The sequence below is a fragment of the Toxorhynchites rutilus genome, chromosome 1, assembly GCF_029784135.1.
Source record: "Toxorhynchites rutilus septentrionalis strain SRP chromosome 1, ASM2978413v1, whole genome shotgun sequence".
In the NCBI taxonomy this organism is placed as follows: domain Eukaryota; kingdom Metazoa; phylum Arthropoda; class Insecta; order Diptera; family Culicidae; genus Toxorhynchites; species Toxorhynchites rutilus.
Window position 1 is genome coordinate 92,532,347 of NC_073744.1, and position 121,896 is coordinate 92,654,242.

General features: G+C 41.0%; 4 protein-coding genes, 1 long non-coding RNA gene and 1 pseudogene across 19 annotated transcripts; 2 read left to right on the plus strand and 4 right to left on the minus strand.

Annotated features, from left to right (window-relative positions):
* Positions 1 to 18,083: 18,083 nt before the first annotated feature.
* Positions 18,084 to 26,039, plus strand: LOC129761185 (uncharacterized; annotated as a pseudogene).
* A 689-nt stretch (positions 26,040 to 26,728) lies between these two features.
* On the minus strand, positions 26,729 to 27,716 carry LOC129762683 (uncharacterized). Its single transcript, XR_008740698.1, has 2 exons — positions 27,574 to 27,716; positions 26,729 to 26,940 (listed from the first exon to the last, which is right to left on the minus strand). It is a non-coding gene; the product is annotated as an uncharacterized LOC129762683 (long non-coding RNA).
* Positions 27,717 to 46,979: 19,263 nt separating this feature from the next.
* Positions 46,980 to 48,753, plus strand: LOC129775779 (ruvB-like helicase 1). Of its 3 annotated transcripts, none has more exons than XM_055780887.1 (3): positions 46,980 to 47,085; positions 47,166 to 47,349; positions 47,409 to 48,753. In XM_055780887.1, the coding sequence occupies exons 2-3, from the start codon at positions 47,209 to 47,211 to the stop codon at positions 48,636 to 48,638; spliced, it is 1,371 nt and encodes a 456-aa protein (XP_055636862.1). In that variant the 5' UTR covers positions 46,980 to 47,085; positions 47,166 to 47,208; the 3' UTR covers positions 48,639 to 48,753. The 3 variants fall into 3 exon arrangements, with proteins under 3 accessions (XP_055636862.1, XP_055636853.1, XP_055636845.1); XM_055780878.1 differs by having other exon boundaries at positions 47,043 to 47,085; positions 47,151 to 47,349; XM_055780870.1 differs by lacking the exon at positions 46,980 to 47,085 and having other exon boundaries at positions 47,092 to 47,349.
* Positions 48,754 to 58,486: 9,733 nt separating this feature from the next.
* On the minus strand, positions 58,487 to 59,344 carry LOC129761186 (uncharacterized). Its single transcript, XM_055758900.1, has one exon. The coding sequence runs from the start codon at positions 59,342 to 59,344 to the stop codon at positions 58,487 to 58,489; it is 858 nt and encodes a 285-aa protein (XP_055614875.1).
* A 1,086-nt stretch (positions 59,345 to 60,430) lies between these two features.
* LOC129763372 (glycine dehydrogenase (decarboxylating), mitochondrial) lies at positions 60,431 to 85,491 on the minus strand. The gene is made up of 5 exons (XM_055762373.1): positions 85,090 to 85,491; positions 84,850 to 84,928; positions 61,216 to 63,341; positions 60,695 to 61,159; positions 60,431 to 60,627 (listed from the first exon to the last, which is right to left on the minus strand). Exons 1-5 carry the CDS (start codon positions 85,318 to 85,320, stop codon positions 60,514 to 60,516), a joined length of 3,015 nt encoding a protein of 1,004 aa, XP_055618348.1. The 5' UTR covers positions 85,321 to 85,491; the 3' UTR covers positions 60,431 to 60,513.
* Positions 85,492 to 85,708: 217 nt separating this feature from the next.
* LOC129763371 (serine-rich adhesin for platelets) lies at positions 85,709 to 116,013 on the minus strand. Of its 13 annotated transcripts, XM_055762362.1 has the most exons (10): positions 115,903 to 115,919; positions 114,899 to 115,358; positions 104,184 to 104,409; positions 104,000 to 104,120; positions 101,301 to 101,491; positions 101,110 to 101,235; positions 100,536 to 101,044; positions 100,276 to 100,476; positions 95,427 to 95,966; positions 85,709 to 95,377 (listed from the first exon to the last, which is right to left on the minus strand). In XM_055762362.1, the coding sequence occupies exons 4-10, from the start codon at positions 104,085 to 104,087 to the stop codon at positions 91,678 to 91,680; spliced, it is 5,355 nt and encodes a 1,784-aa protein (XP_055618337.1). In that variant the 5' UTR covers positions 104,088 to 104,120; positions 104,184 to 104,409; positions 114,899 to 115,358; positions 115,903 to 115,919; the 3' UTR covers positions 85,709 to 91,677. The 13 variants fall into 13 exon arrangements, with proteins under 13 accessions (XP_055618337.1, XP_055618339.1, XP_055618335.1 ...); XM_055762364.1 differs by lacking the exon at positions 114,899 to 115,358 and having other exon boundaries at positions 115,817 to 116,013; XM_055762360.1 differs by lacking the exon at positions 114,899 to 115,358 and having other exon boundaries at positions 115,712 to 116,013.
* Between the last annotated feature and the right edge of the window lie 5,883 nt (positions 116,014 to 121,896).

The following is a 121,896-nucleotide window of genomic DNA, read 5'->3' on the forward strand; positions in this document are numbered from 1 at the left end:
ATTTCGAGTCTTCGAAATGACGGATTGATTACACAATGAGTTTATAATATATCTTCTTGGCTGGTTACTGGTTCTATGGTGGAATTAGGATGATGAACTGATAAAAAGAAGAATTCAGTATGTTTTTGGTTTTCATACAATTTTTATTAACAAGATGTTGAATCCAATGGTGGTTACACATGGAGTGAACGATACGGAATGAAATGGGATGATGTGAAGAATAATGTGTTACATACTCAAACGTTTTTGGAAGGTTTTTCTTCTCTATGCCTTTCCATTTCATCTTACGGTGGTGATGTCGAACGGACGAAAAAAAAAAAAATAAAAAACATTGTTCAAGTTTTGGAAAGCAAAACAGGTTGAGGTGCGAATAACGTGAAGCGATGAACAATTGTGCACTATACATGTAGCTTTATCTTAACGTTTCCAGATGCAATTTGGATTCTGTGATGATGGTATTAGATACAAACTGATTGAAGTGTATTCGTGTTGTTATACCTACTTAAATTAACGCTTATCACCTTTTTGGACCGGTTAGCGTATTTGCGGTTCATCGTTCCCGTTGATTTAATAGTTATGACGTTTTGTCGAACAAAAATGCCTTCATAACCGAAAAAAACCCTTACTAAATAAAACAGTAAACATGTGATCTCGATTGTAATGCTCGGGTAAAAAAAAAAATTAAAAAAATATATATTTGATTGTTGTTCATCACGATTTAATTCGAGATCGGAACAACGGATTTGAACAGTTCTAATCAGGATTGATGCGTCTTGGTCTGCGTCAGGGTTATATGCAAAAAAAAAATCCCTACCATTCCTCCAGTGGAAATTGAAGACGGTTAGATCAGGAATCGAGATCGAATTGTGAAAGGGGAGGGTAGAGCTTGCAGACATCAGAAGACATAGACAATACCAAGTGGAATACAAGTTGGTGTTGAGGTTTTAGTCGAATGAAAAAGAGAAACAAAGTAAGTGCTCATTATTCACACAAATTTGAAGTAAGTCAGATAATCAGAGCAAATGTTACATTGAAATCATTATCTAGCGGAATGCAAATTAGAAGAAATGCATTTAGAAGACATTGTTCCAAGTTACTGTAAATTGGATTTTTTGTCCAGTATCGTCAATAGAAAAAAGACGGGTGGGTAATGTCGGGGACATAACCGGAGTGACGTAGGACTATACAAAGGGAAGGAAGGTATTGTATTATAGAGACTTTAAACTTTTGCAGTTCATTCGTCTCTAGCCTTGAGAAAGGCCCTTTGAAAACTCTACTCTACTTTACTCCAGCGCTACCACCTCCGCCCTCTTGCCTTGAGAAAGGCACTCGATCCCTCGCCGTCCAGCAACGATGTTGTCCAGTCGGTGTCCACACAAAGAATGGCGATACAAAGGGGACAGCTTTTGCTAAATATATATTTAAAATATATTGTTTTATTTCCTTCTCCTACGTGAATACCGATCTATCTACCTGAAAAATGGATTAGTTTACTGTTTACTCTTTATGAACATGTTGGCGGTTCTGAAAAGAACCTTTTGTGTTGTGTTTTTGCTTTTTTTTACCAACTTTCTCAATTTTTTCTCACTATCTCATAGTTGATTCTTGATTTTTTTCTGAAGGCTTTGTACTTATTAAATGTTCAACGCCGGGCTTTTTTTGGCGTATGCACATATCGTACAATCAAAATGATGGCTGTGATAGGGAATGCATAGGTGGTCATCAGCTCATTCACTATCATATATTTCACTATTCAGCACATTACCGTACCTTAAACTGTGGTTTCGTAGACGAATGAATTGTAAGATTTGTATCTCCGCAAACAAAGTAAATACGAGGGTCACTATTTATATTACGGGAATAGGAACAAAAACAAATAGTTAAGCTGCGAATATATTTTTATTGTTTTTCAAAGTACTCTCCACGATGATCGATACACTTTTGCATACGCTTAAACCAATCTTATCTTCTTTGTTTTGACGTAGGACTACGTCTTTCATTTCTATACCGGGGTGTAAAACCAAAGTTTCGAGAACGAAAGCGTTACGCTGGAGACCGAGATTTTGAGCGTTAATAGCTCTTAACCAACTGAACGAAATGGTATGATAAACACTTCATTTGAAAGATAAAATGTCTACGCGTCATATACTTGTTACTTTTTCATCCAAAAACTTGTTTCAATAGTCTTAAAATTGCTTTCAAAACAGGCTATTGAAATCAAAAATCGGTATATAAGCGAGCGCCGCTCGTAAACCCACTCAGTTATGATTGAACAGCGATTGGAGCATGTTGTCGCTGTTGTTGTGAAGCTAATTTCGTTTATCATGAATGCGCTGATGAACGGTGTCACCAAGAGCCTGTTTGTGCACCTAAGGCCAAAAGGAAATCCATCAGGAGGAGAGTGATGCCACGGTTCCGCTTGAAACATCGGAGCAGCCGCCACACACACACACACACATACACGCGCGGAATTCTCGTTGCTATCATCGTTGCTGAAAAATAATCTGCCAGTTCCTCTGGGCATTGAAAAATACATTCATGCGAAATAGTTTATTTTAATGTTTTCTATCCATATAACACTGCAACCAAATACATTTGGTTTTGTTATTTTTCAATCAATCGCAATTAACAGGAAAGCTTCTGAATATTTTTTTCCCCATCAGTGGAAATTTTCGTATCCAATATTGGATGCATAACATGAAAAACGGAAAATGTTTCACATCGCGAAAATCAAGTCATTTTCGAGCGATTATTTGCTTTCTACTCATATAATGCTTCGACCAAATACATTTCGTTTTGGATTTTTTCAACCACGTCTTTCGGCAATTTATTAGAGGTGCAATGAATCTTTAGGAATTCCCGCTCTACGCGCACTGGCAAACAATGTTTACTCAACAATTTCTCAAACTAGAAATGGGTGTTGTGAGAGAGGATTAGCGAACGCGAAAACAACAAACGGGAGAAAGATACGTTTGGAGGTTGAAGGAAATTGGCAGAAAACTTCTTCATTCTATCATTCAAATAATGTGATTCATACCACATTTGTGCTCCCGTGGCCGAGTGGTTAGCGTCAAACCTAACATGCCGGGGGTTCGGGTTCGATTCCCGTTCTGGTCGGGGAAATTTTTCTTCAAAGAAATTTCCTCTGACTTGCACTGTGGTCAGGCGTATTCTAGAGCTTGCCACTCAGAATGCATTCAAGGCGTGTTATTTGGCATAGAAATCTCAACTAAGTACTAATGAAAATGACGCAAGTAATACTACGTTGAGACGGCAGAGTTCCTCTAGGAACGTTAGTGCCATATAAGAAGAAGAAGATTCATACCACATCGTTTTGCCAGAAAGAGATTATTAATGCTCAAAGGAGGAATCGAGTCCTCCGAGGAAATTACCCAGCGCAAATTAGAGTCGACTATCGATTGCGGCATTCGTACACAAATAATTTTATAATGCAGTTTCACCAAAGTGATTTCTTCGGATATATTCACTACATCATGTCATGTATTTCATATTCTTCATAAGGAAATCCATATCCATGGCACCTATCGGTAACGAATTATTATCGAAACCACGATTTTCGCTAAATGCTCCTTTCAGTTCGGCCTGTAAAAAACTTTTCTGTACTCTAATCCATCAAATTTGGAGCCCTGAAAAGGGCCGTTGATTATATGCTAAGCTAATATAGCACGCTCTCCTCGGATACGATGGGCCAGCTGGATGTCCTTGGGCATGATGTGACGCGTTTTGCATGGATAGCACACAAAATGGTATCTTCGAATAAGCCTCCTGCAGCGTCATAACCGCGGAACTTTGGAAGCGCAAGTCGGTTTTGAAGTCCTGAGCAATTCCACGAACCAATAGCTGCAAAGGTAGCTTGCGGATCAGGTCGATATCTGATAGCGACGAATTTCATGCGAAGTTCCCGGTCGATAGCGATGTGGCTTCTCCACCTATCCTGCTACTGGTGCGCTTATCCGAGCTGACTTCGTGTGCCTTACCACCGAATGACTAACGAGCTGTCTGCGAAAGACTTACAGCTCGTTAGTCTTTCGGTGGTAAGGCACCACGAAAGCAGCTCGGATAAGCGCATCAGCCGCAGGAAGCGTGAAGAAGCCACATCGCTATCGACCGGGAACTTCGCATGAAATTCGTCGCTATCAGAAGTCGACCGAATTGCTGATCCGCAAGCTACCTTTGCAGCATTTGGTTCGTGGAATTGCTCAGGACTTCAAAACCGACTTGCGCTTCCAAAGTTCTGCGGTTATGACGCTGCAGGAGGCTTATTAGAAGATACCAATTTGTGTGCTATCCATGCAAAACGCGTCACATCATGCCCAAGGACATCCAGCTGGCCCATCGTATCCGAGGAGAGCGTGCTATATTAGCTTAGCATATAATCAACAGCCCTTTTCAGGGCTCCAAATTTGATGGATTAGAGTTCAGAAAAGTTTTTTACAGGCCGAACTGAAAGGAGCATTTAGCGAAAATCGTGGTGTCGATGATAATTCGATACCGATAGGTGCCATGGATATGGATTTCATAATGAAAAATATGAAATACATGACATGATGTAGTGAATATATCCCCATATCGAAGAAATCACTTTGATGAAACTGTTTACCGTTTGTCGTTTTTAATTGTTGGGAAAGGGCATTATTTCTGCTGACTAAATTCCAAGAAAAAATCCATTCCTTCTTTATGCGTGATTCATTCTGCTTCGGATCAACGGAACAGTATGATATTCATTTCATACAAAAGATAAAATGTCCAAGAGTTATATGATTGCTATTTATTGAGTCGAAAAATAGTTTCAATAGCTTAATGATAGCTTCGGAAACAGGATATTGAAATCATTCGTATCCGTATGTTAGCGCGCCCACTTGGAAACCCATTAATCTTATTGGAATGTGAGATGGGGAAGCTCATACTTACGTCTATGCATTATGCTGTACACTACAGACTTTTTTTTCTCCGTACTGATTAAGAAGCCGACCGAACTATCGGTCGACAAGTCAGTCTGCAGTCGGCGGGGGCTCTTAATTTCGTTTTTGCAGGCCGAACCGAAAAAATTTCAGTCGAGTTAACTCTTTTTTACAGTAATGCTTTTGAATCCGGACACTTTGCATTACATTCAATATCATACCACAGCCATAACATTTTTTTCATGTTGAATTTATGCGATTAATAGTTGCTAATATAGTTACTGATAGTTTCTTGATAGTTACTTATCAATCGCATTAATTCAACATGCAGAAAATGTTGTGGCTGCGGTATGGTATTAAATGTAACGACCGGAGCACCGCTCAGTGTCGCATTGGAGGCGATTTTAACCTGTAATTGAATTTTGAATTTGCGATGACAGTGGTACAGTGTCGACTTTCAATGTGGGGTCATAATTTGGACCCTGCACTCTATGTTTACAAAAATGTCCAACTAAATATGTCGCATTACATGACCGTCCAATTAGCTAAATGTCGAATAAGTTTTCAATCTGGAAACAATTTAAGAATTGGTGAAAATTGAATAATCGGAAAAGTCCCCAACCATCAATAAGCTCAGAACAACTGCCAAATTCTCATACTCATCATATCTTGAAAAACAGGATTATGAAAAAATCAATTTGTGTTTTATTATTATTGTGGATATTGTTTTAGAAAGCATTGAACTGTATTTCGTAAACTCTTTTTTGAAAGGTTTAATGGCCCTGATAAGCGCCGTGTTTTATGGAATGGTTCCAATTTAGAAAACTTAGTACTCGTGGTTTTGAAAAAAAGCCATTTCGAACACCCTCGATGCCGCCTTGTTCTGGATTTGCCACCAAAGCAGTTTGTATAAACAACAAACTTTTTTTCTTCTGCGTCTGCCTGTTGAGGTCTTGATGTCCACCGAACCAAAGCGCGAGCAGTTTTGCCAGCCAACTCGATCACTTCGGCAGCCGAAACTCTATAACGGCTGCTAGGTGGACTGGTGCACTGATACTAACGCGCTCGGCCTAGCTACCCTTGCGGAGCAATTGGCGAATACACCTACGGGAAACTGCAGTCCAACACGGTTCGAGCGGGATTTTGCCTTTCCTTTCACTTTTTCTCCTTTGCCATGTCCAGACATGGCTGCTTGTGTTAGTTTGATGATGTGATGTGATGCGAAACGATGTGGTGTACGGTTTGAATGAGAATTATCGTTACAGAAGGAAGGAAGGAAGGTATTGTATTATAGAGACTTTAAACTTTTGCAGTTCATTCGTCTCTAGCCTTGAGAAAGGCCCTTTGAAAACTCTACTCTACTCTATTACTCTACTCCAGCGCTACCACCTCCGCCCTCTTGCCTTGAGAAAGGCACTCGATCCCTCGCCGTCCAGCTCGTCCAGCAACGATGTTGTCCAGTCGGTGTCCACACAAAGAATGATCGTTACGGCAGCGGAGCGGGGATTTTTAAGCTGACTGGCTGGCTCGAGAATTACGCATGTGTGAGACTGCGACCAATGTTTCGTTCATTTTTTTCTTTTTCCTTTCCAATCGTGCTTCATTGTATTTCGCTGCTGCTGTGGTTGCCCGTTTTGGTCGGTACGATTTGAGGAGCACAAAATGGACCAATCAAAAATGGGCACATAGTGCATTTGGACAATGCTTGATATTTCACAATTATTCAATTATTTATCTCAAGAAAAATGAAATGTTATTCGTTATGATAGATGCGTAGATATATTTCCTATCAATTGATGAAAAAACCTTTGCGGTCTATTGAGAAATGCTCGAGTTATAAGCGTTCCAAATCTTGCATTTTTTCCTACTTGTTCAGTGCCTAGATTTCCATTTCACCCCCTATATCATCCGGTTAGACGTAGTCCTACGTCAAAAGAAGATCATCGTATTAATAATGACATGAACTGTAACGAAAGATCCGTAAGGGATAGAAGTGCTAGATCGAAATTTCACATGTTCCCTATTAAAAAGCGTTCTATTTAATGCTGATGTATTGATTAGTATTCGTGGTCTACTGTTTAAAGAAAGGGTGGGATGTAGGGTTTATTATTATATAAATACTTTTATAGCTACACAATTTCTATCAATCTTAATAGATGCGCATATTCACACCTGCGAGTATTGATCCTTGGTTGCACGGACTGTTGGTGACTTGACAGATGCAGAGGGAGAACGGAATAAACAGAGCAGCTCATTGATGGTGAGAATTGGGAAGTGATTGAGAATTAAGGCTGATTTAGACGATGCCAGTCAGCGCTCTAGTTGAAGTATCCAGTGAACAGAGAACAGACACTCTGTTCAAATTATTTGTACCAGTATCGAACAAGTAATTGGCCTCTAACTGGAACAGAGTGTCTGTTCTCTATTCACTGGATACTTCAACTAGAGCGCTGACTGGCATCGTCTAAATCGGCCTTTAGTGGCGATAAACACTATATATATATATATATATATAATATATATATATATATATATATATATATATATATATATATATATATATATATAGTGTTTATCGCCACTAAAGGCCGATTTAGACGATGCCAGTCAGCGCTCTAGTTGAAGTATCCAGTGAATAGAGAACAGACACTCTGTTCCAGTTAGAGGCCAATTACTTGTTCGATACTGGTACAAATAATTTGAACAGAGTGTCTGTTCTCTGTTCACTGGATACTTCAACTAGAGCGCTGACTGGCATCGTCTAAATCAGCCTTAATTCTCAATCACTTCCCAATTCTCACCATCAATGAGCTGCTCTGTTTATTCCGTTCTCCCTCTGCATCTGTCAAGTCAACAACAGTCCGTGAACCAAGGATCAATACTCGCAGGTGTGAATATGCGCATCTATTAAGATTGATAGAAATTGTGTAGCTATAAAAGTATTTATATAATAATAAACCCTACATCCCACCCTTTCTTTAAACAGTAGACCACGAATACTAATCAATACATCAGCATTAAATAGAACGCTTTTTAATAGGGAACATGTGAAATTTCGATCTAGCACTTCTATCCCTTACGGATCTTTCGTTACAGTTCATGTCATTATTAATACGATGATCTTCTTTTGACGTAGGACTACGTCTAACCGGATGATATAGGGGGTGAAATGGAAATCTAGGCACTGAACAAGTAGGAAAAAATGCAAGATTTGGAACGCTTATAACTCGAGCATTTCTCAATAGACCGCAAAGGTTTTTTCATCAATTGATAGGAAATATATCTACGCATCTATCATAACGAATAACATTTCATTTTTCTTGAGATAAATAATTGAATAATTGTGAAATATCAAGCATTGTCCAAATGCACTATGTGCCCATTTTTGATTGGTCCATTTTGTGCTCCTCAAATCGTACCGACCAAAACGGGCAACCACAGCAGCAGCGAAATACAATGAAGCACGATTGGAAAGGAAAAAGAAAAAAATGAACGAAACATTGGTCGCAGTCTCACACATGCGTAATTCTCGAGCCAGCCAGTCAGCTTAAAAATCCCCGCTCCGCTGCCGTAACGATCATTCTTTGTGTGGACACCGACTGGACAACATCGTTGCTGGACGAGCTGGACGGCGAGGGATCGAGTGCCTTTCTCAAGGCAAGAGGGCGGAGGTGGTAGCGCTGGAGTAGAGTAATAGAGTAGAGTAGAGTTTTCAAAGGGCCTTTCTCAAGGCTAGAGACGAATGAACTGCAAAAGTTTAAAGTCTCTATAATACAATACCTTCCTTCCTTCCTTCTGTAACGATAATTCTCATTCAAACCGTACACCACATCGTTTCGCATCACATCACATCATCAAACTAACACAAGCAGCCATGTCTGGACATGGCAAAGGAGAAAAAGTGAAAGGAAAGGCAAAATCCCGCTCGAACCGTGTTGGACTGCAGTTTCCCGTAGGTGTATTCGCCAATTGCTCCGCAAGGGTAGCTAGGCCGAGCGCGTTAGTATCAGTGCACCAGTCCACCTAGCAGCCGTTATAGAGTTTCGGCTGCCGAAGTGATCGAGTTGGCTGGCAAAACTGCTCGCGCTTTGGTTCGGTGGACATCAAGACCTCAACAGGCAGACGCAGAAGAAAAAAAGTTTGTTGTTTATACAAACTGCTTTGGTGGCAAATCCAGAACAAGGCGGCATCGAGGGTGTTCGAAATGGCTTTTTTTCAAAACCACGAGTACTAAGTTTTCTAAATTGGAACCATTCCATAAAACACGGCGCTTATCAGGGCCATTAAACCTTTCAAAAAAGAGTTTACGAAATACAGTTCAATGCTTTCTAAAACAATATCCACAATAATAATAAAACACAAATTGATTTTTTCATAATCCTGTTTTTCAAGATATGATGAGTATGAGAATTTGGCAGTTGTTCTGAGCTTATTGATGGTTGGGGACTTTTCCGATTATTCAATTTTCACCAATTCTTAAATTGTTTCCAGATTGAAAACTTATTCGACATTTAGCTAATTGGACGGTCATGTAATGCGACATATTTAGTTGGACATTTTTGTAAACATAGAGTGCAGGGTCCAAATTATGACCCCACATTGAAAGTCGACACTGTACCACTGTCATCGCAAATTCAAAATTCAATTACAGGTTAAAATCGCCTCCAATGCGACACTGAGCGGTGCTTCGGTCGTTACATTTAATACCATACCGCAGCCACAACATTTTCTGCATGTTGAATTAATGCGATTGATAAGTAACTATCAAGAAACTATCAGTAACTATATTAGCAACTATTAATCGCATAAATTCAACATGAAAAAAATGTTATGGCTGTGGTATGATATTGAATGTAATGCAAAGTGTCCGGATTCAAAAGCATTACTGTAAAAAAGAGTTAACTCGACTGAAATTTTTTCGGTTCGGCCTGCAAAAACGAAATTAAGAGCCCCCGCCGACTGCAGACTGACTTGTCGACCGATAGTTCGGTCGGCTTCTTAATCAGTACGGAGAAAAAAAGTCTGTAGTGTACAGCATAATGCATAGACGTAAGTATGAGCTTCCCCATCTCACATTCCAATAAGATTAATGGGTTTCCAAGTGGGCGCGCTAACATACGGATACGAATGATTTCAATAACCTGTTTCCGAAGCTATCATTAAGCTATTGAAACTATTTTTCGACTCAATAAATAGCAATCATATAACTCTTGGACATTTTATCTTTTGTATGAAATGAATATCATACTGTTCCGTTGATCCGAAGCAGAATGAATCACGCATAAAGAAGGAATGGATTTTTTCTTGGAATTTAGTCAGCAGAAATAATGCCCTTTCCCAACAATTAAAAACGACAAACGGTAAACAGTTTCATCAAAGTGATTTCTTCGATATGGGGATATATTCACTACATCATGTCATGTATTTCATATTTTTCATTATGAAATCCATATCCATGGCACCTATCGGTATCGAATTATCATCGACACCACGATTTTCGCTAAATGCTCCTTTCAGTTCGGCCTGTAAAAAACTTTTCTGAACTCTAATCCATCAAATTTGGAGCCCTGAAAAGGGCTGTTGATTATATGCTAAGCTAATATAGCACGCTCTCCTCGGATACGATGGGCCAGCTGGATGTCCTTGGGCATGATGTGACGCGTTTTGCATGGATAGCACACAAATTGGTATCTTCTAATAAGCCTCCTGCAGCGTCATAACCGCAGAACTTTGGAAGCGCAAGTCGGTTTTGAAGTCCTGAGCAATTCCACGAACCAAATGCTGCAAAGGTAGCTTGCGGATCAGCAATTCGGTCGACTTCTGATAGCTACACAATTTCTATCAATCTTAATAGATGCGCATATTCACACCTGCGAGTATTGATCCTTGGTTGCACGGACTGTTGGTGACTTGACAGATGCAGAGGGAGAACGGAATAAACAGAGCAGCTCATTGATGGTGAGAATTGGGAAGTGATTGAGAATTAAGGCTGATTTAGACGATGCCAGTCAGCGCTCTAGTTGAAGTATCCAGTGAACAGAGAACAGACACTCTGTTCAAATTATTTGTACCAGTATCGAACAAGTAATTGGCCTCTAACTGGAACAGAGTGTCTGTTCTCTATTCACTGGATACTTCAACTAGAGCGCTGACTGGCATCGTCTAAATCGGCCTTTAGTGGCGATAAACACTATATATATATATATATATATATATATATATATATATATATATATATATATATATATATATATATATATATATATATATATATATATATATATATATATATAAGTTATCACCAGACCCACGAAGCTATGATTCGCTAGCAAATAAACAAAACACCCCCGGCAATCATCACGCGAGCAGCGTGCAGAATCCCAGAGCACATTTTCTGCTGACTCAGATCAGCGCATATATTCTTCGAATCAGAGACGATAGCTTTAAGTATACAAATCAAAAATGTAAACTAAATCGAGAAGAATAAAGATCATTTTTATCGAGAACTCCGAGTAGAGCGGTTGGTTTTTTTAAAAAAGCCGAAATACCGCAAGGAATCATAATTGGCGCCCGAAGTCGGGACCCTTAGCAACTGATAAGTAATTACGAAGACATCTTTAGCTGCCTCCCGCTGGGAGAATTCAACATCCGGACCCAGAGCCATCTTCAATCAAGTTGAGGATTTGCGTTGTTGGAGCGCGACAAGGTGCGCTAAGGAGGAATCCCACAACCCGTAGCAAACAAGGACTATCTGGACCTAGGCGATTGTCCCGCGGCACGAGACGATGTGCATCCAATTAATATTATTGTGAGTATAATATTAACCCCCGAGAAAGAAATTAGTTTTAAGCTAAAATAACAATTTTAAACGCGATCACGCCTACTAACAACACAGTGGTAAGCCCGGACCCACCGTAAGCGAGCCACTAAAATATCACAAAGTGTTTTTTTTTTTTTTAATTCGTTTATTTTTACAGGCTCAGTTACTTAAGTTTAAAGGAGCCGAATTCTTAAATATAATTTTAAAACTATATATATAAACAATTTTCTTACATCTATGGTTAGTAAGGTGGAAAACCGATTACTCGCGGTGTACTCGAGTTTAGGAGGGTGACATATTTTTAGGAGAAGGATGGGATATAAGGAAATTGTAACAATGTTGATGAACACTCAATTTATAAATCTCTTCGTATATCTATAGTGTATTTACATTTCAACTTATTCTACTATTTATAGCAAAGGGACGAATTACCCGCAAAGGAAGGAAAGGAGGGTATAAGGATGTAGGGGCAATCACACACGAAGATCTATAGCTTTAAGGAAAACATATATATGGGACATGTAATCAAGGTCTAACCGAGCCAACACATCTCTCACCGGCACATTGGGCTGTCTTCCTCGGGCCCGAAGGGAGTTCTTTAAATTCGATCTGGCGACCAGATACACCTCGCACGACCAAACAATGTGCTCGATGTCGTGATAACCTTGGCCACAAACGCAGAGATTGCTGCTGGCAAGATTGAAACGGAAGAGTAGTGCATCTAACGAACAGTGATTGGACATGAGTCGGGAGAAGGTGCGAATAAAGTCCCGACTCAAGTCCAGACTTTTGAACCACGGTTTGAGGCTAACCTTAGGGATAATCGAGTGAAACCACCGGCCCAATTCGTCTTCATTCCACTTGCGTTGCCAGTTAGCGATGGTATTTTTGCGGACTAAAGAATAAAATTCATTGAAGGCGATTTGACGCTGATAAATATCTCCTTCAATTGCACCTACCTTTGCTAATGAGTCAGCCCTCTCATTACCCGGAATGGAGCAATGTGAAGGGACCCAGATAAAGGTAATGACATAACAGCGTCTGGATAAAGCACTCAAAATTTCTCGTATTCTCTCAAGGAAGTACGGCGAGTGCTTTTCCGGCCTCACTGAACGGATAGCTTCGACAGAGCTAAGACTATCCGTTACAATGTAATAGTGTTCAACAGGTCGTGAGGCGACGCTGTCCAGCGCCCAATGAATTGCTGCCAATTCAGCAATATACACTGAGCAAGGATTCTGAAGACTGTGTGAGGTGCTAAAAAATTCGTTGAACACTCCAAATCCTGTGGACTCGTTTATAGTGGACCCATCAGTAAAGTACATATTATCACAATTGATACCCCCATACTTTTCATCGAAGATCGTTGGAGCGATCCTCGATCGTTGGTAATCTGAATATCCATGGATATCTTGCTTCATGGACAGATCAAAATGCACAGAGGAATTGATGTAGTCAGGGAAACAAACACGGTTGGGAATATACGAAGAAGGATCAACCTGCATGGAGATGAATTCATGATATGAACTCATGAATCCGGAGTGAAAATTTAGCTCGATCAGCTGCTCAAAATTTCCGATCACCAATGGGTTCATGACCTTACACCGGATGAAGAACCGAAGAGATAATAAATTGAAGCGATCTTTTAGTGGGAGTAGACCTGCCAAAACCTCGAGACTCATGGTATGCGTTGAGGGCATACATCCCAACGCGATACGGAGACAAAGATACTGAATTCGCTCGAGTTTAATGAGGTGTGTTTTGGCAGCTGATTGAAAACAGAAACTGCCATACTCCATCACTGAGAGAATAGTTGTTCGATACAACATTATAAGATCTTCTGGGTGGGCTCCCCACCAGGTGCCGGTAATTGTACGGAGAAAGTTTATTCTTTGTTGGCATTTTTTACTCAGATACCTAATATGGGCCCCCCAAGTACATTTGGAGTCGAACCAGACCCTAAGATACTTGAATGACATAGCATGAGTGATCGGTTTACCCAAAAGTTGAAGCTTTGGTTTTGCTGGTCTATGCTTCCTAGAAAAAACCACCATCTCTGTTTTCTCCGTGGAGAATTCGATCCCTAGCCCAATGGCCCAGGTTGAAAAATTGTTCAAAGTATCTTGTAAGGGTCCTTGCAGGTCGGATTCGTTTGGTCCTACGACAGACACCACTCCATCATCTGCAAGTTGTCTTAGGCTGCAATTTTGTGTAAGGCAATTGTCGATGTCGCTTACATAGAAGTTGTACAAAAGGGGGCTTAAACATGAGCCCTGGGGGAGGCCCATGTAAGAGACCCGACTTACTGCCGAATCTCCGTGAGAAAAGTTCAAATGTTTCTCACAAAGCAAGTTATATAACATATTATTCAATAGAGGCGGCAGACCCCGAGAGTGTAATTTGTCCGACAAAACCTCTATTGAAACAGAATCGAAGGCCCCCTTTATGTCCAAGAATACTGAAGCCATTTGTTTTTTTTCGGCGTAAGCCATTTGAATTTCTGAAGAAAGCAACGCAAGACATTCGTCCCCTTGCCCCTGCGGAACCCATATTGTGTATCTGAGAGTAGGCCATTCGTTTCAACCCATCGATCAAGGCGAAACAAGATCATTTTCTCCAACAATTTCCGTATACAAGACAGCATTGCTATTGGGCGGTACGAATTGAAGTCGGACGCGGGTTTTCCGGGTTTTTGAATAGCTATAACTCGTACTTGTCTCCAATCATCTGGAACAATATTATTCTCCAGAAACCGATTGAATAAATTCAACAAGCGATGTTTCGCCACATCAGGGAGGTTTTTCAGCAAGTTGAACTTAATTCTATCCGATCCCGGAGCAGAATTGTTACATGAGAGCAGAGCAAGAGAGAATTCTACCATCGAAAACTCGGAATCAAGATCGCACCTACCTTGTGGTATATCTCGAACAATTTTTTGCACAGGAGCGGAATCAGGACAAACCTTCCGTGCAAAATTAAAAATCCATCGATGTGAATATTCTTCGCTTTCATTCGTTGAAGAGCGATTTCTCATGTTTCGAGCCACTTTCCATAATTTTTTCATTGACGTTTCTCGTGACAAACCTCCCACGAAATTTCGCCAATAAGCACGTTTTTTCCCTTTGATCAAATTTTTGAACTGATTCTCAAGGGCTAAATACATTTGAAAATTTTCAGGGGTTCCACGTTTCCGAAAAGCTTTAAATGCATTCGATTTTTCTACATAAAGCTTGGAACATTGGCTATCCCACCATAGATTGGGAGGCCTTCGGGAAATGGTGGAACCTGGGATGGGTTTCGTTTGAGCGCGAACCGCGCTGTCATAGATCAAACGAGAAAGGAAGTTATACTCCTCCAATGGAGGTAAACCATCTCTGGAATTGATGGCTAGAGCAATCGCGTCCGCATATTTTTTCCAGTCAATGTGTCTTGTGAGGTCATATGCCATGTTTATAGATTCAGAAGAATTCGACCCAATGGTGATGGAAATTTTGATTGGCAAGTGATCACTACCGTTGGGGTTCTGGATTACATTCCACTTGCAATCTAACGATAGTGAATTCGAGCAAAGCGAGAGGTCAAGAGCACTTGGGTTAGCAGGAGGTTTAGGTACACGTGTTGTTTCCCCAGTGTTCAAAACGGTCATATTGAAGCTGTTACAAAGGTCATATATCAACAATGAACGATTGTCGTCGTACTGTTCCCCCCAGGCAGTTCCGTGAGAGTTGAAGTCTCCCAAGATCAATCGTGGCTCAGGAAGGAGTGAGCACATGTCATCAAGTTGTTTGCGGCTAACCGCAGCTCTCGGAGGCCAATACAAGCTGACAATACAGAGGTCTTTGCCTCTGATGTTTGCATGACAAGCAACAGCTTCGATCCCTCCAATAGGTGGAAGGTCAATTCTAAAAAATGAGTGGCACTTATTGATCCCCAAAAGCACCCCTCCGTATCTATCATCACGGTCCAAGCGTATAATATTAAAATCGTGGAAAGAGATATCATCTCGCGAAGAAAGCCAAGTTTCGGACAGAGCAAAAACATCACAATCGTAGTTATGAATTAAAAATTTGAATGTATCCAATTTAGGGATAAGACTACGACAATTCCACTGTAAAACAGTGATATCTCCGACCTCTCTATTTGAATTAGACATCAAGAGAGATAATCATTGCAAGGAGGGGCCATGTTTGCATCAATTGTTGCAAAATTGTCTTTAATACTGGAAGCATTGAGATGACAAGGGTTCTGATGGAGTCGGAAACATTAAAACACTTGAAGATTTGGTCCAAAAGGTCAGACAACTTTATAAATCCCGATTGGGAAGTTGAACTGGACGGAATAACAGGGACAGTTGGGGTTTTTGATGTCCCCTCGAGTGCTGGGCCATTCGAAGGTGAATTATTCCCACGGAAACCAGGAGGAACCTGATTTTGCTTGTCCGCTGCACTCGATTTTTTAGGCATGCTAACAGGGGGTATCACCGGAGGGGCTTGTCCTTGAACTTTGGGAGTGGTCACATTTTTGCGCCGGGGATTCCCTTGGAAAATGAACGGTGTGCCCCCGTTAGCTGTGTCCGCTTCTATTTCGTCAACGGGCAACGTGGCGAAGACATTTTGTGTGTTGATTGGTTGTTGTTGTTGGGCCAGTGGAGAAGCGCCCTTTAAAATATCCGCAAAAGTGCGTTTCGAGCGTTCCTTCAAAGAGCGCTTCTGTTTCTCCCAGCGACTCTTGTAATTTTCACAAACTGAGAGCTCGTGTGGGGATCCCCCGCAATATGGACATTTATGCTCAGTCGCACTGCAGGATTTCCCCTCATATTGCTCTCCGCAAGTGGCACAGCGCTCCTTGTTGGCACAATAATCCGAAGTGTGACCAACTGACTTGCATTTGTTGCAAGTCATGGGCTTTGGCACGAAGAGTCGCACAGGTAGTCTCAATTTGTCCACCATAACGTAGTCAGGGAGGGCGGCACCAGCAAAGGTGACTCGAAACGAGTCGGACGGCGTAAATTTAGTTTGGTCCCCATCATGGGAAAGTTTCCCGAGTTGGCGACAGTCCAAGATTTTCACTTCCATTGAGGGGAGCTTCTTGAACTTGCCTTTTCCTTCTGCTTTTATTTGTTCGCTCGTCAGACCCGTTTCAGTTATCACCCCCTCAATTTCTACGTTATGGGAGGGTATAAATGTTCGATATTCGAGAGTGAAATGTTGATCAGCAACAATCTCGTTTGCGTGTTTCCGTTCATTCACGACAACTCGCAATTTGTTCGGTCTAACCCTGCGAATTTCAGATACAGAAGTGTATCTGGCCAGATCTTTCATGATCTGAATCACGTTAAGGTTTTTTCCTTTCGGTTTTGGCCGGAGGAAAACAACCCAAGGGCCAGTTCCAGGTGCATCTTCTGGATAAACTCTGACACGTGGAGCGGAGACAACAGAGGGGGAAGACGAGGACGAGGACGAAGACGAGGATGAAGATGAGGACGAGGACGAGGATTGGGTTGGATCGGAAGCATCAGAAGGGGGAAGCGAAATCGATGATGGGAGAGGGGGAGTGGAAGTAACAGTGGGTTGAGAAGGGAGGCTTGCAATTTTCTTAGAGGGGGGCTTGGTAGGATGAGCGGATTTGTCCCCAGAAGAATTATCTTCCTTATGAGGGACTCGTTTATGTTTTTTCCCAGATCTTGTATGAGATTCATTATCGGAGATCTCCATCTCTGGAGATCCTCCACTATTCTCCATTCAAAAAAATGTCTGTCTTATTTCTAAATTATTATAGATTTTAACAATAATCTTTAAAAAAATAGCAACAAAAAAAATTATGATAATAATATCAAACAATGAACAAATGAATTGAATAATAATATTAATAATAAATATGTGTACCTTAATATATAAGTTGTTCCAACAATGCGCTCTACTGCCCTAATCAGGGAGAGACAGAGGCTACGCGCTACGGAGACAACACAATAGCGCAAGAATAGCTTACGCAGCCACGTGATGATGAATCCCGTTTGCGACAGTCACGCGATGGCGATCCCGTTATGCCGAATCAGTTCAACAGCCGCAATCCGGCTCGCAACAAGAGAGCTGCTTCCTTTGTTCCTTCGTTCCACTTCACAAATGGTCAGGTCGAAAGCGGACAGCAATGACCTTCACTCGTACACGGTTCACTCGTACCAATAGCACAATAGCAAAAGTGGCAACGCACAATACCGACACTGAACTTTACTCGTCAAGAGTTGGATAGCGAATGATCACAAAGTGTTGAACTAACCCAAATCGAACCAAACAAAAAAAAACCCCACGCGAGTGCAAGTGCTAGTTTATAAGCTAACAAAAATGGCTGAACCTATTCCAATTATCAGACCAGCGCGTCTGCTCCCACCATCCAATCCTAATCCAAATCCAAATCCAGATCCAATTCCAAATCCTAATCCAATCCAAAATCCACGGTTCGTGATCGACCGAAATATCGGATTCGAGGACCGAGGTAAAATTCCTCAAATAGTGAGAGACCTACCCGAATTCAATGGCAATCCACGAGATTTGAGCCAGTGGATGCTAGACGTAGAAGATGTATTGGAACTTTTTGTGGACCTCAGGGACACATTCCAATATTATCTCCTCATTAAAACAATTAGGAGGGAAATTAAGGGCGAAGCCAACGACGCTCTTATCACCAGTAATACTCCTACCCAATGGGAGAGTATTAAAGAGGTGTTAAAACTCTATTACGCTGATAAAAGGGATCTTATGACCCTTGACAATCAGATGAAATCTTTAATGCGTAATAAATCTGAAAGCCTTGAGAGTTATTACAGCAGAGTAAGAGAGCTTGTGACTCTCATCAGTTCCGCCATTTCAATGGATGATCAATGGCGTGGAAATGAAATTATTCTAATGAGATTATACAACCAAATTGCACTTGATACCTTCATAAGAGGAATCGGAGACCCACTCTCCAGATTTTGCAAAAATTTCAGACCGCAGAGCTTAGCACAAGCTTACAGCTACTGCGTTGACTATTTAAACCTGGATGCGCGCAATGCTCCAGTAAACATGCCTACTTGGCACCCTATTCCAAGTGCAGCTCCTAAACAAACTATTGCATTGCCCGGTTTTGATAGGAGATATTCAGGAAAGCCTCCACTTCCCCCACGTCAAAACACAATTCAAAATACTCCACAGCGCATGCAACCTAATGTATTTGCACCAAACAGAACTTTTGTCCCAGCTCAACCCCGTCCCGAGCCAATGGACACAAGCACCATTCGTACTCAACATGTGAATTATGGCAATCGGCCAGTAGCTCAACGTAGAGGGCCAAGCAATTCCATGAGAGCACACGATCCCCATGCTAAAAGATTAGCACACACATTAGAAGAAAAGTTAGACCCTTCTGAATACGAAAAGTGGTATGATGAGCAAATTCAAACAAACAATGAATTTTTCAACGAAGAAAATTATTCAGAACCATTAGAAAACTTAAATTTAATTGATGATGAAACTTCTGAAGAGCCAATTGAGTCAAAAGAAACTCAAACCAATTTTTTAGAGAACACAGATTGGGTAGCGAAATGGTTCGATTAAAGAACATTTCCCCGCTTCCGTTTATTAAAGTTAACTTCCACTACAAAAGGTTACATGAAACTATTAATCGATTGCGGAGCAAATATAAATATAATTTCGAAAAAATGGGCACTCAATTCTGGCAAGAAAATTTTCAAAATTCCTCAACAACCTGTCAAAGGAGTTACAGGAAAAAATGTTATTTCTGAAGTTACCCATCTTGCAATTTTTTCACCAGTGATCGAAGACACTTACGAATTTTCAATTTTTGACTTCCATACATTTTTTGATGGAATTATAGGTACAGGTATAATCTTCAACAAGCTTTTCAACCTTATCTCAAATCAAGAAATTCTGCAAGTATTCGGTAGAAACCATACATTAAACATTCCTATCCATTTTTATACTCCTACTCCTACACCCAGGAAAATAAACTCCGTAACTGTTACAGAAAAAGTCAGACTCAATCACCTTACTGAACAAGAAACTTCAAAGCTAATACCCATTCTGAAAAAATATAATGAAATTTTCCATAACCCTAAAAGCACCCTTTCATGTGCCACAAATGTGAAATGTGACATTCGCACTACTGACGATTTACCAATTTATCAAAAAACATACCCCTATCCCATGGCCTATAAAGATGAAGTGGACAAGCAAATGAAAAAACTTATCGAATCAGGAATTATAAGACCTTCTATATCACCCTGGAATTCCCCAGTTTGGATCGTTCCTAAAAAAATGAATGCCTCTGGAGAAAAAAAATTTCGACTCGTTATTGATTACAGGAAGCTGAATCAGAAAACGATATCTGACAGGTATCCAATGCCTGAGATTTCAAATATTTTAGACCAACTAGGAGGAAACAAATACTTTTCAACTCTTGATTTGGCATCAGGATTTCATCAAATAAGGATGAATCCTAAAGATGTAGAGAAAACCGCTTTTTCGGTCAATTATGGAAAATACGAGTTCATTCGTATGCCATTTGGCCTCAAAAACGCTCCCGCTATTTTTCAGAGAGCGATGAACGATGTGTTACGTGAGCACATTGGCAAGCGCTGCTACGTTTATATTGATGACGTAGTTGTATTCGGAAAAGATCTCAACGAGCATAATGAAAATTTGAAAATTGTGTTGCAAACTTTGGAAAATGCAAACCTGAAAGTTCAATTAGATAAATCGGAATTTCTCCACACTTCGTTTGAATTTCTAGGGTATATTATTTCAGACAAGGGCATTAAACCCAACGAAAAGAAGATAGAGGTAATCAAAAATTATCCCGAACCGAAAAATTTAAAACAGTTGAGAGGATTTTTAGGTCTTGTTGGGTACTACAGGCGATTCGTTAAAGATTTAGCTAAGATAGCGAAACCACTAACAAATCTTTTGAGAGGGGAGAGAAACCCTGATTCTAAAAAACAAATAAGCCTTAATCAAGATGAAATTAAGTGTTTTGAACAAATGAAAATGATTCTTGCAAGTAATGACGTGCTCATTTATCCTGATTTTACTAAACCATTCCTTATTACAACAGACGCATCAAACTTCGCTGTTGGCGTTGTGTTGAGTCAAGGTGAAATTGGCAAAGATAAGCCAATCCACTTTGCATCCCGAACTTTGAACAAAGCTGAGGAAAATTACTCAGCTACCGAGAAAGAGATGCTAGCCATCTATTGGGCACTTAAAGTTTTCAGAAATTACATTTATGGACAGAAATTTAAAATCGTCACCGACCATCAACCGCTAACGTTTTCTTTGTCTCCACGAAACGTTAATGCAAAATAAAAAAATTGGAAATCTTACCTGGAGGAACACGATTATGAAATCGTGTATAAACCTGGTAGAAGCAACGTTGTTGCGGATGCCTTGAGTCGCATCCAAGTTCATTCGTTATCCCCTACCCAACACTCAGCAGATGACGATGATACAAATTATATTTTATCTACAGAAGCTCCACTTAATGCCTTCCGTAGTCAAGTCATCATTGAAAAAGTTAATAGTCATCCAGACACAATAGTAACACACCCTTTTCCAGGAATACGTCGTACCGTCATAAGAAGAACTAGCCTGACTGACCAAATTTTAGCAACACTACTTAAAGACTTTTTCGATCCAACAAAACTAAACGGTTTATATACCTCCGAAGAGATCTTAGGAAAACTTCAAGAGGTCTACAAACAGTTTTGACGTAGGACTACGTCTTTCATTTCTATACCGGGGTGTAAAATCAAAGTTTCGAAAACGAAAGCGTTACGCCGGAGACCGAGATTTTGAGCGTTAATAGCTCCTAAACAACTGAACGAAATGGTATGATAAACACTTCATTCGAAAGATAAAATGTCTACGCGTTATATACTTGTTACTTTTTGATCCAAAAACTTGTTTCAATAGTCTTAAAATTGCTTTCAAAACAGGCTATTGAAATCACCAATCGGTATATAAGCGAGCGGCGCTCGGGAATCCACTCAGTTCTAATTGAACAGCGATTGGAGCATGTTGTCGCTGTTGCGGTGAAGCTCTTTATTTATCATGAAAGCGCGGATGAACGGTGTCACCAAGAGCCTGTTTGTGCACCCTAGGCCAGAAGGGAATCTATCAGGAGGAGAGTGATGCCACAAACGGTTCCCTGGGAAGACATCGCTACACACACATACACGCGCGGCTATTAACAGGTGGTTATCGAGTTGGCATTAACCACTGGTGGGCTTCCAGTATCGAGGAAAATGTGGAAATATCTAATCGTTACTGAAAATAATCTGCCAGTTCCTCTGGGAATTTTCAAAATATATTCATGTGAAAGAGTTTAATTGAATGTTTTCTATCCATGTTACACTGTGACCAAATATGTTTCAATCAAGTGCTATTAACAGGTGGTTATCGAGTTGGCATTAACCACTGGTGGGCTTCCACTATCGAGGAAAATGTGGAAATATCTAATCGTTACTGAAAATAATCTGCCAGTTCCTTTGGGAATTTTCAAAATATATTCATGTGAAAGAGTTTAATTGAATGTTTTCTATCCATGTTACACTGTGGCCAAATATGTTTCAATCAATTGCTATTAACAGGTGGTTATCGAGTTGGCATTAACCACTGGTGGGCTTCCAGCATCGAGGAAAATGTGGAAATATCTAATCGTTACTGAAAATAATCTGCCAGTTCCTTTGGGAATTTTCAAAATATATTCATGTGAAAGAGTTTAATTGAATGTTTTCTATCCATGTAACACTGTGACCAAATACATTTGGTTTTGTGGTTTTTCAATCAATCGCAATTAACAGGATAGCTTCAGAAGATTATTCTTCCCCATCAGTAGGATATTTCCGTATCCAATATTGTATGCGCCCGCAATCGATTATTGCTCAGTCGCCGACAGTTCCGAGCTCAGAGAGTTTATTCCCCTCTAGTTTGCCTTCCAAATTGCCATCGTAAACCACATCTTCTCTCGATTCAATCACACACAAAAAGCATACTTAAGCGATATTCTGGTGGTGAGACACATTCATTTTTCGTGAGGACATCGACAAGACAACATCGTTGCCTAACGTGCTGGAGGAGGTGGATGGCGAAGGATCGACACATACACGCGCAGAACTCTTTCCGTTAGGATGCCATTCAGCATCGAGAAAGTTCCGGAAAGATCTAATCATTGCTGGAAAATAATCTGCCAGTTCCTTTGGGAATTTTCAAAATATATTCATGTGAAAGAGTTTATTTTAATGTTTTCTATCCATGTAACACTGTGACCAAATACATTAGGTTTTGTGATTTTTCAATCAATCGCAATCAACAGGATAGCTTCTGAAGATTATTCTTCCCCATCAGTAGGATATTTCCGTATCCAATATTGGATGCATAAAACCTTGTGCCTCCAACGTAACGCTCTCGTTTTCGAAGTTCTCCAAATATTCATTCATTCAGAATGAATTCAGATTCAACTTCATACAAATGATCTCTAAATCAACGATAGTCCTACGTCACCCTTGCGGTTATACCATAGATATAACCCACTTCCTGTTTTTCAGTCGAGCAGGTGTCCTAAAAATTCGGTTCACACAGAAAATATTAAAAGACGTTTCAAACCCGGAAGAACAAGAGAAAATCATAAGTGAAACTCATCAAAGAGCTCATCGCGGTATAAATGAAAACAAAGAACAAATTTTGCGAGAGTTTTACTTTCCAAAGCTCACGCAAAATATTCGAAACTTCATTCGAGTTTGTGACGTTTGCATTATATCCAAATACGATCGACATCCACTCGTAATACCGATTCAAGAAACCCCGATTCCAAGATATCCATTTCAAATTGTATACATCGATATTTTCCAAATTCAAGAACAGTATTTTCTTTCAAGCATCGATAAATTCAGTAAATATGGACGCATGGTACCGATACGATCTCGTAACGCGACTCATGTGGAAAAAGGAATGTGGACCACACTCACATCCCATGTAGTTCCGGAGTCAATTGTAGTTGACAACGAAAGAGGTCTTCAATCTCCAAACATTCGTGGTTGGATGGCTGAGTTAAACATTCAGGTATATCGGACACCAATCCACAAGTCAGAAGTCAACGGTGCAGTAGAACGGTTTCATTCTACCGTCATAGAATTGTACCGAATTCAAAAACAACGTTCTCCCGACACAACAGTTAGAAATCTCATTCAAACAGTCATTGAAAAATACAATAACACCATTCACTCCTCTACATCCATGACACCCAAAGAAATTGTATTTGGTAAAACGAGGAACCCAAACCAACAGATCGACCCCGACAAATTAGAAGAAATAAGACAAAAACAATACGACGAAATTTTGGCAAATTTGACAAAAACACAGCAAACGACATTTAACAAAAACAGAATTGAACCACCCGAACTCGAAATAGGTAAAGAGGTGTTCGTGAAGGACAAAATAATAAGAGCTAAGCATAAACCAAAATTTAAAAAACACTATGTTCAACAAAATAAAAATGTTACATTTAGAAACGAACAAAATTCGAAATTACATAAATCTAATGTAAAAAATAATAATATTAACTGATTACAGGTTACCCCTTGTTCTGGGCCAAAACATTGAAATTCACAACATAAACGAAGAACCAGTGGCGATAGTAAAAATAGGAGAAGCAAAAATTATAGAAGGATATCAGAAATATGTTCATGCGATTAACATAACAGCAATAGAATTATCAATATCAAAAATGGAAACGCACCTCTCGACAATTCACATTAGTTATCCCGACTTAAACAGATTATTTGATCAAAAAGTGAACGATCTGAAAGATCGTATCGAACAACTCAAACCAAAGACGAGACAGAGACGATGGGACGCATTGGGACGAGCATGGAAATGGATGTCCGGCTCACCAGACGCTGATGATTTACGATTAATAACTAATGAAATAAATGCAGCTGTAGACAATAGCAACAAACAAATCTTAATAACGATGAGATGTTCGGTAATCTGAATAATTTGACAGAAGCAATAAATGAACTAATTAAGGCAGAATCAAAAAGCTCTACACTAGCAATAGAAAAAGCCCAGATAATAAATCTAATTTTGAGCCTAGACATGTTAAAAGATCAAGTATCAGCAATTCAAGAATCAATAGCATTTGCCAAAGTAGGAATAGTTAATTATAAATTACTATCCACGGATGAAATCAGACAAATAGATGAAACTCTCAGTAAACAAGGCCTACACACAGAACTCCTCGAAGAAGTGCTCAACCTCGCGAAGGTGACCATTGGAACAGACAACGAGATACTGCTTTAAGTAATCAACGTACCTACATTTTACCCACAAAACTATGATGATATTAGAATTGAGGCAATCTTCAAGAAATCAGAATGCATCCAACTAAAGGGAAACTACACCAAAGGATCTACAGAACTTTTACTCCAGAAAAACCCATGTAAACGATTTGGCAATTGGAGCCTTTGTTACAGATCAGACCTAGAAGATGTTTCCGAAGACAGATGCATTTCTAAAATAGTCAAGGGATTAGAAAGCAGATGCACATATGAACACGTTTCTACACATCCACCTACAGTCCAACTGAGCCCGACGACGGTGCTCCTTAACGACATCAATAACACTCTACACATAACCTCGAGCCAACCGCGAGTAATCGGTTACATATTACTAACATAGTTATGAGGCAAACATTGTCGAAATATTGAACTCCCGGCCCCGTCAGGTTGACGCCATATGAGCCTTAATAAAAATATATATTTTGGATAAAAAAAAAAAAACACTCTACATAACACGTGCGGAAATACCGATAGAAACCTGACCGGCTCTTTCATCATCGTATATCGAAACTGTTCAATAACAATTGAAAAGTACAAGTATGCTAACAATATCATCAGAACAATCAATCAACGAATCTTCATCCCATCCACAAGTTTGATAGTGATGCAAGAAAGTGTAGAAAACAAAATTGACGTCCACTCACTTCACCAACGACAACACCAGCATCTTAAATATTTGGAACATCTCAAGTCAGAGACAACCGTGCATAGTTGGTCTCTCATAGGAGGATTTTCATTTTCATTTACGCCCATAATCCTCATCATAATTTTCATTCTGATCAAACTTCGATCCCAAGGCACAGTAGTTCAAATCAACCAAAAGAATGAATCAACGGATCCCATAGAAGCAGTAAACACGCAGTACTATCAACTGGCATCTTCATATTTAGCCAAACCAGCAGTTTAACGTTGACCCAGGAGGTTCAACACTCAAAGGGAGAGCAGTTATCACCAGACCCACGAAGCTATGATTCGCTAGCAAATAAACAAACACCCCCGGCAATCATCACGCGAGCAGCGTGCAGAATCCCAGAGCACATTTTCTGCTGACTCAGATCAGCGCATATGTTCTTCGAATTGGAGACGATAGCTTTAAGTATACAAATATATATATATATATATATATATATATATATATATATATATATATATATATATATATATATATATAATTTTATATATATGTATATATGTACATAGGTGTGCGATAGTTTTTTTTTATAATAATCATTTCGGTATCTTGGGAACAATATGGGACACAGTTGTTCCCGGGATTTTGAAAAGATACTGCCCAGCATACATTAAATCGCATAACAAGCGTATATATTACATCATATGCCCTAAAATTTGGTTGGCATATAATGCGCCTAACTGGCATATGCATGCAAAAGTGGAGGCCGTATACATACATGGCAAATGCTTACCGAATTTGTTTGGATGAATATGCAACTTTGACCGGCTATAATAGCGATTATGTTGGAATTGAATTGCGATCTAATATGAATATATTCATGAATTGTCAAAGCACTAAATACGACTTTTGCCATACTTATATACGATTTATTACAGACATAGAAAAAAACTAATGGCGCAAAATATTTTCGTGAAACGTTTATTACAACCTCACGAATCGCCATTTTTACATATGAGTATTTATGTTCGTAGAAATAATAATTGTTTGATTGACTTGTGTTGGGAGTGGAATATGTTTAAAATGCCACAGAATGATGTTTGGTGAAAACTGCTCCTATGTGGGTTCGAACTCCGGTCGTCTGGATTATCATCCACCAGCTATCTCGCGCGGCTATCTGAAATTTAATTCAACGGTTAAACGGTTAAAACTTTCGAGTGCATCAGCATTTCAATGACATTTCAATATGATGTAATATGTTCTTTATTAGGATTTAATATGATTTACTGTTTCATGATTTTCTTCAGCATGCAACACGATTTACTGCAGTACTGAATCGATTTAAATTATACGCTTATGCGACACACAAACTGCATCAGCGTAATATACGCATATAATGCGGATTAAATATATTTTACGACAATGTACATCATAAATCTGATGTTTGTTATACCGAAATGCGACTTAATTTGATAATGGTATATAAAATCGAGTTTTTGCATTTTATGCGATTTCAAATATACACGACACATACTTTGATTGATATTATATGCGATTATGATTTATTCGGATTTCTTGTAAGACTTGGCACGTGCAAAATTATACGATTTAATGTTTGCTGGGTGTAGCGACGCGAAACCATCTCCAGTTGCCAAAAATATTAATGTCAATGCACATCGCTTTCCATTTGTGTATTCTCATTTTCAATTAACGGTGTAACCAAAGAAGATAATCGAAATCTTAAAACTTCATACGAAAGAAGTTCTTTCATATCTTTGCATACTCGTTTCGTAGATCTCGGGCCACTTACACGTGAATTCGCGTTTCGCGCTTTTTGATCTACTCGTTCATTCACATGCTGCGGTTATGGACTCCTTTTCGTTTTTCTGATCCTCTGCAATTATCCTAATGGGAACCTTACACGATCAAACTGATTGACAATAAGTGTCTTCAATATCGTGACAGCTAGGCTTTCGACATCCGATCTAACCTCAATCAATATTTTGCCACCTTACACGGTCAATATCACCCTCAACCCGAGACAACGAAAATATCCCCGATGGCTAGTGGCGACATTCGAGTTTGGGATCCAAACTATTCTCCATCAAATTAGAAGGCGAAAAGGAAATTTTCAATTGGTAAAATTTGAATGAAAATATCTACTTGGTATTATTTAATTAGTTGAAGCGCGTAGTCCTAACTCTAAGTTTACCTATTTTCTATGAATTTTCAGATATTTCTACTAAAATTTATTATTATTATATAACGTCAGTTTCAGATACAATTTTTGTATGGGATTTTCTCACCACTCGCAGAAAAAAAGTGATTTGCATTCACATAGAATACTAATTTGATTTGGAAAAGTTAATTTTCATTCATAATTTACACTTTAAAACTCGTTTTTCCTTCTCAAAAACACATCATAATACTCGCTTCACAAATACAGACTGATCCTTTCAGTTTCAGGGATGCCAGATTATTTTAGATTGAGAAAATATATGCAAATTATATTATCTGCAAGCAAATGTTTTTATTCGATAAATAAGACTATGACAGTAGAACCCCGTTTATCTGTATCTGTATCTTTACCCCGATTATCTGTATCTGTATCTATTTCTGCATTGATAGAACATAGTTTCTATGTTTAAACATCATCTCGACTATTCGCGGATAATCGGGATTCTACTGTAACTTGAATTAACACGTGATGTTTTTTCACCTGTGATTTTCCCAGATCTTCTCATTCTCCAAATTTTATAGCGGAGTGTGAAGAAACACTCAATTTAGACTAAAGTGGCTGCCCCGCTCGCTAGCGCAAAGAATGACTGAGTTCAATGTTAAAAAACTCCTAAGACGTTGTTAATTTTCATTCACTCTCTCACCATCCCATTGTCAGTTTACTTTGAGGTTTTGATTTGTATCGCGAAAAGTACAGTATTTTGCTATTTTAAGTACAGTAATTTACATTTAATGCGACATTTTTCTAATTGGACAGACCTGTATGCGACACGTTTAGTTAGACATTTTTGTAAACATCGAGTTCGGGCCCAAGCGTCGACGCTGTACCACTCTCATCTTCAATGTCCAATTACAGGTCAAATCGCCTCCAATGCGACACTGAGTGGTTCTCCGGCAAATCGCATTAAATGTAAATTACTGTATCAGTTTTCCAAACCAAAAGCTTTCATTTATGATTCCTACAATTTCAAAAGTTTATAAATTTTAATTGCAATCGCAAAAAAGACTAACAAACATTAAATGTCCGCTTGCAAATCTGGCAACTCAGTCTGGAAGTCCGTGAGGTAAAACGTCATCATGATGCATCCATATGAAATGTCACGATATTGATGCCCGAAAATCAGAAAATCCGGATTTCTGCGTTGTCGGCCATGTTCAGCTGTCATTATGCTGTCAAATGTCATCATATTGTCAATAAATTTGACCGTGTAAGGTCCGCTTTATGCTCTCAAATGTCATCATATTGTCAATAAAGTTGACCGTGTAAGGTCCGCTTAACAGTTTTTTCCAGGTGCATGACACGATTATCGCTATCTCACTCTACCTACCGTCACCGCCTATCACACTATCCCTCTGCTGTAAAAGTTCATCATAGACATCACGATATGTCAGATCAAGGCGTTGTACTATAGGTGGACCGCATTGTCAAAATTGCTGTTCGGCCATTGCTCGTGAAAAAACAAATTTGTTTACAAAACAAATCGTATCTTTTGGCGACAAATGCATTCGTTGGCATAGCTGCTCGCGCTTTATTGTCGAATCATAACAGTACAGAAGGATGTTTTTAGTATATCTTTTTGCCTTTCTTTCCAAGCAAAATGTACTTCTGTTTGGCTCCCATCGGCTTGGAAAAGAGTACTATCAGCCTAGGTAGTGCGGACTGAATCAAAACGGCTGTCAAAAAAGATCCAACGATGAGGAGTGTTATTTTTCTTATGATAATCAACACTATAAAAGAGGTATTGTTGTCAAGGGCAAAAATAAGTAAAATTATAAAATGAACGAACTACATTTTTCCGTCAATTGTTTAATTAACCATTGCATCTATAAAAGACCATCTCAGCCTTTCACTGAGCAACGCATTTTTAATGTCCCCTCTCTTTGTCATAACGTTTTTCCGAACGTAATAAAAACAAACAAAGTCAGAGTCACGTAAATGTTTACTCCTGCGATTTGGAAATATTCGATAAAAAGTGGAAGGAAGAGCTGCCAGATGAATTTTAAAAAAAGTCTGTAAAAACATGTCTGTTAAAAATGTGGAAAAGTCTGTAAAAGTGTGCAGATCTATAGAAATGTCTTTTAACGTTAATTTTCACTTATTCATTAATACTTTGTACATCACGATGCACGTAAGATTGTATTCTGTATATATATATATACAGCCATTCCATGCCAAACTAATATAGTGGTTCTCAGCTCTTCGTCAAAAGTGGTAATTTTGTTCTTTATCGCAAAACATTAAACTCGTATTTTTTAAATTTGTCATTAGGGTGCCCATTTCCATTTTAGGGTGATCCCAAAAATCATTTTTTCCACTTTTTCCCAAAATGACTTTTTTCAAAAATTTATAACTTTCGAACCACTCAACCGATTTAAATGATCGACATATCAAATTTAAGCCAATGAGCTTTAATTGAGAAATATTTAACTTGCATATAAAATGGATCCTATTTTTAATATGGATTGAAAGCTGAGAACTTTTGCATAAAATATCTCGATATCAGAGATGCTATTTTTTTCGTTTTTGAAATATGATTTTGCAAAACTAATCGATGGTTCGAAAAACAATTTTTCCCCATTTTTCCCACTACAAAAAGTCATAACTTTCGAACTATTGGACCGATTCATATCATCGACATATCAAATTGAAGCTTACGAGATATATTTTTTTTTTAAATATTACTTTTGCGAAAAAATTGAATTTTGTTTTTGTAATTATGGATTGAGTTAGTTTTTCATAGTTTTCTCGGTTAAAGATAGGAGCGCTATATTTTTTTATATTTTTTTATGGAAAGCTGAGGAGTATTTACTTAACATATCTCGATATCAGAGATGCTATAATTATTGTTTTTAAGTTAGAATTTTGTAAATTTAACATGTTTTAAGTCTTCGATCAATATTCATATGTGACTAAACTAGACCTCCATTCGCTATCCAACTCTTGACGAGTAAAGTTCAGTGTCGGTATTGTGCGTTGCCACTTTTGCTATTGTGCTATTGGTACGAGTGAATCGTGTACGAGTGAAGGTCATTGCTGTCCGCTTTCGACCTGACCTTTTGTGAAGTGGAACGAAGGAACAAAGGAAGCAGCGCTCTTGCAGCGAGCCGGATTGCGGCTGTTGAACTGATTCGGCATAACGGGATCGCCATCGCGTGACTGTCGCAAACGGGATTCATCATCACGTGGCTGCGTAAGCTATTCTTGCGCTATTGTGTTGTCTCCGTAGCGCGTAGCCTTTGTCTCTCCCTGATTAGGGCAGTAGAGCGCATTATTGGAACAACTTATATATTAAGGTACACATATTTATTATTAATATTATTATTCAATTCATTTGTTCATTGTTTGATATTATTTTTGACAGACTTATCTCACTTCTTAACTAGGTGAACCTAGCCAGAATTTTCACCTGCCCCCGGGCTTCTGAATGCCAAAGGGGGACTAGGCTCTGCGGAATGCACGTATCTGCATGCTCGTGCTGTTTCAGTCCTGACCGAGAAATTGTCGGACAATCGCGCAGGTGCTAAGGATGACCGACTTTTGGATGCCGGCCAATTCCTTCTCCATGTTCAACACCTTTAGCGCTTCCAGAAGTGTCTTCGGGACAATTCCAGTTCCAGAGAGAACGACTGGAACAATTCTTGGGACCTCCCTTAGCCCCCACAGTTCCTTGAGCTCCACGGCCAATGGTCGGTACTTGCAGATTTTGCGACCGTGGGTCTCCTCCAGATTCTGGTTCAGTGGAATAGCGCCATCGATGATTGTTTGATATTATGTAAATACTTTTGATATTTACATATATATGATATATGTTGTTTGATATTATTATCATAATTTTTTTTTTTGCTATTTTTTTTAAGATTATTGTTAAAATCAAAAATAATTTAGAAATAAGACAGAAATTTTTGTAAAATGGAGAATAGTGGAGGATCTCCAGAGATGGAGATCTCCGATAATGAATCTCATACAAGATCTGGGAAAAAACATAAACGAGTCCCTCATAAGGAAGATAATTCTTCTGGGGACGAATCCGCTCATCCTACCAAGCCCCCCTCTAAGAAAATTGCAAGCCTCCCTTCTCAACCCACTGTTACTTCCACTCCCCCTCTCCCATCATCGATTTCGCTTCCCCCTTCTGATGCTTCCGATCCAACCCAATCCTCGTCCTCGTCCTCATCCTCATCCTCGTCCTCGTCCTCGTCCTCGTCTTCCCCCTCTGTTGTCTCCGCTCCACGTGTCAGAGTTTATCCAGAAGATGCACCTGGAACTGGCCCTTGGGTTGTTTTCCTCCGGCCAAAACCGAAAGGAAAAAACCTTAACGTGATTCAGATCATGAAAGATCTGGCCAGATACACTTCTGTATCTGAAATTCGCAGGGTTAGACCGAACAAATTGCGAGTTGTCGTGAATGAACGGAAACACGCAAACGAGATTGTTGCTGATCAACATTTCACTCTCGAATATCGAACATTTATACCCTCCCATAACGTAGAAATTGAGGGGGTGATAACTGAAACGGGTCTGACGAGCGAACAAATAAAAGCAGAAGGAAAAGGCAAGTTCAAGAAGCTCCCCTCAATGGAAGTGAAAATCTTGGACTGTCGCCAACTCGGGAAACTTTCCCATGATGGGGACCAAACTAAATTTACGCCGTCCGACTCGTTTCGAGTCACCTTTGCTGGTGCCGCCCTCCCTGACTACGTTATGGTGGACAAATAAAGACTACCTGTGCGACTCTTCGTGCCAAAGCCCATGACTTGCAACAAATGCAAGTCAGTTGGTCACACTTCGGATTATTATGCCAACAAGGAGCGCTGTGCCACTTGCGGAGAGCAACATGAGGGGAAATCCTGCAGTGCGACTGAGCATAAATGTCCATATTGCGGGGGATCCCCACACGAGCTCTCAGTTTGTGAAAATTACAAGAGTCGCTGGGAGAAACAGAAGCGCTCTTTGAAGGAACGCTCGAAACGCACTTTTGCGGATATTTTAAAGGGCGCTTCTCCACTGGCCCAACAACAACAACCAATCAACACACAAAATGTCTTCGCCACGTTGCCCGTTGACGAAATAGAAGCGGACACAGCTAACGGGGGCACACCGTTCATTTTCCAAGGGAATCCCCGGCGCAAAAATGTGACCACTCCCAAAGTTCAAGGACAAGCCCCTCCGGTTATACCCCCTGTTAGCATGCCTAAAAAATCGAGTGCAGCGGATAAGCAAAATCAGGTTCCTCCTGGTTTCCGTGGGAACAATTCACCTTCGAATGGCCCAGCACTCGAGGGGACATCAAAAACCCCAACTTTCCCTGTTTTTCCGTCCAGTTCAACTTCCCAATCGGGATTTATAAAGTTGTCTGACCTTTTGGACCAAATCTTCAAGTGTTTTAATGTTTCCGACTCCATCAGAACCCTTGTCATCTCAATGCTTCCAGTATTAAAGACAATTTTGCAACAATTGATGCAAACATGGCCCCTCCTTGCAATGATTATCTCTCTTGATGTCTAATTCAAATAGAGAGGTCGGAGATATCACTGTTTTACAGTGGAATTGTCGTAGTCTTATCCCTAAATTGGATACATTCAAAATTTTAATTCATAACTACAATTGTGATGTTTTTGCTCTGTCCGAAACTTGGCTTTCTTCGCGAGATGATATCTCTTTCCACGATTTTAATATTATACGCTTGGACCGTGATGATAGATACGGAGGGGTGCTTTTGGGGATCAATAAGTGCCACTCATTTTTTAGAATTGACCTTCCACCTATTGGAGGGATCGAAGCTGTTGCTTGTCATGCAAACATCAGAGGCAAAGACCTCTGTATTGTCAGCTTGTATTGGCCTCCGAGAGCTGCGGTTAGCCGCAAACAACTTGATGACATGTGCTCACTCCTTCCTGAGCCACGATTGATCTTGGGAGACTTCAACTCTCACGGAACTGCCTGGGGGGAACAGTACGACGACAATCGTTCATTGTTGATATATGACTTTTGTAACAGCTTCAATATGACCGTTTTGAACACTGGGGAAACAACACGTGTACCTAAACCTCCTGCTAACCCAAGTGCTCTTGACCTCTCGCTTTGCTCGAATTCACTATCGTTAGATTGCAAGTGGAATGTAATCCAGGACCCCAACGGTAGTGATCACTTGCCAATCAAAATTTCCATCACCATTGGGTCGAATTCTTCTGAATCTATAAACATGGCATATGACCTCACAAGACACATTGACTGGAAAAAATATGCGGACGCGATTGCTCTAGCCATCAATTCCAGAGATGGTTTACCTCCATTGGAGGAGTATAACTTCCTTTCTCGTTTGATATATGACAGCGCGGTTCGCGCTCAAACGAAACCCATCCCAGGTTCCACCATTTCCCGAAGGCGTCCCAATCTATGGTGGGATAGCCAATGTTCCAAGCTTTATGTAGAAAAATCGAATGCATTTAAAGCTTTTCGGAAACGTGGAACCCCTGAAAATTTTCAAACGTATTTAGCCCTTGAAGATCAATTTAAAAACTTAATCAAAGGGAAAAACGTGCTTATTGGCGAAATTTCGTGGGAGGTTTGTCACGAGAAAGGTCAATGAAAAAATTATGGAAAGTGGCTCGAAACATGAGAAATCGCTCTTCAACGAATGAAAGCGAAGAATATTCACATCGATGGATTTTTAATTTTGCACGGAAGGTTTGTCCTGATTCCGCTTCTGTGCAAAAAATTGTTCGAGATATACCACAAGATAGGTGCGATCTTGATTCCGAGTTTTCGATGGTAGAATTCTCTCTTGCTCTCCTTTCATGTAACAATTCTGCTCCGGGATCGGATAGAATTAAGTTCAACTTGCTGAAAAACCTCCCTGATGTGGCGAAACATCGCTTGTTGAATTTATTCAATCGGTTTCTGGAGAATAATATTGTTCCAGATGATTGGAGACAAGTACGAGTTATAGCTATTCAAAAACCCGGAAAACCCGCGTCCGACTTCAATTCGTACCGCCCAATAGCAATGATGTCTTGTATACGGAAATTGTTGGAGAAAGTGATCTTGTTTCGCCTTGATCGATGGGTTGAAACGAATGGCCTACTCTCAGATACACAATATGGGTTCCGCAGGGGCAAGGGGACGAATGATTGTCTTGCGTTGCTTTCTTCAGAAATTCAAATGGCTTACGCCGAAAAAAAACAAATGGCTTCAGTATTCTTGGACATAAAGGGGGCCTTCGATTCTGTTTCAATAGAGGTTTTGTCGGACAAATTACACTCTCGGGGTCTGCCGCCTCTATTGAATAATATGTTATATAACTTGCTTTGTGAGAAACATTTGAACTTTTCTCACGGAGATTCGGCAGTAAGTCGGGTCTCTTACATGGGCCTCCCCCAGGGCTCATGTTTAAGCCCCCTTTTGTACAACTTCTATGTAAGCGACATCGACAATTGTCTTACACAAAATTGCAGCCTAAGACAACTTGCAGATGATGGAGTGGTGTCTGTCGTAGGACCAAACGAATCCGACCTGCAAGGACCCTTACAAGATACTTTGAACAATTTTTCAACCTGGGCCATTGGGCTAGGGATCGAATTCTCCACGGAGAAAACAGAGATGGTGGTTTTTTCTAGGAAGCATAGACCAGCAAAACCAAAGCTTCAACTTTTGGGTAAACCGATCACTCATGCTATGTCATTCAAGTATCTTGGGGTCTGGTTCGACTCCAAATGTACTTGGGGGGCCCATATTAGGTATCTGAGTAAAAAATGCCAACAAAGAATAAACTTTCTCCGTACAATTACCGGCACCTGGTGGGGAGCCCACCCAGAAGATCTTATAATGTTGTATCGAACAACTATTCTCTCAGTGATGGAGTATGGCAGTTTCTGTTTTCAATCAGCTGCCAAAACACACCTCATTAAACTCGAGCGAATTCAGTATCTTTGTCTCCGTATTGCGTTGGGATGTATGCCCTCAACGCATACCATGAGTCTCGAGGTTTTGGCAGGCCTACTCCCACTAAAAGATCGCTTCAATTTATTATCTCTTCGGTTCTTCATCCGGTGTAAGGTCATGAACCCATTGGTGATCGGAAATTTTGAGCAGCTGATCGAGCTAAATTTTCACTCCGGATTCATGAGTTCATATCATGAATTCATCTCCATGCAGGTTGATCCTTCTTCGTATATTCCCAACCGTGTTTGTTTCCCTGACTACATCAATTCCTCTGTGCATTTTGATCTGTCCATGAAGCAAGATATCCATGGATATTCAGATTACCAACGATCGAGGATCGCTCCAACGATCTTCGATGAAAAGTATGGGGGTATCAATTGTGATAATATGTACTTTACTGATGGGTCCACTATAAACGAGTCCACAGGATTTGGAGTGTTCAACGAATTTTTTAGCACCTCACACAGTCTTCAGAATCCTTGCTCAGTGTATATTGCTGAATTGGCAGCAATTCATTGGGCGCTGGACAGCGTCGCCTCACGACCTGTTGAACACTATTACATTGTAACGGATAGTCTTAGCTCTGTCGAAGCTATCCGTTCAGTGAGGCCGGAAAAGCACTCGCCGTACTTCCTTGAGAGAATACGAGAAATTTTGAGTGCTTTATCCAGACGCTGTTATGTCATTACCTTTATCTGGGTCCCTTCACATTGCTCCATTCCGGGTAATGAGAGGGCTGACTCATTAGCAAAGGTAGGTGCAATTGAAGGCGATATTTATCAGCGTCAAATCGCCTTCAATGAATTTTATTCTTTAGTCCGCAAAAATACCATCGCTAACTGGCAACGCAAGTGGAATGAAGATGAATTGGGCCGGTGGTTTCACTCGATTATCCCTAAGGTTAGCCTCAAACCGTGGTTCAAAAGTCTGGACTTGAGTCGGGACTTTATTCGCACCTTCTCCCGACTCATGTCCAATCACTGTTCGTTAGATGCACTACTCTTCCGTTTCAATCTTGCCAGCAGCAATCTCTGCGTTTGTGGCCAAGGTTATCACGACATCGAGCACATTGTTTGGTCGTGCGAGGTGTATCTGGTCGCCAGATCGAATTTAAAAAACTCCCTTCGGGCCCGAGGAAGACAGCCCAATGTGCCGGTGAGAGATGTGTTGGCTCGGTTAGACCTTGATTACATGTCTCATATATATGTTTTCCTTAAAGCTGTAGATCTTCGTGTGTGATTGCCCCTACATCCTTATACCCTCCTTTCCTTCCTTTGCGGGTAATTCGTCCCCTTGCTATAAATAGTAGAATAAGTTGAAATGTAAATACACTATAGATATACGAATAGATTTATAAATTGAGTGTTCATCAACATTGTTACAATTTCCTTATATCCCATCCTTCTCCTAAAAATATGTCACCCTCCTAAACTCGAGTACACCGCGAGTAATCGGTTTTCCACCTTACTAACCATAGATGTAAGAAAATTGTTTATATATATAGTTTTAAAATTATATTTAAGAATTCGGCTCCTTTAAACTTAAGTAACTGAGCCTGTAAAAATAAACGAATTAAAAAAAAAAAAAAATAAACTAGACCTATGCTACTAGAATCCAGTCTTCCCGCAAGTGTGAGTTTTGCTTATTGGCTTCAATTTAATATATCGATCATCTAAATCGGTTCAGTAGTTCAAATGTTATGATTTTTTGCAGAAAGTTATTTTTGGACAAATGGGGAAAAATGATTTTTTTTAAAATCATATCTAAAAAACGAAAAAATAGCAACCCTCATATCGAGATATGTTGTGTAAAAAATCCTCAGCTTTCAAGAAAAAATATAAAAATATATAGCGCCCTCTAGTCCAAAGTCATAAAAAAAATAAAAAACGACTACAATCAATAATTACTAAAATATAATTATGTTTTTCGCAAGTTAAATATTTTTTTATAAAAGGCTAGGTCAATTTTATATGTCGATCATCTAAATCGATTCAGTGATTCAAATGTTATTAATTTTCATTTGTCATTTTTGAGAAAAAGTGGAAAAAAATGATTTTTCGGACCACTTAATAACTTATGTGCTGTAAGTGTGTTTAAATGTTTCAACGATCTACACATACATACACAAACATACGCGTTGTTAATTTTTATAAAACACAGTATTTCTCCGTTGATATATTGGACATCCACCAAGGCTTGCGGTCTTGTCGTTTTTATTTAAAAAAAATGCAGTGTATATTTTCCATCCGCCATGCAAGGCTATACAAGTTTTAGACCACCACACGGCCATGAACCATGTCTGTCGTAACAATATCGAACAGTAACCCATATTTCGTCATAAGCAGACCCGAAAGCAAATGTAAGTTGTTGAAAATTTTTATTCGATGTTGTTTAAATACATAGGTTGCATAGTCCTGACCCTAAAGGCCCATTTATACGTTGCTAGTAGCTGACTTGACAATGAGCAGCTACTGACCCGGTGGACTCGCTTGACAATTGGTTGACTCGCCTTGTCCGTTCACACAGTGTGAGCTGCTGGCGAGAAACTAGATACTACGGCACGGGTTTACCAGGGATGCCAGGCGACTTTTCAAATGTCCATCAAATAGTCAGAAACAGCAATCAGGTCCGAATTTGTCAAATGATTGGTCCAAAATCGACTTCTTTATTGGCAGTTTTCATCTTAGGTTTTCAGTTGAATGTATCATCACACAATTTTATAGCAAAACAAACGCTGATCGTGTTTAAAAATACATACTTTGTGCTGAATTTCTTTGAACTGAAGGTACTATCCGAAAAAGCAGAAAGAGAAAAGGATTCGGGCCAGGAATTAGATGCAAAGAAAAGGAGCAACAAATACAATATTGAAGGAACTCTACGATGAGGATCCCCGAGATTACAGAGCAGTGTTGATAATAACACCTGAACAAGTGAAAAAACTGTTGGATTTAATTGCTCCACGAATACAACGCCAAGATACAGTCATGAGGGATGCTGTACCTGCAAGAGTTAAATTAGAAATGACATTGATGTGCCTTTGTTTTGGAATATCGTTGGGATTGTTGTCGATATTTTTTAGAATCTCGAAAACATCCATAGCTCAGATAATTCCGAAAGGATGTGATGTTATAAATGGTAGTCTAAAAGATTTTTTTTTTTAATTTTATTTATTTTGTGAAATGAAAATGATAGTCGATTTGCAGGTGCAATAAATACGCTTCAAAAATTTTAATAATGAATGAAAATGTACTTTTTTAAATCGAATATGTATTCTGTTTCTTAGAACAATACTTTTTTTTGTAAGTTGTGATCTGATAATGATTCTATATTAGAGATTCTCAAGAAAACTATCTCAAAAAGAAAGCGTGCCCCGCCAGCGTGCAAAACGAAATAACAATTATTTCGTTTAGAAACTATGAGGGTTTTATTTGTTTTTCCAATAATTTTCAAGTCTATAAATATCTTCACATATTTTCAAATATCTTAAAAATAGAGACATTTCATTACATTTGGCATCACTGATTCGAACGCTAAATTCTGTTTTTGACGTTGTGAAGCATGCAAGTGCGAGTAAATTCAAAAAACTTTGAAGTAGCTCGCACGCCGGATCACACATGACAATAACTGGCATGATGTGTTCACACGGTGTGAGTAGCTGCACTGCAGTAACTGACTAGACCGACTCGTATGCTTACTCGCACCGTCTGAACCCGGCTTAACTTCACTATTTTTCAATAAATCTCCTTGCATTTCAGCAAAACAATCTTGTCTAGAACAGAAAATAATTATCAGAGACAATTTTCGTTCAAGATTTTTCCTTACCTGCAGAGAATGCAATTGTTCATTAATTGTGAATAACCGTATCCTCTTTTTCGTCTGCAATGATGTCAAGGCAAAAGTACTTATGTGTATGAGTTCCAAACATCATACACACCAGATGGGCCAACAAGAAGGACTGCCGGGCCGCAGGTTGAGTATCGCTAGTCTAACGTCATGTGTATTGATATATACTAAATATAATAACTTTTCTGTATTAAAACTATGGAAAAATGTCATATGGTGAGTCAAATATTTTTGATGTGATGAATAGATGTGATGAATGTTTTACAGATATGTCTGTAAATTTACAAACATATTTGTAAATCTGGCATCTCTGGTGGTCTGAGAATTTATTGCAAGAAATCGCTTGAAAACATGCAAGAATTTGCTTGATAATGAAGTGGATTGAGTCCGCACCACTTAGCTATCAGCTTACGGCGATGGTGACAAAAAATAACGCTGATTATGGCTCCACTGATTTCGCTCAGGGAGGAGGAGAATGCTGTGCATATACCGGGAAGAAGATCCGGAAAGGGACGTTACAAGTAATTGCCTAGAGCAAAAGGAGGTTGTGCACTATATTTCACGAATATATATTTGCTTATTTTTTCCTTCAGTTATTTTCCTTAGCGAGTTGACATTGAAATCATAACCACACACCCAAACAAAAAGTAAATAATTCTGAAAGTTACGTCGCGCTACTCGTCTCACGTCATGTCCTGAAAGTGTCAAGAACGAAACACCTATAGTTCAGCATCTTGTGTCAGATGGTGGTAAATTCAGAGGTTAGACATCAATTGAATATAGGCTACCCAAAATCAAAATGGCGTCATTTGTTTATCAACATATCATTTACGAGGATTGAAATCGAAAAATGCGCTGCTTTATTCTAACTGCATGAGCGATTTTCATATTTCGGTTTCACATGGAGGTGTTCACATTTAACATGGAGTTTAAAGTTAGCCACTATTCGACTATATAACCGGACCGAGTTGTGAACAACAGTAATTGATAGAACCAAAATGTCAGTGAACCGCAGCAATATTGGGTACACTGGCAATATGAGAGATTTGACGTTTTAGTCGTACCCCTGGGTAAATTGGTAATTCGCGATGACGTCGACGTCTGGTGGCGACTTCACGTTAGAGCCATAATTTGGGTCCCAAAATCGTTAGTGTAATCTCTACCAGATTAGGAGACACGGAGCCGGTTTTCAAATTTTCAAATTTGAATGAAAATATTCACATTATGTTATTTAATTATTAGAAACACGTATTTCTGACTTTCATTCATCCATATGGTCATACAATTCCAACATTGTTGCTGATTTTTTTCTCTATAATATAAAATTGTCTTCATAAACAATTTTCGTATGAGACTTTTTCCCCACCTGCAAACAAAAATGTTTTTAATTACAGAATACTAATTTGATATGGAAAAGCTAATTTTCATTCATAATTTTAATTTTGAAAACGTTCACTCCGACTGAAAATCAGCTGTTCTTTGACGCTCCCCTAAACTAGTAAACGAAGCTCACTGCCGTCAACGCGGATCGCTGATTTGAAGAAAACAAATACTTCTGACGTGTGAGATGTTGGCACCAAAAACATGGCGGGTGCCATACGGCTGGTTTTTTCACTTTTTCAGGTGTTAAGGTGGGACCAGAATGCCGCGCTATGCGTCGCGTTGCGACAATTGTGCTTTGACACTTCATTTTAAATATGTGTGTTTCCATTTAGTCGAACACAATAATGCGTTGCGTCATTAGCATCGTTTTACTAAACGCTAACATTTGTTCTAAACTACTTGCGCCGAATTCGCGATGACAGTGGCATAGGGTCGACGTCTGGTGGCAACTTCAAATTAGGGCCATAATTGGTGTCCCAAACTCGTTAGTGTAATCTCTATCAGATTAGAAGACACGAAGCCGGTTTTTAAATTCTAAAATTTGAATGAAAATTTGACATGATGTGATTTGATTACTTGAAACACGTGTTTCTGACTTTCATTCAACCGCATGGCTGAATTTTTTCATCATAATATAGAGCTGTATTCATAAACAATTTTCGTATGACTTTTCCACCACCTGCAAACAAAAATGTTTTTCATTTAAATAGAATACTAGTTTGATATGGAAAAGCTAATTTTCATTCATAATTTTAATTTTGAAAACGTGTTCATTCCGATTGAAAATCAGCTATTCTTTCACGCTCCCCTAAACTAGTAAATGAAGCTCAATGCCGCCAGCGCGGATGTCAATGTGTTTTTTTTTAAAAACATTCAACTGATCCGTGGATACAATAAGAACAAGATTTTCATACGAATTTTATTTTATTTTTGTTTACATGAAAAGTGGTGACGCGATGCTAGATTGTGACTGCAATTCAACAGACTGCGTCGGGCGAATGTTTTAGTACAAAACTCAAAAAATGACAGCTGATGAGAAGCAACGCACAACGCGGCATTCTGTTTCCACCTTTATTCTCAACACTGCTCTGTACTCTCGGTGATCATCATCGTAGAGTTTCTTCAATATTGTTTTTGTAGCTCCTTTTCTTTGCATCCAATTCCTGGCCCGAATCCTTTTTTCTTGCTGCTTTTTTTCGGATAGTACCTTCAGTTCAAAGAAATTCAGCACACAGTATTTTTAAACACATATCCCTGTAATGTACAAAAGAGTGAGTGAACTGCTCGAAAAAACTAGTTCACTTAAGGTGAAGGTGGAAGCTAGCCATTGTAGTAGTATAGGTAAACCCTCGTGTAAAAATGGGGTAATAGTGTTTGTGAGAGAAGAGCAAAGCACACGTAAATAGATCAATTCACTTATCAGACTGTGTGGCGCTTCATTGACACGAGTCTTTGAATACATTTGAAAAAAACAACAAATAATAATTCAATACTAAAGTAAAATGTATGAACGATATGTTCCGATGAACAATTGCAAATATAAATATATATAGAAGGTGCATTTGCATATGATTCTGATTATACGCGAGCGTAACATAAGCAAATTTATAACACATGCGAATTGGGGCACTTTTGGTATTAACAAGTTCTTCCGCATAGTAACTCGATGTTGATAATTCCTTAATATTTTCCTTCGTTGATCGTATTGTTTTCACATATTCACGTTGGAAAGCCTTAACCCTTCTCTTCGTTGGCCGAGGCATTTAGATTGAATTTAATACTTTTCCGTTTACCGTTTTTGAAAGCATAGGCAGTGTTCCGAGCTCTGCAATACAATTTTCTTACCCAATGTTAAAGTTGCTAAAACTTACATTATAGACCCATTAAACGTAAAAATAATAATTGTGTTGATATCAACACAATTTTATTCTAGTTATTTTCATGACATGGGACGCTATGACTCCGGAATAACATTTTATTGAGTGGTTTTTATAGCTGTTTCGATGATGTTGTTTGGCATCAGTGTCGAAAAAATAACGATGCTTCCACCAATACAAACAAAACCATTGCAGAAGATTGAAAAACGAAAATTTAACTTTCAGAGCACTTGCTCGAGTTTTCCGACGTTCTTCACTATACGGTGCGAAAGCAGATGAAAATTTAATATCTTGTGAGTAATCGATTAGAGTTTGGTTGATATTACTTGATGGGAAGTGTGCGAAAACGATCATTTTCTTCACACTGTTTCGCAAAATTATTGATTTTCGGGTGAGAGGTGAGGGAGGGAGATGAAAGAAATGAGCGCCATTGTGGCAGCCATTTATGGCTAGCTTCCACCTTCACCTTAAGTGGACGATTGGTCACTGAACGGTTCATTAAGCGGACCTTACACGGTCAAATTTATTGACAATATGATGACATTTGAGAGCATAATGACAGCTGAACATGGCCGACAACGCAGAAATCCGGATTTTCTGATTTTCGGGCATCAATATCGTGACATTTCCTATGGATGCATCATGATGACGTCTTACCTCACGGACTTCCAGACTGAGTTGCCAGATTTGCAAGCGGACATTTAATGTTTGTTAGTCTTTTTTGCGATTGCAATTAAAATTTATAAACTTTTGAAATTGTAGGAATCATAAATGAAAGCTTTTGGTTTGGAAAACTGATACAGTAATTTACATTTAATGCGATATGCCGGAGAACCACTCAGTGTCGCATTGGAGGCGATTTGACCTGTAATTGGACATTGAAGATGAGAGTGGTACAGCGTCGACGCCTGGGCCCGAACTCGATGTTTACAGAAATGTCTAACTAAACGTGTCGCATACAGGTCTGTCCAATTAGAAAAATGTCGCATTAAATGTAAATTACTGTACTTAAAATAGCAAAATACTGTACTTTTCGCGATACAAATCAAAACCTCAAAGTAAACTGACAATGGGATGGTGAGAGAGTGAATGAAAATTAACAACGTCTTAGGAATTTTTTAACATTGAACTCAGTCATTCTTTGCGCTACCGAGCGGGGCAGCCACTTTAGTCTAAATTGTGTGTTTCTTCACACTCCGCTATAAAATTTGGAGAATGAGAAGATCTGGGAAAATCACAGGTGAAAAAACATCACGTGTTAATTCAAGTTACAGTATAATCCCGATTATCCGCGAATAGTCGAGATGATGTTTAAACATAAAAACTATGTTCTATCAATACAGAAATAGATACAGGTACAGATAATCGGGGTACAGATACAGATACAGATAAACGGGGTTCTACTGTCATAGTCTTATTTATCGAATAAAAACATTTGCTTGCAGATAATATAATTTGCATATATTTTCGCAATCTAAAATAATCTGGCATCCCTGAAACTGAAAGGATCAGTCTGTATTTGTGAAGCGAGTATTATGATGTGTTTTTGAGAAGGAAAAACGAGTTTTAAAGTGTAAATTATGAATGAAAATTAACTTTTCCAAATCAAATTAGTATTCTATGTGAATGCAAATCACTTTTTTTCTGCGAGTGGTGAGAAAATCCTATACAAAAATTGTATCTGAAACTGACGTTATATAATAATAATAAATTTTAGTAGAAATATCTGAAAATTCATAGAAAATAGGTAAACTTAGAGTTAGGACTACGCGCTTCAACTAATTAAATAATACCAAGTAGATATTTTCATTCAAATTTTACCAATTGAAAATTGCCTTTTCGCCTTCTAATTTGATGGAGAATAGTTTGGATCCCAAACTCGAATGTCGCCACTAGCCATCGCGGATATTTTCGTTGTCTCGGGTTGAGGGTGATATTGACCGTGTAAGGTGGCAAAATATTGATTGAGGTTAGATCGGATGTCGAAAGCCTAGCTGTCACGATATTGAAGACACTTATTGTCAATCAGTTTGATCGTGTAAGGTGCCCATTAAAGTGAACCATTTTGCCCATCTCTACTGTCATCGCGAATTGGATGTTTATATCAAGGAAAGTGAAGTGAAAGGTGAAACGTAATGTCAGAATTGCCGTTCGGACGTATCCCGTAAGTTTGAATTTATTTACATAGATGGTATCCAAACAACACTAAACATTGACTACAGTTTCGCCGGCACGGTTGATTGCCGTTATGAACCAGCACAAAATCAAAGCTGCAAATTATGCGCCAGTAGTGGTACCACGATCAAAGCATTCCCTGAATAAATCAGATCACATTAGCCGAGCCAGCTGGCGGAAGCATATGCATAAAGGTTATTAGGTTACTATTTTCAACGACTACTGTTTATTTATTATACTGCTTCAAATACCTTCGACGAAATCAAACGTAACCATACCAACACAAGTAATAATATAAACAAATCCAAACTTTTCGTCTTGCCATTCCTCATACGTCTTTTCTAAATAGTGTAAATCAAGGCGCGTAGAAGTATATCCTAAGGTGGGCCAATTTGCTAAAACCAAGGCACGTATAAGTATATCCTAAGGTGGGCCAACTTACTAGAACCACTCTTCAGCCATCTTGGAAGTCTACTGTGTTTTGTTTCTAAACAAAACACAATACACTTGTGCCCAAGCTCGCTCGTGATCAGTCTGTCTCTTTCACGCTTCAAGGAATTAATTCCCCTTCTGCTTTCTTCCGTACTGTTTTCATCAGCTATATGACACCCACCATGTTTTTGGTGTCAACATCTCAAACGTCAAAAGTATTTGTTTTCTTCAAAACAGCGATCCGCGTTGGCGGCATTGTGCATCTATCAAGTTTAGGGGAGCGTCAACGAATAGCTGATTTTCAGTCGAAATGAACGTTTTCAAAATTAAAATTATGAATGAAAATTAGCTTTTCCATATCAAATTAGTATTCTATTTGAATTAAAAACATTTTTGTTTGCAGATGGTGAAAAAGTCTCATACGAAAATTGTTTATGAAGACAATTTTATATAATAATGAAAAAATTTAGCAACAATTTTGGAATTGTATAGCCATATAGTTGAATGAAAGTCAGAAATACGTGTTTCGAGTAATTCAATAACATGATGTGAACATTTTCATTCAAATTTGAAAATTTAAAAACCGGCTTCGTGACTTCTAATCTGATAGAGATTACACTAACGAGTTTGGGACACAAATTACGGCCCTAATTTGAAGTCGCCACCAGACGTCGACACCTTCGCGAATTACCAATTTACCACCATCTGACATATCGTGATGTCGATGATGAACTTTTACAGCAGAGGGATGGTGAGATATGCGATGATGGTAGGTAGAGTGAGGCTAGGCGCAAATTGAGAAACGTATAGCACTCGTGAGCTAACACGAAACTACCAACACGACTCATATGTGTTACACAGGTCACGTGGTGGTGCGCATGTTGAGTCTCAGATTGATGTAAATAACGCGCCACGCGCATACAATGTCTGACTCACACTTAGTTGCGAGATATATTCATTTACTATCACAACCACTCGATCAGCACACCCATATAATGTCAGACTCACGGCGCTACATAATTGTTCACCAACACAACCACCGCATCCGGCACGATCAGCACGAGAAACTGTGGTTCAGCCATAGCGTCTCGGGAGTCGCGTCTTACGAGCACTGCGCTATCTCGCGTCGCCTGCCCAATATGCGCTGTTCTATCTGTTTTCATTAGCCACAAAAAAAGGCGCTATGTCGCGTGAAGCTACTTGCGCTATACGCGTCTCAATTTGCGCCTTGCCTGAGATAGCGATAATCGTGCCATACACCTGGTTTTCATATACCGCCCCCACCCACTTAGTGACGAAACGGCCTCACCTAGTACCATAGATCCGTCTTGGTGTAAATTACGAGCCACCTGTTAACTCCACTATCTTGGTTTATATCTGTTTATGTCGTTTATGTATATGATTTTAAAAGTGAGGTTAAATTTGAACATTGGTGAGAAATTCTTCACGAACTCCTTGGAAACCAGTGATTGTTTATTCACACTCCAATATTAAAAGTTGTTCTACTTGCAGCCAAGTGTTCTCAATTTTCTAGGCTTGGATATACTTGTATAAAATGAAAATCGAAGAAGTAAAAAGTACTGTTAAAACCCAGCGGATTGCTGCTCACAGTCATGTTAAAGGGCTAGGGTTAGATGATAACTACGTTCCTCTTCAAATCGCCGCAGGATTGGTCGGTCAGAAAGATGCACGTGAGGTATGGCCGTGATAGGATAGTATAAAATAAAAGTATTGCATTTAAATTTCAATTCACAGGCGGCTGGTGTTGTAGTGGATTTAATCAAAACAAAAAAGATGTCCGGAAGAGCACTTTTGCTTGCTGGCCCGCCCGGCACTGGAAAAACTGCTATTGCACTTGCCATTGCACAAGAATTGGGAAATAAAGTTCCATTCTGTCCTATGGTTGGTTCAGAAGTTTTCAGCAGTGAAATTAAGAAAACAGAAGTGCTGATGGAAAATTTCCGTCGATCTATCGGCTTGCGCATTCGCGAAACAAAAGAAGTTTACGAGGGAGAAGTGACAGAACTTACTCCTGTTGAAACTGAAAATCCAATGGGTGGCTACGGCAAAACCATAAACAATGTTATCATCGGACTAAAAACGGCTAAAGGAACCAAGCAACTGAAACTTGATCCAAGCATCTACGAATCGTTACAAAAGGAAAAAGTGGAAGTAGGAGATGTTATATATATTGAAGCAAATAGTGGAGCGGTGAAGAGACAGGGTCGTAGTGACACTTTTGCTACTGAGTTTGATCTAGAAACTGAAGAGTACGTTCCTCTTCCTAAAGGCGATGTCCATAAAAAGAAGGAAGTAGTACAGGATGTTACTTTACACGATCTTGATGTTGCCAATGCCCGGCCACAGGGAGGTCAAGATGTTTTGTCGATGTTCGGTCAAATCATGAAACCGAAGAAAACCGAAATAACAGACAAACTGCGCATGGAAATAAACAAAGTCGTCAACAAATATATTGATCAGGGAATCGCTGAATTAGTTCCTGGCGTTTTGTTTATTGATGAAGTTCATATGCTAGATCTGGAATGTTTTACATATCTTCACAAATCACTGGAATCTGCTATTGCACCGATCGTTATATTTGCTACCAATCGTGGTCGATGCGTGATACGTGGAACTGATGACATTATTTCGCCACATGGCATTCCGCTGGATTTATTGGACCGACTTCTAATCGTTCGAACATCACCTTATAATCTGTCCGAAATTGAGCAAATTATAAAATTACGGGCACAAACTGAAGGTATAAATGTTGAAGATGCAGCTATCCAAGCTCTCAGTGAGATTGGATCCAACACAACTTTGCGTTACGCCATTCAGCTCATGACGCCGGCTCATCAGTCCTGTAAAGTCAATGGTCGTACCCAAGTTACAAAAGATGACATAATGGAAGTAAACGCACTGTTTCTGGATGCCAAGCGGTCAGCTAAATTCTTGCAGGAAGAGAGTGCAAAATATATGTTGTAGATCCTTTCATCAGATTGACGTCATTACTATTACCTCTATCAATATTCCAAACACGTGAAATGCGCTTGACAAATAAGAATTCATGAGAAATAAATACTGTATGAACCCATGAAAATTGATCATATTTTCAAAATAAAGAAAACAAATCGAACATGGAGTTGTAACTCTGAGGATTTGGGGATAAGGCTCTCAGGGTCGCTTATTCCAAAGCCGGCTTCTTTCGAAGCTTCCTCTTTTAGCGAAGGGGGTATTTTCGTATTTTAACACTTCCAGCGGATCTCACGCACCTATGGGTGCCACCTACTAAGCCCACACGATGAGTTCGCTCAAAGGTTGTGCAGTGCTAAGCCACGCACTTTTGCCCGATTGAGGACGAGGGCGATAGAGGAGGACGAAAGCAATAGAGGGATAGCAGTCGTATAAGATTTATTTATTTATTTATTTATTAATATTATATTTCATCCGACAAGTATGTCTTAATGAACAAAAGTGTAGTGAAACTAGCTGAACACGAAACGCTTTATTCTACTCTTAAATTTGTTAATCGTGATATTAAAATCAAACAAATGGGCAACATCGTTGAAGCATTCCATCATTGAACGTATTGGTTCGTGGAGGGAGTAGTCTCGACGTCTGAACGGCAGGCGAAGGAAGTCAGAGCGACGAAGAGTATAACCAGGAACATTGATGGCGATTTGCGCAAGTACGTTTGGAGCATCAATTTCGGCGACAAGAAGTCGAGCGATGAATATTGCCTTAGCCCGTTTCCGCCTTTGCTTCAGCGTTTCCAACCCTATCAACTGACATCGATGTTCGTACGGTGGCAAATTCAGCGGATCATTCCATGGTAGGAGACGTAGGGCGAATCTGACGAACCTTCCCTGAATTGATTCGATGCGAGCAGCCATAGTGCTACGATAAGGGTCCCATATTAATGAAGCGGTTTCTAGAAACGGCCGAACCAAGCACGAATACAAGGATCTCAGTGTATAAGGATCTCGGAATTCTCTGCTCAATTTGCTCACAAATCCCAATTGACGACGAGCCTTGTCTATGATGTCTTCGTAGTGGTTCCGGAATGACAGCTGGATCAAGGAAGACACCGAGATCTTCCTTGATCCAGCTGTCATGAACGATGAACGATGCTTTCCATCGAGTCGGGAAGGTTGCAGTTCTCAGAGACAAGTTGTACAAATGAGTGAGTGGCTGCTCCAGATGTTCGAAGCATTTTTTCAGAACACACGCTGCAATTCCATCAATTCCATCCAGGCTGATAGGAAATTTTTAATTTCTCGACCGCTTTTCGTATCCCTTCTGATGATACTTCAGGTGCATCAGCGTCTGCGCTCCCAGCAGGAGTTAGTTCCAGAGCAGCTTCAACGCTGTCAGAAGTGGAGTTGAACATCGAACTGAAGTAAGAAGCAAAAAGCTCACATTTATCCGAAGAGCTGCAAGCCAGTCGTTCATCCAAATACATTGCCGAAGGTAGTGTAGACTCTGCGCTTAGATTTCACAAAATTCCAGAAGCTTTTTGGATTGCGTTTCAAATTTCGTTCCATAAAGACCACATGTTTACGATAGAGTTGACGGTTCAGGCTTCTATATTGACGGCTGGCGAATTGGAACGACGCTTTGTTCGTTGATGTACGATTTCTTCGGTAAATCTTATGCGCAGCGTTGCAGCGTTTATTCCTACGTCGAAGCTCAGCGTTTGACCAAGGTGGTTTCTGCGGGGAACGTAGATGTGGAACGAATAAGATGAAAGCGCGTTGAAGTATGAGAGTGAACTTCTCGACAGCATCATCCAGATTTACACACTGGATCATTGGCGACCAGTCCACTGACGATAAATATTGGCCCAATCTGTTGAAATCAGCTTTCTTGAAGTTAAGTGCTTCGACGTCAAATTCATGGTCATTGAGCTCTAGTAAAGGCTTGTCAATTTCGATTGTACATGAAAAAGGTGGATGGTCGATGTCGCTTGGAACAAGAGGATTGTCAATTTCATCAATAGTCAAGTAGTTAGTTATCTCCTCATTGACAAATAACAGATCAAGCGTATTCCCGGAGTGGTTTTTCAGTCAGTTCATCTGCCACATGTTATTGGAGCTCATGCCGTCAAGCAGAACAGAGTTGGATTGAGTAATAGATGATATTGTGAGGTCCACGCAACATCTAGAATTATCGTTTCGAATCCATCGCAGTCCAGGTCTGTTGTAGTCACCGAATACAGCAACCGAATCATGCCCGGAGTGTGAGACTACTGATTCCATACAGTCGATATGGAGATTAGACAACTGCACATCCGACGCCTTATCTGGAGGAATATACACGGCACCAATGACAAGCTTACATTGTGACATGCTTAACGACACCCATACGTGCTCAATGCTGTCTACGTTAGTCGGAATTAGACTGGACGGGATGGTATCCTTCACAGCAATGAGGACACCGCCTGAACGCTTCTTAGTGCTCGTCAACGCAGTGCGGTCCCCCGATAAACAGAATAATCGCTGCTAAACAGCATGTTTGTTACGGACAGATGTTGTTTATGCGTAAAAGCAATAAAGTAGGAAATTCCGTAATAATAAGAGTAGATCATAGGTAAGGTCATATATATTATTGTTAGCTTAGGAAAGCGATGTAAGCGCTGCAAAAAAGAATAGACTATAAAAAGCAAGACAAAAATATACGTTTTTAAAAACAAGACCTCCAAGCGAGGTATAGAAATGTTTAGAAAGGACCAATGTAAGGCAATTAAAAGATGTAAGAGCTCAAGTGTTTTGTTAGGCTAGAAAACGCTCGTAGTTCGAAATTATTGCCGGTCATAAATTCAGAATGGACGAATATTTAGATAGCGTCCGGTAAACAATTTAATGCATGCATCATTTAGGATGCATTTTTATTACCCTTTTCCATCCCTAGCTGCGCTCAGCCAGATACACCAGCAGGGTGTAATCAAATAAAAGGATGTTATTTTAGAGCGAAGGATGGAAAGGGGAAATCCAAGAATAAGATAGGCGCACCGACGAGGTGCTATAAACTTAAGGTATTTTCTTAGGGTAGTGCAGCCGTCTCAGACTGCACGTTACCATACGCCAAAGAAGGGACAAGGAAGGTAGATGATCTAAACGAAACCGATATGTTATCGGTTTTCAAGAGAGAGAGAGGAGATGTTCCTCGTCAATCTTAGTTTAAGGAACCATGTATATATTGTGAAACTTTTGAATAAATTTTTTTAGTATTGTAACAGAACTCACGCGAAAGCGTTAAAATTTTTCTTTCAATAGAGAAATTTTTCATGGTGGCTCCAGAGAGGAGCAAGTTTTTCCTTTTATTTAAGTACAAAATGTGTTAATTTGCGAACTCTTCTCGGCAGTGGATGCCAGAGGTGATGTTCGTGAAATCTTCTCAGCAGTGAATGCGAGAAGTGTGAATTTGTGAATTCTCAAAGGCAGTGGATGCCTAAAAAGTGCATTTCTTTCGTGAATTTTATCAAAAGGCAGTGGATGCCTAAAAAGTGTATTCGTTTCGCGAATTTTCCTAAGGCAGTGGATGCCTAAAGAGTTTATTATTTTCGCGAATTTTCCTAAGGCAGTGGATGCCTAAAGAGTGTATTATTTTCACGAACTTTCCTAAGGCAGTGGATGCCTAAAGAGTGTATTATTTTCACGAACTTTCCTAAGGCAGTGGATGCCTAAAGAGTGTATTATTTTCGCGAATTTTCCTAAGGCAGTGGATGCCTAAAGAGTGTATTATTTTCGCGAACTTTCCTAAAGGCAGTGGATGCCTAAAGAGTGTATTATTTTCGCGAATTTTCCTAAGGCAGTGGATGCCTAAAGAGTGTATTATTTTCACGAACTTTCCTAAGGCAGTGGATGCCTAAAGAGTGTATTATTTTCGCGAACTTTCCTAAAGGCAGTGGATGCCTAAAGAGTGTATTATTTTCGCGAATTTTCCTAAGGCAGTGGATGCCTAAAGAGTGTATTATTTTCGCGAACTTTCCTAAAGGCAGTGGATGCCTAAAGAGTGTATTATTTTCGCGAATTTTCCTAAGGCAGTGGATGCCTAAAGAGTGTATTATTTTCACGAACTTTCCTAAGGCAGTGGATGCCTAAAGAGTGTACTCTTTTCGCGAACTTTCCTAAGGCAGTGGATGCCTAAAGAGTGTATTCGTTTCGCGAACTTTACTAAAGCAGTGGATGCTATATACACACATAAATATATGTTAATTCAAGTACCAGAAGGCAGTTATTATAAATATGACCAACTGCCGCAGCAGCACGTGGTCGTGGAGTTAGAAGCAAGAGGTAGCAGCAGTATCCTCGGCACAATCGGAGAGACCATCGCTAGAGATACCAGGAACTGTCAACCAGCGGAACCAGAAGCAAGCGGTGGCATTAGATGCAGCAGCACCAGCATTGGCACTATCAGAAGTGACAAGAACAATCCGAGCCAGAAGGTTTGGACCACTCAAGAACCAGTCGGCACCAGCAGCAGCAGTAGTATCCCAGCACCAGATGAGTTAATCGAAAAACAGGTATAGAATTAATCTATATTAAGAATTATAGGGGTTGCGATAGCAACCATGGGAGTTTTTAAAATAGGGGCCAAGAGAGCAAAGAAATGATAAAGGAATAAATTCGTACGGTCAAGTGAGCCAACATTAAAATATAAACAATAAAATTAGTAGGAATATGGAAAACACATACAAGATGATTACCACTAAATACTTCACACGTAATGTGAAGGGTCACTGTCACCTATGTCACGAGTCTGATGAGGAACAGATGATTTATTGTTGCGAGTGTGAGCGATGGTTCCACTTGAGTTGCACTAATCTAAAGCAAGCCCCTCTAACGGGTGATCGGTGGATCTGTGTCAAATGCACAGATCTAGAATATAATTATTCGAAGAAAGTGCGAATAAGTGACTTAATAGGAATACTCGCTACTAGCATATATCCTAGTGGGTGGGGAAATTATTATAAGGAGGATATGCCAACCAAGCCGCCTCCATTTAGGGCAATTAGTGAATTGCATAGGCGAGTAAATGGCAATTCTGAATCTGAGTTTAGAAACTCAGAGGAATGCCATCAATTAAAAATGCCTCCTCCTTGGAATCCTGATCTAGTTGATTGCAGGAGGAAAGGTAATGATTCAGATGACAAAGTATTTGAATCATCTAAAGTAACCAGATTAATTGCACCTCCTCCGTGGAACCCTAAGTTGGCTAGGTATATGAGGAGGAAAAATGACAATTCATCTGAGTCAGAAGATTCAGATGATGAAGACAAACTTGAAGTGATACAAGTTGAAATGAATGAAAAACTAGGAGATGTTAGTCCTCAGAGCGGTGAAGATGGCTGCTCATTCCCAGTGAGGAAAGAGCCATTTAAAACCATATCAGTCGCAAAACGCGAATCTGATTATGAGAATAGTTTGCCCGCAATAGGCAAAACGGGTATCATCACAGATGTATGGGCTGTGATAGAAGAAAATACGAAAACCTCCACAGAAAGAGGAATTATGGCGGAAAAGAAAAAACCATGCGTGATGCATGAAGTCAGGGCGGATGAGATATCTGCAAATAAAGAAATAGCGGATTCCAATAATGGAAACGCTAAAAATTTTAAGATAGAAAAACTATCTATCAACCTTCAAGATCCAGAATGGGAAAGGCCAGCTACTGGATTAATTAAGAATTCTGTTGCAACACTGATTGTTGAACAGAAAATAAAATACCCAACTGAAAAACGGTTTGAAGAAATAGAACCACCTGTAGCAGTAGAGGAAGTAGTCCTCAGAAATAGAACAAAAATATTAGCAAAATTTTATTTGAAGACGAAAGCCTGGCGTGAAGGTTTTAAAAAATTCCTTAGAAGTGCAAAGTTCATCCCAAAAATTGGGAGCCAATGTAAAACCAAAAGTGTTATCATCAAGATGGATGATTCATCACAAGATGCTAACATACAATTTGAAAACTCAACAAATATAGAGATTTGTGTTATTGAGCCTCCGAGGAAGGTAGCGCCAGAAATAACACCAAAGGAATTGTTTATAAATGAATCTTCATTTCTTCCAAGGAGAAATAATTCCCACAATAGAAAATCATATTCAGTCGATAATTATAGTATTGGAAATCTCGATAAATACTGTACCCCAGATTACCAGTATCCTCGACGTCGTATCAAAAACGACTTCCACACTGTAACCACGAGTTACACTATTGTACCATCATTAACGAAATATGATGAAGAATATTCTATTTTGCAAAATTTGTGACATGTTGACAATATTTAGTCATAGGGCGACACATATAAAATAATGCGATCGTTATAGTTAAAAGCCATAGATTCGTATAAAATAGGACTACTTATAATTGAAAATTATGGCTCTGAATATCTTTCAAATCTTTAGAAGACTGTTTCCTAAGTATTAGGGGCGTCTATTTACCTGTATGACAACGAGAGCAATACATCTTGAGTTAGCGCAAGATATGAGTTCGGATTCTTTCATTGTATGTTTCCGCAATTTGCAAAATTATGGCCCAGATAGGGAAATTATTACCGTAGATCAAAACTATAAACTCTCTAATATAGAGGTTGGAAAGTTTGTTTTTCAACGTTTGTAATATGTTGATATTCTTTATATCTATATAAAGTATAGAAAATCTTAAGCTTGATAAAATATGAAGACGAAAATCTTAAAATGGAAATTTAACAAAACTGTTAACTGAATTAATTAGAAAAATATTTTTAGGCAAATGATTTGCTTGAAGTTCAGCAAGTGAGCTGCTGAAAGACTTTAATACAATTTAAGATACAATTGTTTCGTTATAAAATGGACCCAAGAAAATGATAACTTGTAAGGTCCAAAATATCAATTAGAGCAAAAATGAAGAGACTGTCCGGTCAAGCGTCAAGCATTTGGAATGCTCAAAACATTACTCTGATGGGTTAAAAGTATAGCAAGTATTCTGCTGAAAAATATACATTGACCACTAAAGAAAAAATTATGGCGCAGCAAGTGATATGCTGAAGCCAGTTTCTATACGAATGATTGGCTCAAAGCTCAGTAAGTGAATTGCTGAAAGGAGCGATATCAACTGTGAATTAGTTGATGGTAGAAAAAATTAAAAATACAGCTATGAAGAATTTGGAAGACTGATTTGTTAGCAAGTGGATTGCTTAACCTTCAGCAAGTGATTTGCTGAAGGGGTCAAAATCAAAAGTTTCTTTTTTAAGCAAGTGAATTGCTTAAAACTCAGCAAGTGGATTGCTGAGAGTAACAACATCACCAGTAAGTCGGTTGATGAAATACAGCATGTGAGATGCTGAAGAAAGATTTTTTGAACAAGTGGTTTGCGAAGCTCAGCATGTGAGTTGCTGAGAATATGATCAATGCATTATTCAAATGACTATTAAAAGCATAGCTTCCAGTCTTAACTGAGGGAAAGATTGGAGATGGTTAACTATACAATGTAGATGACATTATGAGTTATTTGAATACAAGTAACAGGAAAAAAAATTGAATGAAATTTTTAAATGTATTTCAAAGTATATCACACTATGAGAGCATGAGTTGCATGCATAAAGAAAACGACTTGAAAAAGTTTATGTGAGCTACGATCAGTCGTATTATATGATTAGTCGGAACAGTTACATGAGAACTGAGGCTTTAAAATTGGATTTAGTATTCAGAGACAAACTTTAATGTTAATACTTGCTGAAGGAACGGTAATTGTACTACCAAAAGATTAGCACATTGACTAATTATTTAAAAAGGATGTTTTGAGAAAAACAATATCAGCAATGTAACAAGACAACTAGCAAAAGGATGTTGGATTCAAGATTCCTTTCTTGGCAACGAGATAACTTAGCATTAAAATGGAACGTTGTGTTTGATGAAAGAAAATCTTATAAGAGAAAAGAAAATGTAATTTGCATTTCCTTTAATGGAAAATATTATATAACACTGAACCTCAATGCATAATTTTCCAAAAAGAAACTTGAAGTTAGTTTATATAATTAACGGTTATATCAAATTACTAGTGAGAGCAATTATTCGAAATTTACGAATGTTTACGATTAGTTTGCATAACTGTATGCAGAATAAAAATGAAACAAAAATACTATTATTAATAAAACAAATAATAAGTTATGTTTTCTAGTATAAACTTGTAAGTGTAAGTGTAAGGAAAAGATAATAATGTGAGTGAAATCAAATCACACAATAAAACACAGAATAAAGCGATACAGCTACAGATGGAAATATGTTCAAGCAAATGTATATGATTTAGAACATGTAGAACGACTATCAAAAATTTAAATTAAAATGTAGAAAAGAATGATAATACTGAAGAATTTGGTAAATCTATGGAGTAGATTTACGGGGTCCGGAATGTTACGGACAGATGTTGTTTATGCGTAAAAGCAATAAAGTAGGAAATTCCGTAATAATAAGAGTAGATCATAGGTAAGGTCATATATATTATTGTTAGCTTAGGAAAGCGATGTAAGCGCTGCAAAAAAGAATAGACTATAAAAAGCAAGACAAAAATATACGTTTTTAAAAACAAGACCTCCAAGCGAGGTATAGAAATGTTTAGAAAGGACCAATGTAAGGCAATTAAAAGATGTAAGAGCTCAAGTGTTTTGTTAGGCTAGAAAACGCTCGTAGTTCGAAATTATTGCCGGTCATAAATTCAGAATGGACGAATATTTAGATAGCGTCCGGTAAACAATTTAATGCATGCATCATTTAGGATGCATTTTTATTACCCTTTTCCATCCCTAGCTGCGCTCAGCCAGATACACCAGCAGGGTGTAATCAAATAAAAGGATGTTATTTTAGAGCGAAGGATGGAAAGGGGAAATCCAAGAATAAGATAGGCGCACCGACGAGGTGCTATAAACTTAAGGTATTTTCTTAGGGTAGTGCAGCCGTCTCAGACTGCACGTTACCATACGCCAAAGAAGGGACAAGGAAGGTAGATGATCTAAACGAAACCGATATGTTATCGGTTTTCAAGAGAGAGAGAGGAGATGTTCCTCGTCAATCTTAGTTTAAGGAACCATGTATATATTGTGAAACTTTTGAATAAATTTTTTTAGTATTGTAACAGAACTCACGCGAAAGCGTTAAAATTTTTCTTTCAATAGAGAAATTTTTCAATGTTAGAAGGTATAACATCATCGAGCCAGGTTTCAATTAACACGAGTTCGTCATATGGCGAAGCAGTAACGGAAGTAAAAAAGTCTTCAATCTTCGTCCGCAATCCTCTTACATTCTGGTAGTAGATGGATACTCCAGAATTTCGATGGCCACGAAATTGATGACTTGTGGTGGCCATACCAGGACGATTGCTGATAGGTGACAGGAGGCTGCAAGCGATGGGCGAATCAGGAGTCATCGAGTACATAGGACCATCGTACTTGCCTTTGATGTCGAGCTGGAAGACCATAGTACCACTCCCACACGTAGGGCCGGGACGACTGTTGAATGCTGGTGGGAGAGACTCGACTACGGCGGGGGGCAATAGGGCTTCCATAGTACTGTTTTCGATGCGTCCCAGTGTTTGATTAACCAGAGGTGATTGATGAGGTGAGACTGGTGAAAATTGAGTTGCACTGCAAATTGGAACAATATCAGGCGATGAAGGACTCGAACAAAACGAATACTTGCCTGGAATAAATGATTGGAAGACCCCGTCATCGTCCACAACCACAGGGCCAGAACGACTGAGATGGCAAGAATGAGCAGCAAGCGCGACTTGGTTGGGAGGATTAGAGGCTTCCATGATGCTAGAGGCAATGCGTTCTGAGATGTTTATAGCCGATGTACCATTTATACTACCATGGCACCCTCTTGGCGATCTGGTGTCACTGAGTATAAGGATGAATCTGCATTCGGTGTTCGTGGGCGTTGCCAAAAATTTGCAACGGGTCTGTTATCCTTGAACTCTCTGAACAATATACCCTTAGACCATGTTGCAGTCGAGAGAGCCTTAGCTTTTAGGTCGGAACTGATTCCAAGCTTAAACGAGATGAATGATATACCGCTAACATCTTTTCCCTTGGCGACGAGTCTGAGCACTTCGATGTCGTTTGTTTCTAATCTTTGTATGGCCAACTCATGAACTTGTTCCACGGTGACATTGCAAGAAATGCGGGATAGGTAAAGCCAAAACTTCTGCTTGGGAGCAGGTGCAGCGAAGTTATCAAACGATGGAGATAATGAGGATGCAGTTCCATGCATCAGATCATTTTGCTGGCGTTCGGTGGCTTTTTGTTCTGGAAATAGACGTCGACTACGTATCGATCCAGCAGTGTACGCAGGGCGTGTTGACGATTTCGGTGTAAGTGAATTGGAGTTGATCAGGGCGGTAAAATTCATGCGTAGTTCGCTTTTCAGCTCGTTCAGAATTTCCGATTTGATCCTCTGGGCGATCTCATTATGAGCGCTTAGAGCATTTTGATATCCGGCCTCATGAGCGTCACGAATTGTATTGCAGAAGCGGATGTCATCCATCAATTTGCTATAGGATTTGCACATCCAGAAAAGTTGCGTGTTCTTTTTCATCTCATTATAGAACGCTGAGGTGAGATTCACACATTTTAGGTGAAATTCCGCCTTGCAGAAGCCGTTACAAAAGATGGATTCGTCGGCGATATCGGTAGCGCAGGCATGGCATGTAGCAGTCATAATGACGGAACAATTTTGTTCACCAATCAGACGAGATGAGAGATCACGGCTGCTGCTGATTACACAGTCTCCCTAGTTGACGGTGGTATCAAGATCACGATAATGTCGTTTTTCCTATGCACAATATTTCTTCTCTCTTTATTGTTTCTATTCTTGATCTGAACACAGAACACACATATATTTTGAGATTTATAGATTATATTTATTTTTTCCAGTGGCGTCGACTGGGAGTGCGGAGGGGGCGGACCTCCCCCGGGTACACAAATTTAGGGTCGCAGAACCGAATTTGTATGAATAAATTGAATAAACACGATTGATTCCTTTTCCGGCGAGGTGGTAAGGGGGTGCAAATCATCTCTTCCGCCCGGGTGCGAAAGCTTCACTCGACGCCACTGAATATACCTATAATAATTTTCACTGACGAGCAGGTTGCTTGATTTTTTTAATCCAAAATATAAATTTTTATTAGGACTCATATGGCGTCAGCCTAACGGGGCCGGGAGTTCAATATTTCGACAATGTTTGCTTACAACTATGTTAGTAACATGTAACCGATTACTCGCGGTTGGCTCGAGGTTAGTATTACAAGTGTTCTCATAATTGGGATGTTGCAGTCTTCAATGCTCTATACGTGTGCCCGACACGGGATACTTCCTATTGGGATGCAGCTGACCGTTAATCAGCAACGTCCCCCTCGTCTGTACCCCATATCTAGCGTGGTGCATCTTTCTCGACTCGAGGAATCCAGGATAGAACGATCACTAGCCGGCGCAATCATCAGCTCGTGTAGAGTTGTCATGAGCGGTACAACCTTTGGCTCTTGTTGAATCATCAGTGGACTGCACAACCTTCGGCCCGTGTATCTGTAAAGAGTGTGTGTATGTATTGCCGCGACTAAGTAAAAGTTTATAGATCGGATAGGAGGGACACAACGAAGGAAACATCATTGAACGTTGACATCGGCGTTTCTGAGGAACAGGTAGAGATGGAGCAGAAGATCAGGCTACCTAAGATATCCCGGACGGGGATATCCGGTTGCTTCATGTTATTCGGTTGCCTGATGTCAGGAAAAATAATCAATGATGATTAGAAGTGATACAAATTTATTTTCATTTCGTTGAAAATCATAACTACACTATATGACATAATCTGTTTCCTTCCGTTAGCGACTATTCATAGTCTGGAACCATCGGTGGACAAGTGCAAACTAAGTGCTTATCTCCATACAAGTCGTCGATTCGTCCGACAGTTGGCCATATTTTCACCTCAGGTTTCACGAATGGCTGTGAAATAAAATATAAATATTAGTTTTGTGCTATTACTACAGAACAACAAAACAGCCCATATTACCGCAGGAAACGCGCCAAGCTCTCTTGGATAGGGTCGGTTCCATTCGGAGGAAATGACTTGCTTTTGGGTATGAGGAGCCATTTTCAGCGGATTTAAACGGATATCTAAAATATCCTCTTCGATATCTTGAATCTCTTTGCGTATCGAGATCATTGCTTCACAGAAGCGATCTAGCTCTTCCTTGTCTTCCGATTCCGTTGGCTCTACCATTAAAGTTCCAGCTACTGGCCACGACATTGTCGGTGCGTGAAAACCATAATCCATCAAACGTTTAGCAATGTCAACAGCCTCAATGTTGGCCGTTTTCTTGAAGTCGCGCACATCAATAATGAACTCATGTGCAACTAAACCAGTGTTAGGATCCGCATAGAGAGTTTTATAGTGGTTCTCTAATCGTTTGGACATATAGTTGGCATTCAAGATTGCAACTTGTGTTGCTCGGCGCAATCCACGGCCACCCATTAACTGAAAATATAGCGAATGTATATATTGATGATGTTTATTTCGTATGACACATTTACCTTGATATATGCCCATGAGATAGGTAGTATTGATGAGCTGCCGTAAGGCCCTGCACTGACGACACCAAAGCTTTTATTCTCACATCCAGCCAAGGGATCTATAATTGGATGTGTTGGGAGAAATGGGACAAGATGTTTTTTCACACCGATAGGTCCCATCCCAGGTCCACCACCTCCATGTGGAATGCAAAAGGTTTTGTGTAAATTTAAATGAGAAACATCACTCCCAATATCCCCTGGGCGACAAAGTCCGACCTGCGCATTCATATTCGCTCCATCTAGATAAACCTGACCTCCATGAGCATGAATCAGTTCGCAAACATCCACAACATTGTCTTCGAAAATTCCATTAGTAGAAGGATAAGTAAGCATGAAACAAGAAAGATTGTTGGAATGTTGTTCGACTTTTTCCTTCAAATGAACAGTGTCTATCGTTCCGCTGAGGTTATTAACTCTAATGGCTTCCACTCTCATACCAGCCATTTGAGCTGACGCTGGATTCGTACCGTGAGCGCTAACAGGTATCAAACAAATATTTCTGTTTTCCTCACCTCGAGAAACATGGTAGCTTCGAATAGCCCTTAAGCCTGCGTATTCACCTTGCGCTCCACTATTTGGTTGGAATGATATCTTGTCGTAACCAGTGATTTCACACAGATCCTTTTCCAATTCGTCAAACATTTGTTTGTAACCTTTGGCCTGTTCGACTGGAGCGAACGGGTGTATCTCTGTGAATTCCCGAAAAGAGCATGGAATCATCTCGGTAGTCGAATTGAGCTTCATAGTACACGAGCCTAATGGTATCATTGAATGTACTAAAGATATATCTTTGTTTTCTAATTGCTTCATATAACGAACCATCCGTGATTCGCTGTGGTGTTTGTTGAAAATCGGATGGGTTAAGAATGGAGACGTTCGTTTAAACTGAGTTTTATGAAGCGAGCTACCAGCAACAGCAGGGTCAGCAATGGCTACATCAATATCAGGACAATTGAATATCCATAGAAGGTCTGCAATATCCGATGTTTTTACTGTTTCATCCATAGATATGCCTATTGATCCATCGTCGAAATAACGCAGATTAATTTTTTTCGCTTCTGCTCTAGCTTTTACCTCTGTTGTACTCATTTCATGAGGGATGACATGTAATGTATCGAAAAATGCTTTGTTCAGCTGTACATGACCAGCTTTTTTCAAACCTGCATTGAGAGTGAGAGCACATTTATGAATCCTATTGGAGATTCCTTTGAGTCCTTCAGATCCATGGTATATCGCATACATAGCAGCCATGTTAGCCAGCAAAGCTTGGGCGGTGCAAATATTGCTCGTAGCTTTATCTCTGCGGATATGTTGTTCTCTTGTCTGGAGGGCTAAGCGATATGCATCTTGTCCGTCCATATCTCTTGTGACTCCTATCATCCTACCTGGAACTAATCGCGTCAGTTTTTGTCTACATGCAAAGAAAGCAGCATGTGGTCCACCATAGCCAAGAGGAACACCAAATCTCTGAGCGGAGCCTATAGCAATGTCTGCTCCAAACTCGGCTGGGGGTCTCAACAATGTCAAAGCCATTATATCAGTTGCAACGGCAACTAATGTGCCGTTTTTCTTACAATCAGCGGATACCTGTTCAAAATCTTGAACATCTCCAAATGTGTCAGGATATTGTAGTAAAATACCAGATATTTCATGATCTGCGAAGTCTATTTCTTTGACTGACCCAACGAGAACAACAATTCCAAACGCTTCAAGTCGGGTCCTAACAACCGCAATTGTTTGTGGATGCAGTTTTCGCGAGATGAATACTTTTTTACGCTTATTATAACGATGACAAAGACTCATGGCTTCAGCTGCAGCGGTTCCTTCGTCCAGTAATGATGCGTTAGCAATTTCAAGTCCAGTCAGCTCAGTTACTAGCGTTTGGAAGTTCAATAAGGATTCCAGTCGGCCTTGGCTAATTTCCGGCTGATACGGTGTATACTGCGTAGTCCAACCAGGGTTTTCAAATATGTTGCGCAAAATGGGATGAGGCACCAGGCAATTATAGTAACCCATGCCGATGTATGATCTCCACACTTCGTTTTTGTTAGATATTCCACGGATTCTGTCGATTAACTCATGCTCATCTGGAAAGACAGTAACAGATAAATGTTTTTTTATTCGATGACAATTGTGGAATATGTAATCTAATATAATCTTTTTTTAGTATTAATACAAAAAACATGAGGTGAAGAACCCTGTTAATGATGTTGCTTATAATAATGGAAGAGTAACACACATAGTTTTTTGGAAAGTTATACGTGAAAATCAAGTGAGTATGCACAAGGGTTGTTTTAAGAGGTGAGAAACGCTTCACCAGCCTTGTCTGGGAAGGGTTAACCCAGACGTTGAGTGGGGCTCTCACCCACTAAAGCTAAGCCTTCTATTCGTAGCCACATTCCCTCCGGGACCACATCTAGGCGACTACATCGGGGGATGGCTGTTCTCCTGAATAACGTTTTTATACCCTTTTGACGTAGAACTACGTCTTTCATTAAGGGTGTCAAATCAGAAAACAGGTCACGTTTTTATGAAATAAAGTTAACGTTAATAACTATTTAACTGTCGTGTATCCGGTTCCATGCTGCTCGCTCTCAGCTCGCTAGAGCACTGAGAGCAAAAGGCAGACAATCGGATATCCCCGTCCGGGATATCTTAGGTAGCCGTGAACCTGATCTTCTGCTTCATCTATACCTGTTCCTCAGAAACGCCGGTGTCAACGTTTAATGATGTTTCCTTCGTTGTGTCCCTGTTTCATATTCCTCCTATCCGATCTATAAACTTTTACTTAGTCGCGGCAATACATACACACACTCTTTACAGATACACGGGCCAAAGGTTGTGCAGTCCACTGATCATTCAACAAGAGCCAAAGGTTGTACCGCTCATGACAACTCTACACGAGCTGATGTTTGCGCCGGCTAGTGACCATTATATCCTGGATTCCTCGAGTCGAGAAGACGCACCACGCTAGATATGGGGTACAGACTAGGGGGCGTTGCTGATTAATGGTCAGCTGCATCCCAAAAGGAAGTATCCCGTATCGGGCACAGGTACAGAACATTGGAGACAGCAACATCACAATTACGAAAACACTTGTAATACTAACCTCAAGCCAACCGCGAGTAATCGGTTACATATTACTAACATAGTTATAAGGCAAACATTGTCGAAATATTGAACTCCCGGCCCCGTCAGGTTGACGCCATATGAGCCTTAATAAAAATATATATTTTGGATAAAAAAAAGACGGGTGGGTAATGTCGGGAACATAACCGGAGTGACGTAGGACTATACAAAGGGGACAGCTTTTGCTAAATATATTTTTTAAATATATTCTTTTATTTTCTTCTCCTACGTGAATACCCACCTATCTACCTGAAAAATGGATTAGTTTACTGTTTACTCTTTATGAACATGTTGGGGGTTCTGAAAAGAACTTTTGTGTTGTGTTTTTGCTTTTTTTTTACAAACTTTCTCAATTTTTTCTTTTTTTTTTTATCTGTATTATAGTGATTTTTAACTCATTTGGCTGGTTCGTCACTTTTTAATTCCATTTTTGGAAGAATGTCGGGAGTGAGAATTGAACTCGTGATCTTTAGCGTGAGAGGCATGGATGTTACCACTACGCCAGATCGACTCCACATCAATTTTTTCTTACTATCTCATAGTTGATTCTTGATTTTTTTCTGAAGGCTTTGTACTTATTAAATGTTCAACGCCGGGCATCTTTCGGCGTATGCACATATCGTACAATCAAAATGATGGCTGTGATAGGGAATGCATAGGTGGTCATCAGCTTATTCACTATCATATATTTCACTATTGAGCACATTACCGTACCTTAAACTGTGGTTTCGAAGTCGAATGAATTGTAAGATTTGTATCTCCGCAAACAAAGTAAATAGAAATGAAAAAGAACTGAGGTTTTGGAGACGAACTCTACGATCTGTCGAGAATTAAACTAGCTATAAGCGTTCTGAAAAACCAACAGTAAATTAACACAGGATTAAAGTCCTTTAAAATAAGGACAGAGCAGCAGGAAATACATAGCTCATCATGTTGCTCCTTAGTTATGTTTCTATACAATGCAGATGTAACGTCAGTCAATTTTCAACATCAGTTATCAACCAAAGAAAGCAGTTCTTGGTAACGACAAAATTCGTTAATGCCATCCTGCATACAATGTGTTGTAATTTGAAGCCACTTTTAATTCGGAAACCATGCATGGGTTTGTGAAAACTGAATGATCAATTTAAAAGACCCCAAACCAATAAGTTCAAGAACAACCATAAACAAAATAAATCAGTTTATATTATATGTCATATTATGTCACTATAGAATGCATTGGTATTGTGAAAAACTTTTAATAACTCTTCTTTGAAAGGTTTAATGGCCCTGAAAAGCGCCGTGTTTTACGGTGGCTGGTTTTGCTACCAAAACAGTCTGTATAAACAAACTTTTTCCTTCTTCTACCTGCTGCCGTTTTGCGATTGCGTTTGCCACTCGCTGAAACTAGTTGTTGCCATCGAACCGAATGTGTTCTGTTCTGTAGGCGGGTTTTCTTATTGTCGTGAGCAGCTTTGCAAGCCAACTCGAGCACTCCGGTGGCCGAAATTCTATAACCGCTATTAGGTATACTAGTGCTCCGGCACCAATCCGTTGATGCGATGTGATGTGAAACGATGCCATACAACCACCACCAACACTGATTTACGGTTTGAAAGAGAATGAGATATTTTTCAGCGGATTCGCGCATTTTGTACTTTAGCGGTACACGGTCACAGGATAGAGACAAATCGGCAGACTCAGCCAAAGGGGCGAGTTCAACGAGACGAACGAAAGAGCGTTAAAAGGCAGCGATGGCATAAAAATACATTCATTACGATTTGTTCGCTCGTTGGATTCACATGCAGGCTAAAAAGGGTCCTTTTCAGGATCACAAAATTATCTTTAATTTGAAGAGTTTATTGTTTTGTTATCACTCGATATCCCCATCTTGTTCGACTAAACCTTCCTGTTTAACGATTGCGTTTACCACTCGCCACAGCTTTCACAGTTGGAAAATTTCTTCCCTTCCAGCTCGTGACATGTTGTACAGTAAATTATATTTAATGCGACGCGCCGAAGTGCCACTCAGTGTCGCATTGGAGGCGATTTTAACCTGTAATTGAACATTTGCGATGACAGTGGTACAGTGTCGACTTTCAATGTGGGGTCATAATTTGGATCTCTATGTTTACAAAAATGTCCAACTAAATAAGTCGCATTACATGTCCGTCCAATTTGCTAAATGTCGAACTAATTGTAAATTACTGTACTTTCAATCTGTTATTTAAGATTTGGTGAAAATTGAATAATCAGGAAAGTCCCCAACTATCAATAAGCTCAGAACAACTGCCAAATTCACATACTCATCAGATCCTGGCAAACAAATTATGAAAACATCAATTTGTGTTTTATTATTATTTTGGATAATGTTTTAGAAAGCATTGAACTGTATTTCCTAAACCCTTTTTTGGAAGGTTTAATGGCCCTGAAAAGCGCCTTGTTTTATGGAATTATTCCAATTTAGAAAACTTAGTACTCGTGGTTTTGAAAAAAAAAACATTCCGAACGCCCTCGATGCCGCCTTGTTCTGGATTTGCCACCAAAGCAGTTTGTATAAAGAACAAACTTTTTTCTTCTGCTACCTGATGCCGTTTTGCGATTGCATTTGCCACTCGCCACTCGCTGCAACTGCCTGTTGTCTTGATGTCCACCGAACCGAATGTGTTCTGTTACGAATGCGGGTTTTCTTATCGTCGCGAGCAGCTTTGCCAGCTAACTCGATCACTTCGGCGGCCGAAACTATATAACGCCATCTAGGTGGACTGGTGCACTGGTACTAACGCGCTCGGCCTAGCTACCCTTGCGGGGAACTCCAGATCAACACGGTTCGAGCGGGATTTTGCTTTTCCCTTCACTTTTCCTCCTTTGCCATGTCCAGACATGGCTGATTGGGTTGGTTTGTTGATGTGTTGTGATGCGAACTGATGTGGTGTACGGTTTGAATGAGAATGATCGTTACGGCAGCGGAGCGGGGATTTTTAAGCTGACTGGCTGGCTCGAGAATTACGCATGTGTGAGACAGCGACCAATGTTTCGTTCATTTTTTTCTTTTTCCTTTCCAATCGTGCTTCATTCTATTTCGCTGCTGCTCTGGTTGCCCGTTTTGGTCGGTACGATTTGAGGAGCACAAAATGGACCAATCAAAAATGGGCACATAGTGCATTTGGACAATGCTTGATATTTCACAATTATTCAATTATTTATCTCAAGAAAAATGAAATGTTATTTGTTATGATAGACGCGTAGATATATTTCCTATCAATTGATGCAAAAACCTTTGCGATCTATTGAGAAATGCTCGAGTTATAAGCGTTCCAAATCTTGCATTTTTTCCTACTTGTTCAGTGCCTAGATTTCCATTTCACCCCCTATATCTTCCGGTTAGACGTAGTCCTACGTCAAAGAAAACTATTTTTGCCGCGAACGGATTTTGGCGATTTACATACTAAACGAATCGGGAATTCCGTAAGATTTGTTTAATATGCCATACATTAGAATCCCCTTGTTAGTAAATGGTTAAAATTCATGGAAACTTGAGGTGTTTCTATTTTCCCATACATTTGTTCTGTCCATTTGACTGCTTTCCCGAACAGAGCTATCAATAACGAGCAACTTATCGACGACCAACGGACGACCATGTGTGAGCGCAAGATGATCCGTTTTTTTTTTCACTCAACACATTGTCGCTCTAGAGTGGATACTGGAGGATACGCACAGGTAAAAGAACAGAAGTGGCTTTCAATTAACATAGTGCTGTGGTTCGCTGAAAAAAGGTGAATCATGGTGAAACATGCCTGTTTCCTATGAGATTACACTCTTCAGTTTGCTCTTGAGTGTACTCTTCATTGTACTCCTCAGTGTGGTAGAATGCGAATCAGTGCGCTTCGGTGCTGGACACAGGTTTTCGCACACTCGAACTCCCAAGAGTAAAGAGAGTGTAAGAGAGTGTGAATCACTCGCATCAAAATTACGCCCAACTAGCAAATAATGGTTTTCATATATTCGCCAGTGAAAGGAAAAAGCGTATGGTTTCTCTTTGATGAGGGATGACTGTATCCTCAGTTTAGGCATGAAACTCGCGCGCCGGTGTATCATTTCAGTGAAAATGCCATCACTGCTGGTTACCATGTGTTTGTAGCACTCGCCGTCTTCCGCCAGAGTGATGCAGATAGGAATCATCCTGGTGATTACATACAAAGCTTCTGTCGAAATAATCCTATAAGCGCTTACGACCTCAGTATCGACGAAGATACGCTTGCCAAGAAACGCTTTTTGCTGCTGCTTGGACTAAAGCTATTTGGTATGATCCTTTGTCACCACGTTCATGGCCTTTGCCGCCTTCCCGCATGCATAGTCGACGTTGAAGTTTAGCCGGTCGTCGATCGTAACTCCGAGGTATTTCACTGCCCGCCTCCAACCGAGACTGCTGTACTGCTTTGCGATTGCTTACTAACAGTTCCTTGGTTTTGTGATGTACCATCTGGAGCTTTACACTGTCCATCCAGCTACCGATTGTGTCTTCTGTCTCAGTCGCCAACATTTCCACTTCCTGTAGGGTTTCGCCGATTACCGTTGTTACGACGTCGTCCGCGAAGGCCATGATTTGTACCCCTTGGGTAGCCTCAGCGCTAGTACACCGTCGTACATCGTGTTCCAAAGTGTTGGACCTAGGATAGAAGATTGTGGAACTCCCGACGAGATGCCTTACAGTATCTGTATCCTCTCTGTGTTGTATAACCATCTCCAAGAGTGTTGAATAACCCTCTCCAAGAGCTTTCCTAAAGTATCCAGCAAACAAATTGGCCTTTACAATGCAGGATCTCCAGATGGATTTCCTGGTTGCCGAAGCACCACCAACTTTTGGATTTTCTATTTCATAGGGAAGAGACCGTTATCTAGGCATTTCTGCAGTACCATCCTGAACATGTCGGGGGAAGCAAAGATCGCCGATTTCAAGGCCACGTTGGAGATTCCGTCGGGGTCGGATGTTTTTTCACCTTTAAACATTTTGCCATCGCGATGAGTTCTTCGTTGGTGACTTGTGCGTTCTCGGTTTCGTCCTGACCGTACAGTGTGGGTGGGTCGTGCTGCGGAAAGAGTCAATTAAAGATGACCTCGAGTTTTTCATGGGTGTCGTTGCACCACGGAGTTTCGCCATCACGATTCGATATGCTCCACCCCAAGGATTTCCGCCGACGTCTCGACATAGCAGTTTGGCTTGCTCCTACGTAACTCGTACTGCAAGACGGCTCTGGTCGCTCGGAACAACTCGCGATGTTCTCTCTTTCTACATCGGTTTGAGCCCGCTGGACTCTTCTTCTGGCTCGTAGACAGTTAGTGAGGAGGATGCTGAGTGTCTCGTTCCACGTTCTGGACGTCGTTTATTCGTCGGGTTCAGTCTTCTCGGCATCGCTGTGTCCCATGCTCTCACCAATATTCCTGACAGCTCATCGACGCTCAGACTAGGAGTTCTGCTGTCTATGCGTAGTGCTTCGACGAAAAGCTCCTTGTCAAAAACCTTTGTTCTCCATTTCTGCTCACAGGTTCTTGTTCACCGTACCACCGCAGGATTCCGTTGGCCGATACTATACAGAATTTACTGGTGGTCACTATGTGTGTATCCCTCCGACACTTTCCACTTTGTGTTTACCACAAGCGATGGGCTGCAGAAAGTTACATAGATGATTGATTCGCGGCCATCCTTTAGAAATGTGCTGCTGGTGCCTACGTTCAGAAGTGTAACGTTGTAACATCCTTTCGTCATTGGCTTAAGCGATGACTCTGCCATAACGGAAATAAACCAAAACCACTGACAACAAAATCATCCAAATGTCAGAGTCATTATAAGCTCCGCACAAACTCATCTGAGAGACCCCGCGTACTCAACAATGGACTGGTTTGAGTAAATGAGAGGCCCCATCCAGGAATAGGGTGACTACCGTCGCACAAAGGGATAGGATAATTGTGCTCGGTCTGTCGGCATTGTTTTTTTTGTCCGTTGTATGTGGTCTTCCTTTCTGTTAGTGACCGTCTCCGGAAGTTGAAGTGAGCGTCGTTTGGATTGAAATATGTAGATAAGTGTAGTTTTCAGTAATGTTATGTGTTGTTTGTTTATTAGGTATCGATAAATGTTCACGTTTTGTATATTTGTGAATGTCGTTGACGTCGTAATTGGAAAATTAAATTAAATGGGGACGCCACGGTGATAAACACTAGCTGGTCAGTTCCGACGAAAGGGCCTTTTCTTTTTTATACTCAGTCGATGACGCCAGGAGATCGGAAGACACGGCAGAAAGAAGCCCTGCGCAGCGGACAATCAACATCGCCCCAGCAAGCAACTAAAGACCAGCTGGTTAGGGAACCGAGTTTCCTTCCTACTCACGCAGAAAAACAAAGAATCAGACCACAAGTACCTATGCCCTTTTCACGACACATTTCCTCCACAATATTCCCAGCATGAAGGACAGGCAGCCCCTCGCGTCTTGCGGTGAATCTGGGACACACGAACAAGACGTGCTCCGGTGATTCCTCCACGTCCCCGCACTCCGGGCAGAGAGGCGTCCTTGCGTGCCCGAACCGATGAAGATATTGCCTGAAGCAGCCATGGCCAGACAGGAACTGCGTCAGGTGAAAATTCACCTCTCCGTGTGTTCTGTTCAGCCAGGTCGATAGTACCGGTATGAGCCCATATGTCCACCTGCCTTTCTCTGCTGTGTCCCATTCCTGTTGCCACTGCTCTCGCCGTTTTTTGGAAGTCGCTGGTTCCCTTACGTCTGTAACACTCGCTTTTATCCGCCAGGGTGATGCCAATCGGGATCATGCCGGCGATAACGCATACTGCTTCCAACGAAATCGTACGCGCTCACAACTCGCATCGCCATGAGCCGAAACGTCCGGTCCAGTTTTCTGCGATTCCGATGGGTTTCGAGAGCCGCAGACCAGGCTGGCGCTCCGTACCGCAGTATTGATAAGGATACAGTAGCTAGAAGACGCCTTTTGCTACTGCAGGGTTCAGTGTTATTCGGCAATATATATTCGGCAATATCCTATCACTGTTAGTGCGACGTCGTCCGCGAAGCCCACGATCTCCACGCCTCTGGGAAGCTTCAATGTCAGCACTCCGTTGTACATAACGTTCCAGAGCGTTGGGCCCAGGATAGAGCCTTGGGGTGCGTCATCTTCATCGGTACCTGCCCTCTGCTCGTCTCGTAGACTAGAACGCGGTCCTGGAAATAGCTGCCTAAGATTCTGCACAGGTATCCAGGAACCTTCATACGGTGCAGATACCCGTTGGATAATGCCTCGGGAATAATTCCTCCACAATGAACTTCAGCGTCTCGGGACACGATTCGACGGGCGTCACTGGATCTCTGATCCTCGCCATCACGACTCGATAAGCATCGCCCCATGGGATGACGTCTGCGTCTCGGCATAGCTCCTTGAAACAGTTCGATTTGCTCTGTCTAATTTCCCGTTTCAATGCGGCTCTAGCTGCTCGGAACACCGTTCGACGCTCCTCTCTGTCGGCACTATTACTTGCACGCTCGACCCTTCTTCTGGCTCGAAGACAACTAGCGCGAAGACTGCGGAGTGTTTCGTTCCACCAATAAGCTGGGCGTCGTTTGTTCTTAGGGACTAATTTCCTCGGCATGGTAGAGTCACACGCTCTCATCAGAAAATCTGTCAGGTTTTCCGCGTTCCAGTCTAATGCTCTATTATCTAGACGAAGTGCTTCAACGAAAAGGTCCTTGTGGAAAGCATTCGTCTTCCACTTCCGTTCACTGCTTGTTGTCCTCCGTACTATCACGTGGTTTCGTTGACCGATTCTATACCGGATCGCCTGGTGTTCACTATGTGTATACGATTCGCATACTTTCCACTCCGTTTTCGTGACCAACGACGGACTGCAGAAGGTGACGTCGATGATAGATTCGGGGCCATCTTTACGGAAGGTGCTGGTGGTTCCTACATTGAGTAGCGTTACTTCCAGCTTTGCAAGAGCTTCCAGTAGACTGTACCCTCTTACATTGGTACATCTACTTCCCCACTCCACCGCCGAATCACCTCCAATGACGATCGGTTTCCTACCGATTAATTCCGCGGTCATTGCGTCTAGTATCTGGTCGAACTGCTCCATCTCGGGGATCCATAGCAACTGCACATGAAGATTCCATTAATTTTGGCGATAACGAAACCTTCATATGAGCCTCCAACTACTTCCTGGATAGGATATCTGTCCATCACCTGTGTTGCGGCCATCTCTAATCTGTCCGTCACCCAATTCCCGTTATCGCGAGGTACTCGATACGGTTCAGCTACGATTGCAACATCGCATCTTGATTCTGTAGTTGACTGCCACAACAGTTGCTGAGCTGTGTTGCAATGGTTGAGGTTTATCTAGATTATCTCCATCGCTGCGAATCTGCCAGAGCCTTCTTGTATGAGGGGCACTTGAAGTCTCCTGTCGCATGGTCGCTACCGTCCTCTGATTTGCAGAGCAGGTATCTCGGTTGTTGTTAGTGCTCCCGTGGCCGAGTGGTTAGCGTCATAACTAACATGCCGGGTGTTCGGGTTCGATTCCCGTTCTGGTCGGGGTCAAAGAAATTTCCTCCGACTTGCACTGTGATCACGCGTATTCTAGAGCTTGCCACTCAGAATGCATTCAAGGCGTGTTATTTGGCATAGAAATCTCAACTAAGTACTAATAAAAAATGATGCAAGTAATACTACGTTGAGACGGCGAAGTTCCTCTAGGAACGTTAGAGCCATTGAAAAAGAAGAAGAAGAAGATCTCGGTTGTTTCGTGCAGTCTCTCGCAACATGCCGTTTCTCGCCGCATTTCCTGCAAAGGTCAGACCTATCGGGGCCTGTGCAGTTTCTTGCCTGTTGTCCAAAGCCCATGCACATGAAGGATCTCTCCATCCGCTTGGTCACCTGAGGCTCAATCTTCAGCGGGTACACCGCGGATCATCATCAGAATATCGTCCAGCCAGTAATTCGCGACTCAACTCCTCGTCTGTAGTGATTTCATCCAGATACCTGCAGTCGACCACTGATTCCTGAGATAGGGCTCTCACGTTTCCTTCCCGAGCGACTGCTCGACAAGTTCTCTGAAAGCTGAGCTCTTGACCGTCGGATCCTTCTTAAGCTCGAAGAGCATCTCTACTTTCTGGGTGCGCCTGGTTTTCACCATATTCGCTCCCAGTTCCTTCAATTCTGGATCGTCTCGCACATTCCGTAGGAGTGATGCATAAGTCACACCTCCCTTCACCTCAACGATCAGGGCATCACCTTAATTTCGCTCGCTTTAGGGCCTAGGGGTTTTCTTCACCTGCACCACTTTCTTCTCTTCTCTCTTCTTCCGTTTTTCCGTCTGGTTTCGGACAGTGGGCCACCCGCTGCCTTCGCCTTCCTTCGACCGGGTTATTATTTTTTGCTATCTTCAGGTCTCCTTCGTTTCCAGGAGTATCACTCTTTCTTTTATCCGATCGAAGGTTCCGAGATTCCTTCGGCGTCTTCTGTACCTCAACGGTACGGTTGTCGTTAGCTTCGACTAGTGCCTTTTCCGCAACTTCGGCTCGCGTGGTCAACTCGTTCTGCTCGCAGTCAGCAGCCATAACGGCCGATTTGATGCTCGTCGCTAAGTGCTTAATCTTCGTATGGACGTTGTTTTTGTCTTTGATGAACTCATAGAGTTCGTTTACTCTTCTTTTTACCTCCATCGGGCTTGACCTACCAAGCTGCAATCCTCCAGAGGAAGTGATGTTGATGGATTTCTGAGCAAACATTGGGGCAACCTCTCCTTGTAGTTCTTGCTGCTGTCCTAGGGGAGTGTTATTTACAGAGCTGGTCGTTCGCGCTGGTGATCTCTGGAGCTTACCGCTTTTTGCGAACACGTTCGTCTCTCCAACTCCAATTGGTGTGTCGTCATTCTCGTCGTTTCGTCTGTTGAATTTATCGTTCGTATTCATGGTCTGGTGGGTCCCAACTTCGGGCCGCTATCTCCGCTCGTTGTACATAGTCGCTTTTAGTGATCGCATGGTTATCTATGCAAACTGTGAAGCCATGCACGGGTTGACACGGTCCTTCATGCTAGGCTTTACCGCGCCCTTACTCGCGTTGTCACCCGATTATTTGCCTCCTACGACAGGGACAGGGACCAAGACCCGAAGTGCTGTTCTAGGCCGGTAGCTCCACGGCTCCACATTGTACATTATCAACATTGTACAAGGTGTTGGAGTCTAACAGACACATGCACTCAGTGGCGTCGAATCGGGAATGTGGGGGGTGCGGACCGCATTAGGAGGGAGGGGTGTCAAACGGCTGTGACATAATAGTAATTTGATTTTTTATGTTTTGAATTTGTGTGAAAATGTCACTTCAAAAACAGTGATTTTGGTGGCACTCTGTGTGAAGAAATGACAAAAACCTTCGAAGAACATGAATTGGAGGGATTTCTCGATGAGGGCGTCAAACGTAAGAAGAGTTTGCTTTAGCATTAAGAGTCACTCGCTAAGCCAATTCAAAGTGATTACATACGCTGACAATGATTCAAAAGCAAGCAAACTTCGATTCCCCCTGAATTGGAACCAAGGAACGTTAGGTTGTTCCTTTTTCCATCGGAAGCTAAAGTCAATAGTGCAAGTATTTTCGCGAGTTAGCCATCCGTGATCTTAGACTTGGTAGTGCACTCAGCTTCCGACAGCATTACAACGAACAGAGGCTTATGCCAATAGACAGTTAGAATTCATTTTCAAAATAATAAGTGAATTCCGCCATCCAAGCTGTCACCGATCTTTATACTGTTCACTAATTCGGTTCACACTGGAGCATAGCGCAGTTGCTTGGTGCCCGTTCCAAGCAAACCGGATTTCGAGAGTTGAGTCTATCCAGCGGAAAATCGTAAGATATGCTGTCCCGAGTCTTCCGTCACCATTTACTCTAAATTTTGTAGCGTCCTGTGAAAAAATGGAGACTAGCTCTAGGAAGCTCGAGTATGAGTTCCTTAGAGACGGGGGTGAGAGAAGGGTAAAAAAATATTAAAAAAAGTGTCGGACAATACATCAAGATCACTGCTCAAGCAAAAAAAAGAAAGTGACAAAACTTTGTGAAAAAATAATCCAATCCAGTGCTTTAATCCATTTATAATAATTTATGTGCATTGTTTGGAGAAATTTATAACATCTGTAGTTGAAACATTAGTCATCCATTAAAAATGCGTTTAAAGCATACTTAACAACTTAAATTACGTGACAAAATTTAGGACCAGTTTCTCGTTTCGGTTGTTTCGAGTGTGGTTTCGACCGATATTCGAAGAAAATTGAATTTTTCTCGATGGTATTTTGTGTTTTTCGGATCCTGGTAAGTATTTCTCACTAGCTGACCCAGAAAACTTCTTTCCACCAATTTTTTCGTCATCAATACCTTCAAACATTCACGTTTTCATACTAAGCGAACGTTCATGGGTCCAATCGCAGAACTGTTCATTGGTTGATTTTCTAATCGAAATTATTTTCAGACACTATTCTCGTTCCATCACTTTTCCATCACTTGCAAATAGCATGTTTCTCCGTTACATGTTTGATACAGAAAATGTGATAGAATATAAACAGCCCTAAATCGGACAATTCCTTTCCCGAGTTCTGCTCTTATCAACACACTCCGCAATCCATTTTCATTTATATAGATAGAAGAAGATACAGGAGTGCGTTTTATCACTGTTGCGAAGCAACAGATGAAACAGATTTCCGAAATTTTAATATTTATTCACGGATAATTAAAATTTTCTTGCAGGTTTACAATAATAGGTTAGGTTACATTGAATAATTAGTTTGTATCAGGACTCACGTTTGTGGGTTTCTCGTTACTTCGTACCCAAACTGGATAATATAATTACAGCGATCCCTTAATATTTCCTAAATACAAATATTATATAAGTATGGCCTTCAATCGTGATATCTACGTGAACTACCTTTCAGCGTATTTATATATATATATATATATATATATATATATATATATATATATATATATATATATATATATATATATATATATATATATAGTACAAAGTTAGATTAGATTATCAAGTGAGTAGAGATAACGTTTCTTCAGGATAGTTCAACTTGCATTGTCCTTTTCCGATCAAAAGAAGAAGAAGTTGAGCTGTTTTAGGAAACGTCAAAAAAGGCTTTTCAAGAACCTGAACAAGGTGGATTTCAAAGCTCTCGCAGTTCAAACGTCAGCGCGTTGCTTCTCATCAGGGATGTAAGCAACAGCCCCCCCGGTGGCCGGATCCTTATCCGGTTCACTCTTCTCTGTGCTGACGTCCAACACAGCTAATCTAACCGCTGGTCGTTCGTACCCTCCGGAATTGGTTTGTACCGTAGTGGACCTTACCTGACCGTCATTGGAAGGTTTCGTGCCGATCACGTGACCTCTTGGCCAGCAATTCCTTGGAAAGTTCGAATCAACGATGATTACTTCATCGCCTACCTGAATTGGGCGTGCTGGTTTGAACCACTTTGACCGTCGCGTAATTTCGGGGAGATACTCAGCTAACCATCTCTTCCAGAAGATATTGGCTAACACTTGTAATGATTTCCACGCTGCTCGAAGGGCCGATCCACTGTCGTCGTAGGTTACCAATGGTTATAATCCGTTTGATGAACCTACTAGGATGTCATTGGGCGTTAAGGCAGGGGAACTTTCATTGTCGACGGCAACGTACGTCAGCGGACGAGAGTTTATGATATTTTCGATCTCGACCAGGGTGTTTCGGAGAACTTCATCTGTTGGGTGATGCGATGTTGGAAGGATTTGAATCAGGAGCTTCTTTACGGACTGAATCAATCTTTCCCAACTCCCTCCCATATGGGGGGAAACTGGGGGATTAAACGACCATTTCGTTTCTTCGGTTGTGAATTCGGACATTAGGCGATTTTCGTCCACCTGTTCCAATGCTTTCTTTAGCTCTTTGCTCGTCCCGACCAGATTTGTCCCACGGTCACTAATTATTTCGATTGGGACTCCGCGTCGAGACATGATGTTCCGCAAAATCATAATGCAAGAAGCCGTCGTCAGAGTATGTGCTAACTCAATGTGCACTGCACGGGTTGTGAGGCAAGTGGCTAAAACACCCCAACGCTTTTCCACACGGCGTCCGACAGTGACTTGCATGGGTCCGAAATAGTCAAGGCCCATGTATGAAAATGGCCTGATGAACGCTGCTAAACGAGCTCTCGGTAAGTCGGCCATCGCTGGTAGATCCGGCTTGGCGAGAAGTATCTGGCATTCCTGACAGTTTCGTCGCACTTTTCCGTAGACTACGCGTAGACGAGGGACGTAAAACTTGCTTCTAATTTCATTGAGCACGGTTTGATGGCATTGGTGGTGGAAATCCTCATGTACCTGTTTAACCACCAGATGAGTAACCAGATGCTGCCGTGGTAGAATGATGGGATGTTTCTGGGTTTCATCAATGAGGTTGCACGCGCTCAGGCGACCTCGAAGCCGTAATACACCTTCATCGTCGACAAATGGTTCTAGCTTGAACAGTGGACTTTTCTTAGGGAGAACTTTTTTAGCATTATCTGGTTTAGAGTATGTGAGTAGCCTCCGTTCTTCCGGATAGATGTCTTCCTGCGCTTCCCGATAGAGATAGTTTGCTGCTTCACGTAGATCATCACGTGTTAGCGGATCGCTCTCCGAACTACGTACTGCTACTGTGCCTTTGGAAGATCGTAGCGCACGAGCAGTAGCCTGTAAAAGCGTTTTCCATTGAGTGTAATCATTCAGCGTCACAATGCATTGTTTTTTTTCTGTGTGATGAAGCAGCTTCGGACGAAGTTCTTCATTTGTGGGTCCCAACGATGGAAATTCTGGCCATCGGTCTTCAGATTGCCACAGAAAATCTGGTGCTTTAAACCACCGGCTGTCGAAGTCCAAATTTGGCACTCGCTTCCACTTCGTGGCTTCATCTGCCACATTCAAACGAGTGGGAACCCACCGCCATTCGGAAAATTCAGTTGACTCTAGCAGCTCACTAACGCGTAAGGCCACAAACGGACTGTATCGTCGATGGTCGGACTTGAGCCAGCATAGGACATCGCGAGCATCCGCCCAAAAATAGCGTTTGTTGATATTATACGTGTGACCTTGTTGGATATTGCTCGCCAATCGGGAACCAACAACAGCTGCCTGGAGCTCGAGACGCGGAATGGAGGTAGATTTAAGAGGAGCGACTCGACTTTTTGCTTCAATTAGAGCACATTCCACTTGACCGCGTTCCTCGAACCGGAAGTAGCACACTGCAGCGTAGCTTTCTTCACTGGCATCTACGAAAGTGTGGAGTTGGATGTTGGTGCAAAGACCAATTGAGAGAGACAGCCCATAGCAGCGTGGGATCTGCAACGAGTCCAGGTTCGGGAGGAAGCGCAGCCAAGTTTGCCATTTTTCCCATTCTCGATCCGCTATACACTCGTCCCAGGACACGCCTGATCTCCACACGTCCTGAAGGTAATGAACATTAGGTAATGTGCAATCATTCCCAGGGGATCATAAATTGACATCATGGTCCGCAGCAATTCACGCTTCGTTGGACGCTTTCCTTCCAGAAGAATTTTCTCATTGCGTTGTGTAAACATTTTGTATGTGAAAGTATCTGAGCTCGTTGACCACCACATACCCAAGACCTTTTCGTTGGCCATCTCAGAGGCGATATCCATGGATTTCTCCGAAACTTGCTCTTCGCCCATGGCTTTGAGTACTTTGCGGGAGTTAGAAACCCAGTTTCGCATTTCGAAACCCGCATGAGAGTGAATTTGTTTCACTTGTTGGGCCAGTTCGATTGCGTCATCTTCCGTCTCTACGCTGGTAAGCATGTCATCCACGTAGTGGGCTTTCTGGATAACATCAACTGCTGCTGGGAACTGCGATCGAAACCTCTCGGCATTCTCGTTCCTAACGAACTGAGCACAGCTTGGAGAACATGTGGCTCCGAACGACATCACGGCTAGAACGTAAACATCAGGCTCATCTTGCGCATCCTCGGTGCGCCAGAGAAAGCGTAGACAATGTTGATCGTCTTCAATCATCTGCACCTGGTGGAACATCTCTCGGATGTCCCCAGCAATGGCCACCAGGAGCTCGCGAAACTTATACAATACTGATGGGAGCTCGGTCAACTGATCGGGACCTTTAAGAAGAAACGCATTCAGCGATACACCGTTTACCTCTGCTGCCGCGTCCCAAACTATCCGCAACTTGCCGGGCTTGTTCGGGTTGAACACCGGAAAGACCGGTAAATACCAAATCCGATCGCGTGGCTGCTCCAGTTCTTCAAGGGTCAACTTTCGAGCGTATCCCTTTTCCACATAGTCGTTCATCTTATGACGGAGCGCCTTAGCTAGCTCTGGCTCCCGTGCCATCCTCCGCTCTAAGCAAAGAAGTCGTTTCATCGCCATGCTCTTACTGTTCGGCATCCTCACGTCGTCATACTTCCATAGCATGCCCGTCCGGTAGCGGTCTTCTTCTAGCGTGGTTAACGAACGCATCATGTATAAAGCACGCTCGTCGTCACGGCTGATTATTGGTTTTTCGGACTTGATGATCCCCAAACTATCCAAAGAAAAGAACTCCTTTACAGATTTGTGCAAGTCTTCATCAGTTTTAGAGGAGCCAAAATTTGTGTGGTAGCTGTAATGTACTGAAACCGGATAACGACCACTAGAACACGTTCCGAATACCATCCAGCCCAAGCGTGTCTTCGCTGCGATGGGTTCCGTTTCTTCTCCCTCTTTGCTTTCGAGTACGTGACCAACACGCCAGTTGTTGATCCCAATGAGAATTCTTGGTCGTACGTTTTGGTAAGAATCAACGGGGAGCCCCTTTAGGTAGCGATACTTTTCCGATAATTCGTTGAAAGCGAGAGTTTGCGATGGAAGCTTCAACTGCTTAACGGTGTGCACATCTAATAGAGCAAACTTTGCTTCCTTGTTTCGAATGCTGGATATCATGATCGAAACCCGACGGGATGAATCTTCATAACGACATGTGTCACCCGTCCACTGAAGGTAGATTGGATGAGGACTTCCTTCGAGGTTTAACTCGTTTGCCAAGTCATCCTCCAGCAGAGTCAGGGAAGACCCATCATCCAAAAAGGCATGTGTGTGCACCTTGGTTCCTTGGCCGTATAAGACAACGGGCACATATCGAAACAGCACAGATTTACAACTGCTACGGTGAGTATGGCAATTGTGCCCACGAGATGACCCAGCTTCCGGAATATTCTGTTCCTCGGTCGACTTGGGAGAGGTTAGTGGATTTGGTGGCTTCGGAGTAGATGCAACGGATGAATATTCGGGACCTGATGTATTGGTTGGGGGTTTAGTCAAGGGATTATGCAGCAGGCGATGGTGCTTGAACGAGCATCCATTAACTCCACAAGCTGATGAGGATCTGCAAGCACCACGATGATTTTTTAAACAGCGTCGACAGAGTTTACGGTCTCTCAACATCGACCAACGTCCAGCGTGGTCCAATCCGAGGAACTTATTGCACTTTTCCACTTTGTTACACGACCCCTCACACACACAGCAAGCGTTGGGACAGGAATCAACAGCGGACTTCCTTTCCGGTGGTGGAGATTGTTCACGGTGTGCGTTTAAGTACCTTTCGTCTTTCTTGCCACGATGTTGCTTGTGATCAGCTGAAGAAGTGGATGGAATACTCACGGAGCTTGCAGCTTCCGCCACGGAATACAACCAGTCACTGAATGAACTCAGGGTAACACGAGTATTGGCAACCTGGCGATGCATGGCCCAATTGAGTTTTATCATCGCTGGTAAACGATCGACTAGCTCCTGCAACAGCGACACGTTGTACAGATAATCGTCGAGTTCGCAAGCTTGTACGGTTGCCACTATGTTCCGGACCGCCACGGCAAAGTCGATCAATGATCCTAGTTTGTCCACCTTCGGGGCTGGCAGCGCTTGGATCTTCCGAATGAGAGAATGAATCACAATCTCCGGACGTCCGAAAAGCATTTTGAGGGTGGCGATGACACTGTTCACGTTCCCAGGGTACAGCAGCTGACTTCGTACAGAATCCTTCGCTTTCCCACGCAGGCACTTCTGTAGCCTGACCGCATTCTCTTCGGGGGTGTACCCGCACATCCTAGTGGTACTTTCGAATGTGGCAAAAAATAGCGGCCACTCTTCGGGGTCCCCATCGAAATAGGGTAGTTCCCTGGAAACAGCTTGCCTCGCTGCTATTTGGCTCCTGTTTAACAGCGTTTGATAAAAACCGCTCTGCTCTAAATTAATGGCCTGCTGGCTAGGCCGCGGATGGAATTCCTGCGCGTCAGGACGGAGCGGTGTGTGCGGAGACGAATGGTAATGAGGACGCACAGGTGAGTTTATTTCACCTTCAGGAAAACAACTTGCGTTGGTTTCCATCAGGATCTGGCGCCGTCTCGCCATATACTTCATTTCGAGAGCGTGCTCCTCCTCAAGAAACTTCAGCTTCATTTTCTGCGCCAGGGTGAGATTATCACTACCGGATGATTCTCTTATCGCGTTCGACGTCTGTTCCTGGGAAGTTCCCTCATGTGCATCGGGGGCCACCGCACTGTTTGCGGGTGGATCTTGTGGCTCGTAACTCTGTTGTGCTGCTTGGGTAGCGGTGACATTTGTTGTGGATATCAATACGGTTCGTGCTGATGTGGTCGGTTGTGGCGATTTTGACCTGGATTTGGCTGCTCTGGCTAGTACGCACTTCTTACAGCTCCAGTCTATTTCCTCCACGTCTTGTGACACACCCACGCATTCGTAGTGGTACCAAGTAACACACTCGTCACATGCGACCATGCGACTGTTGTCCATTGACTGACAGGCAGCGCAACTTGACTGCGGTGGCGGATCTTTTTTTCCTTCTCTCGGGTCCTTCGGCATCTTCACGGATAGATCCAGTCCAGGAAACGAAAATTTTAAATTGTTGCGGAGCAACAGATGAAACAGATTTCCGAAATTTTAATATTTATTCACGGATAATTAAAATTTTCCTGCAGGTTTACAATAATAGGTTAGGTTACATTGAATAATTAGTTTGTATCAGGACTCACGTTTGTGGGTTTCTCGTGACTTCGTACCCAAACTGGATAATATAATTACCGCGATCCCTTAATATTTCCTAAATACAAATATTATATAAGTATGGCCTTCAATCGTGATATCTACGTGAACTACCTTTCAGCGTATTTATATATATACTAGCTAACCCGGCAAACTTCGTCCCGCCCATTTACTTGATTAATTCTCGAGTAATGCAGAAATTTGTGTTTTATTTGTATGGCAGCCACCCCTAAGAGAGGGGGGAGGGGTATCTAACCACCATAGAAACATTCATTGCACCCTAAAGTTTCCATATTCCTAATTTGGTTTAATTTGCTTGATTAATTCTCGGTTAATGCAAAAATTTGTGTTTCATTTGTACGGCAGCCCCCTCTAAGAGAGGGGGAAGGAGTATCTTAACACCATAGAAACATTTATTGCATCCTAAAACCTCCACATGCCAAATTTGGTTTCATTTGCTTGATTAATTCTCGAGTAATGCAGAAATTTGTGTTTCATTTGTATGGCAGCCCCCCCCTTTGAGTGGGGGAAGGACTGTCTAACCATCATAGAAACATTTATTGCACCCTAAAACTTTCACATGCCAACTTTGGTTTCGTTTGATTGATTAATTTCCGAGTAATGCAAAAAATTGTGTTTCATTTGTATGGCAGCCCCCTCTAAGAGAGGGGGAAGGAGTATCTTATCACCATAGAAACATTTATTGCATCCTAAAACCTCCACATGCCAAATTTGGTTTCATTTGCTTGATTAATTCTCGAGTAATGCAGAAATTTGTGTTTCATTTGTATGGCAGCCCCCCCTTTGAGTGGGGGAAGGACTGTCTAACCATCATAGAAACATTTATTGCACCCTAAAACTTTCACATGCCAACTTTGGTTTCGTTTGCTTGGTTAATTTCCGAGTAATGCAGAAATTTGTGTTTCATTTGTATGGCAGCCCCCCCTTAGAGAGGGGGGAGGGGTCTCAAAATATCACGAAAACCTTCCCCGGCCCCAAAAACCCCTACATACCAATTTTCATGTCGATCGGTTCAGTAGTTTCCGAGTCTATAAGAATCAGACAGACAGACAGACATCACTCCATTTTTATATATATAGATAGTACAAAGTTAGATTAGATTACACAGAGTTTATCAAGTGAGTAGAGATAACGTTTCTTCAGGATAGTTCAACTTGCATTGTCCTTTTCCGATCAAAAGAAGAAGAAGTTGAGCTGTTTTAGGAAACGTCAAAAAAGGCTTTTCAAGAACCTGAACAAGGTGGATTTCAAAGCTCTCGCAGTTCAAACGTCAGCGCGTTGCTTCTCATCAGGGATGTACGCAACAATCACATTACAATCAATTTGCACTTTCGAACAAAGATCAATTTCATTAGCGCAAACATCAAATGGAGGAGAAGGTCATCAATTCACCATAGAAACGATTCGTGCCCCCTGCAACCTTCATATACCAAATTAGGTTCTTGATTCGCTTGATTAGTTTTCGAGTTATGCAGAAATTTGTGTTTCATTTGTATGGCTGGTGGAGCAGGGGCTATGCGGTAAAAACCTTCGGAAGGTCCCGATGCTGACGCCGAAGCATCTGAAGACTGAAGACGCGGCTGAAGTTCTCGAAAGATCACTTGGATACTATCGATCCGGAGAAGGAAAAGCAGCGGCGAAATATACTGTGGTCATCGGCATGGACAGAAAAACTTGGGTCCATCGCCCAATAGGCTGCGCTTACATGCCACAGTATACCACGAAGACATTCAAGTATGGAGGGCGAACATTATGGTGTGGGATGCTTCTCCTGGCACGGGGCTGGCTCCTGGGTGGATAATATCATGGATCGGTACCTTTACGTCCAAATCCTAAGGGATGCTATAGCAGTCCTTGCGGGATAACGATTCGAAGCACGTCGCCAAGACCGTCAAAAAGTGGTTCCAGGATAAGTCGACGTCATGGGTCTTAATTTTTGTCGCATCATTTTAGTTGTCAAGTATGCTTAAAACGCATTTTTAATGAATTGCTATTGTTTTAACTACAGATGATATAAATTTCTTTGAACAATGCAAATAAATTATTATAAGCACAGGATTAGATTATTTTTTCACTTTCCTTTTTTGCTTAATGTTTTGTCCGGCACTGTATCTCCTCGGACACTTTTTACCGCGACTCACTCGTGGACGATCAATTTTCCATTGTTTTGGTGATATGCATTAACAAAACGCAGATCCGATTAATTATTTATATCAAGAAAAAATAATCGAAAATTATCTCAATTACAGTATTTTATGAATCGCAGAATTTTTTTATTCTGCATGTTTAGGATAATATTTGTGGTGCTATTTCGTCTGGACAAAGTACTTACTCAGCGGGTCTTCGATATTTAAAATTCTTCTGAACTTAATATTGGATGGCACAACTTTTTCTGAGAGCTCGTCCAATGACTGCAATTATATAAAAAAAGAAGATTATAGACCTCACACCTTCAAAACAAAGAAGAAACACTCGTGTTATTAATCCACTTTCGGAGTTGATTGATAATTTGCAAATCCTATATTCATTTTTCCATCGGTATGCCGTTGTACTAATCGCTTGTTATCTTTACCTTAAACCCAATTGAATTTAGCATAGTAACGACATCTGTTTTTCGGGGACCGATGTGACGAGAAGCAAAATCTGGTTTGTTAGGAAAAACATCTTCCACAGTGGCATAAAAATTATATGACTGTTTGTTGACCAGAACATCACTGGTGAATAGTGGACGAAGTTCATTGTACTTGCTACAAACAGAAGAGTTGGTGTTTCGAGATAATTTTCTCACTAGAATGCGTTGCATGTTTTCTTCACTTTATAGGCTTCGCCAAAGCACAGTTATCGAATGTTATCAACACTTCAATCTTGGGATAGTCTAAAATAAAAAAAAACGAACACGTTGTCTAAGGTCGATTACAATTGATTCCAACTAAACGTATAAATTGCGAGAGGACTTACGCAGGATTAAACCGAAAACACGATCGTCTCCTCAATTTAAATAATATTTCATCTTATCACTATCACGAAGTTGCTTCTCCGACTCTCTTGGAAACCGAATCGTTCCTGTATGGTGGTATTGAAGATTGACGCAAGAATCATTCTTGCACCGTATTTGATTCAGATTAGTACCGATGTCGTATATTCTCGTGTTGAGAGAATTTCTTTCGGACTATTTTCGTTATAGAAAACACTTTTCAATTTCTACTATGTTTAATACACGTGGTCAGACCTGATACAAAACATCATCTCGTCGCATTAATTCGAAACTTAACATTATATAAACTACCACGACTAGTATACATATTGACTAGTAATTTATTCACTCACGTGGAGTATGTTATTCCTCGGTTCCTGATTTTCAAATCTCTTGAAAATTAGTCATTTAAGAAGCTTTCCAGTGCATATACAGTGTTTCCAATTAATGTGGAATATTTTCAGAATATTTTTACGCTTCTGCTTCAAAGTACATTTACATTTACTAACTAATCATAAGACGACAAAGATGTTCTACTCATTATTATAGTTCTAGCATCACTCAACTTTTTTTATACAATTCTGATTTTAGTCAGTATTACTCAAACGTTTATTGAAGAACTATCTACAGAACTAAGAAAAACAATTAAAAAAAGTGGAAAGCTTTATTATCACGCAACATGTAAAACTTATATTTTTTCTAGACTTTTTTAGAATGCTTAGAATGTCAAAAATATTCGAAGAAAAATATTGCATGGAAAGTTCGTGCCGCATTCACAACGACGACTTAGAAGAAAACACTCTTTTTTTAAGCAAAGCATGATGAGTGGTGAAAAAACCACACAATGTTGAGTGATTTTTTTTGGCAAGCGATATGAACGAAATCACCACTCTCAAAGTCGGTCTTCACCCGATTAAAGTAATGCTCTGTGTTTGGGATTGGGAGCAACCAATCGATACATTCCAACAGGCACTGCTTGCAACTGGATGAATAAAAGATAGTGGTCCAGGACAATCGTCTAGAATTACCCAGTATGCTAGAGGTTGTGTTCCATTAGAGCTACCCGACCATTCTTTTAGTTTGACTGGTATTATGGATTATAGATAGATGTTCAGGTCCAAAAAAAAAAAAAAAATCAAAAAATTGCAAAATTCTCTTGAGGACAAAAACATCCATTCCTCCGACGGCCAAAAGAAGCATATTTTCTACTAAAAATCAAACAAGTTTTAGGAAGAGGGAATTTTTTAATGTATGTCTATCTATTAAAAGTTTTTTTTTTAATTTATTTCTAAAAATCGGCACGAACATTTCGCACAATTCAATACTATGGGAATGTATTACGACGCGTGCCTCAAAATTTCGCCACCTCCGAATGAATTAATTTATATTTATGCTATTCACTCCAGATTCTAACAATAGTACAACCTCAAAACCTAACATAACATTTCGCAGAAACAGGATAATATGGAGGGTTATTTGGTTCCAGAACCATATAATCTACCAGTTTGGTGCCAATTGGATTGTAGCGTTATTACGAACAAATTATAGTAGCAAAATTATAATTTATAGAAAAACAAACTTTCCAGTTTTGATTCTTTAGAAAATAGATGGCATGAATAGATTCATAAAGCAAAACGACACAATCGAAAGGGGTGCATATGGGTATAAAACAGGAATGTTATTCAAATGAAAAGGACTGCATCTTCTTGTTATTCTACAATACGAAATAATATAGAGGATATCACTTCACTTCAATTTAATTAGATCATTCCAATATTTATACAATTTCGATCATGCTTGACCGTTGACTCTCTTGCGAATTCACAGTTTGTTTGAAATTGGATTGGATTAATGAACCTTAAATATTGCACGAGCCCGTGAAAATTTGATATATTTTCTTTCGTAATGAAACTTTTGAACTTCAAATTATGAACGTTTTCGGAACATTGAACATAAGCAAATGTATTATCGAGAACATGGTTAAGTTGGATCGATTAATATCTAGATGTATTGCATCTCTAATGATTCTGTGAGATGACATATATACCATGACTATTGACGAATGCGTATGATTTTTAGGGAATGCTAACTTCTAAACGAAGCGTGTCAATACGTGTATCCATTATACATAGCGGCAATTCAACCATTTAAACTATTAAGTGCGCTGCTAAGGCGTGGTACACAAATTACGTAACGCTAAAAAAGCGGGTTTTGGACCCCCTCCCCCTGTGTAACAATAAGTAATGCACGATAAACCCCCCTCACATTTGAATTACGTAACGCTAACATAAAATGTGTCAGTCAAAATGCATACTCAAAATGTTTCATTTCCAGTTCCGGGACCCTGGTTTTGAGTTTTTCATCCAAGTGAGATTCGTCATGATCATGAGGAAGTATTGAACCTGCTAACTCTCGGGAAAGAGGAGCCATTTCATTTGTAGCAACAAATATTGCATCGAGATTAAATCGAAAATATCCATGATCTTTTTATAACGAGGGTACTCGTCTAGTCCTCCATCTACATTAATTATGAATTATGAACAGGGTTGATTATTCCTCGATGCCGAATAATTTTGAATTCAGGCAGCTCGCACACCTTTCCAAAATCGAGAAAATGCCAACGAAGAACAGTGCCTTCCTGAACGAACTGCAACGTACATTGGGCTCATCTCAACTGCTTCAGCCGTGATCCGTGGAGCCGCCGGCCTGGAATAGCCAGTTGGATCTTGGTCCCTTGGACCCTGTCGTAGAAGGCGACTAATCGGGTGACAACGCAGGTAAGGGCGTGGTAAAGCCTATGGAGAATGCACGGTAGAAATACCGTATACAGGAGCAACGAAAGGAGTGCCAAGCACATCAGGATCGACACCAGTAAGATCCTAATCACGATATATTGGTATGATATGGAAAACGAACATGGCACGGAAACGGATAAAATGCGACGCTAAAGGCCGACAATTGTGCTACTCTGTTCCCTGAGTAAGTAAGGGTTATACCTTCCTGAAACGGCGTGTGGGGTAATAGTGCGGTTCCTTCCGTCCCGTTAACAACAGGACCGTGTCAACCATGGGATCACAAAAAGGCGACTATGTACAACCAGGCTCTAGTGGCAGTAATGGAGGAATACCTAAGACTCAGCAAAGTCGGAGGATCAATCCTCTTTTCCTGCCAAAGTCCAGCAGTAGTTTAACCCGGGAAGGAGGACTGACTGAAAATAGCATCCTGAGTACGATCATGACGAGGGTCAGAGAACTCTACACCTTCGTGCAGGACAAACCCAACGTACATAAGAAGATCAAGTCCAGGATGTTAGGTCTAAGATTTCTCTTGAAACTAACTATGAAGGAGCACAATAGACTCGTCGAAAAGGCGAGAACTGCTCAGAAAGCACTCACGGAAGCCTTGCAGAAAGCTGCAGCTGGACAGATGACGCCAAAGATTCCACGAAACCGATCGGATAAAAGGAAAAAGGAATCACCAGCAGATGAAGAATTGCTTAAAAAACGCAAGGACGATCACAAAAACGACGATCAAGACGATAATGCCACCCAGGGCGACAGCGAAGAGCTGGGTGACAACGACGACCAGAGCGGCACCGATAACGTTCCCTCCGGTAACGGTAATTGGGTGACGGATAAAGTGAGAATGGCCGCCATCCAAGTCATTGGCCGATATTCCATTCAGGAGGTAGTCTCGAGGTCTCGCGAGGGTTTCGTAATCAGAAAGATCGACGGAATTTTCATTTGCAATTGCTACACACTTCTCAGATGAACGATGGACCAGTTCCACTACATGCTGGATGTCCTCACCGAGGAGATCGCCGAACGAAAACCAGTCGTTAAAGGAGGGGAATTCAGTGCTTGGGCAGGAGAGTGGGGAAGCAGATGCACCAACGCGAAAGGGACTACTTTACTGGAAGCTCTGCTCAAGTTGGAAGTGGCCTTGTGCAACGAAGGCACTACTAGTACCTTCCGCGTACGTAGATGGCCGAGAGTCCTTCATCAACCTGACTTTCTGCAGTCCGTCGTTAATGAGGAAAATGAGGTGGAGGATATGCGAAAGATACACCCACAGTGACCATCAAGCCATTCGCCATTATACCATTGGCCAACAAAACTCCGTTACAGTAAGGACAAATAGAACATACCCGCGCAGTTGGAAGACAAGAACCATTGACAAGGCCCTTTTCATCGAATCACTACTCGTGGAGAGCGGCGTCTTGAACATGAACGCGGATGAACTGACGGAAACGTTAGCAAAAACATGTGATATAACAATGCCAAGAAAAAGTGAACCCAGGTATTAAGCGACCTCCAGTCTATTGGTTGAGTGAGGCACTTGACGTGCTTCAGGCCAACCGTCTTCGCGCCAGAAGACGCTTCCAACGGTCAAGCAACGACACCAGAGAAGAGCGGAGAGTGGAATTTAGAGAAACTCTTAAACGGGCGACTAAGCGGAGTAAATCTTATTGCTTCAGAGAGTTATACCGAGACGTGGACGTCAATCCATTGGGCAATGTCTACCGAGTGCTAATGGTGAAGCTCAGAGGCCCAACGACACCTTTCGAAATGTGTCCTGAAATACTGAAAGTTTTCGTGGAAGGGTTATTTCCGCCACCTGGCGACCTGGCCACCCACGCCATATAGAAAGGATAAAATTGATAATTCCGAACGCAGTACGATGGCCTACTAAAACTGAATCTGGCCAGAAGTGTGGAGATCATTGGCTTCGCGGATGACATCGTCATCCACGTGACAGGAGAATCCTTGGAAATGCTTGCAACCGAGTCGATAGACATGTTCGGATGTTGGATGCAACGTGTGAAACTACAGATAGCACACCACATGACGAAAATGCTGATTGCCAGTAACCGCAGGGCGGTGCAACGGGCAGAAATCACCATCGGAGAGCACTCGATAACTTCGATGCGAAATTTGGAATAGCTGGGAGTGCAGATCGATGATCGACTGAACTTCAGCAGTCACGTCGACTACGCTTCTAAAAAAGCAACGAAGGCAATCAAAGTACTGACGAGAATCATGCTCAACAATTCTGACGGAGCGAGCGTCAAGAAGGACGTCACTAAACTGGTGCATATCCCATGTGAGTTGCTGTGATGGAGTGCATGTTAAGTTGGAGGGCATTGCCTAATTGGCGCTCCATTGAGAAGAGAAATCCCGCGAGGGTTACTGTTGCGTGTAAAGTTGGAAGGCAATTCCTAATCGATGCACGTCTTGACGGGATGCTGCCCTAATGAAACGAAACGAAAACAGAAAAAAGGGTATCAACAACAGGTGAAGTGCATGAGCACAGTCGCCCCCCAAAGTAATCGCCAAGATGTGGTCCCGGACGGAATGATGCTACGAGTAGAGAGTTTGGTTTTAGTGGGTGAGAGTTCCACACGACGTTTGGGTTAACCCTTCCCAGGAAAGGTTGGTAGAGCTTTCCTAACCCCTTAATAAAACAGGGAAGAGCCCCTATACAACGTGGATAACGATCCGTCTGCCGAGAGAGAGAGAGTGAGAGATAAAGAGAGAGAGGGAAGAGAAAGAGAGAAAAAGAGGGAGAGAGATATCTGCATTGAATTGACGATGAGAAGTGAATGTATTTCGAGAATCCCAAATGCAAAAAATATCGGTTTTTTATTTGGCGGAGTGTCAGAGTTGACGATGCGACTAGAAAGCTATGATGTGTAGACTATAATTAGGGTTTGGTGGGACTTTTATGTATAAGGAACTGCTGAAACCATATTTTTTCGAAAGCATGAGACTCTAGGCATATACGAGAGATACCGCAATTCTATGTCTTCGCATTCCTTTCATCCACCAAGGGTTTTGAATGTATTGTATATCAAAGATATGTGAACAACAAAACATTAGAATATTTTCTCTATTTTCTCCGATTTTATGTTGCGTAAACTAATACGTCAGATTACAGGGAATTATGAAGCGTTTCGATTCGAGGTCAGCAGATGGATCCGTCAATAGCGGCGCATTTATATGTCATCGTACAAACTGACGATGTTTGAATATAATGACGTATCAACTGCTTCCTATCCTAAAAACACTCTAATTCCTTTCTAACTGTAATCGAATTTCTTAAATTAAACTACATACCGCTTAGAAATATTTATAGCTAGTTGTATATCACAGGGGAAACATTTCTCATAATCGTAAAATTACATGCCTAGTTCAATGTTTTGTTTGGCGTAGAGGCAGGGCTGAGACTAAGCGCAGGGTCGTTGTTGAAATCCAGACTACGAAATTTCGTTGGCGATGGTAACAGGGCACTAGAAACTGGATAGCTAGCTGCGATCGCTGATATATTTTTGTAGTCGAATCGCAATAGAATGTTGTCACAACTCTTGACGTGCGAGTGATCACTCTCGTTGCTTGATTTCTGACGAAGTAGACCACCATGTTTACTTAGGAAATGTGGTGCACTTGGATGGAATGCTGTGGTTTGTTGGGGATGAAAAGGTGGCGAATTCTCCGCCGAACGTGTCGTACGTCCTGATGCAATTGGAGTTGCTGGTTTCAGTGATTCCAAGTACGATTTACTGATAATGGGCGACGAAGGTGACTTGTCAAATTTAATTACTTGCGTGTCCTTTTGTTGAGTGCATGTATCCTTGGATATGCTTTTGGAGGTTGATGGATGAGTATTTTCAGTGCATTCCAAAGGCAGGTTCTCTGGTGAAACTAATCTTGGAGTGATTGGTGGTGAAGTGCTGTAGTATGAGTAGAATGTGTAACTTTTCATAGACTCTTTATCCACAGACTGATTATCTGATGAATACTCGCTACTATTTTCTGTATGTAGATTTATGCATCCCCGGTCATCATGATCTTTCTCTTTTTTATGGCGTGGCGAATATTCTTTTCTTTTACGGGATCGACTTGGTCTGTTGGAACAAGCTGGTCTGCAACGTCCTCCAGGTGGGCTTGTTGAGAAATCATGAATCATTACAACAGGTGTCTTTGAGTTTATTTGATCAAATTGTTTAAACGATTTTTCGAGATTGTTTATAGTATCATTTATCCGATTGGATTGAATCTCCGAGTCATGTTCGCATAACCCGTCGATAGCTTTAATTGAACTCTCTATCGATGAAAGTGTGGCGGATAGATTAGCATTCGATTGCTTAAGGTAATCAATAGTTTTGATAGTCGTAATATAATCATCACCGAGTTTCAGTTTCCCTACTTCGATTCTTTTGATAATAGCATCGGTCTTAGAACTTTTGACATCTTCGGGAATTTTAATAGCTTTCATGATTTCAGCTTGAGCATGCTTTACGATTATCGCTTCTTCTGGATCTCTAATAGAAATGTTATCCAGACTATTATCAGAAGAACTGTACACCATCGCATCAGAACAGAAGGCTTTCTGCTGTAGTAGTTCATCTATTTCATGGCGACTCTTTCTTTTCTCTGCATTACTCTCTGCGGCAGCTTTGAACCTGGCTAGTTGTTCATCGGTTTTCTTGATTATTTCTTCGGTCTTGGACGAACAGACCATCAACTTCCCCTCATTGGTCGAGTCGTCAATATTCAAACGAGTTGGAGATTTTTTAGTTATAAAAGAACTTTCTATTTTTAGGCGTGATATTTGCTCCTCAGATTTTTTTATTACTTCTTCGGCCTTACTAGACGATCTTCGTTCGATTGTTTGCTCGGAATTAGGAAGCGTTTCGTCGAGTTTGAAATCGATCAAAGACAGTCTTTTCTCCAGTTTCTCAAGCACTTTCTTGTCGTGAGTTCGAAAGCGGGCTAGTTGCTCTTCAGTTTTTTTAATTAGCTCATCCGTTTTTGATGGAGTCGTTTTTCTGATATCAATTTCAGTGAATATTAGTGGTTCGCGAAGCTCTTCGTTAACAGTTGTTTTCCTACCATCCTTTTTGTCTATAGTGTTTACAGTGTTATCGAGAGCTTTCGATGGTTCTATTTCAGGACATTTTTGGGTAAGAGCCACTTGAGACATTTTTGTGTCAGTGCTGCCAACACTGAATACCGGTTCAGTTAGAACATTCTTAGTGTTATGTTTCTCTTGAAATTCCTCTTCCTCTGCAGGTACGATAATTTCTCGGAAATTTTCGCTCCGAACATAATATGTCGGTTCGGGTTCTTTGAACCTGGCCAACTGTTCCTCAGTTCTTCTTATTATGAGATCAGTTTTTGATATAGTTTCATCCGACGATTCCATTGTTTCGATGTTTTCATTACTGGATGAAATCTTATTTGAGCTGGATGAATACATTTTTCCCTGGTCAGCTTTAGGTGGAAACGGCTCAGATGTACAATCTATAGAGATTTTACTCTTCGAATTAGCATCTGAATCAACGCAGCATTTTTTACTTGAAGGAAGTAGCCCTTCATCGGATGAGATATCAGCGGGGTTTGCTGGTTTCGCTGTTATTTCCATACTTTGCAAATTATTTTGAGTGAATATAGCAAATTCAGTCTTGGTTGTGAAGTCATCCAATACTTTGACTGCCTCTTGTGAAGCTTTTGTTTTTGGTTGCAATTCGATAATCGTGCTCATTAGTTTTGTTTCCTCTAGTTCCACTTCATCTGGTAGAATTGTTTTTCTTATGATTCGGTCCAATATTAACGAATTTTCTTTGATAATTTCAGACATTTTACTGCTTTTATACATATTTATGTCAGTCGACACTAATCCTTCCGACGCAGAGCGTTTTGAAATATCTTCTGGGTGTATATCAATGTATTTAGAAGGATCGTCCATGGAGAAAGACTTTTCTTTCATAAATTTCATGCGGGTTACTAAATATTGCTCCACGTCGTCCGGAGTTTCTTTCGAAGGTGGAGTAGGAACATCTGCAATCTGATATTGTCTAGTAACTGTGTGAATGATCGGTGTCATCTCAGACGGTATGAATGAAATATCACTACTAGCTGGTAAAGGAGGTGAATTTTGCTGTATAATTGATCTGACAGGCGGCTCCAGAGCGAAGGGTGAAGTCATTGAAGATCTGTTGGATAAATTTGTGAAGCTGTAGTTTTCAAGCTTTGATGTATTATCGCTATGATCTAGTATATATTCGGTAGTATCGATTAGCGATTCGCTAGCCTTTCGGTCCTCAGCTATGTTTAAATCTAACTTGTTAGGTCGGTCGGCTGCATTCATTCTTTCGAATAACTGATTGGTGACTCCTTCGTCACTTACATTGAATGATATTGCGTCTTTAATGTCGGTGCCTTGAGCATTCGCCGTGATTGTATTTTCGCTAGGAATATTGTTAAGGTAGTCAGAATAATCAATAATTGATGATGGAGTTTTCAATGGGCTTATTGTGTACAAGCTGACATAATGACTGATATCTGGAATCGGAGATAGCTGACTGGTACTAGTTATGGCAATTGAAAGCGATTTATTTGGATTTGACATCAGTTCTGTTGGCCCGATGGTTGAAATTTCAGGAGGTATTTTGGAATCTTCTGTCTTCATTCCATCTGTTTTTACAGAAAAAGGCATTTCAGTAGAGCTGTTTTGTGTTTCTGAAAAACTTTCCTCTGCTATGTCCGGTAGAGTTGGCTCACTACGTTGGGTGTCAACTAGTAATGAAAAATTAGAAAAACTTGAATTTTCGGTAGTCACAACCAACTGTTCTTCATCAGGCACTTCTTTGATACTGTCAGGTGTTAGTCGTCGTTTCATTGGTGAGGCCTCGAGCGAAGAAGTACTTAGTAACTGATTTTCGTCGTCGCAAAGGGATGTGCTGGTACTCGAGCTATCATCGGATTCTTCACTGTAAGACGATGATTCGCTCCGTAGTTTAGGACCGATCGAAGAGGTCGTTGTTTCAGATATGTTACTAATAGCTGATGAGGCGCTAGATGATTTCGTAAGTTTCGGAGATTCCCTAAAAAACCACAATGTAATCAGTGCTATAGTTAATTAAATAAATTTACCTTTTCAATGCATCTATGTCATCCTTGGCGGTCGGATTCCTAACGTCTTTCTTCTTTATGCTTCCCTTGTGTTGTTTCTCATCCATATCTTTCCAGTGTAACGTTTCTATTGGCTTGGGCGGTTTAGCGTTTCCCGATTTGGGTAGCTTGTTGGACTTGTTGGACTGTGATCTAATCGGAGGGACAGAACCTTGTGGTGGTCCCAGTCGTTTTCCTTTACTACTGAGCAGAGCATTTTTGCCTATTAGTAATTGATTGACCTGCAATGAGTTACCACTTTGCGTATTGGGAACTGGATGTCTAGCTACAGCAGCCGTTAATATTATGTGTGCCTGTCGTTGTCGTTCTCTCAGTTTGTCATATTGCTTTTTGAGCAGTGAAATATCGAGATTGATTTTTTCTTTTCCCTCGCAAGCACTTCGGATGTTATTTGGGATACCGAGAGAGGCTCTTCTGCCAGAGCGAAGGCCCCACGCGGTTGCTGTGACTGCCAAACGGGAATCCTCATCGGATTCTCCTTCATCGTCCGAGTAGAATATCCTGGAGGGCAAACGGGAATTAATTCAGTTATGTTAATAAAACATCAAACAAGCTTAAGTACTAAAATACACATAACATTAAGCCAATTGTTCTCGGAATAACAATTTTCATAATCACCATGCCTCACGAATCTTGTTTCATGACCATCTTGAAAATCTAATCGAGTATCAGAAATGTATCATGCGCTGGCGTAAGTGCATTGCAGTGGATGAGCAATTAAAGTAGATCATTTTACATCCTTTGAATGGTGCGATTTTCAATTAGTATTTTATGGGTTCAAATGTTGTGAACACTGTTGAACACGAAACAAAATCGGACATGAAATCGTACATGAAAAAAAAAAATAAATCCTCTACCAGTCTTCATAACCAAACCATACAGATTCCCGATGATGAGGGAAACATTTCCCTACCAATCGAAGAAATAAATATTGATTTCAATGTTTTGACCGATGAGCCAGAAAACTACGACGAATTGGAACTGAGCGAGTTTTCGCCGTAAATTACGCGCAAAAACCTTCTCTCTAGCCCGTCAGACCAATCCCGACAATTGCCGAACCAAACCTCAATGGCTAAAAACACAATCAAGAGAACACTTACATTCGACGAGAGGACAATTCCAACAACCAAGACAACAAGATCAACCGCGAATTCACCACCGACAACATCCTATTGGGTAGCCTGGACCCTGTCAGTGCGGAAGTTTTTGGAGGACCGGAATTGGTAGACAACCCCGGACACCCATTAGAAAAAGCGAAACTTACAAACGGGTACAACCCCCGTATTTATTGCAGGCCAATGAGGGACAGATGGAACCAGACGGAGCTCCGGGTAGGTAGACCCCCCCCTGGTGCGGAAGTTACTGATCAACCGGAACTAGGTAACACTCTCCGGCGCCTAGTGAGCCTCTCCAAACTACCGATAAAAAAAAGCAGAACGGTCGTCAAGGATTGCGAGACGAGCTCTGATGCTCTAATGCCATGCCGCCGGACGCAACGACGAACGCTCACGTATACGACCGATGGAGAACAGTGACCGGTAATTACGCAGTGAGCGGTAATTAGGCAATACCAGTCCCAGGACCACCACGAGCTTCTTCCGTGGATTTCTCACCTCCGCCGGCGGTGGGATCCCCTTGGACTGTCTCCTCCGATAGACCCGTGTCGGTGTCCCAGCCCAAACGCCCAATTGCAAAAACAAAAACCCAACAACGAGAACACGCATCACTCATCATATACTGGTACCGATATTTCAGCATTGCACACACGTCGAAACTCCAACAACAGCTGTTATACGGGTTCAACGCTGGCCATCCAATGGAACATGAACGGCTACATCAATGACTAAGGCGATTTTGAACTACTGGTCCGGAAATACTGCCTGATGGTGTTGTATATTCAGGAAGTCCACAAGGTCGACAGCATAGAGCTGAATAGATGCCTAAACTGAGGATACAATCATCACACACCAAAGAGAAACCATGGGCTTTTCTCTTTCACCGGCGAATATTTAAAGAGCCAGTGTGCGCTAGTTGGGAGAAATCTTAGTGCCAATGAGTCACACTCGCTATATTCTTGGGAGTTCGAGTGTGCGAAAGCCTGTGTCCAGTACTGAAGTGCACTGATCCGCACTCTGCCACACTTAGGAGTACACTGAAGAGTAAACTGAAGAGTGCAATCTCATTCGACATATAATCCACTCGCATGTTTCACATATAATTCATACTCATCACATCATCACATCATACTTTTGTCCAGCGAACCACAGCGCTAAGTTAATTGAAAGGCACTTCTGTTCTTTTACTTGTGCGCATCCACCAGAGCACCAACCAGAGCACACAGGTAAGAGCTCACGAAAGTATGTTCTCCAGTGAATTTATCCACTGCACTGTAGGAAGTTTGTGTGCTCTCTTTCCACCATCTAGCGCGATCGCACATATCTAGACCTATGGTGATTATAGACTAAAGAGGCGCTCCCGTTGTGGATGACGGAGAATGAGGATGAATTTAAGTTTCTCTTCGCTACACATAGGATATGGACATCACTGTAGATGGGTACTGAGAACACACTCCAATTTGTACCATTCTGTCTTAGTAGGGGTTCGACTGCCATTTCAGTTCACTGAAGTGAACCTAAACACAGAACTTCCAGCTGTTGCAGTGAAAATTTACTACCCCACTCCGGCTACTACCCCACCATCTAGCGCGATCGCAATATCTAGACCTATGGTGATTATAGACTAAAGAGGCGCTCCCGTTGTGGATGACGGAAAATGAGGGTGAATTTAAGTTTCTCTTCGCTACACAAAGGATATGGACATCACTGTAGATGAGTACATCCAATTTGTACCATTCTGTCTCAGTAGGGGTTCGCCTGCCATTTCAGTTCACCGAAGTGAATCTAAATATAGAACTTCCAGCTGTTGCAGTGAAAATCTACTACCCCACTCCGGTGACAATAATCTCGCTTTACTTTCCGAATCCGTGGATCCCCAACCTACAGAATGAGTTGATCCGCATCCTTCGCAGTTTCAGTGGTCCAACCTTCGTCCTAGGCGATTTCAACGCGCACCACCAGACGTGGAGTAGTCCCAGCGACATCCGACGTGGAGTTGTCATCCCAGAAGCTATAGAGGAGATGGACACGGCCGCACCGAAACGATGATATCCTTAAGTTTTTCTAGTCGCAACATGGTGCCTCGTCTGTTGCGGTGGCACACTCTTATTTGTTAGGAAGTGATCACTATCTGATCATTACCCGAACAGACGACAAGCCCTCAACACTCCCCCAGACGACCACGATGGCAATACGACCTAGCAGACTGGACATGATACCAAGCAAGTGTCGCGAAATTACTAGATAATCTCAACCGGGTCCCAAGGTCAGCAACCATGAACCAATTCTCCGAAGGTCTCTTCCACGCAGCTCTCACCTCCATAACAAGAAGCAGCTGTATACGTGATAGGAGGGCAACCCGGCGGTGGCCCCCTTTTGTGAAAGCAGCCATAAAATCGAAAAGAAAGGACTTACGTGTGGCCAGGCGACTACCCGCTGAACACCCAGTAAAAATCAGAACAGTGGAAGCTTACCGCAGGGCTCGAAATTAATACAGGGACAAAAAACGTAGCGCGAAAGCTGACAGCTGGCAGAAATTCATCGACGGTATTTCCAACGACAACAACTCGACCGAATTGTGGCGGTGAGTCAATGCTCTCTGCGGGAAAAGCAAATGGGAATAACCATGTCCACTTTTTGCCGACCCACTCGCAGTTGCGAATGCTCTGGGGATCACTTTTAATCGCTATCGGCCCTGGAAGGCTACTCCATAGAATTCACAAAACGAAATCAAGTTACGATAAACGTTATTCATCTATATAAGATTCCTGTTCATGATCCCAACCCGTACATCAATCAACTATTCAGTCTACCCAAACTTAACTTGGCACTTTCTGTCGCCAAGCGTGAATCAGCCGGACCGGACGAGATAGGATATCCGCTTCTCGCGAAGCTTACCCCAGCAGGTAAAACGAAATTGCTGGAAATTTTCTACAAGATCTGAACTGAGCATGACTTCCCTCGAGAATGATCCTTAAGCCTGGTTGTTCCAATTGAAAAAAGCAGACAAAACTGAACAATCATCAGAGGACTACCGCTCGATATTTGTTGCGTCTCCAAGATCATGGAAAGAATGGAGAATCGACGACTAATGCAACATCTTCCCGAGAACCATTTACTGGACTTCCGTCAACACGCGTTCCGGTCAGGCTACGGGACGACCATTGATCTGACCACCCTGAGGTATGATCTGAATGACGCAAGGACGGAAAATCTTCACACTGATTTGGCTGCGTTGGACATCTCCAAAGCGTACAACCGGGCTTGGGCACCGGCGGTCCTGCAGTAACTCAACAGTTAGAGTATCGCGGGGCACATGCTCCACTTTGAGAAGGGCTTCTTGAGCGTTTGTTCTTCCCGAGTAGCGATTGGGAACGTTAAATCGAGGGAATTCGCTGAGGAAATTGGAGTTCCTCAAAACTCCGTACTAATCGTGACATTGTTCGTCATAAAAATGAACAGCATGTCAAGTCATCGGAAATCCGTTCATATTTTTAATGCCACGTAACTCCATGAGTGTTCCAACTTCAATAACAAAAATTTCTAATACGAGTTTGGTTAGATTCGTTATGATCGTGGAAATATTCAGGACTTTTCCGAAAGAACTTGAAAGAACAATGAACTTATACGGAAAACATCTCATGGATTTGATGGATTCGTTCATATGCATTCAAATAACTTAAAGCACTAAATACCTGAGATGAGCCGATTCCTGCAGCTGGGTGATACCGTACAGATGTTTCTCGCGTAATTTCTGTATGTCTGCTATGGGTCCGACATCAACAATTCTTTGAACAAGTCCATTGCCGTCAATCATCTTGCCATTCACCAAATCTGTTGACAGAGCTCCCATCTTGCAATAAAAATCATCCGCTGTTTTGGTTGCCAAAATTCTCCTGTAAAACAGACACATTTAAAACAACTAAGAAACAATACGTTGTAATTATTTATATACTCTTCCAGAAGACCCCAGATCGCCAAAGCGGTTCGTAGTAGAATATCACTGCCTTCAATTAAAATTAGATCCCAAATTCGCAAAACCGAAGGTATGGGTAGGCAAGTGCAGAAAAGTGTGAGGAACCATTGCATTGTGAAGACATTTGTTAATGGTGGTTCGAAAGCTCCTTCTGGACCTTGTAGCTTGTGTAAGTGGCGGGCCAATCTTGGCAACTTTGTGCTTAATATATCCCTGAAAACCGCCATATCCGCTTGTAAACCGCCTAAGGAACCGCAGAAATAACCAGCTGGGAGTAATCCCTCTATAAGCAGAATCATTACTTTGATTGAATCTGCTTCGTTTTTGTCCATGACTTGTAGAATCAATGCTCCAAGCATATTGAATCCCTGACAATATCCTATTTCTGGATTGAATCTTGAATACCCAAGCAGAACACGTTTCAATTTCGCTTGGTTGATTGTTCCAGACGGACCCGAGCACAAGCTAGAACCAGTTCGATGTAGATCCTGAAAATTGCAACATAAAGTGAAAAGTGAAAAAAGAGCTTCAATTGAATCGAATCTGTTTTTACCTTTATAATTTGAGCACCAAGTTCTTCATCGTCTTCACCCCAGCGATCACATAAACATTTCTCTGCTTCTTTGTCCCATTCTATGTTTTTGGTCTGCAGATAGCGATCCGATAAGGCTAACCATAGCTATCATAAAGAACGACAGGTTGAATATTAGATATGAAACAACCTTGTTCATTGAAACACATTACCTTCCGGCGGAACTCCGATGGCATGCCACCAGGAAGTCGCGCCACCATTTTCATGGCATGGAGCCATTGGTTGAAATCCGATTGAGCATCAGGAATTCCCATCTTTTTCAAATTATAGTCTGAGTTTGATGTCGATGGCGGCGGAGGTGACGGCGGTGGTGGTGAAACGCAAATGTTCACTTCGTCTGATTCTTTTCAAGAATGTAAAAAAAAACAAAATATATAAATGTAATTACGGTCATTGTTATGTAACACATGCAACACGACTTCGAAATTTGTATTTGATTAGAGTATTGAGAATATTAAATTATTTAATCTAAAGAGTTCATTTCATTGTTGAGATATTCTTGGCGCTTTATTTTTATTCTAAATCTGTATGATCTGAATGACGCAAGGACGGAAAATCTCCACACTGATTTGGCTGCGTTGGACATCTCCAAAGCGTACAACCGGGCTTGGGCACCGGCGGTCCTGCAGTAACTCAACAGTTAGAGTATCGCGGGGCACATGCTCCACTTTGAGAAGGGCGTCTTGAGCGTTTGTTCTTCCCGAGTAGCGATTGGGAACGTTAAATCGAGGGAATTCGCTGAGGAAATTGGAGTTCCTCAAAACTCCGTACATGAGATTTTGATCGACCGTTTGGCGCACCCGTTAACTGGGGTGATCTTGCCACATCATTCCGCGGATAATCGAGATTCAACTGTACTACTAATGAAAATGGCCTAAGTAATGCCCACGTTGAGACGGTGAAAGTTCCTCTGGGAACGTGAATGCCATTCAAGAAGACTCATAATCACTTGGGCTGTTTGGGAACACTTTTTTAACATGTGCGCCAATTTGACAGCTGTTTCTTTGATTCTCCGTTACAGATTTTTTTCACGTAAATCAAAGTTATGTTCGAAAAACTCATCGCGCTCTTTGTCCATTCTACGGTCGACATAATCGTCCATGAGAGAAATTAATTCGAGCAACCATAAATCGTTTTTCACACTTTCACATTTCAATATGACATGCATCGTTAGATGTCGTGGCCCGGTTCAATCATCTGTTGTTCTACAAAAATGCTTCCGATCAAAACGTAACAGTCATTGGCGACCGCTACAGGGCCCAGATTGCAGAGTTTTTTGTACCACAATTGTATGTCGTTATTTCAACAAGACGGTGTAAAGCCGCAATTCCATCGAGTTAACATGATGCATGCTACACGTCAATTGTTGGTGCTTCTTAGAGTGCATAATTTTTCAATATAAATCAAATTGCAACACGGAAAAAATTGCCCATTGGGTATTTCCTCTTCAAAATTTGGGTAGAAGTAGTTTAGAGTGTATTGTTTACACTGTATTTTCATCGTTGTCAGTTTTTCGAAAAGAGGAAAAAATGGGTTCACACAAAAAGCAACGTCGCGAATTGATTTTGCGCAAGCACCTGGAAAATCCTTAACTCTCTCATGGGCACATCGTTGCTACGAAACTCTGAGCATCGAACGGAAGGAGAAATGTGGTCAGAATGAACCACAGGAATCAGAATCACAAGTATGTCGTGAAAGCGTTTAAGCGAAATCCCAATGCTTCGGTCAGGGATCTGGCCGAAAAGTCGAATCTGTCCTAGTCTTTCGTTCATAGAGCCAAGGACCGGGAGGGATTGCATATGTACAAACTGCAGAAGGCTCCAAATCGTGACGAACGGGAAAGTACGGTGGGAAATTCACGGGCCCGGATTATTTACACCTAGATGCTGACTAAGACTCATTGTCTCAAAGAAGTAAGAAGTAGAAACATTCAAAGTTTGCCAAGAAATACATGATTTACTAAATCATCGTCCTGCACATGTGCCAAACGAAGTGCGCCGTTTGTGACTACCGGGACTGTAAACGGGCAGATCTACCTCAAGGAGTATCTACAGAAGCAACTGCTCTCTCTGTTGCAGCAACACGAGGGCCCTACGATCTTCTGGACGGATCTAGCTTCGTGTCACTATTCAAAGGATGTCCTGGAGTGGTACGAATCCAACGGGGTCATTTTCGTACCCAAGAACATAAGCCCCCCCCTCTCCTCCAACGCACCGAACTAGGGCCCATCGAAAAATACTGGGGAATTATGAAGCAAGCACTACGGAAGCATCCTAAGGAGGTCAAATGAGGAAGACATGAAGAAAAAGTGGATTTCCGTACAAAAGAAGCAGCCAGATGCTGTACACAACCTTATGAGTGGAGTTAAGCGTAAGGTGCTAGCATACGGTTATGGTATTGAAGTCGAATGAAATAAATATGCCAAAAGCTTACTAATGGTTTTGTCTGAAAATTTTAAAAGGATCAGTAAACTAGGTAATTTTCTAGAGCGTTGTTTTCCGTGATGGAATTTGATGTGGGACACCCTGACTAATCTAATGGCCAGCGGATCGGTTCGGTATGAGTAGTACCGCAATATTGGATGAAATTATTGCCGTGTATTGACGATTATAATAATTCACTTTAATAATTCTTTAGAATAAATAGAGAAAATTTCCTTGAGATTTTGATCGACCGTTTGGCGCATTATGGATTCATTCTCTATGTTGATCAACTTTGGTGGAGTTGTACAATTTCTCCGGTCTAATGGTTGTTGATCAACACTTGTAATATTTGCGACAGTGTTATATAGTTGACTCAGTTTGCTAGTAACAGAACAGAACATAAGTCCTATAAATATGAAGGTACAAACCTTGACAATAGCTGTGCATCGGTGGCGTGTCGGCATTTGAATTTCCGCCAGTTGCGAAGGTTTTAATGGAGCTAAATAGTGAACTCATATCAAGATGATAAGTTCCTATATCGGGATACTACTATAAATATTATAATTGATATGATTCAAGTGGTTCTCAGAAAATAGCAGAAGAACTTCAAACCTCGATTTGCAATGTTTTGTTGCTTCGTTCCTGGTAACGCAATTAGATTTAGGGGTACACTTGATGAAAATGCTTTAGCTTTGACCTCGTTCTTGGAACATTTTATAACGATCATCGCGTCTAGCTATATTTCTTATGATCGTATGAACAATTTTCAAATATCTCACAAATTTTCATCGGAGCACATTAGAATATATTATTTGGTCATCACTTCGTTTATCAGTTCCTAACATGAGACATTATAATAAAACGTATTAATTATTCTATTAATTATTTTAACTAAGCCTATGAGTTTGAATTCTATCATATTTTGATTATTTTTTGCTGCATGTCCTAAGTGAGAATGTATTCATTGATATTGTTCCCAAAAAATAGCGTTTTAGCTGTACCTGATGTCATCATCCCGTTTCGTCACAAGTTTCCCTGTCAGGCTAGTGAATGTGATGGTGTGAATATAACTTGTGATAACTTGTTTTGTAATGATCAACATTACAAAACTGCTCTTCATAAGTTTACGACCACTAATTTGACAACCTTGAATAGGATCCAAAAATCTACTATCAAAAAGATCGGAAAGATCGATTTTCTCAAAATTCACTAGGTACTAGGCTCAGATGTCACATTCCTGACTTGTGCTGATCCGGGTCTGAACACGGTCCCCATGTCAACCCTTCCATGGCCACACTGCTTGCAAAAATCACCATTGGATCACAAAAAGCGATTATGTACAACGAACGGAGATAGCGGCCCGGAGTTGGGACCTAAAAAAGACGGGTGGGTAATGTCGGGGACATAACCGGAGTGACGTAGGACTATACAAAGGGCACAGCTTTTGTTAAATATATATTTTAAATATATTGTTTTATTTTCTTCTCCTCCTATCTACCTGAAAAATGGATTAGTTTACTTTTTACTCTTTATGAATATGTTGATGGTTCTGAAAAGAACCTTCGGTGTTGTGTTTTTGTTATCACTCGATATTCCAATCTTGTTCGGTTAAACCTTCCTGTTTAGCTATTGCGTTTGCCACTCGCCACAGCTTTCACAGTTGGAAAATTTCTTCCCATCCAGCTTGTGACATGTTGTTCAGTAAATTACATTTTATGCGACGTGCCGGAGAACCACTTTGCCACTCACTGAAACTAATTGTTGTCTTGATGAGCGCCGAACCGAAGCTGCTCTGTTCTTGATGCAGGTTTTCTGATTGTCGTGAGCAGCTTTGCAAGCCAACTCGAGCACTCCGACGGCCGAAACTCTATAATCGCTGTTAGGTATACTGGTGCTCCGGCACCAATCCGTTCGGCCTAGTTACCCTTGCGGAGCAATCAGTGAATGCGACCAACAGGGAACTGCACACCTGCACGATTCGAGTGGGACATTGCCTTTCCCTTAACTTGTCCTCCTTTGTTACGTCCACGATGCCGATGCCGTACAACCACACGGGTTTACGGTTTGAAAGAAAATAAGATATTTTTTTGGGGTCCGCGTGTTTTATACTCTAGCGGTACACACTCACAGGATAGAGACAAATCGGCAGACTCAGCCAGAGGGGCGAGTCCAACGAGACGAACGAATGAGCGTTAAAAGGGAGCGATGGCAAAAAAATACATTCATTACGATTTGTTCGCTCGTTGGAGTCACATGCAGGCTAAAAAGGGTCCTTTTCAGGATCGCAAAATTATCTTCAATCTAAAGAGTTTATTGTTTTGTTATCACTCGATATTCCCATCTTGTTCGGCTAAACCTTCCTGTTTAGCGATTTGTTGCCACTCGCCACAGCCTTCACAGTTGGAAAATTTCTTCCCATCCAGCTTTGTGACATGTTGTACAGTAAATTACATTCAATGCGACGAGCCGAAGCGCCACTCAGTGTCGTATTGGAGGTGATTTTAACCTGTAATTGAACATTTGCGATGACAGTGGTACAGTGTCGACTTTCAATGTGGGGTCATAATTTGGATCTCTATGTTTACAAAAATCTCCAACTAAATAAGTCGCATTACATGTCCGTCCATTTAGCTAAATGTCGAACTAATAGTAAATTACTGTACTTTCAATCTGGAAACAATTTAAGAATGGGTGAAAATTGAATAATCAGGGAAGTCCCCAACTATCAATAAGCTCAGAACAACTGCCAAATTCACATACTCATCATATCCTGGCTAACAAATTATGAAAAAATCAATTTGTGTTTTATTATTATTTTGGATAATGTTTTAGAAAGCATTGAACTGTATTTCCTAAACTCTTTTTTGGAAGGTTTAATGGCCCTGAAAAGCGCCTTGTTTTATGGAATGGTTCCAATTTAGAAAACTTAGTACTCGTGGTTTTGAAAAAAACCATTTCGAACGCCCTCGATGCCGCCTTGTTCTGGATTTGCCACCAAAGCAGTTTGTATAAAGAACAAACTTTTTTCTTCTGCTACCTGATGCCGTTTTGCGATTGCGTTTGCCACTCGCCACTCGCTGCAACTGCCTGTTGTCTTGATGTCAACCGAACCGAATGTGTTCTGTTCCGAATGCGGGTTTTCTTATCGTCGCGAGCAGCTTTGCCAGATAACTCGATCACTTCGGCGGCCGAAACTATATAACGCCGGCTAGGTGGACTGGTGCACTGGTTCTAACGCGCTCGGCCTAGCTACCCTTGCGGGGAACTCCAGATCAACACGGTTCGGGCGGGATTTTGCCTTTCCCTTCACTTTTCCTCCTTTGCCATATCCAACCATGGCTGCTTGTGTTGGTTTGTTGATGTGATGTCATGCGAAACGATGTGGTGTACGGTTCGGATGAGAATGATCGTTACGGTGGTGGTGGTGGTGGTTTTTTATTATAGAGACTTTAAACTTTTTAGTTCATTCGTCTCTAGCCTTGAGAAAGGCCCTTCAAACTCTACTCTAACTCCTTCATTACTCCTCCGCCCCCATTGCCTTGAGAAAGGCACTCGATCCCTCGCCATCCAGCTCGTCCAGCAACGATGTTGTCCAGTCGGTGTCCACACAAAGAATGATCGTTACGGCAGCGGAGCGGGGATTTTTAAGCTGACTGGCTGGCTCGAGAATTACGCATGTGTGAGACTGCGACCAATGTTTCGTTCATTTTTTTCTTTTTCCTTTCAAATCGTGCTTCATTCTATTTCGCTGCTGCTCTGGTTGCCCGTTTTGGTCGGTACGATTTGAGCAGCACAAAATGGACCAATCAAAAATGGGCACATAGTGCATTTTGACAATGCTTGATATTTCACAATTATTCAATTATTTATCTCAAGAAAAATGAAATGTTATTTGTTATGATAGATGCGTAGATATATTTCCTATCAATTGATGCAAAAACCTTTGCGATCTATTGAGAAATGTTCGAGTTATAAGCGTTCCAAATCTTGCATTTTTTCCTACTTGTTCAGTGCCTAGATTTCCATTTCACCCCTATATCTTCCGGTTAGACGTAGTCCTACGTCAAAAAACCATGAATTCGAACGATAAAATAAACAAAATAAACGAGGTAAATGACGACACAGCATTCGGAGAGATGAACGTGTTCGCAAGGAGCGGTCAATTATAGAGATCACCAGTGCGGACAACTACAGCGAACTCTGGAAATGACACTCCCCTAGGGTAGCAGCAAGAATCATGAAGAGAGCACATTGCCTCAACGCAAGCGTTTACACAGAAATCAATTAACTATGAAAGACTGCAAGTTGGGAGGTCAAGCTTGATGGAGATCAAAAGGAGAGTAAACGAAATCTACGAGTTTATCAAAGACAAAAACAATGTACACACCAAGATTAAGCACCGAATAAGCAAGAAACTGCACAGGCCACAATAGATCTGACCTGCAGGAAATGTGGTGAAAAAGAGCATGTTGCCTTCTGAAAATCGGAGGACGGTAGCGACCATGCGACAGAAGGCTTCAAGTGTCCCTCGTACAAGAAAGCGTTGGCAGATCCGCAGTGATACAGGTAATCCAGATAAACCTCAACCATTGCAACACAGCTCAGCAACTGTTGTGACAGTCAACAACAGAAACAAAATGTGATGTTGCAATTATCGAGTGCCTCGCGATAACGGCAATTGGGTAACGGACAGATTAGAGATGGCTGCAATACAGATGATGGGCAGATATCCGATCCAGGAAGTGGTTGGAGGTTCATATGAAGGTTTCGTAATCGCCAAAATTAATGGAACCTTCATTCGCAGTTGCTATGCACCCCCAGATGGGCAATCTACCAGTTCCACTAGACGCAACGACTGCGGAATTAATCGATAGGAAACCGATCGCCATTGGAGGCGACTTTAACGTTTGGGCGGTGGAGTGGGGAAGTAGATGTACCAATGTAAGAGGGTACAGTCTAGAATTGGGCGATATCAGAACGTTTCTTTGAAGATCGATCTTTTTTTGAATCTATCTTTTGTACTCGAGAAAATCGAGAAAATCGGTTTTATGCTTTCGATCTTAGAAAAACTTTTTGCAGATTTGTGTACATCGACTTTTTATCTCACCAAAGGCCTGATTTTGACATCAAATACAGGCGAATCGTTCTTTTTTAGAACTGGTGCCAAAATCATAAATAGACTTCGACCAAATGACAGATGTATGGCACGATTGGCTTTCATGGGATCATTGTCAGCAGAGTTCGGTTGTTGATTTTTTAATAATGGGTCTTCAGTTAATTTATTTAACGAGAGCGAGATGAATGTCCTGTGGTTATGGCCTTCATGCTGAGGAACAGAACAAAATGCTTAGAAGTTTGAATAGAAATATGAAATTTGTATTCCCTGTTTGAATTCCCGGCTTTTATATAGAATAAGCAGATAAATCGAAAAAAAGCTTCACATTTTTCAAAGGTCGATTCTTTGTTATCGATTTAATCAGTGGATCGATCCCTACGCCGTTTGGAAAAACGATTCGACAAGATCGATCTTTTCATAAAGATCGCCCAATCCTAGTACAGTCTACTGGAAGCTCTCGCAAAGCTGGACGTGACGTTACTGAACGTACCAACGTAACGTTACTGAACGTTCAGTACCAGCACTTTCCAGAAAGATAGCCGTGAATCTATCATCGTCGTCACCTTTTGCAATCCGTCGTTGGTGTTGAGCACGGAGTGGAAAGTGTGCGAATCGTATACGCATAGTGATCATCAGGCGATCCGGTATAAAATCCGGCAACAGAATCACGTGATAGTACGGAGGACAACAAGTTGCGAGTGGAAGTGGAAGACGAATGCTTCCGATAAGAACCTTTCCGTCGAAGCACTTCGTCTGGATAGCAGAACTTCTGACTGGATACATTCCGATCTCAAGGTCTACCCTAATTCATGGCAGCGTCTAAGTGTAGATATCCGGGTTGTCGAAGAAATAAGCAGAGACATCTGCGTGGAGTTCGGTCTCGACAAGTGCCGGTGTGTCCATCTGCTGAAAGAACAACTTAACGAATCCGGAGGCTACGAGGCTATGCGGCGAGTTGATAAGAGACATGGTTCGTAGCGAATCCTATAAATATCTTCGATTCCGACAGCTCACCGGGATTCGCCACTCCGACATCAAGACGGAGCTGCAAACAAGTTCTTGAGTCTAGTGAACTGTGCCCTAAGGACTTTCCTCAACGCGGGGAACAAAATACGCGCGATCAACACATTCGCGGTTTTCCTGCTGCGTTTTAGTTTTGGAGTAGACAAGTGGAGCAAAACTGACCTAGAAGACACTGAGAGGAGGATCAGGAAAGCATTCAAAGAGGCCGGAATGCACCATCCTCAATCGGCACTTGAGAGAGTATCACTGCTGACAAAGGATACACCGCTCTACACTTGGCGCAAGCGGCGTACCAACTCAACTGCAATCTGCAGACAGTGGAGGAGAAGATTGCAGCTTGGAAGCAGAAGGTTGTGCATGGTGCTCACCCCCATCAACTGGACCGGCCACACGTTATTTCGCAAATTCCTCCTTCTAACGTTGAAGTTAACATAACTTAGCAATTCAGGGCAGTCGATGTTGGCTTGAATGAGATCGTATACGAACATAGCTCTGGCCGTATCACATCGTTCACATAGTCGATCCAACCTCAGGAGCTTACATCGATCTTCATAACTTGGGAGGTTTTGAGGGTCATTCCAAGTAAGACGACGTAAGGCATAGCAGAAGGCTGTCCCGTTTTGGCCAACGCAGCCTACACCGAGCGCCACTACAACGTGGGCCGCATTGTTCATCGACAACTGGCGCTCCAATGGACAACGTACCAAACTAACGGTACCTGCCTGCACCTGTCCTGGGAAATGACCGTTTTAAGCTGTACTAGGAACGCACTGTTCTGACCGACCCCTCGATCCACCACAACCGTCCAGATATTATGGTGTATGGACAAGAGCGACCGACACATGACCGTCATCGATGTTGCTATTTCACTGAACCCGAATCTGGAGGAGACCTACGGTCGCAAAATTTGCAAGTATCGACCATTGGCCGCGGAGCTCAAGGAACTGTGGGGGCTGAGGGAGGTCCCAAGAATTGTTCCATTCGTTCTCTCTGGAACTGGAATTGTCCCGAAGAATCTTCTGGAAGCGCTAAAGGTGTTGAACATGGAGGAAGAATTGGCAGGCATCCAAAAGCCGGTCATCCTTAGCACCTGCGCGATTGTCCGACAATTTCTCGGTCAGGACTTAAAAGCACAAGCATGCAGATACGTGCATTCCGCAGAGTATAGTCCCCTTTTAGCATTCATAATTCCGGGGGCAGGTGAATATTCTGGCTAGGTTCGTCTAATTAAAAAGTGGAATAATTCTGTCAAAAAAAAAACCTATTCATATTCCCTCCACTATATGTTCATATTACACGCATCGAAAAAATGTTGTACTTTTCAGTCTATTTTAATATTAGTAAAAACATTGAAAAACATTTTTTTTGTGAAACATTTGGCCGATTAAGTCGAAAAACAGTATGTTGAATTGCAAGAAACTGCATTTATGTTTTGGGAAACATGAGTTTCCAAATATATAATTTATGTTCTTCTCAACATGTACACACCCCCCGACCTCAAACCCAAAGTGAAGATAGCATCAACGATGGGAACGTTTCTACGAAGTAAAATTGCGCTTTGAAATGGACACAGCTTGTTATATAAATATTTAGGTTTGCGAGTAGTAATGAGCTGATGAATGAATATGGCTGCCCCAGCTTTAGGGAAATTTTAAAAACAATATCCCAACAAGATTTTTCTGCCGATGAGTGACAGATGTAAGCCTGTTGTGAGCCTGTATGAAAAAATTCACTGCACTAGAGATATTGTTTTAATTTTTGTATAACCGAAGCCACCATAAAATGAACTTACAAGGCAGGGGCCTTTTTTTATCAAAGATGATGTGTTCTTCCTCATGTAAGGATTTTTTTCTCTGAAGTTTGAGTCGATTCCTTGCCTAGTTTCCACGGTCTTATAAAGGGTTAAGCGAGGATTGCTAGGTGTATTGAACAGAAATATTTATGTTGGAAAATCAGAAGTCTGGATTTGTCAGGATTTTTGTCGACATTTTTTATATTTGATTGCGAATTTTATTGAATATTTTCACAAAAGCGTCGTTTGATGTTTGTGGAAGCGGATTGTGAGCAATGACAATGAAGTATCTTTTTCAAGGCAGGTGAAGAAGAAGTTTGAATACAACTGCAAAAGTTCAAAGTCTTTTTCGTTCATCCGGAGAATAGCCTGAAAAATCAACATTGCGCAGCTCTCTGAATTGCTCATCAATTGGCTGAATCATTTCTATGGGAACCATATTATGGTTTGATGTTTTCTTCTGATTGCATTGGACGGGTCCAGCATGTTCAGATTTATCATAAGCGAGTCGTTGGGGTTGAAATTGATGCATTACGTTAGCCATAAATTTCATTGAGCCGATCAACAGATACTTTTCTATCGTTTATGTACTCTCTAATGAGTACATTCAGAGTTCAGCCGTTGTTCTAACCCACACATTTTCCAAGCTTTCGTTATTTTGTTTATCAAACGCTACTACAAGTATATTCACATCTTTTAGCGTTTGCATAAACTTATTTGTGAAAAAAATCACAAACAGTATACCATCCTTCCAATAGTTAGTTCTGACTACTAAGGGTGCTCATACACTGTTTGACTGTTTGTTTGATTGTATTCAGTTATTGGATGACTAAAACTATTTAACATCCGGACAAACAGTGTACGGCTACCTTAAGGCTAGTGACTGTTTCTTCGTCAGACCCGTCGATTCGTCGGCAATCAAACTGAACGGATTGCTTCGCAAATGACTAATGGGCTCCTCGTGATCACCTCTGAGAGCATTCGTTATCTCAACAGTTTTGTGCTTCTCAGTCGCAGCATGCTTAATCCTTTAATCCTCCAAGACACTTTACGTCTTTACTACATACTTTTCAGAAACCAGCATGCTTATCGGTGCACTGAGAAACCTAGCTTAGTTTGGCCTCCCAATCGCTTCGGTGAAATCAGTGATGCCATTTGAATAACTTGTTTAGTAGTAACGCACCCCCTAAACGTGCTCCTGCGTTTACAACACAGCGAACGGAGAGTACGGATTATGGCAGAGAGTGAGTGCCCTCTTTGAATGAACCATCATCGTCATCACTACGATCAACGACGATGATCGAACAAGGGATCTTTGTATGCCGGGTTATAAATGCCAGAATCCTACTGAAAAGGAAGTATTTGTGTTGCGCAAAAATGGTCGAAGAATAATTGTTAGTCTTAAGTCCAACAAATTTGTATAGTTTTATAAGCGAATAAATGTAGTAAAAGCCAATCGCGTGTAAAAGTTTGTCTTGTAAAATCGCGAGTTATGATTTTGTGTTGAGTAAATCGGAAAGCTATCGAAACCGGAAACGCCAACTCTAAGGCGCCAAAGTCAATTGTGATTGCAGATTTTTTTTTTTAAATTGGAAACATCTGAGCAAAGTGCGGAAAGTCTGTACTAGACAAAGGACGGTCTGAATATCTAGATGTTTTACCAAAGTCTGGAAGATTCCAGTCCAATCTGAAAGTCTGAGAGTTATGAGATGAACCTGGCGACATTTTTTCTATTTCTACTAATGTAATCTCTTGAATTAAATTAGTAAGTGTATCCAAGTTCCAACGAATTTCAGAACGCAAATGCCAGATGCACTTACCCAATTTTTCATCTTATCCGAACTTATACGCGCTCATCTATTTGTTGAGTTTTTGAAGAGTACAACAATAATACTTTCTACTAGAAATCAAGTTGGATCACGTAACATAACGTATACTGTATCTTGAAAGTTTCAAACAAGAACATGTGTTAATTAATGGGGGTCAATTTTCAGACCTCGTCGGCCCACAAAATCAATTTTCGTTCTTGTCGACCCCTAAGAAACCAATATCGACCCCAAGAACCCCTGAATAAAATATCACATCCGTTTCGATTAGGGTTGGGCGATTTCGGAACAGTTCTCAGAAGATTGATCTTTTCCATTTCGATTTTCGATTTTTTGTATCGATCTTTTGTACTTTTGTATATTTGTTTTTCAGTATGCATAGTTTTTTTTATCTCACCTAACATTTTTTGAACATAATGTTAACATTTGCATCGCTTCTTCTACGATTTACTTCTGTACAAATGCTGACAGAGATAGAACTAGCGCCAGCTACTGGGGGGGATATACTGTAACCAGTTGCGCATAGGATCACTGAACCTGATGTTGACATCAATTACATCAGTTTTTTAGAACTGGCGCCAAAATCAAGAATCATCTTCAACTAAATGACAGATGTATGGCGCGATTGGCTTTTATGGGATCATTATCAGCTGAGTTCTGGGCGGTTAAATTTCTAATAATGCTTTTTAATTTATTTATTTAAAAAAGCAATTGTCTGACGGTACAAGATGAATTCCCTGCGGCTGTGGCCTTCATGCTAAGGAACAAAACAGAATGCTTTTGATGTCTGGATAGAAATATAAGATTTGTATTTCCTGTTTAAAGAAAAGACGACATTCATATAGCATGAGCAGATAAATCTAAAAAAAAAGCTTTTCAAACATCGATTCTTTGGTTAAATCTTTTGTCAGTAGATCGATCCCTACGCCGTTTGGAAAATCGATTCGACAAGATTGATGTTTTATAAAGATCGCCCAATCCTAGTTTCGATCACATTAAACACTTGTCTGCTGAATCAATGACACGATTTTCTAATTAGAATGATCGTATATTAATGCGAAGCAGTGATAAATGTTTCAAATGTTTGATTCTGAAGATGTGAATCGAATGCTAAAATTTGCAATTTATGGCAATCGTCTATCAGCACCTTTGTGCATAAGTACATTTCTGTCAAGGGAATGTCTCCCGATTGTCTACAATATTTTTGTTTGTCCTTCCGTCTAGTCTCGTTTCAATGCATGAAGATGATTCTATTGTATGACTCATTCCTAGTATAGAGAGTTTGAGATGGATACGTTCGAGGGCTATGTATAAGCTTGATTGCCACATGTTTAAATGCATGTAGGAATGTTTTATGAATTGATAGAACATGCATACCAAAATTTCATTTCATTCACATCAAATTTGAAATAAATATACAATTTTGAAAAAAAATGCATTTTCATAAGAATCCCTTATTTTCGAGAATCAAAGAATGAGCAACCTGAAAATAATAACATTTGATGGTAACATTTGCAGTCGATGTCGGAAACATAAAAGGCATGCATTTTAGAACAATTGTGGATACTACCGTTCATTGTATTAACTTTTTTCTGGATGCGGCGAATGGATGAAGATTGTCTGAGATGTTTAACTACCTTTACTGTTCTCGATGGAAGGAAAATGAATGGTTGGTTGCATTTATTTGGTGATCAAAAATCGATGATGGTAAAGGCGTAACACTTTGTGGTGCGATCCCACATGATGTGCATTATCACAATTTTCTTCCACATGAATTCTATTCACCATTTTGGCACACTCTTTAATAACTGATAAGCTCGCACAACAATGCTGCGGTTTGGGAAATATATGATGCGGGTGTAGGGCTGTGAAGATATGGTGCGTCCTACACATTTTTTCTATTCCATCCTTCGAGCTGTATAACAGTTCTCCGTCAATACACAATAATATGTTATACTTTAACATTCCTATGCACGTTCACCATAACTCCCATTGTACACTGTTTTTGTTTCTTCGTTATGAGCCATATACTGTGTCAATATAATCGAATTTAGGATAACATAATTGTTGATCCTGTATGTTTTTGACTAACCCCCGTTACCCCCGCATTTTTTTCGCGAACAACATTGCTCAATTACACGCAATACAATTGCAGTCGTACTCAATCATTTTCACATTATTTTATAATCGTAATCATAAAATTGAAAAGGAATTTTCCACAAATTCTAAGGGTAAGCAAAATAGGGGAAACATAAGAGTTTCACCCGATCTAATTCAGCAGCAACGAATCGATAATTGAAGTCTGCTTTCAAAACACGTCAATAAGGGTGAAATAGGTATTAGCGGATGTAGTTCAATTTTCGCGTGAAATTCTCCTCATTACTTCTGACAAATAAAATATTATATGCTGTTGGTTTCATTTTGGTAACTTGGTAATTTGGAAACTGCACATGATTATTTCTCTAGCCTTAATAACACTATTATTCACTGATATATAAATTCGCGTGGACCATTCTAGTATAGATATTAGTCATGTATTATAATGTATTAACAAGTAATATTATGTTTGAGAACATTCTACTCCGATTGGACTGATTTTCGCAAATTCACAAATTTCCACAAATGCAGAGGAAATTAAATTTCCCCAATCTGAAGAGGTTCAGTGTTGATGCTAAACTAATTTGTATTGTGAACATCAATTCTGTGATCAGTTGTTCAATTTTATTGTGAGTCGTGAATCGTGACACGTAACTCCCACAGGGAAGTAATCAGATAACTCATACTTTGACACCTAGTAGCGAATTCGGGACATTCATTATGTAGATATTCGTAATAGCACAAGTTTCATATATTCTTGTCTCTCACTGATATTGAAACTGTGAAAGTGTAAAATTTAAAAATAATATTTGGAATATTATGGTTATTCGGATAATATCGTTATTGTGCTTGTGCATTTGTATATATTGTTCGCATGTCGGCTACCTTTTCCCACAAAACAACATGTTCTATGTAACGTGAGTCGTGAGAGAAATCACCGACATTGCGTCTGCGCCAATTTTCATTAAATAGAAACAATTCATATCGTATCTCTTTCCGAACAGTCAACCAATACGTTTGTAAAGTTTGTAAAGTGTTGACAGATCACTTTTAATTTATAGATTATAGATTATAAATAATACAATTTTTAATTCAAAACGCTAGTCATGGCCAAGGGATTAACGGCAGATGTTTTACTACTAGCAAATTAATTACTTCCCAGTTTTTATAAAAATCTGTAAAAGAATCTTGGCATTTTAACCAATATTTTAAGTTCAATTCGATGTAATTCCAATAGTTGTGATAACACTGCACGGGACCTTATTACAATGTATGTCACGGAGAACATTGCAATCTCATCTAAGAGAGAGATAGAATTGTGCGATGTCTCCTCTTATCAAGCGCAGTAGATGTCGTCATATCTGCCAGTTCACAGAAATTAGAGAAGGATTTCGAAGAACTTTCCTGGATTGGGAATCTTCGAGAGACTGACTTACGAAAGACGATGGTTGTGGCTTAGATCAGGCTCCGGTGCAGCTGCTACTGGCCGAAGGCCCTACGAATCCAGAAGAATGTTGAGTTGAATTAATGCTGGCTGCCGCTGCGTTCACACATATTAGTGTATTGCAAATGTTTTTACCCATCTGTGTTTTGCTTCAAACCCGTTGGAAACATGAAATCAATGAGAAACCTTTTTGCCAGTCGAAATCCCGGAAATGAGCAGCATTAGGGTCAAAACTTAGCCTCAAGTTTTGTTGAATCGTGTGAGTAACTCCAATTCAAGGGTTATTCTGTATCTAGCGGAACCTACACCAAACTAGCGTTGGCAAACAAAATATCTTTTGTAGAAAAAATGCTTTTTCGTGTGCTGAAGTGTGAAATGAACAAATAAAAGCACCTTTTTCAAAAGTTTTTAAATGTTTGTGGGTATGGTAGCAAATAGGGTTTGTTAACCGGTTTTACCGTTGCCGGTTATACCGGTAATACCGGGTCGTTTTCCATTACCGAATTACCGGTAATTTTACAATCAATAACCGGTAATTTCGGTAATTTTTTTTACACCATAAATGATATTTGCTTTTATGCCGCTTTGCAATATTGCTCGAGAATCAAATAAGATCGAAAAAACACAACTGGAAGTGTTACGCCGATTCTACGACCTTCGTATTTCAGTTCAAAAATCACTGCTTGATCTGAAAATGAAACACAAGATAAGTTTCAGCGATGAAGAACTGATAACGTTAAAGGGATTGGTAGATGCCCTCGAACCAGTTATGGTCGCTGTTGAACTGCTATTGCGGAAGAAATGCACCCTTTTTGAAGCTGACGTTAGATCGCAATTTTAGCTAGAACAGCTATCAGGGTAACCATAAAAAAATTAGAAGCAGCTGCTTGAAGCCCTGATCGGAAGGATTGCAGAAGGATCTTCCCGTATATGAAATCATTCTGCTCGTGGTCGTTACACAATTATGGAGACCTTGACCTTTTGTATCAAACGCCGCGAACTGCATTGATCAAGCGGGCATTTGAAACTGTTCCTGACTTGATCAACTTTGACGATGAGGATATTGATTCAGTAGCTGGACAACAGGCGGAAAAAATTCACTGGGCGATGGGAAACCTGCAGAACAGTTGAGCATCAAGGAGCATCAAACTTGAACGACGATTGCAACAGTCAAAGATATCAACGTCCAGTCCAAGCTCAACGTCTATAAACGGATTGATGAAAACCCTTGGACGAGAGTTTTCGTACAGATGGCATCAGAGGCAAATACATGACAATGGTAATCGATATTCTTCTACCCAACAGGAAGCTGAATAATACGTACCGGCTCATGGCGATGCGAGTCGCGAGTGCATACAGAACCATATCGTCAGAAGTGTTTTGCGTCATAGCCAGGTTGGTCTCCATCGACATTATCTTAGCGGAGGACAGCAATTGCTATAGGAGGAGGGGAACCAGAGGAATCCGGAGGCTTATGAGGGCGGAGTCGATGGCTAGGTGGAGCAAAAGTAGAGTGCGGCTCAAAACGGTAGTTGGACGCACAGGCTCATACCGACACTAAAGGGCTGGGTGAACAGGAAACAGAGGGAGGGAGGTGCATTTCTTCTTAACGCAGTTTTTGCCTGGTCACGGCTGATTAAGGTAGTATCTGCACCGGTTTTGACACGCAAGATCGTCTCTTTATCCGGAGTGTGAAGATGTGGAGGAAACTCCACAGTACGTCGTTTTTGTATGCCCCAGATTCATCGCAAGGTGTGAGGAGCTGGCTGACCTTCATACTGGGAATATCGTAGATGCAATGTGTCGTTACGAGGCGCCTGGAATGCAGTGAACAGCGTCATTGTACACATCATGTCCGAGCTACAGCGGAAGTGGAGTGCCGATCATGCGCAGAAAATACCTGACGCTGGAAGGTGAGCTATTGCGAGGACTGTTGTAATGGATGGTACCTCACGGGAGTAGCTGTAACGGAGTGTGCGTCATGTTGGAAGGCACTACCTAATCGGTGCACCGTTGGGAAAAGAAATTCTGCGAGGGTGATTGTGACGAGGCGCGCGCCACGTTGGAGGTACACGTCTCTATATAGCTATATAAATTGAATATACCTGTTACCTGTAATACAAGGTATGCCGTTACTTGGGAAAAGTCGGGTTGGTTCTAAGCCAACCTCCAATTTTTACATCGTGATTGTTTACTACGTTCACTCTGGCGCTTGCCATCAATGGCTAGCACAATCCAGGTTCTTCGAGCGGCGCTCACTACAGGTGGAACGCATTTGATTTTGATATCAAACAATTTTGATTATCTCGTTGTATCAATCCGTGTGCATGTGCGCGTACCTGTGCATGTGCGTTTATGTTTGCATGTTGAAGATGACTTTGACTTTGATCGTTGACAGTTGACGTTTGCGTGTGCATTTATCTGTGCACGTTTGTCCACACGCGTCGCTCTAAGGCTAAGTTCTTACCACTCAAATAAATCACCTTACCTCTCGCTTAAATCCTAATTGCTCGCTATCAAACTTGATTCTCTTTTTTCATTCTTTTTCGCGTACCCATGGTTATATACCAGCGCTTCCATTCACGATCGTATATTGTGCAATTTCATGCCATTTCCGGTCTTTTAGACCCGTTTTAAACGAACCGATTTTAAAATGACATCGGAATACGATATTCAACTTCCGCTGGTATTACACCTGCAACCAATACCCAAATGGTATGGGGTTCCCATATTTTTTGTCATTCAATACTATTAAGGGGGTCTTCGTACCCTAACTGGCTGTGTGTCCGCTACTAAGCGAACAATCATGAGTTTATAACTCAGGACCCTCAACTGACCATCTTTGTGTGTTATTCTAGCTACTACACCCATGCATCAATCATCATGTGATGGTGATCCCAGCCTTTCACTCCACATACGATCGATCTGCTGCATAGGTAATTGGTGCTATTTATAAACACAACAATGGAAGCCTCATATCAACAGTCTCGCTGTATAATAGGAATATTCTTACGCCGAAAAATGCGATATGTGTTGTGTATCGATAGAATAGGATTACTTTTACGCCTAAATGGCTAATGTGTAATAGATAAAAATATGTATCGATGAGACAGGAATACTCTTACGTTTAAATTGTTGCTGTGTAATATACAACATGAGAAAAAATGTACACGGTAAATTCGGCTTTGTTAAAGCTGAATTGCTAAATGAGCTTAATAATAAAAATAAACAGAGGGGATAAGAAAAAAAATACTATTGTCAGCAAACCGGAAGTCGAAACAAGAATTTATTCTTTTTTCTGGAATCTACGTTCATCTATTGTTGACATAATATAGAAGAAAGTTTACATGTACGTTTTGAAACGGAACTAAAAGTGCAACATTCATGCTCAACAAACCGAACATGATTATTTCAAGTTTCTAGAGCTGAATATTGTCCCGCATGACTGGAGACAAGTGAGAGTGATAGCCATACGGAAACCCAACAAGCCGGCTAGCGATCACAACTCGTATAGGCCGATTGCAATGTTATCCTGTATTCGTAAATTGTTAGAGAAAATGATTCTACTTCGTTTGGACAAGTGGGTTGAAACGAACAATTTGCTGTCAAATACGCAGTTTGGCTTCCGCCGAGGTAGAGGGACAAATGATTGTCTCGCGCTGCTATCTTCTGAAATCCAAATCGCATTTGCTTGCAAAGAACAAATGGCTTCCGTTTTTCTCGATATCAAAGGGGCATTTGATTCAGTTTCCATGGAAATTCTCTCAGAGAAACTTCATAATCGTGGACTTTCACCAATTCTGAATAATTTCCTGTACAATTTACTGTCAGAAAAGCACATGTTTTTCAATCATGGCAGCTTGAAATCTTCTCGATACAGTTTTATGGGCCTACTACAAGGCTCCTGCCTAAGCCCCCTCTTGTACAGTTTTTACGTCAATGATATAGATGATTGTCTAACTAGAGACTGCACGCTGAGACAACTTGCAGACGATGGAGTTATTTCCATCACGGGTACTAATCCCGTCGTTCTGCAAAAATCCTTGCAAGATACCCTGAACAATCTGTTCACGTGGGCTCTCAAGCTGGGTATCGAATTCTCTACGGAGAAAACCGAAATGGTCGTTTTTTCTAGGAAGCACGAACCCGCCCAATTCCAGCTTCACCTATCCGGCAAAACGATCAAGCACTCGATGTTTTTCAAATACCTTGGAGTATATTTTGACTCTAAATGTACCTGGGGAATACACATTGCGTATTTGAAACAGAAATGCCAGCAAAGAATCAATTTTCTCCAAACAATAACCGGAACATGGTGGGGTGTCCATCCAGGAGACCTCATTCAGTTATACAAAACAACGATATTATCAGTGTTAGAATATGGCAGTTTTTGCTTCCGATCAGCTGCCAGGATTCATATTCTCAAGCTGGAGAGAATACAATATCGTTGCTTGCGTATAGCCATGGGGTGTTTGCATTCGACACATACGATGAGTCTCGAAGTTTTGGCAGGAGTACCCCCGCTTACTCTTCGGTTCACAGAATTATCCTACAGATTTCTCATCCGTTGCAAGATCATGAATCCATTGGTGATTGATAACTTCGAAAATCTACTCCAACTGATTCCTCAGTCAAGTTTTATGTCTTTATACTATGAGTACCTTACCCACGACGTGCACCCTTCACCAGGCATCTCCAACCAAGTTTGCTTCCCATACTTTTGCAATTCCTCTGTCATTTTTGATCTGTCCATGCGACAAAAAATCCATGGAATACCAGATCATCTACGCTCGGATTCTATTCCGCCGATATTTTCGGCAGAATATGGGGGCATAGTTAGATCTGATAAAATGTACTTTACTGACGGTTCATTCATAAACGGGTCCACTGGCTTTGGCATCTTCAATGAAAATTCCAGTGCCTCTTTCAAACTCAAAGATCCTTGTTCCGTGTATGTTGCTGAACTGGGTGCGATATACTACGCACTGGGGATCATTGAAACATTGCCCATCGACCACTATTTTATT

Coding starts and splice junctions, on each gene's coding strand:
- LOC129763372 (XM_055762373.1), bottom strand. CDS start 85,320: ATGCAACGCATTCTAGTGAGAAAATTATCTCGAAACACCAACTCTTCT. Junction 63,342..84,849: donor AAATATCGAAGACCCGCTGA/GTAAGTACTTTG, acceptor CTGTCTTTCCAG/ATGAGCATGAGTTAATCGAC. Junction 61,160..61,215: donor TCTCATGGGCATATATCAAG/GTAAATGTGTCA, acceptor CTATATTTTCAG/TTAATGGGTGGCCGTGGATT.
- LOC129761186 (XM_055758900.1), bottom strand. CDS start 59,344: ATGACTGCTACATGCCATGCCTGCGCTACCGATATCGCCGACGAATCC.
- LOC129763371 (XM_055762364.1), bottom strand. CDS start 104,087: ATGAGTTCACTATTTAGCTCCATTAAAACCTTCGCAACTGGCGGAAAT. Junction 101,236..101,300: donor CATCGGAGTTCCGCCGGAAG/GTAATGTGTTTC, acceptor TCTTTATGATAG/CTATGGTTAGCCTTATCGGA. Junction 95,967..100,275: donor CAGGAATCGGCTCATCTCAG/GTATTTAGTGCT, acceptor TTTGCCCTCCAG/GATATTCTACTCGGACGATG.
- LOC129775779 (XM_055780887.1), top strand. CDS start 47,209: ATGAAAATCGAAGAAGTAAAAAGTACTGTTAAAACCCAGCGGATTGCT. Junction 47,350..47,408: donor GTCAGAAAGATGCACGTGAG/GTATGGCCGTGA, acceptor TTCAATTCACAG/GCGGCTGGTGTTGTAGTGGA.